Below are 144,179 nucleotides of genomic sequence, written 5' to 3'. Positions count from 1 at the left end.
CATACAGAGTTTGATAATTCGAGCTGTATTGATAACTAATTAGAAAACCTTATATATGTAGGGCGCTAATTTAAAATTTAAGGAGAGGGCGCCAAATAGCGTTCCTGGCTTTCCACATATTTACGCGCAGCCTTTCGTTTGCTGTAGTGTATCGGTCATTAACCACTCGCGCTTTTTCAATTTTTTCCGTTTTTTCTCTAAACTCGTCTAGATCTCTACTCTCCGCCTCATCCTGATTTAATATATACAAATTTTTTTAATGCATCGATAACATGATCTCACTGCTTGATACCATATAACAGTTCGCTCAGCGTTCTTCTGGTTGTTTCGAATCATGGTATTGTTCAACACAAATTCAATCCCGACTAAAGACTTGCCAATCCTTCCCTGTATGTAACTTTTCTAAAATAGGAGCTATATCGTTACATCTGCCCATTGGCTTGGGGAGATCCAATAGATATTTTTACATGTTTAATGCTCATGTACTCGGACATAAAATCATCAGATTCTTTGGAAGTAAAGCTTGTACCTCTATCAGAGACTAAAATCCTTAATCGACTAAATTGGGAAATAATCCTTAAGGCACTCTGTTCCCATACAGTACAGAAGATTGAAGCAATATTGTTGCAATGTTGCAATATTGCAGATTGCAATGTAACATTGTAGAGATATTAGAGAAATGTAAATTAACAATATGCCTGCAAAATGTCAGTAATATGCTTGTAATATTCCACAAACATTGCAAAACTGTAATTCTTTAATTGTTACAATAATAATAATAATATAAAAATACAAGTTTTTACAATATTTATGTAGTACAGTCTTTTAATTTAACATCGTTTAGTCGTTTTTATGATATTATATAATAATTAATATAATTCATTTTATATTTAAATAAAAAATTTATTGATCTATTATTTGACAGCCATTCATTAGCTAAGTTTTATATTTATTTTAAAAATAAAAAATATTTTATTTAAATCAAAAGATTATATAATATCGAGTTTGGGTACAACCAATGCATCATTATCAGATAAGATGATAATTAAGTTGCTGAAAAGATCAAAATATTAATTATGTGATGATGTATTTATGCCTGATGTAAACGCAAAAATAAACTAGCGAACTTTATTGATAAATTTCATACCGTCATTTTTTAATCGATTTCATATCATCATTTTTTAATCGATTTAATCAATTGACTTGAAGTGGCTTCAAATTAAAAAGAATCACTGCGATTAATTTACCAAGCGACTGTATTATTATATTAATGTGGATAATATTTGTGTAGTTTGTTCGGAGCACACACATACATGCTTTAGCCTTACGAATAAATTTATTCTTCAGAATTAATACTATATTTATTAAAATATTTTATGGTTTTATCATTAAAAAATGCTTATGGGAAACACATACTCACTAGAAATGCGATTTGTAAAAAAATTATAGTTAGTAAAATATACACGGTGTTAATTAAGTATGTTGCCATACTCAACAGAGCGATTCTTTGGTTTATTTCAAGTAAAAAAGTCTATATAAACATGTGTCCTAAATGGCTTAGTTCCCGAAATAAAAAAGTTCCGAAATAAAAAAGTTTCGAAATAAGAATCAATCCACAAAAAGCTAGTCTTTGTGGAAAATCGCATGGTAAAAGTCTCTGTATACATTGAATGTAATAAGGCTATAACTGTTGGTCTTTCAAAATTCTCCAGATGATATAATTACTCACATTTAATGCTCTAGCTATTTTCCTTGTGTTCCTTTCTGAATGTGCTTCGATTTCGTTAAGAACAGCTTCCTCTGGTGTTCTAACTGTCATAGGCTTTCCAAGATCAGTATTCTTTACGAAAGAACTCTTTTCTCGAAGATAGCGATGAATATTCGCAAATATTTTACGACATGGTAAATTGCATTGGGGATGTCTTTCTGCATAAATACGCCTTGTCTCACGTGAGTTATTTGCAAGACCGTAGGCAAAGTGCATATCTGCCATTTCAAAATTTGTAAACTTAGGCATGAAACCGATTTTGATGGACTGAAACAATTTGGCCGAAAACGTATGTATAATACAAGCCAACTGACCCGCAGCAACATCAGAACTGAAGTTTATTTTTGATTTTGTGACTTTGACTTTGACTTTGTCACTTTGTTTACGGTTGTGCGAATGGTAACTCATGTGAAGCAAGACATATTTATGCAGGAAGATATCTCCAACGCAATTTACCATTTCGTTTTGCGAACATTTGCGAACATTCACCTGTATTTCGGAAACTAAGCCGTTTAGGACACATATTTATATGGATTTTTTTATTTGAAATAAATCAAAGAATCGCTCTGTTGAGTATGTCAACATACTTAACTAACACCCTATATATAGAAACAGTTCATTTTAGTCTTCATAAAAAATTTATCCAAATATATTGCAATATTGCTGAAACGTTTTGTTGCAATATAACAAAAGGATATCTTAACATTGTTGGAATTTTGCAACAATGATTCAGCAACGTTTCACAATCACTATGCAATATTGCAATGTTTCAGTGAAATCATTCTGCAATGTTTCTGCAATCTTTCTGTGCTGTATAGGCACAGACGTTTGTAGCAATATTGCTATAAAGTTACAATATTGTATATTGCAATGCAATGTTTCAGAAACGTTATTAAAATGTAGGCAATATGATTTTAATAATGTTATAGCAACAGTTAAAAAAAAATTTGCAAATAAATTACTAATTTTAGGCTAAAATATCTACTTGTGTGCATATATACATTTTATCAAATTTCATTAGGTATCAATCAATTTTATATGTAAACACGCTATATTTTTAAATGCAATACAAAACTTGTTTTACATGTACAATTGTCAATATATTAAATATGAAATATTAATGTACATGTGTGTGTGTGTGTGTGTGTGTGTGTGTGTGTGTGTGTGTGTGTGGGCGTATACATGTGTGTGTATGCGTGCGTGCATGTTTGTATTTGTGTGCATGTATGTGCTTGCGTGCGTGCATGCATGCGTGCGTGCGTCATTTTTAACATATATATATATATATATATATATATATATATATATATATACAAACAAAATTTGTTAACTAAATTACAAATCAAATTGTTAAATTTAACCTGTGATATTGTATTCACTAACTTAAGTTTTAATATTAAAATATTTAGGCTGCTTTCGGAAATATCATCCGAGTGCCTCCTTGTTGTTCACCTAATGTTAAGAGGATGCTGGAGTGTCCTGTTTTATCATTAAATTTTAAAAGCACCTTTCTCATAACTGTGTTTATGGACTGAAAAATCCTTCTCCACAATTAAAGTATCGACAACAACGCAAAGCGCCAACTACATTTGAATACGAAAAACGAAAAAAAATTAAAGACTTACAGTTTTGTTATCGGCTTCTGTAGTCAACACATCACAATATGTGTTGCATATAAGAGTTTCAGATCTTGCACGTTCATGAAAAGTAACTAGCGTATTACGGAAAACCTAAACGAACAATCCCATGCTTTTAGAAACGCGGTAGGAGTTTTAGTTAAGAGAAAGGTGCATCCAAAAATTTCATTTGTATATTACGAGTGAAATTGACGTGAAGCCATGAAACTGAGCAGTATTTTAGTTCCGCGATATTCCGACAGCGGCGCTGTCATGAAAAGTGCGCTGAACCATAGAAATGATCTGAATTATCGACCTACTCAGGCCCATATCAATCAAAACGTGCCCTGGTCAAAGTTTTTTCTTTTGAGAGGAAAAATAATAAAATAAATATGATATTAGTTATTTCAATTTTGTTGAAATAATTTCTTCCTGAACAAGAAGCATACCATTATTATTTACATATGAATACAAATGAAGATAATTATTTTAATTATACTGTTCTGTCTTTTACATACATTTTATTTAGTAAATTATTGATGCATATATATAAAATAACATATATATATATATGTGTATGTATGTATGTATGATGTATGTATGTATGTATGTATGTATGTATGTATGTATGTATGTATGTATGTATGTATGTATGTATGTGTATATATATATATATATATATATATATATATATATATAATAGCATAAATACACACGCGTATGCGTATGTATACGTGTGCGCGCGCGCGCGCACGTGTGTGCGTGTCATATATACAACACATGTCTAACTTTATTTACTGAATTATTTACACATGGATATATCAAGGTTCGGAACGCGATGTATGTATCGGTTGAGCTTTCTGCTCGGATGTCGGAACGACAAGCGGCAATCTCGTAGCAGACGTAGCATATAAATGAAATTTTCGAATACACTTTGCTTTTATACTAAAGCTCGTAACTCGTTTCTGCAAGCATAGTATTGTTCTTTGAGGTTTTCTGTAAATCGCCAGCTACTTATACAAGGTCTGAAATTATTGTATACAGCACATTTTTGACTCGACTCGGATGTCGAGTCTTAGTAAGAAGCGCCATTCCTCTTATCGGTCGCGCGCAAACGAAGTAGTATTGCTATTCAACTATAGAAATGGATTGAACCATTGTAAATAAACCAGCTATATTATCAGCCGGAAACGCCATAATAATATATTTTTGTATATATAGAAATATATATCAGGATCGTTGTTTAGAGAAGGAATCGTGCGTCCTTGCTGCATCGACGATGCCAGAATCGATAGAAATCACATTCTTGAATTGTAGAAAGAATTATTGAAACAGAAGTACGACAGAGTGAGACAGAGAAAAAACAAAAAAGGATGGAAACTCCGATTGTAATCGGTGAGACTCCGCATGCCGAGCTGGGCTCGTCGAACGAAACAGCGAGTCTATCCTTCAGAGTCTCTCTCTCTCTCTCTCTCCCCTCCCTCTCTCCCTCCTCTACTCTCTCTCTCTCCTCTCCACTCTTCTCCTCTCCTCTCTCTCTCCCCTCCCTCTCCCTCTCCGCCTCCTCTACTCTCTCTCTGTCCTCTCCACTCTTCTCCTCTCCTCTCCTCTTCTCTCCTCTCCTCTCCTCTCCTCTCCTCTCCTCTCCACCCCCCCATCTCTCTACGGTCGCTTGTTTCGAGCGACCGAAAATGCTTTCTGGAAAATTTCGGCCGCTCAATGTGTATAATTAAGAGGAGAAGGAATATTATAGATAACATATAAGTTTTAATAAATTATGCTAATCCTATATCCCTCCAATTTCTGTATAATAGCAAAAATAATTTCAAAACACGATAATTTACGGGATATTTCTATGATTTTCTATGAGCCTTATATACCACGTTCATAGAAAAGATTTGCAAGACCTCGGCGTGGTCTCACGCGTAAGATGCGAGATCTGAATGTTAGAGATCTCATGATCAATTCCTTTTTTCTTTTTTCATAATTTTTTTTTTTAATAAGTGACATTGTTAACAAACATATATTACAAGCTAAATATATTTTTATTTAATTATTGAAATTATATGTGTATTTCTAAACGTTTTAATTTACCTTTAGAAAAAATCCAAAAAAAAATCATGTTTCTGTAATAATGTTACGTCGATCAGTATTTTCTGTGAAATGTTTTTTTTATAATTATCATCCGAAAGAAAATTCTGATAATCAATCAAATCGCAAAAGTGCGATTAATATAATTATAAGGATGATTAATATAATTATAAGGATGATGTCAATATAATTTTATAATTAACAAATCAAAAAGCCTTTATATTGTGACCATAGCCCACCAACCTATCTTAGGACTTTGCCTCTAAGATAAGAATAGAAGTGAGACTAGATTCTGTTGTGACCATAGTCCACCAACCTACCTTAGGACTTTGCCTCTAAGATAAGAATAGAAGTGAGACTAGATTCTATTTAGACTCATTTTCGAACCTTATAATGTGACCATAGTCCACCAACCTACCTTAGGACTTTGCCTCTAAGAATAGAAGTGAGACTTTAGAATAAGATTAGACTCTATTGGAACCTTATAAAAGAAAACCCTCAGACTGCAGAGGCAGTCTTCAATATATTGCGAGAATAGTTACGTCTCTAAAAATTTTCCAAGTGACAATTGTAAAAAAAAGAAAAGAGAATACAATAAAGATAATTTTTTATTTTGAAATTGTTATCACAAATCTTACAAATGGTGGCAGCGGTGCGGGATAATTAGCAAGAAAAACAGTGAAATTTTGCTTTTACTTCGAGGACGATATACTAGTCGCATTAGTTACCTTCAAGGAGGACTCGAAGATTATCCTGCTCTACCGAACTCAAGCAGACTGGCGTGGACAAACTACAGAGGGGTAAGCGACATTATCAACTCTGATACATCCACCGAGTCAAGTGCGGACAGTAACATACTAGAATCGAGACTCTTCATTACTGCTCCAATGTCGCGTGCACAGAGCCCTACTCGTGAGCAAACGCTCACTCTAGCAATATTAGCAGACAGAATGATCCAAATGATGGACACAATAACTGAACTAAAAAACAAAATCAATAACGGTTGAACATTATAATCCAACGCGACTTCAACAACCGAGCGAAATGACACCAGAAACTTTCGAATCAGGAACTGTCGAAGCACCTATAAAGAATTATAATAAAGCGATGCCATTGATACCCGATTTCGACGGTTCAAATGTCGAAACTTTCATTAATCATATACAAATAGCCTCGAAACGACTGGCCGTGGATCAACATGAGCTATTTCTCTGTGGAATCGTCGCCCAGAAACTCGTAGGAAGAGCAAAACACTCAATACGAACGGATACCACCCCGAATTTTCCGCAGTTGTACGAAAAACTACGGTACCTCTACGGCAAAGCCAGGAATCTTTCCGCTCTGGAGGTCCAAAGAGACACCTGCATCCAGCGAACGAACGAGAGCATCGATGAATTCATAAATCGCTTTCTTCGAATCCAAGACGATATCATCCACACGGTTAATTCACAGAGTACCGGCATTGCTACGATCTGTTTGCAAGAACAGATGCATCAGCAAAAAGCAGTCGAAGTATTTCGCCGCAACGTAAAGACAGAAATCAGTGATCATTTATACTCATTTGAATTCACCCAATTGAACGAAGCGTTTTCGAAAGCACGAGCCTTTGAAGCAGAACTACAGTTAAGAAAGTTGCGAACACAACGATACGAAACATCCAAAAAACCGTTCCAACCCAGAACGCACTTTCAAACCAAGGAGTGCACCTACTGCAAGAGACGAGGACATGAAGAAAAGGAGTGCCGAACAAAAGTATTCCACCAACAACGAGGCCAGCAGAATTTTCGCCAGTCTTTCAACCGATCGCCGGACCGAGCATCATTTACGTGCAACCGATCAGGATCCGGACGAGAACCTCAGCGAAAGGTATACCAAGGACCCGGAGGGACGTACGTCAGAGCTCCCAGAATTAAGCTGAAGATACCAGGTCTTAAAGATGTCATATTTTTAGTAGATACGGGTTCCGATATATCCCTAATACACGAAATGTTTATAGATGATAAAAACTTGCCTAAAACAAATTCAATAATCGTATCTGGCGTTACAACGCATTCGATAAAAACTAAATACGGTGTAATAATTGAAATATTTGGGAAAAAACATACATTTCATGTATTAGACGATTACTCACCGGTACAACATCAGGGCATATTAGGTATCGATTTTCTCACGGCGAACAATTTTGTCTTTTCGAACGAATATTTAAAACTAAACGGAAAAGAATTCAAGCGATGCGATAAACCACTCTCTAACGACACGTATAAACAAAACGAAGTATTAGTTATATTTAAGGATGATACTGGAGCAATTACGAGGATGAACGATTTTAATAAACCCATACTGCCGACATATTTGCACTCTCAAATTAAAAGCGTCGAAGATTATTGCGAAGCACCAATTTATTCTATCACCAAAGAAACTTTAAACAATACGCGATCAGAATTATTAAAAGAAAATACTCGCCTCTTGCATCTCCCAGAACACTATAACGAAATCTGGGATATCATATTAGAATTCCACGATATTTTTACCTTACCAGGAGATCCTCTCCCACTCACTGATTTAATGCAACATGAAATCAAAACCCATGACGAAAATCCCATCCATATTAAACAATACCGTTATCCTCCGATACACCAAGAAGAAATAAAAAAACAAATTAAAGACATGCTTGCAAAAGGAATCATTCAAGAATCAGATTCACCTTATAATTCCCCTTTGTGGATCGTGCCCAAAAAGCAAGATGCTTCGGGCAAAAATAAATGGAGACTAGTAATTGATTACCGAAAACTTAATGAAAAAACCATCCAAGATGCCTATCCTCTTCCGAATATTGATGAAATTCTCGATCAATTGGGCAACGCGCGCTATTTTTCCGCTTTCGATCTGGCATCGGGCTTCCATCAGATCGGAATGAATCCAAAAGACGTTCCAAAAACGGCCTTCTCTACACCAAACGGACATTATGAGTACACCCGTATGCCTTTTGGTCTAAAGAATGCGCCTCCTACCTTCCAAAGAATGATGAATAAAGGATTAAAAGGATTGATAAGTAATAATTGTTTTGTTTACATTGACGACATAATAGTTTACGGAAAAACGATCGAAGAGCACAATAAAAATTTAAGAATCTTATTCGAAAGACTTAGACAAGTAGGATTGAAACTCCAACCAGATAAATGCGAATATCTCAGACCTGAACTTGAATACCTAGGACACGTCGTTCCGAACACGGTATACAGCCTAATCCTGATCGGATCGAAAAGGTCAGAACTTATCCAATTCCAAAAACTCCTAAGGAGATAAAACAATTCCTTGGACTTGTCGGTTATTATCGCAAGTTCATCAAAGATTTTTCCAAAGTAGCAAAACCTTTGACACGCCTCTTACAAAAATCCTCAATCTTCCAATGGACGAGTGAACAACAACATTCATTCAACTCTCTGAAATCAAAATTGACGTCACAACCAGTATTATCATATCCTGACTGGAATAGACCCTTCGTTTTGACCACTGACGCATCAAACGAAGCTATCGGTGCTATACTATCCCAAGGGACAATAGGCAAAGATAAGGTACTGGCTTTCGCCTCCAGGACTCTTAATAAAGCCGAAACCCGATATAGTACGACGGAGAAAGAATTACTCGCAATCGTATGGGCCACTAAACATTTCAGACAATATTTATATGGAAGAAAATTCACTATCGTAACAGATCACAAACCTTTAATATGGCTCATGAACGTTAAAGATCCTAATTCGAGATTAATGAGATGGAGATTAAAGTTAGAAGAATTTGATTACGAAGTAATTTATAAATCCGGGAAAACTAACACTAACGCTGACGCACTCTCAAGAATTCCGGTCAATGCAATTGATTCCTTCGTATCGGACGAAGAAATAAGAAAAATGCTTTCAGAGATTACGAGAATTAAGAAAGAAATTAAAATTGCCTTTAGTCAAGATCCGGTTCCGGACTGGATAAATATCGATCCGAAATTCGCCTCCACAATAAACCTTCGAAATTTAATCTTACCGATTCTTCAGGATACGAATACTAATCCTGATGAATGGACATTATACTTCGTAGGACCGGTAAACTCTAAAATTCAAGACTCAATTGACGAGCTAATCGACACGTACGACTTACAGTCTAGAACGAAAATTATAATAGAAGAACGACCGCCTCAATGGTTTAAAGAAAAATTTCCAATACCAATACTTACGGACGAATTCCTACCCAAGGGAAATCCTAAATTACAAAAGCACCCATCACCTCCTTCTTCCATTCCCTCATCCTCGAAACCAAGTATTAACAAACACATAATAATAAGAAACCAGGTTGGTAGGCAGACCAACAAAACTATACTTTTTATTGAAACTCCTCCTGAGATCACGAGAGAAAACGAAATATACATATCACCTCATGCCACTCACAGACAAATGAGTATTAGATTGCATGACTTTCTAACCGAGGACGATCATCATGTTAACGTAGTACATGACCAGAAAGAGATCAATAAATTAATTTCGGTAATTGACGAATATTATCTCGGAGATAAATTATGTATTCACGTTTCCCAATATCTCACAGAAATAACGAACAAAAAGGAAATTATATCAGACGCTCATTCTAGTATATTAGGCGGACATTACTCCGTCGAAAAAACACTTCAAAAAATCAGACAAAAGTATAATTGGCCTAACATAACTATCGATGTTAAAGAATTCATTGATAAATGTGAAAAATGTCAGTACAATAAACCTGGTGCACAGAAACCTTATCTCTACGCCTCTCCCGACATTCCTCGAATGCCCAACGAAAAGATATCCATTAATATCATGGGGCCTTTCGAAGTTACAAATAAAGGAAACCGATATATCCTTGTCACTCAAGATTACCTTACTCGATATATCCTAGTAGAACCGCTTATACAGGGTGGGCCATCTATTGGTACATTTTTAAAAATGCGATCAAATGAGCATACATTGATATTTTTTATTAATTTTTTTGTTGTTGTGAAGCTAAAAGTATCCGCGTCAAGAATGAAAAACGATTTCGTTCATGTGGCTCCCTCTACTGGCCTTACAGTATGCCATTCGATCACCCCAATTATTAATGACATTTTGGACTACCTCGGCGCCAATTTCACTCAAAACAGTCGTAATATTGTTTTTCAAAGCTGGAATTGTCTCACACTTTGGGCCACAGCCTCAATATTCTCGGGTGTGCGCACTGTCCGAGCTCTGGGACCACTTCTGTCATCCACTAACATCCCTTTCTCACGAACTTTCCTCACCAATTTGCGTATAGCTCCTTCGGTGGGTGCTCTATCACGACCCATATTTCTTTTCAAAATTTGTACAGTTTCGGCGACACAGCACTGACTTTGAAAATAAGTTTTTAAAATTTCAAAACGCTCTTCAAGAGAAAACATGTTGTTTCGTGCCGCGGACGGTATGACTAATAAACTGTCAAAATTTCGGGTCTGTAGCTCGTTCGGTGTTGCCATACGACGAAATTCAAAAACGTACCAATAGATGGCCCACCCTGTAGATAAATCGACTGCAGCAATTATTAGGGCACTATGGTGCTCCTGGCTGAGATACTTCGGTAAACCTAAGGAGATACTATCCGATAACGCCCTTGAATTCACGTCTAATGAATTTAAAACACTTTGCGATAGGCTTAACTGTTCGAGATCGGTAAGTCAAAAAAAAGGTAAGAATTCCTTCGGTCGACCGACAGTAATTGTTATTGAACGCACGCACAAGGCGAGCTCGTGATTTCATCTCGAGCCTGACTTTAAGCCTCATCAAAGTCAGAGATTCATTGTTCTTTAGCCTTTTCAAAACAATTCGGTACACGCAAACAGGCACCGGCAACGGAACATCGAAAGTTCTAGAACAATTCAATTCGCGCACGCGAGCGCCGCGCTCCGACGAATACGTCACGCGCTGTCACCAATCCCGCGTACGGATTTTCTGTCGCGCATAACTGTTACGTTGAACGTCGCTAGAAAAGAATCGAAAGCGCCAATCAATTTTGTACAACCAATGCCACGTGATAATTACGATTGTGGCTAAATTTAATTGGATTTCTCTCAAGAAGAAATCCCGGACCGGAAGTAATAAATGCTTCGATCTCGCCGGTCCTCGGGGCAGATTGCGCAGATTGCTAAAATAGTCTACACCGCTTATACCATCTACACCGCTTAGAATTCTTAGACTTCTTAGAGTTCTTATTTTTAAAAGTTCTTCGAGTTCTTAGGATCATAGTCTCGCTACTATACCGCTTCGTTAAATCGCCGCGCTAACCGCTTAGTGAAATCGCGATAAAACGAATCTTTCCGAGAAAATCGCCGAGATTTTCCATCACCGCGATTCCGAATACAATTTTGGAAACGGTGGCTGCATTTGATATTTTGTTAATCTAATATTTAATTAATTATATTTTTTGACTCTGTAACTGATTATATTAAAGAAAATTCTTTTGTTAAATTAAATGAAACGGAGTTCTCTTCACTGTCGGGCATCATATCAACCTTGTGCCGTTTTCTCACTCGAATCTTTCCACGCGGTGCGCTCTCGCACATTAACATTAAACACGTACTTACCTCGGTATATCACCCGCAGTCTAATGGGAAAAACGAGAGGTCGCATTTAATACTTGCCGAATATATAAGGCATTATATTAAAGAACAAGAGCAATGGGATAGTATTCTGTCCCAGGCTATGCTCACTTATAATTGCACAATTAATAAAAACACAAGTTATACACCTTACGAATTACAATTCGGGAGAGAGCCCAATCACATCTTCAGTGAAGAAGATGAGCGATTGACTCTCCAAAATCAAATCGAAAACTTGCATATTCAACATGAAAATAAGTTGGAAGAAGCGCGCAGGAGCATACGCGACTATCAAAATCCCAACCTTCCTATCAAAACTTATACGCCGATAGAAAATAATGACTTGGTGCTCGTAAGAAACTTCAACGCCAAATCGTTTGAGGCACGGTGGAAAGGTCCTTTCCCTGTTGTCCGACACGATAAACACATAACTTACCACGTTAGGGAAAACGGTGAAATTAAACAATACCATCGAAGTGATATAAAATCATTTATTCCAGGCGATGGATTATCTGAAATAGATCGTCCCGATACTTCTCCTTTTGATACTTCAGGGTCATCCTATTAACAGCGCAAAATATTCAATTACTCAACTAGACAACGATGAAGTAATTTACCTCGAAACTCTAAACAAGATAAAATTATATCACGAGCAGTGGAAGATAGTTGTAGGATATAACCTAAACGATTTAGAAGATAATTACCATATACTTAAGAACACATATAAGGAATTATTAAAGACATGTTTTCGAAAGCTTGATAATCAAAACTGGATTTGTTCTTCCAGAAAACGAATTATAAAGCAAATAAATCAATTCGAAGAAATAGCGAATGATTTAGAAAATGTATTGTATCTAGCAGGACTCAGAACAAAAACAAGAACTAAACGCGGTTTATTTGACTTCATAGGTGAAGTAAGTAAAACTCTATTTGGAACTCTGTCCGATTCCGATGCGAACTATTATAACAGCGAATTAGATAAATTATATACCGATCAGAAAAATGTTATCCAGTACGTTAAAAATCAAACTAGTATCATACTTAAAACTTTACATACTAACGAAAAAATTGTCGATGTAACTTCAAACGCGATAAGTCGCATAAACGATCAGTTTAACCGCCTCAAAAACTTGTCTCAGATCATTGAAGCAAATATTTGGATAGATGAATCCTTATTAGATTTAGACGACGAATTAAGAAAATTAATTGATGAAATTAGAAAAGCAGAAGAACTTATTACTAACGGAAGACACGGAACTATCAAGCCATACGTTTTATCACCCAGGGATTTATTCAACTCTTTGAGGCAACATAAACATGTAGATAATTTTCCCGTACCCTTAGAGGAGACGCAATATATTACTCTAATAGATATAAGCGAAATATCGATAGCATTAACAGAAAAACGATTGCTGATTCAATTGATAATTCCGTTAATAGAAGACAAATTCTTAGAACTAACTAAAGTAATATCCCTTCCTAGGCACGGATGGTTAAAACAATCCATAGTAGACACCACTCAAAAACTTATCCTATTAGATCCATTTAGAACTACGTTTATGCCTATTAGCGAATTAGAATTAAGCTCCGCAAAGAAACTCGGAAAATATCAACTATTAAAGCGGACATATCCCGATTATAAAATGGGTATAAAAGATAATTGTCTTACTGAAATAATTACAAAACGCGATACAGAAAAATGTACAACAAAGTATATGCAAATTCAAAATACATTATGGATCCAACTTCATACGAATCAAGATTGGATAGGAATTGCACCTAGAGAAGAAGCTTTGCATATACTCTGTTCCGATAAAACACCGAAATGTACGAGTATACCAAAATTTTATACTTCACTTAGAATCAGATTGTACAGCAATTTCCGAAACTGCAACTTTGAAACCCGAAAACTTATTTAAAGACGAAATTGAAATTCACAACACAATTCATTTAATAGATAAAATATCAATCAATAAAACGTTAGAGAAACATCAACTGACTGACATACCAATGGATTTAATAAGAGAAACTCATTAATCCAGAGCATCTACAAACCTTAGGCAAAACAATAGACGAATTAGATAATTTAGCAGACCGAATATCACAGCATAAAAGAACTATCACTTGGAAGGAAACATTCAAGCATTATCTCCATTTAACCGGATACATAGCCCTTGGCTCTATCCTTTTCATATTCCTCTATAAGATTGGACTATTTTCAAGTATAATTAATTTACTCAAGCAACTACTCGGAAATTGTTACAACCAATGTAGCTTTGGAAATCACGCTCCAACGCAACACGCCTATTATACCGCTTACTCTGCTCAACCCCCAAATCTCGAGTTACAATCAGGCGTATTAAAACGTTTGATTAACTATAAAATTTGATTACACTCCAAATTTCTTTATAAGGGGGAAGGTGTGACCATAGTCCACCAACCTACCTTAGGACTTTGCCTCTAAGATAAGAATAGAAGTGAGACTAGATTCTATTTAGACTCATTTTCGAACCTTATAATGTGACCATAGTCCACCAACCTACCTTAGGACTTTGCCTCTAAGAATAGAAGTGAGACTTTAGAATAAGATTAGACTCTATTGGGACCTTATAAAAGAAAACCCTCAGACTGCAGAGGCAGTCTTCGATATATTGCGAGAGTAGTTACGTCTCTAAAAATTTTCCAAGTGACAATTGTAAAAAAAAGAAAAGAGAATACAATAAAGATAATTTTTTATTTTGAAATTGTTATCACAAATCTTACAATATGTGCCTTTATATGCAACATACAAATAATTTTTTATTTATCTATTAAAGTGATTCGGTATTCTTCCTATAGTTATTGGAATATATGTTAAATTTTGGATCGACTTTTGAAGCCTTCTTTCCCCCCGCCGCCGCCGCTCAATGCTCGACGGCTGAGCTGTACCGGATCGCGCGCGGATGTGTATCTCAGGAGCGTTGCACTAAGAAATATCCTCCGTATCTTCTAGCAAATTATCAATCCTTTACTTTCATTAGTCTTCTGTGATGTCTTCTTTATTCAACATGCCTTCTTTATTCACATGTTGAATAAAGAAGACATCACGGAGTTATTGAAGTTGAATCATTCCAGTTTAAAATTACGCATCTCGTTCTGTATCGACTCTTATTAGTCTTAAATTGATATTATCATTATTCTATATTAAAAGATATTACATTTTGTGGCACATAAGCGTCAGTAGCTCTTTGAAAGAAAACCGAATGTATCAATGTAATGTATAAAAATAATAAAGTAAATATTTTAAAAGTACATAATATTTAGTAAAATGTATATACTTATTAATATAATGTTCAATCACTATTATTAAGAAAATAACAATTATGTAAGAAGGAAAATATTTTTATGATAATTTTCATGCTAAAATGTTGTCATGATAATTTTCATGTTGGAAGGTATGATAGCAGCATGTTTCTTATACTGTGACGCTCCTGAGATGCACGTCCGCGCGCGATCCAGCGGTTCAGCCGTCGACTGTTGAGCGGTTGTAAAGGAAAAATAGGCAGCACTTCAGAAATTGGCTCGAAATGTGTAACTAGTTCTGAGCACACTAAAGTACACATATAATTTCTATAATTTTATAAAAATATATTTGGAGTAATATGTTCATTAATAACGTTATTTGTTTAAAAAAAAATTAAGAAAAAAAGGAAAAAGCAGGATTGAACATAGGATCCTCAACATTCTGATCTCGCACCTAACGCCGAGACCATGCTGAGTTTTTGCAGACCGCCTCTATGGACGTGGTACATAAAATACACGGAAAATCGTAAACTATATCTCGTTAACTATCATGTTTTGAAATCATTTTTGCTATTATATATTAATGAGAAAGGTATATGATTAACTCTTTCACTAATATCGTGTGAGACTCGTGGTAAAGAAATCGGGCCAAACATAAGTATCATTGATGAGAGCCGTGGTATGTCTATCGGGCCAAACATAAACAATATGTTCCAGGTTGTTAATTATGGCACGCGCCATCGTAACTTAAATCGTAGGGCAAAGGATTAATATAATTTAATAAAAATTATGTATTGTCTAGAATGTCTCTTTCCTCCTTATGATACACGCCAAGCGGTCGAGATCGTCGAGAAAATATTTTCGGTCGCTAGAAACAAGCGACCACAGAGAGAAGGACAGAGACAGATGACTCATTGTTTTGCTAGCGGGCCCAGTTCGGCGTGTCCGCGCAGAGACTCACCGATTACAATCGGAGCTTCTATCTGTTTGTTTTTTCTCTGTCTCGCTCTATCGAAATAACAGAAATTGAAAGAATTTTAAATCACGGTTGCCAGTTCTCCGTTTTTTTTTTACAGACTTCGGTTTCTTGGGCTAATATTCAATACTCCAGCAGATGTGAAAATCTCCAATTTTTGTCGAATTAAAATTCTTTCATTTTCTTTTTATTAAATTATATTAATCATATATCTTTCTCATTAACGTAGCAAAAATGCAAATGCAAAAATGATTTCAAAACGTAAACATTGATGAGATATACAATAGTTTACGACTTTCCGTGCACTATATGTATCGCGTTCGTCGAGGTGATCTGCAAGAACTCAACGTGGTCTCGGGCGTTGGGTGCAAGATCAGAATATTGGAGATCTTATGTTCGATTCTGCTTTTTTCTTGTTTAATTTTTATTTAATAAATAACATTTTATTTATTAAATTTTATTAATAAACATATTACTCCAAATATACTTTTTATAAATTTCAAAAATTATATACGTGTACTTCAATGTGCTCGAAATTAGTTGCGCATTTCGAGCCGATTTCTGAAATGCTGCCTACTTTTCCTTCACAATCGCTCGACGCTTGACGGCCGAACCGCTCACGCGTGGACGTGCATCTCAAGAGTGCACAGTATAAGAAACATGCTGCGACCATACCTTCCAGCAAATTGTCATGAAAATATTTTCCTTCTACATAATATTGTATTTTCTTAATAATGGCGATTGAACATCATATTAATAACTTAATGCATTTTACTAAATGTAATGTACTTTTAAAATATTACTTTATTATTTTTATGATACATTCACTTTCAAAGAGTTAATGATCACGTTTTTATGCCACAAAATGTAATATAAAATTTTACTTTACCGCATCATACATCTGGTCATCTATTTGTATTTTTTTTTAGTGGAATAAACCTGGAGAATACATTTAAATGACGTATCAATAATAGAACTTCAAAGATAATAGAGAGTCTTTTTACAATAACGTGGATTTAGATACGGTGAACGCCTTTTCTTAATTAGTCGCTAAGGAAAAGATAATGTGATCATGATATCGATTATGTATCTTTTTTCTTAGAGTGATAAATAACAATTTTTTGTATGTATGTGTATTATATTATATATATATATTAGGTGTTGGAATTAATTCGTAGCGTTTTACAAGTGATGGGAAGTACTTTCATTAATGTATTTTTTAATGCTCATGTGAAATAAATAACATTCTTTCATTAAAAACGCTACGAATTAATTCCAACACCTAATATATATATATATATATATATATATATATATATATATATATGCATACATATATCATTTTGCGTGACGCTGTATGTATAGAAAACAACGGCGTTATACGAGTCAATCAGCTGTAACCAGTATAGCCCGCGTTCACTGTATCATTACCGCACAACAGTACTGTCAATGTAGTGTAGTGTAGTAGTGTTCTACACACAACCATATATATATATGTGTGTGTGTGTGTGTGTGTGTGTGTGTGTGTGTGTGTGTGTGTGTGTGTGTGTGTGTGTGTGTGTGTGTGTGTGTGCGTGTGTGTATGTGTATGTATATATGTGTGTATATGTGTATATATATATATACATATATAGTATTTTTTGTCCACAAAATAGAAAAAATGTAATAGCAGAATATTGTCTGCCTTTGATAAGACAAGGTTATGAGTGCTTTATAACAAGCGACTCAGTACAATACAATACAATATCTCATCCTTGTATTATCGAACAAGATTGTAATGATGCACCGTGTCGCACTGTGTCTCTTGTTGGAAGGCGCTCTAGAAGGCCAAAATTGGTTATTGTGATGTGTGTTTCTTGTTGGCACCCTATAAAGCCAGAATGAGAAAGGTTAGCATCTTTATGTTATTCATGAAAATATCACTTTTATTTATCATACAAGTGATATGATTAAATTTATTGTTATAACAATAAATTGCGCTTTGCCTAATTATGATCCAATTTCAGAGGCGTTCATCGTGGGCTGACTATTTTTAATTTACTGCCAGAGGCGTTAATCGTGAGCTGGCTAGCTATAATAAAATGTCACAGCCATAAATCATATTTTGGCTAGTTATAGACAAATGTCAGAGGCGTTCATCGTGGGCTGACTATTTTTAATTTACTGCCAGAGGCGTTAATCGTGAGCTGGCTAGCTATAACAAAATGTCACAGCCATAAATCATATTTTGGCTAGTTATAGACAAATGTCAGAAGCGTTCATCGTGGGCTGACTATATTTAATTCACTGTCAGAGGCGTTAATTGTGAGCTGGCTAATTATAACAAAATGCCACAGCCGTAAATCGTGCTTTGGCTAGTTACAGATAAATGTCAGAGGCGTTTATCGTGGATTGACTATTTTTAATTTATTGGCAGAAGCATTTCGATTATTAAATTTGGTGAAATACAATTACGGAATCAATTTATAGAATTTTGCGTCTGCAATTAAAGAAATGCAAATAGATGCATTGTCATGATGGAATCAAAAGCTAATTGCTTGACATAACCGAAACAAAGAAACTAATGAAGAAAAAAAATTGAATATCAGTAAATAGCTTCTTTGAAACCTTACAACTTTTGTCTGAAGCGTTTTTTCTAAAAACGTTATGTAATAGCCTTAGCACAAGGATGGTCGTAATTGAATCGTAGAACGTGAATCATAGGGCAACGCATTATATTTTGGCGTATTATACATGCCGATACAAGTTCACATTCCTTTACAATTAGTTATAGTCACTTTTATATTCAGCTCTTAAATCCGGAGTCTTTTTGGACACCCTATATAATATATATGATATACATATATGTATATATATATATATATGTATATATATATATATATATATATATATACATATATATATTAGGTGTTGGAATTAATTCGTAGCGTTTTACAAGTGATGGGAAGTACTTTCATTAATGTATTTTTTAATGCTCATGTGAAATAAATAACATTCTTTCATTAAAAAACGCTACGAATTAATTCCAACACCTAATATATATATATATACAACATATAATACATTACACAGTCAATAGTCACATGCATAATTTTTGTACGATGCTATACGTTTATGAAATGTATGTAAGTATATTATATTCAAAGTTTTAGCAAATATGTACACTTACAGGTCAATGTACGTTGACTAACAGCAAGTTACAATAAGTATATTTTTACTAAATGTACACTCTGACTGTGACTTAGATATATTTTCGGATGCAACCATGTATTTGAAATACATGTATACACGTGTAATATAATAGCACTTTTTCCTTTATTCCCAATGTCATTTTAACTTAGGATGTAACATGTATTGTCAGTACGTAAATACATTGCACATACATATGTAACTATTCCATCTCTTTTTATTATTTAATGGGCATTACAATTATAAGCCATAAATCAGCCATAAATAAGAAGTCAAACGCTAAAAATTGGCTGTGATTGATCAATTTTTAGCTTCTGACTTCTGATTTGTAACTAATGTGTTATTGTAGAAGGCCCATAATAAAAAGAGATAGAAGTTACTCATACTTAGCTTTTCATGCAGATATAATATAGACACAGTCTATTAGTGAATATTAGAATTATATTTTATGTGCATTATGATATGTACACACATTATAAAATATATTTCCAATTCATATTCACATACGTGTGTAGCTACTTCATCTCTTTTTGTTACGTATAACAAAAAGGTGTACTGATGTCCTCTTTTTTCTACGTTTAATAAAAAGAGATATATTTTTTTATGATCAAATATTAGTGATATATACTTTTATATTTTCAATATCAGAATATACAACGAACATAAATCAAAGCTAACGATAGTCAAACACAGATGATCAGACGTAACATCTTAAAAAAAATAATCAAATTACGAATCCTCTGATAAATCCTCATTTTATGTATATATATATATATATATATATATATATATATATATATATTAGGTGTTGGAATTAATTCGTAGCGTTTTTTAATGAAAGAATGTTATTTATTTCACATGAGCATTAAAAAATACATTAATGAAAGTACTTCCCATCACTTGTAAAACGCTACGAATTAATTCCAACACCTAATATATATATACACGCATTATATATATATATATATTTTATATATGTATACAATTTTAATATTGCACATTTAAACACAGAGAATGCATAAACAGCTTAGCATTGATAACTTCTATCTGCAACGTATGTATATTCACACATTATAGTACATATATGCAATATTATACAATATTGCCTATATGTGTATTATATTTAAGTACATCACTAATATTTTAACATGATTAACTTCTACATATTTTTATTAAACATAGTAAAAAATGGTATAGCTATGTATATTATATGTGTATATCTATGTATAGCTAATACATATCACATCCTGACCTAAAATGACATTGTACGACAGGAAAAATGCTATTATATAGGCCCATGTGTCAATGTACACTGAAAATCTATAGTTACATATTTTCAGTACTCGCAGTGAATATCGAAATACAGTTGTAGTATCACTTTTTCCTATCATCAATATCATTTAGGGTTGAGTCAAGATGTAACATATATTATTGTCAATATATGGACACGTATTTCATATATATATATATATATATATATATATATATATATATATATATAAATGAATACGACATTGCACATACATAATGTAACTCTTTTTACTCTGTCTAATAAAAAGAGATAGATACTTATAGTACTTGTACATTACTAATATGTCGACTATATATCTAATATAGAAAATTGTATGTACATTATACTATGATAATTCTAACATTGTTGTAATATATAACAAAACATTATTAGTGAATATAAATTATAATTATATTTTATATATATTATAATGTACTTATACACAATAATGTACCCAAAATATAATTTTAATATTGCATATATCATTAATTCACTAACATGTTTATGTCTTCATTAATATGTCAATAATAGTATAATATTTTTTGTGTTATTGTGTATATACACATATATTATAATACACATAAAATGTAATTGTAATTCGTATTCATGAATGTCTTTTTATATACAACGTTAGAATTACATTTTATATATCATTATACACATTATAATATAAAATTTTAATATTGCATAAAAATGGACGTAGAGAATATCTGCATGAATATATATATATATATATATATATATATATATATATATATATATATAATGATATTCATTTATGATAATATATTATCGTAACCTAAAATGGCATTGGATGTAAGAAAAAAGTGCTATTACGGTTTCGTATCGATATATCTATTAATTAAAAATCTGTATTTTATGTATATTACAGACTTTTAGTACTGGTGATATATATTAGAACACGGCCTACATTGCATGTGTATATAATACAACTAAATATGTATATAATGCAACTAAATTTCTAAGGTCCGATTCTACAAATATAAAATTAACTTCAATTATGTTTATTTTTTTTTCAATTCTAAAATTGGAAAATTTTCCAAAATAAATCTTACATTGTGGGACCGACCCTAATACACGTCCCTGTTAAGATGGTAATGTAGAAAACGGAATAAAAATATCGATAATTAATCGATCGAATTTCCTGCATGATCACATTAACTTCAGAGGGCGTAAGCAGCTTATACATTGGAAATGAAAACCTGTAATATCGACCTTGATCAACTTCGGCCTTCGCTCCAGCATCCCCTTAAACAAGGATAAGATGATACATGAGGCATCTGGGTGATGTTTCCGAACGCCCTAATATAATTATAAGGCACTCTAAAAATTAAAACGTTATTTAAATCGTAAATAATCTATAAGAACGTCAAAAAATAAAGAAATAATACAAACATAAATTCACAATTATGTTATTAATAATGCATTATATGTATATAATAATACGTATTTTATACAATATAGTGTATATATTCTACGTACTAGAATATAATATTGTTAATGATGGATTGTAAATTTATGTAATTATCTTTGCAATGTTTAGCATTAGTATATATGTTCCACAAATTGTTCGTTATAAATAAAAAATATCAATTATTACAACATAATAAAAATATTGTTAAATATACAATAAATTGTAATATTACATTGCAATATTTCTAAAGGCGGACATTTTATTGTTGCTGCAATATTGCAGTATTGTCGTTGACCGCATACAGTCTCACATGCTTTGTAAACGCATCTACAATGACAAGTAGAAACCCGGACACCATTGATCACAGGATACTATGAGTCATCCATTGTTTAACATAATCTAGAATGTTTAAATTAATATACTACTGGTACAATACGATTGTTACGTTGCCCATACTTTTTATTCTATTTTATTCTAGGTGACAGTGATTAAATTCCATTTTATCGAAAAGCATCGATCATTAATGATTTTCGTGATGCAATAGTAACTTTTTAACTGCATAAAAATGTTTTAATATTGTTTTTGTAGAAGATACATGTATGAAGATAAGGTGCAAGTTTTTGCGCATCTTATCTCATCTTACTACTTCTTTTTCTTCTTCTTCTTCTTTGTTTAAGATTATGTCTTGTATTTATCTAACATTTTCTTGTGAACCCGATGTCCAGCTTTCGCGCCATCTTTTAAAAGATTTTCCTAGAGGTCATGTTGTACTGTTTCTCAAATCTAGCAATATGCAGTAACTTTTCGGGTATCCTGTCATGGTCTCTCCATTCTCTTCTGCTTCTCCTCGCCCAGCACATGATATCTTGTATGTCGCAAACTTCTCTTATGTCGCTGCTTCTTTGGCGGTCATGCAATGTGTGTCCAGTGATCTGATGTAAGGTTCTCATTTCTGTTGTTCTAAGTAGTTCTTTGTGATTGTGCTGTCCGCTCTTGTTTTTGTGTACGTCATGATGGGTCTCATGCATGTCTTGTATATTTGGACTTTATTTTTTCTCTCTCTAATGTATTTATTTCTGCACGTTATATCTCTCAAACATCCAAATATCGTGGATGCCTTGGTTATCTGTGATTTCATCTCTTCTTTCAGGTTTTTGTTGTTAGTAATGTCGACTCTCAAATATCTGAATTTCATTACCTGCTCAATGCTTTGATTGTCGACTGCGAATTTGCATCTCCTTGATTATTTGGAGATCGTGAGTGTCTTCGTCTTCTCGATAGAGATTATCATATTGAATTTTTTAGCGATGAGTTCGAATTTATAAAGCATTCTTTGCAGATTATCTTCGTCCTCGGCTATTAAAACCACATCGTCAGCGTACACTATCTCTTTTATTTCTTAGTCTCCCATTCTGTATCCCCTTCCTGCGATTTTTACCTAATTATTTCATTCATTATTAGGTTGAATAGGATGGGGCTAAAGCTGTCACCTTGCCTTATACCGCTGGCTACAAATATCTGTGCTGTTAGTTTTTTGTCGATCTTTATGTAGATGTTATTATCCATGTTCAGTTCCCTGATAGTTCTAATGATGTACTTTCCATTTCTCAGTCCTATCACATCGGTGAATTGTACTTTATCAAATGCCTGAGTCAGGTCTACAAAGCATATGAAAGCAGCTTTGTTATATTCAATGATTTTTTTCCACAATTTGCCTAATTACAAATATTTATCGTTGATCTGTTCTTTCTAAAGCCTTGCTTTCTTCACTGATTCCAGTTTTCCATATCTTTTCCGCAATAATTTTGGTGAATAGTTTCGTGGTAGAATTCAAAAGGTTTATCTCTCGATAGTTTTTCGGTCCGTCTTTGTCCCCCTTAAATATAGGTACTGTTATACTGTCCTTCCATTGGTCTGGTACCTTGCCACGGAGTATGATTTTGCTGAAGAGGATCTCCAATTCCTTCTGTAGTGCCCCTGAGTCTCCCTCGTATTTAATCGTTTCATTCGTGATTTTATCCTGGTGTCTTACGGTTCTTTATTTTACGTGTCATCGCTCCAATTCCTTTCTTTGGTGACTACCCATTGTGTTGCTGAGATTTCCGATTTTTGTCTTGTTCCATCTGTTCTTTTTATGTTCTACTGTATAAGTTTCGGAAATGCCTTTCCCATCTCTCCGTCGTGATTGCTGGTACCTGGACATATTCATTAACCGATTTTTTGCAGTTTCTAAGTATATTCCAGACCCTCTTTTATTCTCCGTATAAATCGTGTTCCATATCCTTTGAGAATCCTTCCCAAAAATTTCGATTGATTGTTCTGATTTCTTCGTTCACTCTGTTCCTTACTGCTTTGTATTGGTAATTCCACTTCTGCAGTATAAATAAGCTTCCTTCTTTTCTTCGGCCAGTTCTTTTATTTCTGTTTTGAATTAGAGTTTGTTGTTTCGTCTGCCATTTAAAATCTCCGTATTCCTAATGCTTCCTCTGCTGCGGTGATTATATTTTTCTGTAGTCTATTTCACGCTGTCTCAATGTTATCTTCTACATTGATGTTGTTCCCGGTTATTTTTTATGTGAGCCATCGTTCATACAGATATTTGATTGTATCGTCAGAGAAAGATTTCACATTTAGCCTCTCAATTATATCTGGTTGTTTCTTGCGTTGTCATTACATTAGATCATGTATTTTGACTAAAATTAGGTTGTAATCTGTCCCGGTATTCGCGGAGCTTAAAACTCTGACCAGAATCCTGGACGAATGAATAAGCCAAATAAATTCAGTATATAATTGATTGTTAATTTTTGTCCCTTTGTATTTTCGAATGTAATTTTGTGTTGAAGTTTATGGGGATAATTAATGTTATTGATTAGTAGCTCATTTTGAATGCAGAAGTCGACCAATTGTTCTCCGTTTTTATTTGATGTTCTTTCATTGTACCGGTGTTTGACCCCTTGTATCACATCATTGTTAATTCTTGAAGTCGAGTAGGATAATTTCATCCCTTTTGAATTGAGTTGTTCCTGCAGCCTATTGTAGAATTGATCTCATTCTTCCTGCGGCTTATTTATGGGGTGTATATATGCTGATGATATGCGTTAGCACATCTATGTGGAACTTAACGCTTAAACCTGTAAGATTCTATGATCGACATATGTTATGTCTTGTATACTACTTTGATATCTGTATCAAGACTCTCACTCCTGCTGTGGCTCGTTCGTTCTTGTCTTTTCCGCTATATATTAATATGTAATTGTCGTATTTTGTATTATTTCTTCCTTTCTTTTTTGTCGTCGAAAGGGCACAGATGTCAAGTTTAAGATTTTCCAATTCGACAAGAATTTCTTGATCCTTATCAGTAAATGTTGTCATATTTCAGCAGCCAATTTTCAAAATATATGCCTTTTTGATTCTTTTTCTCCGATTAGTCCGATTCGCTTTTTCCTGTTGTGAGTTTGCTATGTCGTCAACATTGATTCCATTCCGATCTGAAGCCATTCTGGTTCTTGGAGTAAGTTTCTTTTTTACCATAGACATGATGCTCTCACCTGTGAATCCTCTTCTTTTTCCCGCTTGGGATCTACTGCTCTGTTATCATAGTCACAGGCAGAGTTCAAAATTCATCTTACTATGTTACAAATAATAATCTAACATTTATTTTTTATCATTTTCTATCAAATGTATAATTAAATGTATAATTGGGATACCACGGATCATACTTTAAGTATTCATAATGAAACGGGACAATATAGAAAGTATATATACTAAAAGGCCAGTTTATACTTCTAAGCAATTAATTTTATTTTATCGTAATACATTTTTTTATCTTATATAATGGTTATTTCTCATTTTTGTTTTCCTATAATTTTCTATTTTATTATTTAATAATTATTAGTTGTAATTATATTTTATTATATTTTATTGTATTGTGACTATGCTAAAAATATGTAAGTTAATTGAAAATACTTTTCAACTTTTGTTACCATTGTTTTTTGCATAATCCTATTTTGTGTGTACCCCAGATATGGAGCACTATGGGTCATTTCTTAAAAAATATATTTTTATTTTTTTCTTAAAAACTGATAAATATTTACTAAATATACTTTTCCAAATGCATTATCCTTTAATTATTTAAAGGAAGTTTGAATTTTTATGACTCGTGGTGTTCCGGTCTCTCCCATATGTTTCTTTATTATATCTGCATAATAAGACCAAAATGATCTATGTTACTTCGAATAGCATCTTCCTCTTTGGAATACAATGAATAAACCCTTTAGTCTTACCTAAAGATTTTGAGAAAGAAATGCACTTGTTGCAATTTTATATATGAATATGAATTTTTTCTTTCATTTTTGGAAACCAATAACTTTCCTGTAGTACAGCATAAGTTTTATCTACACCAAAGTATCCGAATTGTATATTTATACATTAATTCCTGTTTCATTATACTAGATATATAGAACAAGAGCTTATCTCCTCTTTTTCGATACACAAGATCATTAAGCATTTCAAATAGACTATTTTGCTCCTTTTCAAGTCGTGATTTTATTTCTAAAATTTTAGCGTCCTGCATCTGACATATCGACAAATTAAACTCTAGAAGGTATTTTCTATGATGATGAAAATATTGTGCGTCCTACTTATGGCGTCTACATGCGACATTCTCTTACCTATATTCGATACTGTAATCGAAGTTTCAAAGCCTAGAGTGCTAGATAACAGAGATGCGACATTGATCGGGTTGGGCTAGATAACCGTCGCCATTTAATTTCGATATGAGTGCTTATAATCTTAAAGTTGATATTTTGATGAGAAGAAGATTAACTTATTGTGAAAAGAAAAAGTAATCATTTACAAAATTACTTTAGATATTTTTTTTATTTTTATTTAAATAATAATAAGTTTATTATTATAACTTTACAATTTTAATGGCTTATACGAAGATCGTTTGGAAAGTATTAAGCCTCAATATGAAAATGGCATTACTCGTCAAAACTCATTCTAAAGTAACTACAATCGTATATGTTTTGAAAAATACCTATGAAAATTGTACGTTCCCATTTTGAACGTTCAGTTGTTCTTTGATAGTTATTTGCGTCAGTCAATGTTAGTGTTTTTGTTCGATGAAGATTCTGTCCTCCGAGCCAAACTTTGACCCTAGGAAATAGGAAAAAGTCATTAGAGGCTAGATCTGGTGAATATGATGAATAGTCAATCTGAATCACAATTCATAAATTTCTGTCATGGCGACCATTGATATTCGACTTTTTCCATTTTTACCAAAACATTGACATGGACTGGCACAAATGACTGTCAAATAACAATTAAACGTTCAAAATGGCTACAATTTTAGCAAGTACCTTTCAAAACGTGTAGTACCAGACTAGGTTTTGACGAGTAATGCCATTTTCATATTGAAATTCAAATCTTTTCAAACGACCCTCGTAAGTGTGCTGCTTTATTATGTTCTACAAGTTGTGAGAGAATTTTTTTAAACTGTTCAAGTTTCCAAAGAATAAACAATTAAGAATGTATTGGAATAAATGTATACAGAATACTAATAATGCTGATTATCTGGGAAAAAAAAGTATCTTTGTGAGGTATTTTTTTTTCTTTTAATCTTTAAGCATGTTGCATAAAAGATTTTAATAAATTTTTTCTTACTTTGATTTTAGTTACATTTTGAAAAACATCAATGGAAAGATTTCAATGAAAAACATTTAAGGCAGGGTATTCACGCAAAAATCAACTATCAATAATCTTTCATTAAAAATTTGGAAAACATGTACTTTTATGTTATTTTTAATGCTGAATTTAATAATGTAAAAATAAATTAATAAACAAGTTTTTTTCGTTTTTTTTTAAATTTGACAAAAAATAATTAGATCGTAAAATCCATACCTTTATTTGTTAGATATCCCTCATATAATATATAGGAAAAGAAAAATGAGTCAAAAAGTTAAACTTTTCTTGCTGTTACAAAGTTTTTCTTGAAAAATAAATTTTTTTTCAATATCCGTGTATTTAATATTGTATTTCGCTGATATTCTCTTTATATAATATATTAGATAAAGAATTACTTTTTGTTAGTTGAATAACTAAAAAATATTGAAATAAATGAAATCTAGTGAAGCGAAGAAATAATCTTTTAGTTTGGAAAACAAGTTCGTACAATATAAGTTAAATATAATATAAAGTTACAGTTTTTTTTAAAAAGAATGCGCAACAAATCAAAATTATTACTTTGAGTAATATATTAATACTATTCAGTATTAATAAGACATATGTTTTTTTATTTAAGTAATAACCGGATAAAATAAAGGGAATGCTTAAATTATTGACTTGAGATAAAGAATCTAAGGATATTTCATCTTATATCTATTAGATAAAACTATAATAATATTAAAATATTGCAAACTTTGATTCATCAAAATTATTAATTTAAGTTTCAAAAATAATTCCTTTTAATAATACTAATAAAATGAGTTAATACAATCAAATTTTTGAAATGCAAAATCAACACAATGAGAAAAAACAGACATACAAAATAATAAGATAGAAATTAAGTGTACTTACTATTTTGCAGATACCCTTTGTGATATTTTATAATATTTCTTTAGTAATATTTTAACGTAATAGTAAATTATTAGCCTTACATCTAAGTGCTTTTTATTTAAGTTTTCTTTAAGTTCGTTTCCTATGAAATGTGACGAAAAAGAGGAAAGAATGGTTATAGCGTCCTTCTTCAGCATATAGAGAAATTTCAGAATCATCCTGAATAACATTTATCAAGATCAAAGTCATTGGAGGTTCCTCTTATTTTCATTTATACGTAAAAATAAATTTTTAGTGCAAAAATAAAAATAAGAGGAACAACCTCCAATGACTTTGATCCCGATAAATGTTATTCAGGACATGATTCTGAACAACATTCAAGAGAAACAACATTTAGCCGTCGATCAGATACCTTGCGTAATGCTAATGCCGGTGGTACTATAACTTTCAAGTCTTATAACTTGAAATACACTTCATGAAAAAATATTTTATTATAATGTTTTGAAAAGTTTTCGAGGTTAGCTAAGAATATTTAATAAATAATGGAGGTTCCATTTAAGAAATTAAAAGTGACTTTTATGTGACCTTCAAACAATTATTCAAGATCAAGTTCAAAGTTATCAAAAGATAGTCCTTCATGACCCTTACAACTTTTATTCATTTTCCATTTTTAATCATTTTCCTTGAAAGTACGTACTTTTGGAGATCATAAGGTAGTCCCATTCTTTTCGAATACTCTGTATAATTGTAAGTACGTGCAAGAGATATATTCATTACTTATCAGTCAAAATATGTTGTAATTGATTTTTAATAAGATAATAGAATTAATTTAGTTATTTACGTAGTATCATTTTATGTACATTTATAACTAATTATGTATTTTTTATTCCGTGTCTGAAACTCTCAAAATATCACAATCACATAAATATTTTTTGTTCTAAATCTTTATATACATTCCAAAGTTATATTTCGTCACAAATCACAAGTACTTTGTGTTAAATACATGGACATCGAAAAAATAAAAATTTATTTTTCAAGAAAAACTTTATAACAGCGAGAAAAGTTTAACTTTTTGACTCATTTTTTTTCCTATATTTATATAAGGGATATCCAACAAATAAAGATATGGATTTTATAATCTAATTATTTTTTGTCAAATTTTTTTTCAAAAAAAAACGAAAAAAACTTGTTTATTAATTTATTTTTACATTAAATTCAGCATTAAAAATATCATAAAAATACACGTTTTCAAAATTTTTAATGAAAGATTACTAATAGTTAATTTTTGCGCGAATACCCTCCCTTAATTAAGAAAATAATAAAAAAAAAATTAACTAAATAATCAAGAAATATTTGACATTGATTATTGAGTAATGGAATTATTGGAAAAAAGTTTAAAATTCTGACATTAATTACTCTAATTATTAAAATTATTTATCTTCTGATTATTGATTAGTCAAGTAATCAAAAAATTTGATATTCTTATTACTGACTAATGAAGTAATTAAAAGATTATGTTTTTGATTAATCGAATAATTAAATATTTTTTTCTTTTGATTACTGATTAATCAGTTAATCGGAAAATTTCCGAATTTGATTAATGATTATCTAAGTAATCGTTAATTGAAGCTAAAAATATTCCATGCCAACCATTCATCTTATCAAAAAGATTCCACCAGCGTTCTTAATAGTTTACTTGTCAAAGAAAATCACACATCACTAATAATTTTAAACTCGTTAGAAAGTTAAAAAATACTCTAATGTCGATCTAATCCCTAATTAACCGTTGTCAATTTTATTATCAATTTTATTAAAATAAATTAATAATTAAAGAAAGAATAATTATTTGTTGTACCCTTGGTCAGGATACAAGATGAGTTCGCCAAGGAGGTAGAAAGAAATAAGTCACTTTTATGATTATTAACATACTTTTAATTTAATGTCACTAAGCAATGTTACAATATAACATTCTAGTTGGCTCTTGACAAATATGCATTTTTTATCCGATTCTTTCGTACAATTTCTGATCGCGTATCGCGGTTACTTATAATTCGGGCGTTCAAGCGCATGAAACTGTAGACGCGTACGGACGTAGTCTCGAATGAGCTGATATGACGACTCTATTCAGTATATCACAGCGTTTGTTAATATTGAGTCATCTAAAAACCGCGGATACTTTTTAGATGACCCAATATATCCGCTTGAACGACTGACTTGGCTTGAACTTGGTCAGCTGTTCGAACTGGTTTCGGTCATTGCCTTTTCCGAATGCGATCAGTGTTGACGGGATTTCCCAATTTGACGGGCAATCGCTTCCGTCTTTCCGCAACTTGCGGAAGGTAACTTTATTTGCTTGTTGCTTTCGCAAGACTGCACTTTCGCAATTTGGTACGAAGACTTCTTCAAAAGTCAATGGCCTGCAGGTTATCTACCCTGCAACTACTAGCCCAGCAAACGAGAATGGATTGAAACGGATTAAAATGGATTCAGATTTTCAGAAATACGGATTCATGAATGTTAAAATGATTCCTTTTCAATCCTGAATGCATTTTTATTCATTTATAGAAATTGCATAGAACATATCTCTATGCCAAATAAAAATAATATTAGTATTTTCTGTGCATCGTGAATACTCAATTCAGAAGTGTGAAGGAAATTCAATAGGAAGTACAGTTTTTTTAATTTAGTTAAATTCAAAAATAATATCAGCAATTTCTATACAACGTGAATACTACTCAATTCAATATTCTAAATATGAAATGCAGTTTTTCAATCTAATTGAATAAAAAAAATTTTTTATTTAAAAATAGACTATAAATGCTACTTAAATTATTCAAAATTATAAATAGGAAATTTTTCGTTTTAATCCAATTAAGTTCAAAAAAAGTTATAATGTAAAAATAATTGAGTTTTGTTCTTTTGTTTCTCTTTGATTAAAAATAAAATGAATGATCGTGAATACTCGCAAACCAAATCGAACACAGTCCGAATATTAGACTAATCATGGCACGCGACATCGGCCAAGAATAGATTATCCGACACTTACCCAATATTGTCTCATAATAATATAAATTATGTATATTTTATTATATCTGTTAAATTATGATCCATTCTCGTTTGCTGGGAGGTGCCTATATTAATTAATTTTTATTTTATCTTTTAGTTATTATCGCTATAACATCTTAAAGAGAGAAGAATAAAATAAAAGATATTACGTTTTAATATATTACAAAATAATGAACAAATATATAAGGAAGTAGATTACCCAGCAAACGAGAATGGATTAAAATGGATTGAAATTTTTTTCTATCCGAATGCGTATTTTAAATAGCGAATACTTTTTTTAGATTTAATTGGATTCAGTTGGATTCAATTAAATTCAATTGGATGCAATTGGATTGAAAAACTGTATTTCCTATTCAAAATTTTGAATTGAACAGTATTCACAATGTGTGTGTTGTGTACAGAAAAAGCTAATATTATTTTTAGATTAAATTAGAGATATGCTCCATGCAATTCCTATAAATGAATAAAATGCATTCAAGATTGAAAAGCATTTATTTTAACATTCGTGAATTAATATTTCTGAAAATCTGAATCCATTTCAATTCATTTTAATCCATTCTCATTTGCTGAGCACAGTGTATTAGGTGCGCAAATATAATGATAAAATAATCATTAGTTCATTATATATAACAACAATCTTTTAATTTGTGACAATATATCCGGATGCGTTTCGACTTACTTATAAGTTATTATCAATGGCGATGTATTCGATTATACGTGGTACTCTGAGGATACAACAGTCACGATGCTAACCATTCGTCTTATCAAAAAGATTCCATCAGCGTTCCTAGTAGTTTACTTGCCAAAGGAAATCATACATCAATAATAGTTCTAAACTCGTTAGAAAGTTAAAAAAATACATACAATACATGGATAATAACTATTGCCTAATTTCATATGGTCATCAGTATTGCCAACTGTAGCCTGCTCCTACTAGAAATTCAATAGAATCTACCAGAAATCGACTATAAATTTATAAAATAAAATCTTCTTTTAATTTTACAAGCAAAAATTTATAAACAAATGTTTGAGGGGCTCAATAATTAATACACCAGTAAAAAAAACTTAGAAAACATTTTTATTTAATAAATATTTATCATCTACCTATTTATCATCTCCAGCCTTGAAAAATGGACGATATATCCTAAGAAAAGTGGACATTGCTATGTAGTACATTCACTTTGTCAGAGGATAGTGCGCGGCAGCATTTTGCGGTTATAAGTTTTGGGCCGTCATATCCTCTCTCAGGTTTCTCTTTAGTCAGTGTTGTTCCATTGGGAGGTTTTCCTTCATTTTGAAGGATTTTTGACCTATCAAAAGGTTTTTGAAAATTGAAAGTTTTTTACTAGTGCGAATCACTATTCGATGAGAAAAAATTATCGGTTTGCGTTCCAAAACTTTACTTGAATAACTAAAATCTATATTTTACGTTGACGTAAAATATATTATAGAATTTTGATTAATGTAGACATATTTTGGAACGCACTCTTGCGCATTGGCAATACTGAGATTACAAGTTCCCTGCAGTTGCACGAGTCTTATGTCCAGCATGTCTATGGGCGTGTTCAAGTCGACAAAACGGCTAGGCATGCTTTCTGAGCAAATGAGCATGATTGGTTTTTATATGTAGATCCAACCAATCATGTTTAATTGTTCGGCGAACGGACCTAGCCTCTTTGCCAACTTGAACTCGCTCTATGAGTTATGGACTATATATTCTATAGCCCTGTGTGACTGCAGTCTGCAAGCAATGGAGAAGGGGGCTTTCCATCCTGTTCGCGCCAATCGCGCCGTTTGTTGAGACTAATTTTCTCTCACAAAATAAAGTATATATATTTTTTATTACATATATTTTGATACGAGATACATATTATACATAGCTAATAGCTAACTGATTTGATCTGGTCAATGTGACATCATTCAGGTAGGTCAGATGTTAAATATCCGTAAACAATACGGTTTAAACATGTTAGATATATAAAAATGCATTTCGTGAGTTTCCTCCACGTCCAGATCCATTCTTAGAATGCCAACATTTTGTGAACCTTGCAGTCCACTTCATCAGGGCGAGGAGCAGCCTGATACTGAGCTGTTTCTATGGGTCGTTCCTTTTATATTACGTTACTTGTTGGAGTAATGGGAGAAGAAAAGAATTGTGAGTGGGAGGGGAAGGAATTGGTCAGTCTTCAATAATCGGAAGAATGGTTTTCCATATTTTATTTATGTTGTAGCCATTACCTCTATTTAGTTAGGATATTTTTGTATCTCTATGGCTTCTCTATACTTTCTTGGAAAGTATGATGTATCATAATAGCTTCTCTATACTTTCTTGGAAAGTATGATGTGATCATATTGAAAGTATGATGGCTATTATATTTTGTCAATATTTGTCAGTATTTGATGTCCTGTTTCGATGTTGTATTGTTCTGATAATGCTGATTGCGTGGCATGTTTTAGCCTGGCATCACATTGATGTTCTTTTATTCGTAGGTTGGGCATTCTCTCGGTTTCTCCAATGTATACTTGCCCGTAGGAATAAAGTTTGCTTACTCTTGCGGAGCTGAATGGAAATCTTTGATCTTTAGGATTCTTTAAGATTTGTCTTATCTTTTTGGATAGTTTAAAGATAGTTCGGATATTGTATTTGTTTAATATCCCATCTTCAATCCGATCTGTTGTTCCTTTGATATATAGGAGAATGGATAGGATCCTTTCGTCTAGTTGTGTGTCAGAGATCGTTGTCTTGTTTGCACGTTTATTGATTATTGTGGTTATCTCTTTTTTGTCGTATCCGTTTTTCTGTAAGGTTAATTTTAAGTGAGATCAAATTCTATCTGTAGATGTTCTTTGTCAGAGATAGTGAAAGTTCTATGTATTATACAAGTGAGTTGATTCCAAACTGTTTTTGTGCTGAGTGGTGATGCGACTCGGCATGTAGGTATCTATTTGTATGTGTTGGTTTCACTTGATGGCTTAAGGTACCGTTAGCTTTCTTAGAGACAAGAACATCTAGGAAGGAGAGTTTTCCTTTATATCTATTGTGAAGTGGATATTTGGATGTTGATTGTTGAGGAAAATAAGGAATTTACGAAGTTCGACTCTGCCGTGTCTCCATATCACGAATGTGTCATCTACATAACGGAATTTCTGATTCTTTGAGTGCTTTTCTGAGGGCTTCTTTCTCAAAATGTTCCATGAAGATGTTGGTGATTACAGAAGAAATAGGAGAGCCTATTGCCGCTCCTGAAGTTTGTTCATAAAATTTATTGTTATAGGAGAAGTAAGTGATTGTTAAGCAGTGCTCTATTAGCGGTATGAGGTCGGACGGAACTTCATGTTTAATGTCTTTTATTCGGACTTGTGTGAAAAGAGATTCTACGAAACTTACAAGCAGGTTTGTGGAACGTAGTCGGATTTTTTGGATCTTTTATATGAAGTCCGTTGAATTAATTATGTGTGATTCGGATTTTTCAGTGACAGGTTGTAGTGTTTGGTTAGGAAGCGAGATAAGTTGTATGTAGGGGAGTGTATGGCGTTGACAATCGGTCTGAGGGGGATATTTGGTTTGTGTATTTTTGATAGTCCGTATAGTCTTGGTGAGAGAGGATTTATAGGTTTTAATGTTGATTTGGTTTTACTGGGAATGTTGCTTTTTTCTATCAAGATCTTGATGTTCTGTGCGATTGTATTAGTTCGATCTTTGTCAAACTTTTTGTATGCTTTGTCCGAGAGAAGGTTCTTTTTCTTATAGTCTGATGTATTCGTAACTATTGTCGTGTTGCTTTTGTCGGCTGGAAGTACGATGATGTCTGTGTGATGATCCTTATTCAAGTCTTGGAGGGCCAATCGCTCTTGTCTAGTGATGTTTAGTGAAGGGAGTTTGGCTTTGGAAAGAATATTGGTTACTTGTCTGCGGATATTATTTACTTGTTCTGATGGGAGTCGGTAAATAGTTGACTCTATTTGGTTGATAATATCTTCCTTTGGAATCTTTCTAGGTGCCATTGCGAAGTTAGGGTTTGTTAGTCTTTGACAAGCGCAGATATAGTGTCTTGAGACAAGTCTTCGTTGGATAGATTTGTGACGTTAAGTAGAGAGGGTCGTGGATTTTTGTGAGGGTCAAGATTTATGTATTTCTGTTTTTGTCTTTCAGAGGACTGTGTGTGAGTCTTCATGACTTGCTCGTATGTAATACGATTTAAGGTTTGCCAGATATCATCTTGGCAGATAGGAATAGGTGAAGTTTAAAGGTTTTATTGGACTATTTGTAACTTAGTGAGTGGATGCGTTCTTTGATGAGGATAAGGCTGATTTTATGAAGGATTTTATGTTTTTGGATTTGTGAATTCCTAGATGGTCCTTAAGTTGAGAAAGAATGGTCAATCTATGGATAAAAGAACATCAACGTGATATCAGGCTAAAACACCCCACGCAATCAGCATTATCAGAACACAACATCGAAACAGGACATCAAATACTGTTTGACAAAACGCCAAATAGTCAACATTACATTACTTTCCAAGAAAATATAGAAAAGCTATAGAGATACAAAAACATCCTAAAATCTAAATAGAGATAATAGCTACACATAAATAAAATATGGAAAATCATTCTCCCAGTTATTGAAGACTGACCAATTCTCCCCTCCATCATAATTCTCTTCTTCCCCTACCACTCCAACAAATAGCGTAATATAAAAGAAACGGCCCAGAGAAATAGCTTAGTATCAGGCTACTCCTCGCCCTAATGTAGACTGCAAGGTTCACGAAACGTTGGCATTCCAAGAATGGATCTGGACACGGAGGAAATCCACGAAACGCATAATCTTTACATTACAAGAAACAATATCTATTTAACTTTTCTCGAGCTGTTTCCTGAATTTTTTCTCTACTATCAAGTAATACAAATAATAATTGTAATATACTTCAAAATCATAATCATAAGCTCGTGAATACAATTAAGCAACTGAACAAAACTTGATACAATAACATGGCACAACCAACCGAGAAATGAATTGAATCATGACTTGATTGATCACAACAATCATAATTAACTGCTCTTAATTTTAGACGCCATATGATTTTTCTGGCTAGTTCATTGTACTATGTTAGATGGCGCTAAAGTCAACAACAATTTTTTTCAAGAAGAGAATTGACGCATCATGAAACAACACATTATCTAAAATTGCTTGTTATAGCGTCAATAAACTTTATAGTTTGATTAAGATTCAGAAGGACTCACTATCGGTTAGTTCACAAAAAAAGTAATCTATAAAATTTCCTGTAAAAATTGCGATCTCACTTAAAGGCCGTATCAGTCCTGATGAAAAAATTTTGCGTAAAATTATTCCACGTTTTGGAACATTTCAGCGAAATTACTGAAAACTTCACTAAAAGTGAATTTTTCAGCTAACATAGAAAAATCACTAAAATTCTATCAAAATTTTTCTGAAGTTTTCTGAAATTTTTTTGAAATTCTTGCTGAAATTTGTCTGAAAATTTTGTTGAAATGTTTCTGAAATTTTGTCAAAAATGAATTTTTCAACTAAAAGTCGCTGAAATTAAACTGAAACTTTTTTAAAATGTCGAAATTTTATTGAAAAGTATTTCAAAACGTGGAATAATTTCAGCAATATTTTTCCACCAGGGAGACTATCGAAGACCGATTCTATAGGCCGACGTGACTGCCGATTTTGATTGCTGATTCTTAGCGGGTCAATCATAGCGAAGCGTTGACTGATGATTGGATCGGCCAATTTGCGTTTAAATTCGAGTCTATTTGTCGAGTCAGTGTCGTCAACGACTCAGAATTATAACCAATAGAAATACAATATTAATCACGTGATAATTTGGCGGTATCTCGTGTATAAGAAAAAATAGTAAATCTCGTAAAGCGAGATAAATATATGTTTGATATTTGTCAAGAGCAAGAAATAACCTAGTGCAAAAATAGAAAACAGACTAACGTCACAATGATATGATACAGTTATACTTATTATTATGAATAAATATACTATTATTTGTTATATTTACGTTCATAACCTAACAACACATTTACATTGCATATTAAGAAGTTTTGTTAATCTATCAGCCGAATTATCTAAAGTTCAGTTACGTCTCGAGATTTTCAAATATCGTATTATGTCCGACACAATTCTGAGATTAGCTCGCGTTTTAGTAAATTTTACTCTTTTATACAATCTACGTATATGAATCTGTAGTCTATACAAACATATTGAATTAATTGGATAACAATCGTTGGCAAACATCAAATGTGATCGATCAATTAGAATCGGCAATCAGAGTCGGCAGTCGAGTTGGCTTATGTTATGTGCCACGTCACTTTTGTTAACGTCACGTTTTTAACATAAGGTTTTTCTACACTTTTTTTCCTAAACATTCCTGATAAATCTTGTTTCCTACTACTTTTCTTATTTACTTTCATCTATCCTTTTAGTCCTTTTTTTATCTACTCTTAATCCTTTCAGTCACAGTGTATATAAGGGACACTTTTTTGGTCTTCTTTTTTTACCATATCTTTTGTTTTCAAAGTAAACTCATTTTTTTTGCATTTTCAGATAAAATAAGATTCAAACTTCAAAAAGCAGAAACATGTTTCATGATTATCTAATAATTTTTATTTATTATAAACAAATTTATACTAAAAAATGCATGTTTTTCCAAATTTAATTCATTCGTGGCAGATTTTGACAATAAACATGCATTGCAAATCATTGTTTCCAATGTTTTTTGAGATCGCTGAATTCAAATCCGTCATCAGGCTTTTAAAATTCAAATTGGCGGATCTAATATGGCGACCAAAACTATAAAAAAGTGATTATTTTTGCAATCGGTCCATTACTATTGCATTGAATCAGTCATTTTTAACATTTATATTATTGTTGTTAATGTATTGGATATGGGAATAAGTTTATGGGATTAAGTTTAGTTTGGGAATAAATTTAAAAATTATTAATTTTTTGATATGCCATCTTGAATCCGCCATCTTGAATTTGACTTTTTTTGTAATTCGACCCCGGATTCAAATTCAACGGCTTAAAAAACGTAGGAAATCACCCTTTCTGTAATGATTGCTACATCCCTCGAATTGCGTGCCTGAAAAACTTAAGACCCATTTCAAATATTCAGTCTTACAGATATCTTATGACTCATCCCTAAACGGATTCGTGAGTCATCGACAGTCATATATTTCAGTTTCTTTCATATTTCAGTTTCCCCATTACGCATATTTTTGGTATTCAAAAATGTCACGTTATTAGTTAAAATTTATCGGAATCTCCACCTCTTTTATCGTAGTGAAGATCCCTTTAATTCTCTGATCGAGTCAATCTGTTCTCGTAAGCTGCGAATAATACATCTCCGACTTAGCTTGCCTGTATCATTATTGAATAAAGTTCGGTCAAAAGACAGTTGTCCTTTTTAATACTTTAAATATTACGGTGCGTTTCGCTCGTAACATCTACAGAGGCTATGTTCCAAAATTGAGCGCAAGTATGTTGTCGTAAAAACATGCTATCAACGGCGTTCCAATTTAAGTATGCAATTGGTGCGAATACACATTTCAAATTGGAACGATACTCGCCATCTTGGATGCTGTAGCTGCCTCATCTCTTCAGCCGGAGCAAGAAATGACGTTAAAATTAGTGACGTCTTTATGCATGGTCTACAATGGGCAGCAACAATAGTTGATTAAGGAGTAGGCGTAGAAATCGACCAATCATAGTTAATTATTTTTCTCACATTCAACTATGATTGGTGGATTTCTACGCCTACTCCTTAATCCTCTACTGCTATTGCCCATTGTAGACCATGCATTACTCTTTTGCAGCACTGTCAGCATGCTATGATGATTTTTGGAACAGTGTTGACAGTGCTGCCAGCGCTGACAAATAATTTTGTAACACAACCAGAGTCTGATACGGCCTTTAAGCCGTAATCACACTACAGGCTTCCGATTCTGAGAGGCTCCGTACAATAAAAAGAACCATATAATTTCTGAGAGGTTGAAATTTTTATTCTCTGTTCTCTGTTCCTTTTGTCGTAATGAAGATTGTGCGGAACCTCTGACCCGATTACTGACTCGGACTCCCGACTATTATTCTACAGCAAGGCAGTAGCTGACTCTGAGCACTACCGACTCGAGAACAGAATCACTCTATTCGATCGACTTTAAATCGGGACTCGAGAGTCAGAGTCGGGAGCCCGTAGTGTGATTATAGTTTTACATGACAAACCAGTCGACAATTAAAAGCCGGTATTCATAGTCAGTTCTTATTTTAAGTCTCGCTTGCGGCCCTCTGATTGGTTCGTAACACCTCAAAACGGAACTTAAGACGGTCTTGAATATACCGACCAAAAACTCGTATTTCCGGAATCATTATGAGAAGAACGTCTATTTATTCCATTATCACAGACCATAGATTACATTTTGATAAATTTCATAAATTTGATTGGGAAGATGTACATATTATATATTGGATAAAGAATGAATTCTCTTTTCAATCCTGGTGTTCGAGCGTAGTTATTTCTCTCATATGCACGTGTTGCGCACGCTAGTCGTACATAGTTCTTCTTCTTCTGATTTCCCTTTTTTGGTTTTTGCGACTCAAATATAGAGTCACAGTACTATGCAGAAATAACGGATTATTAGATGCAATGAATAGCCTCCTCGAAGCAGAGACCTCAATTCGATTAAAATCTTGTATTTTATCTGAAGTTATATTCTTGTCAGTACTTTGAACCCACAAAGCAGGAAAACTACAGTTCATATGGAATCCATGGTATAAATACAAGGATATGCTCTTGTGCATGGTAACGCCAGATAACCAATAAGAATTGCAGCCTGACTACGTCATCATTACGCGGCAAATTCAAACAGTTAAAAATGAAGTAAACCATGGTAGCGTCAATGCATTAAGGACTGCGTTCCGAATTACGCACAAAGTGCATGATGCATCATTTATTCTTACGAACTAAAGAATAAAAAAGAATAAAATGATACCTCACGCGCTTCATATGTAATTCGAAACGCGCCAAATGATAAGCGAAAGGATTCTACGAGAATGATAAGTATAAATTTGAGCCGTTAAAATAATAACAAATAATTAACTTTTTGCCAGAGAACACACAGAATTTTCACAATTCGCATATAGTTATGAGCATACAGTCACAACGCAATACCAAGTGGCTCCAGGCCTCTTGCAGCTATATTTTAACCGGGCCGAAGTGCTCCGAACACATGTTTACCGAGATTGCATGTGACGTAGCACGCTGCTGCGCAGAAGCTTTCTAAACTCGTCCGAATGAGCATATCCTTGTATTTACATGATGAGACAGTTTAATGTCGATTCCGAATGACGAAGTTTTTGTTTAGAGAAGTGTTCTTGGCATACTCTCGGTGGGTTGCCGCTTTCTTCCGAGAGGAGAACGAGTGTATGAAAATTTTGATTTTACCGGGAATCCCTAGCATAGCAGACCAGTGTCCTGTCTACTTTGTCACACTCGCTCTCATACGTAAAGAAATGAATTACTACAAAATATTAACATCAAAGATGCTATATATCAAAACGTAAAAAAAAGTTTAAATCTCCAAAATATATTCGTATTCGATATTGTTTGCCGGTAACCAATAAAATTTATATACAGTTTAGATACCTTGGGTAATCAAAATAAAATTCTGGTCGTCGATAACGATTATTCGTAATCCAAACAATTTCGAACATCAGTAATAGTTATTCGCAACCAAAAATAGTTTTAATTATTTATAATGGTTATTCGTAGCCAAAAATAATTTCCATCATCAGTAATGGTTATTCGTAACCAAAATGTTCTCCGACATCAGTAAATTATTCGCAACCGAAAATAATTTTAATTATTTATAATGCTTATTTGTAGCCAGAATCGCTTTAAAAAAATATAAATGATGTGCTGTAACTTTTTTTATTTTGCTTATAACAATTACGGTGTCTGGTAGGACTCTTGCCTTATTGGTCAAGATCTCGAGAGAGTGACGTGTGCGTGCGTGCGTATTTTAATACACTCATACATTTAAATTTATCTACAATGTAGTATAGTTTACGAAATGCCGAAACGATCCTGAGTATGGGATCATTGTATCCCATATGATCATTGATAAATCCGAGAATGGATTTGTTATTTATAAGCCCTGTATTGAATCAAATCATATCTAAAGAAAAATTATGTTAAATTAAAAAAATTGTTTTTCTTTCGATGATTTTTTTAAGGCTCTGACTAGTCGCGGCGGTCATGTTGGAATCGAGACATCAGAAGCGAGGAATGACATGTTAATTTATGTTGCCATTTTTAAATAAAGACAATTTGAATAGAACGAAATGACGAGAACATTTTAAAACACTTGTAAAAATCGATAAAAACTGTCCTTTCCTCCCTCGACAGTCAGTAAATGTTATAAAAGGCACGTAAAATAAGTCTATATATGGGCAGAAACACGGTCCGACAGCTGTTGAAACGAGTAAAATATACGCTTTTAGATATAAAATTCCAAGATAACTTTAGTTTTCATCGATAATTACGACTTTGATAAGAACGAGACAAGTCACATTTTCACAATTAGGCAAATAATAACGAAATGGAACGCAGCATAAATTTCGTCGTCAAAACGTCACTTTTCCACGTATAAGTTTGGCCATTTATCGTGGTGCGACATTGTAACCCACAAACAAGCACGAGCCCATATCTGTGTGCCTGCGGCGCGCCGAAAGTGAACGAGACAGCGAGTTCCTTTTCCCATTAGTAGCTTATTTCAAGTGACCGAAAATGCTTTCTCGGCAATCTCGGCCGCTCGGCGGCCTTAGCCATTAATAAGGGGGGCATCCTAAATAACATATAAGTTTTAATAAATTGTAGTAGTAGTGTACCCTTCCCCTTAATCCAGAATAGTATAAATCATGTTAAAAACAACAGTTTACGAACTATTTAATTGTTTACGATTTTTTATGCGTGTTATATAGTATACTTCTCCTTCATAAACTTGAATAGCAAGAATAGTTCTTCTATTGATATACTTCTATTGATAACGTGACTTCTATTGATACACGGAATGCAAGAGATTCGGGTTCGACTCCCGGCCGAGGCAATATTTTTCGCAATAAGTTTATTACAGTTTTTTAAGATTAATTTGGAAAATTTGGGGGGATTATTAATATTTCAGATTGGTTGCGTTGAAAGTCCACCATATCGGCACGCAATTATTATTTCTGAAATTAATTCATTTATATATATTAGTTATATATATTCAACATCTCAACATTCAGACCGTAGTGGCGCTTCGTATTTAAAGTAATATTCGAAATCTTTCGAAGCAGAGCAATAACTAAATTGATTAAAAATTCGCAAGAGATATGATTGAATACCCATCACTAGTTACATATAGTACAGTAAAAGTATCGATTAGGGGACCAAGCTTCAATGACCTTGACATATGTTGTCAAGCCTTGACAACATATGTCAAGGTCAAGTTCATTACTTCTAGTGCTACTATTTTATAAAATACAGAAAACGTTTATTGGACGGAATTGATGATATTAACAATGTCACAAAATTCAATGATATTAGCAGTTCACTCTGTTTTCTTTTCCCCATTTCCGCATAACGCGTATTATCTGTTCCACTTGAGAATTGGATGTATTTTTCAGAATCTGTATCACTTCCGATAGCAGTTCTCTGTGTAACGAAAAAAAAAATTGACAAATTAATCCCGGATATAGTGATTTTATACAAATATACGATATATAAAACATACTTTGGTAATTTCTCCGCAATAATATACTGAAAAGTACCACAGCATGCGCCACGCTTTCCTTCCCAATGTTCAGGACTCGGATCCATTCGCTCCAACATATCGAAGGATTTAGCAGCATACCAGAATTCGCCTACTTTGTAACATGTGTTAGCAATTAATTGAAGCAAATTGAAAGACTCCGCTGATGTGTCCATCTTCAAATACAATTCCCAAGCCAATTCGGCCTTTTCATTCATTATATCTAAAAGTAAAAAAAGCAAACAATTGTAAATCATATTACTATAATTATTTGACAAAAGTTATAACAAAATATTAGGAAGTATGTTAATGTTTCGGATGTTAATCAATTAGACTGGTCAATTCTTGAAACTAGACCGCATATCAGTGTATCTACATATATGTACATGAGTCAATGAATTATAACCACTAGAGTTTATTGACTCTCGATAATAATTTTATTGATTAAGTTTTGAGTGATTTCAATCGATAGCTTTTAATTATATAATATAATAAAAGTGTTTTTGTTTTTTCTCTGTGCACTCTATGAGCAAAGATATATTGCTATTACTTACAACAATATGATAAAAGACTGATGTAAATGTAATCATTTTTATATTTTTCATTACGTATCATCAGAAAAGCTTCTTCCGCTTCTTTGAAGTAGCCCGCTCCAGCTTGTGCTTGAGCGTAGTTAAAGTTAAAATTATCTTGATTAGAGAAATACGTCTTTATTGAATTCAGATATAATCTGACGCGCTCGAATTGTCGGTAAAGAAAGAAGAAAGAGGCCATGCATTGTCTTCCAGGTATGGTATCACATTCCGATGCTGAAGAACCCACTAGTTGAAAGTATTGCTGTGCAGTTTTTATACTGTCGCGCTAAAGAAATTTAGTAGTAATTCAGAAATTTTTCAATAATGCTAAAAGATAAGTAGTTTAATGACATACAGAATTAGTTTCCTGACCCGTAACAGCGTTAACTATACCCTTTAAAATATATTCTTGTGGAACTGCTGGTTCTAGATCTTTGATCAGATCATAAGCTGCCTTAATGTCATCTTGTTTCAAATAATATATTACTAAATTAAGCCTGGCTTCTGGTATAACGTCTACCAAATTAGGTAAAATTTGCAAAGCGTTTTCACCACCTCTAAAGACCTACGTAAAAAGAGATTAAAAGTAGGAAAACATATTAAAACATATTAAAGTAACTCCAATATATATGCCGTACCTAATAAAAATTTAATCTACCAAGTATTATTTATTATGGAGTGTTATATATTTACTTTAAGATAAATAAACTATATCAGTACCCCAATTTTATAACTTTTAACGATAATATTGATCGTTATATTGTCGTTGTGCAGATATTATACATGGTAAAAAAGCTGCTGCGCAACAACATAATGATACAAAATTGTCGTTAAGAGTTACAGAATTGAGACACAGTAAAAACTTCGTATTGTCTATTATGAAAAAAAATTAGAAATCCAAATACTTATTTTTTTGTGTAAAAAATACTGAAATTCTTACATTTTTGTCGTACATCTCACAAATGGAATATGGTTACTCATAGATGAGCTTAGGCATTGCTTTAGCATAAATAAAATTTATGAATAATACTTAGAAATAAGATGTAAAATGGCACAATAATTTATAAAATATACAAAATTTTATTTAAAAATAAGAATAATGTATACATATACATTAGACTGCCAAGAAAAAAAATTTTGTTTTAATCGGCCTTAAAAGCTTCCATTTCATGTCAAAAGGACACTCTAAATTTTTATCAAAAAATATTAAGATTTAGAAGTCGCTAGTGAATGATTTTTAAAGCAGTTTCGATTTTTCTTAATGTATATTTGATTCAGCGACCACAAAAACATACAGTACATTTTTAAAATCCAGTTTAAGCTATTTTTGTATCAAATCAAACGTGTATTTAAAAAAATCGAAATGATTTAAAAATCGTTCATTAGCGATCTCTAAATCTAAATATTTTTTAATAAAAATTTAGAGATATTCTTTTGACTTGAAATGGAAGCTTTTGAGCTAAGTGGCCGATTAAAAAAAAATTTTTTTTTTCTTAGCAGTCTAATATACATGAACAGATAATTATAATTTTTTTTTATTACAAATGTTATGATGAAATTCATGTAATACATTTATTGTACCAAATCCAATCTGCGAACTTTATACGCTTGACAAATCCCGTTCATTAAAAATGTCATATATCCTCCCTAAACAGATGTGATATACAAGACATCAAACTGAACAAAAAATATAAAAGATAAATACTTATATTTTACTATACTTCATTCCTTACTATCCCTCTATACTGATGTATTATCAAATACTATTAAGCCTTTTACAATTCGACTATGGCTGGAATCTTAACTGTCGTTAACTCATCGACGAGCGCCATTTACTCCGAAAAAAAAGAAAAAGCCTTTTGCAATCCCTATAACAATTATTTTATATAGATTATTTGCATGATTGTGCTACATTGACAAATCGTTTCAACAGTAATTTTATTAATATTAACAATAACAATAGAAAAAACAAAAGAAATTATAACAATACTAATCAGTCTAAAATTATTTATCCATTCCTATTTTTTTCTGACTTCTGACAAAACGCCACGCAGCATAAATACTGGAGTTACCCTACAAGAAGTTACACATACAACTGTATTATGTCGAATAAGATCATGGCTAGAACTGAAAGAACTTGATATTTTTTCAACTAGTTGCTTCATCTCGATCTGTGCAGCATTTCCATCATACAAACGAAAATGATTACACGCTTTCAAATTAATCGCGATCGTACTATCTGGATATTTCTGTAGGTAAACTTGAAGCACTTCTTGAGCTACATCATAGTAATCTAGCTTGTAATAGCACAAAGCCACATATACATTTAAAGCTAGATAATCTCTGAAAACAAATTATAAAATCTACTTAATTTAAATGAAAAATTATTTGATGCATTAAATCATTTGATTGTGTGATGACGAATTGGTGACATAGGAATAACTTGAGGAAGAAAAGAAATAGAGAAGAGATACCTGGAATTGTTTTGCAGTTGCATAAGGAAATACAACTCAGAATCTACTCTAGAGTCGCATCTCTTGGTGCTTTTCTCTAAACTTGTGTGAATATGCAAAAAGGTGCAAGATAAAAATGTCACAGCCAAAAATTATACAAAAATATCCTAAAGATTCTGTTGTATCAAAGAGATACGAAAGAGATATTCCAACCTGTTATCCAATAAAATTTTTTTATAGACATCGATAGCTTCTTGATAGTGAGCTTGCAAGTAGTGAATAGACGCTAAACTGAGCTGATCCTCGATAATATCTTGCAGCATTTGATGATATTTCATTAACTTGGATTCATTGCCCATCTTGTGGGCCAGGTGAAACAGTAATCTGGTTCGCAGTTTACTATTTTCTGCTTCTTCCAGGATCTTTTGTGACTCAGAATACATGCCTAAATAGAAGTAGCAGCACGCTAGATTTGTTAGAATACCCGGAGGTACATAATCCTTGTTCCTTAAGTTTTCATAAATCGTTGCTGCACGTTTGTAATCGCCTAAGTGAAATGCACAATATCCCATCCACAAGTCCATTTCCAAATTGCTGCTGGTGGTACTATTAAATTCCAATAATGTCAAGGCACCCGTGTAGTCTCGTTTTTCTAAAAACTCCTCTAGCTTCGGTATCTCCTTGCGCGAGACTAACGTTTGAACGCCTTCTGACGAGGCTGGTTTGGCCCTCGACAAAATCTATCAATCAGCAAATAATATGTCAATGCTTGCGTAATATATTATTTTTCTACGACTTTTATAATATTTACGAAATTAAAGAAATATGAAATATATATGATGTTGTTTACCATTTTCTCTCTGTTTCCGTCATTCAGCGCACATATATGGCTGTATCTGAATGCGTCAAGTCAGTCATCGACATGAATGGACTACCAATAACAGTTCTTCTATATTTGAGTGCAAGATTCCGATGCAGCCGAATTAACGTGTCTTCAATACGCTTCAAGATATGATAAAATAAATATAAAAATTGGAATGCAATGCCACCTCGAACCGGGCAGGTGTAGCAAAAAGAGATGATGCGATCAAAATGAAAATGGGAAACAGTCTCTCAGACATTGGGCGCTTGCGATCACGACGCTACGATGTCGCTCGGACGCGCGCCCAGACGAATAAAGGGATTAATGATAATGTGATACAATTGCACAGTGGAAACTGACCACGGTTTTCAAAAATATAATTGAGATGATGTAACATTCGAAGCGGAACGAGGCGCATGTCCGACCCGCTCGTGTGCATCTATGCGACTCTACCGATGACAGTGGTAAGGGTAGAAAGACCAGGGTTGCCAGATACTTGACAAGCGTGGTCGCCGATGAATGGCTCTCGTGTCGCCCAAAATCACCCAATTGAAACGCGCTTTCCAAAAAAAAAGAAAAAAATAGAGAGAGAGAGAGAGAGAAAAACTCTGCACCATAAATTTCTGTATTTCTGTATTTCTGATGAATATTGAATATTATACATTACCGGCCTATATTTAAAAGTGTGTGTAAGTATATTTATTGGTCATCTAAAAACCGTGTATACTTTTTAGATGACACAATATATGAGAACGCAAATACTGCTAAAGTTTATGTAGTTTTTCAAAAAGGAAATGTGTGTACTTACGCCTTGTATAGCAATATGAAAAGTTTGATATCTATAGTTTTCGCTTCTAGTGGCTGCAGTTGCGTTTGAAACAATTGATCATTTTGATATTTACTGTACAGTATATGGGTCATCTAAAAAGTATCCGCGGTTTTTTGTCACTAGATGGTGTTGATGGTAACACATCTAGTGACAAAAAACCGCGGATACTTTTTAGATGATCCAATATAAATATATTGGGTCATCTAAAAAGTATCCGCGGTTTTTTGTCACTAGATGTGTGTTGATGGTCATATATCTAGTGACAAAGTACCGCGGATACTTTTTAGATGACCCAATATTAGGAGATAATAGCCGAAAAAGTAGAGAATTTAAAAATAAATTTATTAATGAAATAACTTTACAAATTACAATTTTATTATTCTCAATTGAGAGAATATTTGTAAATAAGTACAATATTTATATTATACAAAATAAAAAATACTTACCATATTTTAATTTAGGCTGAACACGTACATTTAGATTATTCATTTTCGTTGAAGAGTTCGGTTAGCATATTTTAAAATCTGCATGTTGTGCGCGTAAATTTATTTCACATACTTTACATCAAGTCTCTTTATTATTGATTGTGGCAAACGTGTCTTTGTTCTCTTCTAGCCAATCTATAAGTCCATATTACAACTTTTATTATTTATTCATTTATATTTTAAACCTTCGTCGGCATTGTTAAATAGTTTAAGCCGTAATCACACCACAAATGGTTGATTACGATTGTTACGGTTTTATTTGAGCAATAATGATGCAACAAGTGCAGATTAGCTGTAACGTGATTGGCGAAAATAGAACTGACAATCGGCAACCATAATCGGATTTAGGACGCGATAGAGAGCCTCCCGTAATACATCCGTTTTCTTAACATTTACAATCAAAATATTGATCATGGTGTGTCGTTAAAGAGTTAATTTTAGATTTTGAGAGTTAATTTCAGAGCATTCACCAATTTGCATGTTTGAAATTAAATTTACAATTGATATTGTTACAAGAAGGCCCTTGAAATTGATAGACCTTTTAAATGTAAAAATCTTATTGGACGATATATTGTAAAGGGGGTCTCGGCGCTGCTGTCACGGCGTCGCTTAAAAGTCGCCGGAGGGAAAAAGAAAATCGCCTAATTTGCGACATGTCGTTCTCGGCCATTTTTTGTCGCAAATTCTTATTTCAAATCGCCTAAAAGGCAACATGTCGCCTAATCTGGCAATCCTGATAGAAAGATGAATAGCATGATGGAATAGATAACATAGAGGCTCCACACAATAAAAGGAACAGAGAACAGAAAATAAGAATTTCAACCTATCAGAAATCATGTATTATGGAATACACAGTTTCTGATAGGTTGAAATTCTTATTCTCTATTCTCTGTTCTCTATTCCTTTTCTTGTGCGGAGCCCTTTATTCTCTGTTCTCTGTTTCGATTCTTTTAATTGTGTGGAGCTCCATAATGTGTTCAGTCGCTCAGTTTGCAAGCATCTCTCTCTAAAGGTAAGTATTTATGGTGTTGCTCGTCGTTCATATTCAGCGACAAACAAGTCACAGATTTCATGTTGCTAATATCTCGAATGTCGCTCATATAAATGAGTTAGCAGCGACAAATTTTTGACGATAATTATATTAATTGTACAGTATAAAGTACTATAAAGTCCAAAATGTTATATCCAAAATGTTATAGTAACGGTATTACGACCTTGGACCTGTCAAGTTGATGCGATTGCGCAAAACAAAAATAACGCGAAATTATGGCAAAATAGATAACATCTGTATGCATTGATGAATGTACAATTTTAAAAAAAAAATATTAGAAAAGAGATTTTGAGTTGAATTTTGAGTTCCTTTATTTAATTTGAAAGACGACGTAAACATGGATTTAAAAAAAATTATTATTAAAAAATTATCAACGAATAACCAGTTATATGCTTCTATACATCCATGAGTCGAAATACTCTTTTCGTCTTTAATCATTTCACATATGTCACAATTATGTACAACAGCCATCTGAAAATTTCATGAAATTGTAACAAATAATAACAAATAATACAATAATTAAATAATAATAATAAATAATAATAATAATTTAATAATACAATAATTAAATTGGTATAATGTATTAAGCAATCATAAAGAAAAGTCTGTATAAATAAAATGGGAAATAAAAATAAAATTAATCAGAGTTAAATGAGAAAAAATTGCACGCAACAAATTTTTTATTGGTAAGAATTTTTTATTCATTTACTTATTATGATAATTATTTAGAATACGGACATCACCACGAAATTGGATAAAAATTTGATAAAAAATTATACTCATTTAACACGTTTTCACTCAAAATAAAAGAATCTGGCAGAAAAACGTGGTGATATGCTTTATGAAACAAATTATTAAATGTAGAATTGGACTACGTTCGAAAACATTATCCGAGTGCTCCAATGTATCACTTTATCCTTGTATTTAACACTGGATAATAACATACTATACGGGGCCATTCGAGTGACGTTTTCCTAATCTGAATTGTTTAAGGCAAACTATTTCATTTTTTACTACATTATTTCTCTCATTTTGAATGGAAACATACTAAAGTATATTTTTATCAAGTTTTGCGACGACATCCATATTCTAAAGCTACATTCTCTCCGAGGAAAATTTTACTCGAAATACTGTAGTATACGTTACATGTCCTATATATTGGGTCATCTAAAAAGTATCCGCGGTACTTTGTCACTAGATATATGACCATCAATGCACATCTAGTGACAAAAAATCGCGGATACTTTTTAGATGACCCAATATTTTGAATAAAATTTTCCTTGGAAAGGATGTTTTGGAATATAACTTAAGTAAATATTATTATTATTATACTTACCTTATTGTCCTACATTTAAATATTTGCATAAGAGCGATGTCGCTAAAAATTGGATTAATCCAACTTTTCAACAGTGGCCTAGTTTCCATAGTCAAACGACAGGGAAATACTCGATTGTAGTTGGTTGGTTCATACATTCTGATTCTGATTAAACTCTCAGTGGAAACTAGGCCAGTGTCGCTGGTGGTAAGAAAGTGAGCAAATTGAGGGAGAATTCAGTCACGTGATCACGTACCGCAGTAACAAGTGACACCATGAAGTTGTACCTTAAGGCTTCATAGACAGAGACGGTGGAGATTTAGGCCAATATTACATGCGTCTGTTTTTTTGTGTACGACGAATTTTTCAAGCGTGTCAATTTGCTGTACGACAGAGAGGATCTCGGACTTCTTTCCTATAGTCATGGAGTATAGAGAATAGGAGGCTGAACTAGGCTTTGTGGTGGTCAAAATCAGGTTTCTGAATTGGTATTGGTAATGTAAACGGCGTTTGAATCGCAAAACTCCTCTTATATACACACACATAACCGAACACACATAACCTAAGAATAGAGACGTTATTCTTTGACATCGTGCTTTGACAATAAAACGGAGAGCACAGACTCTTGCATAATGCATAACGCGTAATGCATAAGAAAATATAAGAGTGAGATATATTTTATTACCAAAATTCTATTGCGTTCCAGCTATATAGGACGGATAGAGAAAATTTTTACGGAACGGAATGGCACGTTCAGCTGAGTTAGTTGAATTAAAAGAAAATGTACCAATCGAAATCCTTCGTTTCCTTTCTTTCCAGGAAATAAAGAACTCTGATAAGATGTTAATACAATCAGATTGACTTACAGCATCTTAAGATTGACTTAAGACAGTTTTAAATGTAAGAATCGATTATGAATATTGACCTGTTTTGCGTCATGAATCGAAAAATATTATTAATGTTATTTTATAATTCGGTCGTGTTATGGAAAGTGTTTATAGCAAGTATATTTTTAAATCAGAATTATATAATAATGTTTATTATATGTAATGTTAACGAACTCATTATATAAAAAAAATATTCACATTAATGATAATAATAATATTAAACAATAATAAGTAAATTAAAAATAATAATTGATTAAATATTATATGAAAATTGAAATTAAATGTGAAGTTATAATTTAATAATATATGTACACACACACACACACACACACACACACACAAATGCATATTTTATTACGAGAATATTTTATTGTGTACAAATATAACAATCTACACAATATAGCATCTCCGAAAAAATTTGATTTAATTTTTTAATAAAACTTAATTTTATTAACTCTTTGCCATACTTTTTTCTTACAAATTAAAAAAAAATTAAGCTTTGTACGAATGATGTATCATGGCTCTCACCCGTGATACTCATGTTTGACTCGATTTCCGTACTACGAGTCTCACACAATATTGTAGGCGAAAGAGTTATATTTTGGGAAGGAGATCCAATTCTCTAACCAGTTAATCTAACCTGCAATTTCAACTTGCTGAAAGCAATCACATTCCTGATTGGAAATCGACGCATGCACCCTAAAAATTGGGGATCACATAAAAAGTTCAGTGTCCAGACTTATACTGTGCCGATACATCGATCGCAGCATGCGCACGAACGCTTCTGATTCGTTCAAATATCGTCCCTAAAACTAAAATGACGACTGATCAATTGTGGCCACGAATTTTCCTCATTGATGCCCATTTCAGTGTATATATAATTCAGTGGCGTAAGGATGCCGTCCCCTGTACATGGAATCGGGACAACGGAACGGATTTCTTACTTAGAAAATTGTGTTCACTACAATTCCGTTCCGTAAGAAATTTCTCTTCCGTCCGATGTAATCGGAACGGAATAGAAACAGATCGAATGTCGCCTTGATCAAGCTAATTTGCTTAATTTAATCGATATTTTGTTATTTTAATGCGACTAAGGCAGTAATATGCATAATTTGAGCATTTATTTTACCTATATTACTTTGAATACTCAAAAATACTGAATTATAAGAGTGAGATATATTTTATTACCAAAATTCTATTGCGTTCCAGCTATATGAGACGGATAGAGAAAATTTTTACGGAACGGAATGGCACGTTCAGCTGAGTTAGTTGAATTAAAAATTAAAACAAAAATTAAAAATTAAAACAAATATTTAGAAACTTTTTTTGTAAATCTATAACGGTGGATGAAGAAATAGTATTATTACTAATGTTAAAATTATTGCGAAAGGCAAAAAATGTGCCAAGTTGGCGTGTTATTTCAATATTTAAGAGTGTGCAAAAAAAAAAATTTTATTTCGCTTATAACGTTTTATTGCAACAGCAGAAATGTAGAAGAAAATGAAAATTCTGGATACAGTCAATATTTACACAAAGAATATGAGGCGGCGCAAGTGACAATTTAGTCTTTGAAATACAAACGACCAATCGTGAGAAATTCTTCAATTACTTCAGAATAATATCGGAATTATTTAAAAAATTGCTGGTGTTGTGAATCTCGTGTATGCAGTGTGAAGGAATGAATAATCAAGGGCAGAATTTTATGCACAGTCCTCTTATATCAAGGAAGAAAACTTGGATATATATTTAATATCTTTAGACGTGTATAATATAACCAAATATGGACGTCTAATCCATGCGTAGTGAATCGCCAATCTAACCTGTGTGAGTCATGTATGACAATCGATACAAAATCGATTAGTCGGAGGGAAATGCGCGCTCTCGCTAACGCGAATCATAACTGCGCGCGTAATACAAAATAAACTAAAACCTCTAACAGCTGGCATACAGTTGAACTATGTATATATTGTATAAAACAAGAATATGTCGTATTAAAAAATAAGAATTATTATTAATTTTTTTCTTCAAATTCTCAACCATCAACAATAGCCGAATCGACATAGCCTACAATCGACACGACATTCCGTTGATTCCATATCGTCTCTATACCGTTCTGGCCATGATTCCGGTGGTTCCGATACAGTAGAGAAACTTCTTATGGAACGGAATGCTAGAATTGATTTCTAGTAAGAAATCCGTCATTCCGATTCCGTATATATGGGATGGCTCATTCAGTAAAAACGGAACAGAATTCTGGTTAGAAAATATATTTCAGGGATGGGGGGGGGGGGGGACCTATAATTCTATTTTAGAAATCCAATAACGTTCTCAGCAATTTATGGCATAAAAAAAAAACAAAAACACATTTATTTATTATTGCTGGGGGTCAACTACCCAAAAACATATATGGACTATGACAAATACATTGTCCTTGATCGACGCGGACTTCGTTCCGTTTTTACCGAATGGGATGGGTAGAAAAAACTGTTACAGAACGGAACTGGAATGGAATGCTCAATTCTAATCAGAAATCCGATCCGTCATTCCGGTCCGTGCTTAATGGAACAACACCAAAGATGTGCTCTTGCGCATTTTAAACATAAAAAGAGAAACCGCCATATTGCCGTTATTCGAGTTTTTGGCGTTGGAGGGTAGGTATTATTATGTATTATAATTTAACGTAATTTGATTTATGTCTTGTGGTTGCAATTAATAGGAAATAATTCAATTAATTATTTTACGATATATCTCACATATGAATTATGTATAATTTATATTTAAAAATAATAACTTCATATAACACTACCAACAGAAATAAAATATAAATATAAATAATTCATAATTTATAATAATTCATATAATTCATAATTTTCACATATAATTAATAATTCATATAACTTATATAATTTATAATTCATATAAATAAACACATAAATAAAATATAAATACATAAATAAATATATAAATACGATAATACATAAATAAAATATAAATAATTAATCGAAAGAAATGCAAATTTCTGCATCCTTTTTTATAAAACTATTTGTATACATTTTTACTTGATACGTACTTATTTCCGCGAAATGTCACTTTACGTGTTACTTCAAAGTTACGCGATGCAAATGGCCGCATCTCTAGATGTGCAGAACGGTACGAAATTCGTCTCAAAAACGAGCACACTTTTAATACTTCCATCATGAACGGCATCCTAAGCGAGAGGCAGATTTAATTTAATTTAATTTAATTTAGTTTATTGCAAAGTTATATGAAAAAGACTACATATTAACAGAGTAATAGACAGAAAGTATGATACAATAGACTATAGTTAACATAAACATAAATACAATAGACAATAGTAGTTTGTGAATGGTTAAACGTCAGCAAAATTGCTGTTACAAAGTAACAAAACTAGAATAAGACAACAATGCAATAAGAGGTAAACTAATAATTGAAATCATACACATACACATACACACGCGCGCGTGCGCGCATGTACATTCCAATTACATCAACACACCAATTACATCAGTCTTGTTTAAATACTGTGAGTGATGCGATGAAACGCGAGTGGAATGAAAAGAGGATAGAGAGGGAGAGGTTTTTATTGAATCAGGAAAGGAATTAAAATATTTAACAGAGGTGTAGGAGAAAGCGGCACGGAACTTAGTGGACCGATATATGGAGAAGGATAAGTAATTTTGGTATCTGGTGACAAGAGAGTTAAAAAAGAAATGATGTTCAGAGTTCAACTAAAGGAGACGTCACAGATATAAAGGAGTATTGGAGCGAAGGAGAGAAAATACAAGACAGCACAGATAGAGAATAAAACGTTGTCAAATCTTAAGCCAGCCAGATCTCTGGAAATATATGGTCGTATTTACGAACACAAGGCGAACATAGGCGAAGCGAAGACAAGAATTTTGAATACGTTGTATTCGATTTAGCAGATATTGGTTAAGAGACGGAACATAGACACATCAACGAATAAACAAATAGATAAATAAAGTAATTGAGTTTTTGAGAGCAGGAAAGGATGGGACAAAGGGGATAAAGATAAATGAGCATAAGCAGCCCGACACTTGACGGCTACATGTGACTCGAATGACTATGAAGAGTCAACATGAACATCAAGAATCTTAATAAGGGAGGAACGAGGAATTGAAGTAGAATTAAGAAAAATGTCGAAGGACGGAATATGGGATAACAATGTTGAAGAACCGACAATCAACAAGGATGATTTAGAAGGATTTAGATGCAGGGCATATAGTGGACTATTCGGCAATAGATTTTAAGTCTGTATTCAAAGCAGAACAGGTTGCTAAAGCATCGAATGGATGAAAGGATTTGAGAAGAATTACGTCATTTGCATACATGAAGAGCTCAGAGCACAGAGAAACATTAGACAAATCAGAGACAAAAATATTAAAGAGTAAAAGTCCGAGAATGGAATCCTGGGGAATACTAGAGAGAATGGCACGAGTAGAGAAGAAAAGAGGAAAAGGATAATATACGAGAACTTGCTGCGTGCGGTTTGTAAGGAACGAGCAGATTAACGAGAGAGCAGGATGAGAAAGATTGCATAACTTGAGTTTGACTAAAAGTAGGTCATGATTGACGGTATCGAAAGCCTTTGTGAAATCCAGCGCAACGATGGAAGTAAGGCAACAATTGTCGAAATTACGAAGCACAATGTCAAAGATATGAAGCAATTCCTTCGTCGTGCTGTAAGATCGACGAAAACCAGACTGACAGGAGAGAAGGATATTAAATTGGAGACAAAGGCATTTTAAGTTGTGAGAAGCAGATCACACTCAAGCAGCTCTGAGAGGAAAGGGGGAGCAAGATAGGACGAAAAGATGAAGAGAAGAAGGGTTATTAGTTTTAGGAATGGGAGGAATAATTGAGTGTTTCCAGGAGAAGGGAAAGGTACTGTGAGAAAAGAGAAATTTAACACATAGAGAAGGGGATCAAGAGACATTGAGGAAGGCACAGTAGGAGCGATCGAAGAGATCGAGAAGCCCAGAAAGAAGTGGAAGTCAAGCGAAAAATATTGTAGAGATCATGGGAGATCAATCACTGGGAGTGATTGGAGCAAAATTGAAGGTCGAGGAAACGTGAAGAGAGGAGGAAAGAAGGTGAGTAAAAGAATAAGACGAAGAAGGTAGAGTATCGAGAAAATGATTATTCAGGAGGGAAGAGTGTCTGAGATGCAGAGATATAGAAGAGGAGAATTGTACACCTGTAGTGCACTTGTGTGTGTAGATATCAGCATTGTTCGTTTTATCTCTCGGGAGCTGCTCAGGGTCGCTCTGAATAAACCCAACCATGGAGGATAGAAACTAAGGAGACCAAACTAGGATTTGAAAAATGTGATCAGGTTTCTGAATTAGTATGGGTGGTGCTCGGTCGGTGTCCGAATCGCAAAATTACTCTCATATCACTTACGCACACACAACCAAACACATATAATCTAAGAATAGAGATGTTATTCTTTGATATCATGCTCTGACAATAACAGGAAGACTAATAAATTCATATAAATTGTCATTAAAACTGCATGGAGCATTCTTAATGTAAAATTGATATGACCATTTCGATCTCCTTAGTCTCTATCCTCCATGGATATGATCTATCCATGCAAACTGTGAAAATGATGTTGTGAAACAAAAGCGACATTTCGAACTATTAGATGTACAACTTTGCTTCCGCCGTTTTTTTTTCGAAATTCGAGACTTTATTATAAAAAACTAGTTATACATTTATGATTCAAAGTATTGTCCATCACTGGCCACTACTTTCTCCCAGCGTACTTTCGGGCAGCGTACGAATCCCGCGTCGAAAAAACTGATCATCTTTTGAGGCGATCCACGAATCGATCCAATTTTTTACTTCTTCATAAGACCGGAAGTGCTGGTCAGCCAGGCCGTGTGCCATTGATCGAAACAAGTGATAGTCAGAGGGAGCAACGTCTGGAGAATACGGTGAGGTAGGACTTCCCATTTCAACGTTTCCAAGTATGTCTTGACCACTTTCGCAACATGGGGTCGAGCATTGTCATGCTGCAAAATCACTTTGTCGTGTCTCTCGTTGTATTGCGGCCGTTTGTCTTTCAATGCTCGGCTCAAACGCATCAATTGTGTTCGATACTGATCGCCTGTAATTGTTTCAGTCGGTTTTAACAGCTTATAATACACTACGCCGAGCTGGTCCCACCAAATACAGAGCATGACCTTGGAACCGTGAATATTCGGTTTGGCCATCGATGTGAAAACATGGCCGGGAATTCCCCATGATTTTCTGCGCTTGGAGTTATCGTAATGAACCCGTTTTTCGTCCCCAGTCACAATGCGATGCAGAAATCCCTTCCGTCTTTGCAGTAGCTTGCTTGCCTTTCAAGCAGCTGTTCACAAGCAAACAAACGCCGTTCAACATCTCTCGGCTTCAACTCGTACGGCACCCAATTTCCTTGCTTCTGAATCATTCCCATGACTTTGAGGCGTTTTGAAATGGCTTGTTGAGTCACTCCCAATTCTTTTTGATTTTGACACGAGTCTTGATCAAGTAATGTCTCCAATTCTGCATCTTCGAAAACCTTCTCTCTTCCACCGCTATGCCGGTCTTCGACGTCAAAATCACCGTTCTTGAAGCGTTGAAACCACTCACGACACGTTCTTTCACTAATAGCGGTCTCACCATAAGTATTTGAGAGCATTCGATGAGCCTCAGCCGCAGATTTCTTCATATTGAAGCAGAAAATTAAAACCTCCCGCAAATGACGAGAATTTGACTGGTAAACTGATATTTTCAATCGAGAATAACTTTATGATGCAGACACAAATCGACTAATGTTTCTATGAGGTTATGTTGACAGATGCCCAAGTTTATTGTATGAGGTCTATGATCTATTTATTTTGACCACCACTTACCGCTAAAGCCATCTATAGGAAGCAAAGTTGTACACCTAATAATTCAGATGAATGATTCCACTTTTAAACACGCTTTTTAGCCTCATCCAAATAAGTTCGGTCTCCTTACTGTCTATCCTCCATAAACCCAACGTACTTGAAATGTAGGATTTACACTACGTACGACATCTGACATTTAGTCTAATCTACAATAGGTGTTTTAAGTTTTCAGCCATAAGAAACTGATCAATTACAGCCAAATGCGAGAAGAATAATAAATTATGATTCGTCCATTTTTTACGGCTTAAGACTTAAAAATCTACAGTATTATATTGTACAATAGATCCAGGCTTATTGTTACGATGAATGTCAAACGTTGTATGACAAATATCGTACGTAGTGTGAATCCTACATTTCAAGTACATCCAAGAACTTCGATTCTTTCTCTTGGTTATTTTTTTAAAACTTCCAAAAATTCAGGTTATTTCATTTTTAGCATTTTCGATCCGACCGAGTTTGCACTAACCTGGGTTGAAGTAATAATGTTTCGTGCTCTCCTATTGGTAGAATGTGTAACGTTAACCAATAGCGAAGCGTTTTTTAATTCAAGTTGGTACAAACCCGATCGGGCCAAAAAGGCTATAAGTCAAATTGTAAATGGGCGTAAGTTTTATAGCGTTTTCGGCCCGATCGGGTTTGCACCAACTTGGATTAGAAAATGCTTTGCTATTGGTATTGGTTGACGTTACACGCTCTACCAATAGAAGAGCACGAAACATCATTACTTCAACCCAGGTTGATGTAAACTTGGTTGGGCTGAAAACGCCATTAGTTGTCGTTAATCGCGCACGGACTATGAGCATTAATGTAGAAAAGTGGTAATTTTTTAGTTTGTGAAAATTTTCGAAGGAAAAAATTGAAGTCTTTGGGTGTATAGGTTCATTCGGAGCGACCCGAGCAGCTTCCGAGACAAAACAAACAATATTATCGGCCGTATTTCAAAATTTGCTGCCAATACTAAAAATCTATAGCATGTAACATAAACTATAGATTTTTAGTACTGGCAGTAAATTTTGAAACGCAACCATTGTCTGCACCGTGGAATTTTCATTAGTTCTTAAATGGCGTTAGGGCTGCCGCACACAAAATTCCGTAACAGTATGCGTAAGGTGTAAACTTAAGCCGATGAATCAATCAAGATACTACTTTAGATTACGTAATCTAACGGAAATGGAAATAATAGTAAACTTATCCATAATAACTTATAATAAGGAAAATTTCAACCGGTTGAAACTCATCTTATGGATAAGTTTATTGCTATTTTTATTTTCGTTAGAATATGTTGATCTAAAATATTCTGATTAACTCATTGTCTTAAGTTCATGTCTTAAAATTATTATTACAGAAATTTTATCTGCGGCAGCCTTTAGTAATATACGAGTATTACATATATTGGGTCATACAAAAAAATATCCGCGGTACTTTGTCACTAGATATATGACCATCAACACACATCTAGTGACAAAAAACCTAATATAGAAATCCGATATTGGTCTAGTTTCCACCGAGGATTTAAACTCAGAATGTAAGAACCAATCAACTACAGTCGAGTATTCCCATGTTACAGTCGAATGATAGTTCGAGGTTTAAACCCTCAATGGAAACTAGGCCACTATTGTCTGAGTTTCTGATTGGCAGTCTAATATGTATTCTGATTGGGTATCCCCTCCTAAGTAATCATGTTGTGACCGTAGCTGATTACCCAGACTGTGTAAGGGGCTCCGCACAATAAAAAGAACGAGGAACAGAAAACAGAGAATAAGAATTTCAACCTATCAGAAATTAACGCTTTTAGTCCGACTAGGTTTGCATCAACTTGGGTTAGAAAATGCTTCGCTATTGGTTGACGTTACACACTCTACTAATAGGATAGCACGAAACATCATTACTTCAACCAAGATTAGTGCAAATTCGGTCGAGCCGAAAACGCTATATGTATTCCACAATACATGATATTTAATAGGTTGAAATTCTTATTCTCTGTTCTTTATTCTTTTTACTGCAGAATCTCTAACTACAGCTGACACATGTAATCTCAATCACTAACGGAATACAGAGCTCACTCCGCTAACGGAATCAATGGAGTATATATATTCTTCTTTTTCAATTTTAGATCCTGCCTTTATTAAATCAGGAAAATTAATAGCGTCACAACGAAGTTGGAGCAAGATTGGAGTATGTTTATTTTTTACACAAAGTGTTGGAGCTTGGAGCAAGATTGGTATGTTTATTTTTTACGACATTGGAGCGGTGTAAATATGGCGGCGCAGATGGTAGGGATTCGATTTGATGATGAAGATTCGTTGTCGTCTCTCTATATATAGAATTCTAACGCTCATTTTCAATTGACGCTTGATATTTGTCGATTTTTATCACGTGACTTATTTTGACGTCGAAAATGAGCGTCGAATTGGCATGAGAAAGGGTTCTTTAGGTCGGGTTCACTTTGACGGAAAAACGGAAAGCGAAAGAGCGGAGGCCAATCGAAATTCACAGTATAGTAGGCGGTACATTTCGCTTGTCTGCTTCTTTCTTTCTGCGAATTCTGATTGACCTTCGCTTTTCCGCTTTCTGTTTTTCCATCAAGATGTGAATCCGGCCTTAGACTGGGTTTTTATTTGACGCTATTCATTTTCAGCGTTAAAACAGGTTACGTGATCCAAATTGGAGCTTGATATTCATCAATTTTGGTCACGTCACCTTTTGACGCTCAAATCGAGCATCGAGCGTCAGCATGAAAATGCAGTCTTATGGTCTTATGGTGTCACGCGCGATGAACATCGCGCTGGTATACCGGAGGCATTAGGGTGAAATCACACACTCGGAATAGAGAATGCGTCGTTGAAATAACCAGCGCTATTCCACATTTGCGGAAAAGCGAGCGCGTCATTGTTCTTGTAATAAACCGTCGTATTTTGAGAGGTTAAAATAATTTGATGTTGATTGATATGATGGAATTGCGTAATGTCGAGACAAATGAAGCAAAATGACAAAATTTGAGTGCATAAATATAGATACCAAGATCAAAAAAACTGATGCATTACGTGCAATTTCAGTGTGTCCTTTTTCGCACTTTTCCATCACGCCAGTTTTGTGTGCTATGTTCACACAATGCGGAAAAATGATAGTAAATGTATTAAGCAGTTCAAAAAATTGTTATGAGATTGTAAATATTGGGTCATCTAAAAAGTATCCGCGGTTTTTTGTCACTAGATATGTTGACCATCAACACCATCTAGTGACAAAAAACCGCAGATACTTTTTAGATTACCCAATATTAGAATAAAAAACTTGAAGTAACAGGACTTTTAACATTTAAAATCCAAGAACGAGATATAAAAGGCTAATAAGAGTAAAAAAAAACTTAATAAAACTCCATTATTGGTTTAACATAAGTATAGTTAAAGATAAAAATAATAAATCAAACTGTAGATAATACAAAAGTTAAAACACTAGAATACAAATATTGGGTCATCTAAAAGTATCCGCGGTTTTTAGATGACCCAATACATACATGTTTCAACATTATAGTTAGGCTCTTCAAATGTACAAAAAATTTATTTCCCGGCGCAGTATAATACATTATTCAAAAATTGTAAATTAATTGTAAAACATTAAATAATACAACAGTGATAATTGTTTTTACAATTTGAAAAATTATTTCATTTTAATAAGCAAATTATTAACATGAAGTTAGTAATTTTTAAATTATATTTGTTTGATAGTGATTTGACTCGCTTTTTGATTAAAGAATAACTTGCTTGCTATGGTCGCACTCTTCTTTATTGTTATAAACAGGGCTCATACAGTAAATAATATGACTTCGTGCTTCGTGATTACACGTTTCCTTTTGCGAGAGCTCGACAAAAAGGAATAATTGGTCGTGACGAACTGCGCATGCATCCGCAATATGGTTGGCTGACAAGGGGGCCATCCGGCCGAAATTAAGTATGCTAGGGTCCATGGCGCCACCGTCCCTTCGATCGAGTGGATGCTGAGTGGCGGGTAATAACGAACGTCGATAGCGCCGATCTCAATCTCAAACAACATTTATGCTGGATACATCTTTGATGCATCATGTGAACATAGTACAAAACTTGCGTGATGGAAAAGTGTAGAATAGCGCTGATTGATTGCTTCAATGACGCATTCTCTTTTCCGCACCGTGTGATTTTATCCTTAGGGTGAATCACACAATCTGTTAAAAAAATAAGAATATTGATAAAGTGCATAAAAATAAGTTAATATATTAAAAAAAATTCATACTAATGTGAGTTTGTCACTAGCGCGTGCCGCAAACGGCGCGCAAACCACGCTCCATGTAATATCAGCGAAAGAAATAGGCGGTACGTGGTACGCGGTTTCCTAGTTGCCTAGTTAGTTACCATTAGTTACTGTACCGCGTATCGCGCTCCATGTAATCGCACCCTTAGCTTTCCGAGCGTCACGCGAAAAATGCCGAGATGGCATCTCTTGATCTTCCATGTTTTTTTCTGGCATCACTAGCGACACTAGCTCAAATTGTCAATGGCATTAATGCACGCTGACATTGTATATATGGCGAGATTTATCAGTCAGAATTTACTCAAACTTACTGTCAATAGCAACCGAATTCCGAAGTTTCGTTGAATTTCATGAACGAATGATTTAGGTACGGAACGGATAAGAGTGGTAGAAAAAAAAAACAAAAAAGTAGACTTACGTAGTGTGTGGCAGTGTGGATACAACCGTCGTTCGTCGTGTAAATCCACAGGCACAGCGACAGCATCAACGAAAATGAGCGAGCTTGTTTGGGGCATAAAAAACGGCGATCTTGAACAAGTACGAGACATCGTTGAGAACAAGGTAAATATGATGTGAAATGTGTTTAATTCTTAAAGATGTTTCAAAAAACGTATGCACATTTCGACTGTGTGATGATTGATACATACAACATACGCCGCCGTCTTTTTAAACCATTACGTATATAAAATATATTATATACTAGAAGTTTATCGAATAATTGGTAAATAAATGCACGATTTGAACGAAAGTATTTATGAGTACTTAATGATTGTGTTATGCTCGCACATTCTTCAATCAATCACCAAGTTCTATTTTTACTCTTTTGTTTGAATATTTCTTTTCTTGAGTATGCTGTCTCTTGTGAACATAAGTATTTTGTTGTCAGGAAAGAGCAATTTAGAAATTGGAATAGATGTAAGTGTGTAAAGCATAACATATAAAATATACAGGGTATTCAGCGTAACAGTTCATTTTTCAGATACTTCAACACAATTAAAAAAAAGATTAAAGAGTGAGTATTCATCTGTTTTATATAGGCTACATACGATAAAAAGATTAAAAAAAATTTTTTTTCATAAGGAAATCAAAGTTATCTTAAGGAGATCCTATATACAGTAAATCTGTTTAATCAATTTGTTCAAATAACAAGTATTTTTCTAACTGCTTTTACAAGTTAAAAAATTCTTCTCCATAATTAAAGTATAAACAATAATGTAGATCAAACTGGTCAACTTTATGTCAAAAACAAAAAAGTGAAAAATTACAGTTTTGTTACTGAGTTTTAATGTCAACTTGTAATAATGTTTACTTTATATACGAGCTTTATACTTCGTACGTACAAAACAATCTTGATTTGGATTAGAGATTACATGAACAACCAATGTTGAGTACTTAGAAATAAGTTTAGATATTTAATACGAAAGATTAGTTAGAAAATTTGTACATATATGTGAGTGCGATATTGATGTAGTAATATATAAAGATATGTCGATGTGTCACATTTTATCGGTAAAATAGTGATTTCATTGGAGTTCGGGCTTCACTTTAGGATCCCTTTAAATTCTTTATAGCACCATACAATTTTTTTAAGATAATGTTGTAAGACTCTTCAAGACAAATTCAAATCATTATCGAAATCGTCATTTTATTGATGTTTTATTGATTTTATTACATATTTTATTAAATAAGTACTATGTATGTGTGTATGTAGTATGTATGAATGTATGTATGTATGTATGTATGTATATATGTATGTACGTATATATCCTCTATGTCAGAAGATAGAGATATTGCTATTAAAAATAATGACATTTTCCAACAACGTACACAAGTGACACAGTATAACACTGTGTCTGACACAAAGTGTTCCAACTATGACACAGTGTTACTGCTCAACAGCTAAGTAAAAAGCTAAGTACGAGCGTGTAAAATATGTCAATATTACCAACTTTTCAAAAAGTTATTTGGTAGTCGTACTTATTTTGTAATAAAACCTTCAAAAATTGCCAAATCTGAAAAAATTATAACTTAAATCTAAATAAAAATCATAAATCTATTATTGATACGCTAAATATAATTATAAGAATAGAATGGAAGACTGCAATGCATTCTGGTGTTACACTATAAAACTAAACTGCGTTCCAACAAATAGGTACTTTACACAGTGGAACCCAGTGTAGTGTCTCTGTGTCCTAGCTAGAAAACAGTCAAATTACAAATTTGGTATTAAGTATCAATAGAATCAATAAAACATCAATAAAAATGACATTTCAGTAGTGATTTGAATTTGTCTTGAAAACATCTACAATATTATGGAAAATAATTGTATAGTGCTATTTAAAAAATTTAAGGTAACTTTGATTTTTTATTAAAAAAAAATTTTTTTTAATTCTTTTATCGCATGTTGGAGCCTGTATAAAACAGATAAATATTCACGTGTGTTGACATCGCAAATCTTGATAAGAATTCCATTGGCAACCGCAACAGTTCTCTAGTTCCTGATAGGTTTTATAGTTCTTGATTTAACTAAATAAAAATAACACTTGAAAATTTGAATGGTAACTTCCCGTAGTACTGCAAGATTCAAAAAATTGAAAACAATGAAATTTTATAGTTCTCGATGAGTTCTATAGTTCCTGATAGGTTTTAACAATAATTCTGGTCTCTAAGTACTTTTTAATAATAATTAAACCCGCACGCTGGCACCGCATCACAGGTATAAAGTACCTCTTAACAGTTAATACCAGCCAACTTTTTAGCATTTTTCTATAGTTCTATAATAGTTCCGACGATTTATATAGATTTTGTTTAGAGTTCTATTCTTTAAGAATTTAATAATAATTAAATCCGCGCGCGGGCACCGCACCACAAGAGTAAAATATCTTATATCAGCCAGTACCAGCCAACTTGGCATAATACTATGAAAATGTATTATAAAATAATGATAAAAATCTCAATTTTTTTTATTATATATAAGTATTTTATGAATACAAAAAAATTTATGCAAAGTTATATTGAAATGCAGACATTCAGTAAATAAACAAAATATTTATTTGTTATAAACTAATTGGTAAATCTTAATGAAACTTTGCATAAGTTATTTTTAGTACTTAAAATATTTATATAAAAAAATAAAATTTTTGTTATTTTAAAAATTTCTGTTATAATAATAAAATTAATAATAAATAATATAAATAATCTATAAAAATGTGTTGCTCAATAAAAACAATGTTATCAACACAACTCATATATATGTAATTTGTTAAAAGCGTAAATATTATAATAACATATATGTTTTATGCCCTTACAATCTTCTTAAAACTTTACTCTTATGATGCGGTGCCAGTGCGCGCATTTAATTATTATTAAAAGGTACTTAAAGACCAGAACTCTGAGCGAAATTTATAAAAATCGTCGGAACTATTGCGAAAATGCCAAAAAATCAGCTGGAACTGACTGTTAAGAGATACTTTACTCTTGTAGCACGGTGCCAGCGCGCGGGTTTAATTATTATGTATACTATATTATCAAATTAAAAAGTAAAAAACAAATGATACTGTTTTTTGTATTTATACAAACTTACCTTTTTAAAAAAAGATAAAAAAAAGCACTAAGCATGTGTGCTTTTCATTTCATGGACCGATTTCACCAATGCCAATTTTTAATTGGCTGTGGAATTGACTAATTGTGTATTTGCTGTTTAGTAGAATTGACTTCTTATGATTGACAGTTAATCACCGATTCGGCTTAATCGAGTTGGCGAAACCGGCTCTTTGTATATATTGATATTAAGTATCCAATCCAATTAATAGTAGTTTTTCTTTTCTAAAGATATTCTTATTGAAGATCTTCTTCCAACCTCTAAGTAATGGCAACTTTAATTCTCTGTCAAAAATATTACTTTTCAAAAAAAAATTAATGTATCAAATGAAAAACTCAGATGCTACAATCTTAATTAATCAAATTAAATTCAATCATTCATCATCACTATCAAATTAAAAAGTAAATGGTAAAATATTGTCTCTTGTTATTTACTTAACTCTAATGATATGTATCATTCGTGTAAAAGATTTGATATCAACAATTGGCATCAAGTTAAAATCTATGTAATTCGGATATCAAATTATATAAATAGTATTAACTTTAATGATATGTACCATTCCTTTAAAAGATTTGATATCAAGAACTAGCGCAAAGTACCATTTCTTTATACCACGCCAAATTAAATAAATAATGAATATTAATCTATTGATATGTATCATTTATATAAAAGAATTGATATCAACAACTGTGGCGCCAAGTTAAATTCTACTACCAAAATAAAAAGTAAAACCCAAGTGATACTATCTTTATTATTATTTACTTAATCCAAATGGAACTATCTTTAATTTTTATGCAATGAAACCTAAGTATACATATATCTTATTGAAGGATCTTTCCAATCCAAATGGTTTAAATTCCTCTTAAATGAAATTATTATATCACAATTCATTCAAAGATATTTTCTCTTCCAACTAAAGTAGAGGTTATTTAATTCTCCTTCAAAATATTATATAAAAATAAGTGTTAGTACGCCAAGTGTTTTTACATGAAAAATTTTTCTATTTAAATTAAATTTTTTTCATTTTATACGATTAACCCTTTAATTTTTTGTGATAATACTTAAATTGAGCAAGATAATGCAGTTTTGCGATAATGTTGCAATTTTGTATTATATAATATTTTGAAGGAGAATTAAATAACCTCTACTTTAGTTGGAAGAGAAAACATCTTTGAATGAATTGTGATATAATAATTTCATTTAAGAGGAATTTAAACCATTTGGATTGGAAAGATCCTTCAATAAGATATATGTATACTTAGGTTTCATTGCATAAAAATTAAAGATAGTTCCATTTGGATTAAGTAAATAATAATAAAGGTAGTATCACTTGGGTTTTACTTTTTATTTTGGTAGTAGAATTTAACTTGGCGCCACAGTTGTTGATATCAATTCTTTTATATAAATGATACATATCAATAGATTAATATTCATTATTTATTTAATTTGGCGTGGTATAAAGAAATGGTACTTTACGCTAGTTCTTGATATCAAATCTTTTAAAGGAATGATATATATCATTAAAGTTAATATTATTTATATAATTTGGTATCTGAATTACATGGAATTTCACTTGGCACTAATTTTATTGATATCAAATCTTTTATACGAATGATACATATTAGAGTTAATAACAAGAGACAATACCATTTATGTTTTAACTTTTTAATTTGATAGAATTTAATTTGATTAGTTAAGATTGTAGCATCTGAGTTTTAATTTTTCATTTAATACATTAATTTTTTTTCGTAAAGTAATAATTTTTACAGAAAATTAAAATTGTCATTACTTAGGTTGGAATAAGAAGACCTTTAATAAAGAATATCTTTGAAGAAAAATTAAAACTACTATTAATTGGATTGGATACTTAGTATTATATACAAAGAGCCGGTTTCACCAATAATTAAGCCGAATCGGTGATTAACTGTCAACCATAAGTGATCAATTCTATTAAACAGCAAACACAAACGCAATTAGTCAGTTCCACGGCCAATTAAGTAATTGGCATTAGTGAAACCGACCCAAACGATTCTTCGAAAAGCACATACTTAGCGCTTTTTTATCTTTTTTTTTAAAAGATAAGTTGTATAACAAGAAACAAGTACCATTTGTGTTTTACTTTTTAATTTGTATAGTATACAGAAAGGCGAAAATTAAAATCAAAATAGGTACACAAAATGAAGACAGGGCAATGGCTTTATATGCATGTGTGATTTTCGATTCGCAGAAGTTTAATTTTCTATGTCCCATGGAGCGGAAACTTGCAGATGCGCAATCAATACGAGCCAATGACAAACGTTATTCCGGTGGATCTAATGAAAATAATCTACGGGAAGCCTCTTGTGATTAGTCAGCGCTAATTGTGCATTCTGGAAATTCCCCTTCATGGGAAATATAAGATAACACATTTTAGCGGAATAGAATCAGTTGAATGAAGCCACGAGCAATTAATTGATTTAAATGCAATTATTAAATAAATCTGTTGAAAAAATAAGAGTATTGATGAAATGTGCATAGAAATAAATTAATATATTAAAAAAAAATTCATATTAAAGTTTATTTATCACTAGCCCATGTCGCTTATCGCACTACATGTAATAGAAGGGAAAAGAAGCGGCATGGTTTGCGCGGTTCCTAGTTAGCTAGTTAATTTCTGTACCGCGTACCGCACTACATCGCATCCTAAGAATGCGGTTCCATGGGATGCGGAACTGCGGAACGTTCGTAATTGGTCGTGGCTTCATTCTGTCGATTCCGCCGTTTTCTGTTGCGCAAATTTATTGATTGCAGCACAGACTCTTGTATAACGCATAATGCATTGTGCATAAAGAAATCAACCAATCGAAATTTTTCTTTTCCATGAAATGGGAGGAAAGGAAAGATCTGATTAGTTGATTTGTTTATGTACTATGCATTATGCAAAAATCTGCTGCGGCTTTATTTCTTTTGCAGATTCCGCCGATGTTTGCGTGTACAGCCGGTTACAGAAAGGTTGCAACACTTTTTTTTCGATAAGTTTCGGAATGCAGCTTGCTCATCGAGCAATTGGTTCTTATTTATAGATCCATGAGTAAGAATCAATCATTTGGAGAGCAAGCTGCGTTCTGAAATCCACCGAAGAAAAAATATTACAATTTTTCTGTGCTCAACTGTACATGTACAACATATAAAAACTAACCTCGTTAAGTTAGTTTAAACGGAGAAAACTATCTTCTACAAGCGCATAGTTAGGCGCACAATAGAAGGAATAAGAAATTAGAAATAAAGAATAAACAATTTCAACCTATCAGAAATCGAATACATCGGAATACACTGTTTCTGATAGGTTGAAATTGTTTATTCTTTATTGCTAATTTCTTATTCCTTCTATTGTGAAGTCCATTAATAAAAAGAGAGAAATAACGTAGGTAGATGGTAATCCATTTCGTGGTACAATATATTGGTTTATTTTATTATATAAATTATTTTAAGCAAATTTGCAAAATAACGAACATCTAACTTTCACGATGTCAGATAACGAAATGAATTTCGTTATCTGACATCGTGAAAGTCTAAAACATCTAATTCTAACCTCTTCTATGTTTGCCAACTTATTTCTATAATCTCTTTCCATTTTCTCTTGTTTATCCTACCAGTTCTCTAAATTTTTAATTTTATCCTACATCCTTCCTAAAATTTTCCATCATTGTCTTTTTTCTCACATAATTTCTTAAATTCTTTCTGCATTTGATTGTACATACCCTTTTCTTCCCCCCCTCTCTCCCTATACTTCATCCTGTCCTTTTTTTGTCTCCAACTGAAAAGATATCCCTACTCTTTTAGTTCTGAAATCAATTTTCTTTATCTGAGATCCGGTTTTCCTTTTCAGTCGACCCTTCCGCATGCGACATCCTAACCTCCCTTTTCCGCTTACCTCTAAACTCTTTAAATTTTTGTTCTTCCTTTTCGGGCACTCCTTCACTTACCTAATTATATGTACTACTTTTGCTCTTACTAATAATCACTCTGTCTACCTTTTAATCGCTTCTATCTATTTTATTACACTCTCCCAATATCGAAGCTACACGACACGCATTCGCTCACACGTACGCCATCTAACTCCTAGTCGATTTTTATATTGATATTTATTCGGTTCCCATGTTTTATAAGTTATAAATTTGTATCATTGAGTTTTGCATTTATTCTGTTAACTTTTATTATATTTTATTATATATTCTGTTAACTTATAAATATTGTAAATGAGAAACGTCCTTTTACACGCTCTCAAGACATAGTTATAATCACATCGCATTATAACGGATCATCGTTATTCTGAGTACAATGTAAGTTTTATCTAACTGATACAATCAATTTCAATATATAGGCTACGAATAATATTTCAAAAATTTCACATATTAACTCGATTTTAGTTAAATGACTGAATTCTTGTTTGGGTATCCAGCTAAGTACAATAGATGATAATCAAGTTCTCAATGTTGGACAACAGCTTAACGATGATTCACAGCATTCGTCTATTGTTTTACAATATATCAATTTGACTTTTACCTTTTCCAGTTCCTTTTCCGAGCTCTAATTTTTAGTAGTTAACATCTTGGTAACTATTGTGAAAATTGTTAGATGGAATGTAGAGGACTTTTCGATTCACAATTAGTTTAATCCATTTTGCCGCTATGCGAAGGTTTTATTGTTAATTATCAGACACTCTGATGTTTAATATTCGATAAAAAGGAAAAAGAGAGTTCTAGTGCAGTCTAGTGCCTAGTGTGCAAGAATAAAAAACAGATCATATCTTTCAATATATCTTGTAAGATTTGTTACACATGCACACGCACTCGCATGTACACGCACGCACGCACGCACATACACTTATAAAATATATAAAACACTTAGTTTTATCTTATATACATATGGATTGGAAATTTAAAAATAATATATTAATTATATTAGGTGTAATAAAAATAATGGATTTCTTTTTACTATACCTAATATATTAAAAGCTTTTTCCACAAATTAATGCAACGCTGGTGTACTTATTGTGAATGCAATTAAAAGGATCTTAAAGCCACCTATAGTATACTAAGGCTCGATTGCACCAATGTATTGATTTTAAGCAAGGCTTAAAATTCTTTCTGGTATTTTTTCGGCTTTCAAATGAGACAGATAGAATTTTAAGTCTCACTTAAAGTCAAAGTAACGTTGATGCAACCGGGTCTAAATTATATAATTTTATTTATAATATTTACTTTTTTCTTCTTTTATGAATTTAAAAATCCTTTTCCAAGATTACGCATTAATACATGTCTGTGAAGTAGAGCTAAGAAAAAATTTTTTAATTTCACATAAAAAAATGAAAAAATTGATTTCTTTATCATTTTTTAGTTCTCAATATGGCGTTCTAGAGTTGTCATATCGTGAAGAGACATTTACTTCATATAAAAGCTATGCAATGTGTTTATGAAATAGTAGTCCACAGACTAATAGTTTGCACGAAGAAATAATGTAGAGTTCTTAGGACGATATTCATAGTCCGTTCTTATTTCAAGATTGTCTTAAGTAATATTTTCAGAGGATGCTATACTGGTCAAATTGTCAAGACTTTGCAGATCGATATAAATTTCTGAATTTACTGAACGGAATTAAAAATCCTTTTACAAGATTAAAGTAGACACAAATTTGATGGTACTGCAATAGATTTTATACTAAAATCGAAAAAAAGTTAAAAACTTACATCTTTTTCGACTCGTAGAGCTGATGTTGATGTTGCTCACGTGACGTTGATGTTTCTTTAATACAAAAGTTTTATAGCTCGTATGGACCAAACGACAGTACAGCATTAAGTATTACAAACAAAAAACAAAGTTTTATAAACAATACTGAGTTTATGAAACTAATAAGATTAAAAACTTAAAAAGAAAGATTTATCGATCTGTAAATGATGTATATACGAATGCTGAGCGAAGACTCGGAATGGTAAACAAAGCAATCATGAAGTAAAAAGGAGACCAAACTTGAGAATAAAAATGGGCTCGAAACATAGTATCGGAAAACCCATGGAAAATCAGGATGTGATTTTAGTACCATTGCGGGAAAAGTTGGAAATATATCACATGATAACGCGTATGGAATACACATGTATGCACGTTTTATTTTTAATTCAGAAATTTCAATTTATATAAAATTTAATTTTATTTGATTAGTAAATACATCAATATTTATTGAAAAATACATACATTTAGTATGCATAGTCATTATCATTAAGTTATTGTTTTTTAATTTATTGACACCAAAAAACATTGAAATTAAAACGAATAAAAACGGAATTTAAATGACAACTTTCTTTCTCAGAATATATTCTATGCATGAAAATATTAGGTCATCTAAAAAGTATCCGCGATTTTTTGTCACTAGATGGCGTTGATGGTCAACACATCTAGTGACAAAAAACCGTGGATACTTTTTAGATGACAATACATAAATTTACAGAATTACAGGAAAATGGGAGGAAAAATATTTATCAAATCTTCTAAGTTGATAGTTTTCTCTGACAGGAGCGAGCGTTCGAATTTGTTCTTCCATACAGAACTTTTCCGACACCGTATTTCAAGCCCATTTTTTCCGGGACTACCTACTTGAGTTTGGTCCTTTTTACTCCGTGAAAACAATAATTGTGTATAGCAGTAGATGTTCCATCTTGCAAGAGGTGGCGTTACAATATTAGATAAAGATATGAGTATGTTTGAGTAAGACACGATATATAATAAATATAAGAAATGAATGCAAGATGTTATTATTGAATTTGGAATTTAAAAAAGTCTGTACTCGATCTCGATCAAGTTCGGCTGTCGTTCTAGCATTCTCTTAAGACGCTAATACGGCTCTTTGGTTGGTTCATGATCTTAAGCCGGTTTTGAATCTTTAATTTAGGGAATGAGAATTAAGATCTGATTATGAATACCGGCCTTAAACATCTAATTAACGTTATTGTTATATGAAAATTTATGTGTATGTGTGGCATACATGAGTGAGGTATTGATAACACTAGACCGTTAATTTGTCCCTTTAAGGGAATGCTGGAGCAGCTGGCTAAATTGTCGGTATTTCGCAGATCGATATAAATCTCCGAATTTACTAAACGAAATAAAAAATCCTTTTACAGGATTAAAGTGGATGCAAAATTTGAGTATGGTGCAATATATTTTGTACTAAAATCGGAAAAAAAGTTAAAATCTTACATTTTTTCAACTCGTAGAGCTACTCATCTGACGTAGATATTTCCTTACAAAAGTTTTATAGCTCGTATGGACCATACGATAGTGTATCACTCAGCGCATGACGTGCACAAACAATACTGAGTTTATGAAACTAAGAGTAAAAGCTTCAAAAGAAAGATTCATATCGATTTGCGAATGTGTATATAAACGCTCAGCGAAGACTCGGAATAATAAACAAAGCAATAATGTGTCTAGTAGTAGTAGGTGTTCGATCTTCTAAGAGATGCAATATATTAGATAAGGACAGATGAATGCGTTTGAGCGAGACACAACGATATATTGGGTCATCTAAAAAGTATTCGCGATTTTTTGTCATTAGATGTGTTGACCATCAACACCATCTAGTGACAAAAAACCGCGGATACTTTTTAGATGACCCAATATAATAAATATAGAAATGAATGAAATAAGAAATGAATGAAAGATATTATTGCTACCGAATTTGGAATAATTCTATCGATAATACAGACGGTTCCAGCATCCTCTTAAGGCACTAGATATGTAGGTATTCTCATCTGCCATTTGGTTCCACTTGATTGATAGGTTATAGTATGATTAGTGACAAAAATAAATGCTAAGAAGAGCCCAATTTTGATAAAAATACTGAATCGATGCATTTTCGCGTAAAAATAAAGATTTGACAAGAAAAAAGTGTCGTTCTGCTCCGCGAACCGAGATATTAATCCTTAAAGTCGACGACTATATTCGGATTAGGCAATCTATCACAGCAGTGGTAGATTCACTGCTTTAAAAACACAAATTCACTACTTTAACAGAAAATTTATGTTTTTAAAGCATAGTGAAATAATCTGTTATGACAGATTTCTTAATCCGTATAAGGATTAATATCTCGGTTCGCGGAACAAAACAACATTTTTTCTTGTCAAATCTTTATTTTTTTACGCCAAAACGCATTGATTCAGTGTATTTTTATTAAAATCAAATTGAATAAAAATGGCGGATGAGAATATCTAAATATCTAATGCCTTAATCCCTTTAATTGTTGCCAAACGTATGTACTACATGCGCAGAATAAGTACATTTGTATACTGCGCTTGCTTTCCATACATTCTTTTGAACCAATCGCAGAAATATTATACTTGACCATCCGACTTAGAGATTCTATTGGGTCATCTAAAAAGTATCCGCGGTTTTTTATCACTAGATGTGTGTTGATGGTCATATATCTAGTGACAAAGTACCGCGGATACTTTTTAGATGACCCAATATAAAGGTTGTTTTTCAGTTAGGACACAGAACATTACACTATGTTTCACTGTGTAAGATACTTGTTGAAACACAGGTTAGTTTTATAATGCCGGTTGTAGTCTTCCATTCTTATTTTTATAATTATATAATATTTAGCGTATCAATAATAGATTTATGATTTTTATTTAGACTTAAGTTATAATTTTTTAAGAATTGATGATTTTTGAAGGTTTTACTGCAAAATAAGTATTATCAAATAACTTTTCGAAAAGTTGGTAACATTGACATATTTTACACTCTCGTACTTTTTGCAGTGTCGAGCAGTGTAATATTGTGTCATAGTTCAAACATTTTGTGTAATACAGTGTTACACTGTGTCACCTGTGCATGTTGTTAGAAAACATCCATTAAGAATCGCGACATGAGTCGACTTTTGCAGGGTAATTTTTAACAAAATCGAGAACGGAGAAATTAAGGGGGTATAACACCTTTTACGGCCAAAATCGGCCTCATTTTCAAGATTTTTTTTTTACATACAAAGAAGTGCGCAATTCAAAATCGGGTCTTTGGGCTTTTTTATTTACATATTAAAGACACTGAACATATTTTTTGTTTTTGAAAAATCATCATGGTTTATAAAATAAACGCCGTCAAAAGAGGCCGCTAGCGTCGCGTATGTCTTGCTGGTGTACACGATTGTGGCTGACTGGAGTGACCTAAAGCAAAAATATAATACAAATTGGTTCTTAATCTGTGATAGTTTGGCTAAGGTAGTACCGGTGGATTTTAAAAAATATCAATTTTTGAGAAAATGGCGCGATTTTGAAAAAAAAAATCGAATTTTCGCCTAAAAATCTGACATAAAATCGATTGCCAAAAAAATCTAGTGATTCTTTTTAAAAAAGGCTAGGTAGTACCATAAAGGCACCCATGCTGAGTATAAAGATATTTGATTTTTGTCGATCGGATAAAAATTGTTGGGCGTTGTGATGTACACCAGCTTGAAAAATAGTGTTTTTCAGAAAACGCGTTTTAAGTTTTGGTACGAGAAATCTTGCAATTATTAGCTTATTACCTTAATCGGCAATGCCTGGCCCGTACAATTGTCCTTCCAAATTAAGGTCCTCATCATCTTTTTATTGGACATGTCAAGTCTCCGAGCTGCTTTAGCTTCCGCAGTCATGGCGCGCTCGGCTGCGCGGATCCGCCGTTCATCGGTTTTTATGCAAAAGTTGTAGCAGGAACCGATCGTTAAGAATTTGCATAATTTCCAATACACTTTTTAGGCCATCGTTGAAATTGCAAACAGCAATATTTGCAGCAATATCAACGATCGCCTTGCTGCTGTGGACCCCTTTCGGCGCTATAGACCACAGCACAGAGTTGAAGCTCTCGTTGTTATTTTGAGTATACCCAAGACAGCGGGATAATAAATCGTCAGAACTTAATTCTTCGTAGATAGACTTGACTGCTTTGAAAACTTCATCCTGAAATACTTGACAAACACAAGAGAAAGGCAGTGAGCTCAGTGAGCGGCCCGAGGCCCTCTCCCCGCGCTAGAGGTAACACACAAGCATAGCTGTTTTCGACGTGAAATAAATTCAAGATCGCTTAGGCGTTAATGGGATCATATTCTAGACATCTTAAAGTATCATTTAAGCCAATAAAAAATTTTTTTTATTTTTTGAAGCCGCAAAGGTGTTATACCTCCTTAAAGCATTTCCTCGAAATGCTGAACGTTGTCCTTTATAAGTGAAAAATGTTAGCGATAGGTGTTGAGGAAATGGTGTGAAAAATTGGAACGCCTGTAACAGCAAATTTTTTTTTGCATGCGTTATTTCGACATGTAATATAAGAAATCGATTCGTTGATGCTTTTAAAGTAATTAATTTTGATTTTGTTGAAATTTAAGAGTAACACGAATGTAGATAGATATTCAGGTGAAAATTGTTAAAACATGCCGCACAATCAAAATGCGATTTTTTTCATGTCGCGACTCATTAGAAAATCTCTAACTTGACCTAGACTCTACCTTTGTGAACCTGGCACCCAATTTTTATAAATTTTTTTATTAAAAAAATGATAGTATTTCGTTTGTAATTGATTGATTGTAGTAACAATAGTTTTGTTTATAGTTTCATATAATAAAAAAATAAAAAATTTTTTAAAAATAACTCATCTGACTTTAAGATAAAAACAAAATTGTTAATATATCTTGAAGTTGCACTTTGTCAATTTTCAAGATATCTCAAATCCGCTCGGCATCTTTCTTAGAATCGTTTGTAGTTGTTTATAGTGATTTTCCGGTCGTTTGTAGTTGCACCATTTAAAAGTTACAATAAACTTGAGCAGATTTGAAATATCTCGAAAATTGGCAAAGTTATATAATTTGTTTATTGTAAATTTGCTGTAACTTTTAAATGGTGTAACTACAAATGACCGGAAAATCACTACAAACAATTACAAACGATTCTGAATCAAGATATATTAACAATTTTTTTTTATCTTAAAGTCGGATGACAGTTATTTAAAAAAATTTTTTTATTTTTTATTATATGAAGCTACAAACGAAATTATTATTACTACAATCAATTACAAACGAAATACTATCATTTTTTAAATAAAAAAATTTAATTTATAAAAAGTCAGATGCCAGATTCACAAAAGTACCTAGAGTCACTCTAGTAATTAGGGTGCTTTCCAGCAAAGACAGACACAGTGTAACGCAATGAATTATTACATCCTTGTTGTTTGCCTATGTTAAATAAGGATGAAACGATTTACTGTGTCTGACTGTGTCTTTGCTGGAAAGCACTCTAAGAGTCGAGACAAAGTCCTTTTCGTGATTGATGCCGCCATGTTTCAGTTTGTTAATGTGTTAGTGAATGTAAGTGAATAGGTGAGAGCAATTTTTATAGATATAATGTTTGTCAAGATGATGATGCTGGGGAAAACGTTTTTTCACTTCGGTCTGAGTTAATTATCTTAAAATAATTATCATCAGTCTAATTTTGGCCGTATTAACTCCTTTCTTATTTTTCTGATGGCAAGTGTCATTTATTAAAGAAGAATAAGAATTATTAACCATTTCCGATAAGATTGAAACATGGCATTCTTCCGGTTTGTGTCTCGACTCTCACTAGAGTGATTCTAATCCGACTTATCGGCATCTCTTTTCTACACGTGATATTATTCTGCGCATCCACTGCAACACGACCCCTTTTACACCGTTAAATCGATTACACGCACTGATGAGATACTACTAAAAACCATCGGGTTTGGACAAATTTTTATGACTATCAATGGGCCCGGGAATAATTGACATTACCGACAATTAATAAAAATTTACGATTATTAATATTGGGTCATCTAAAAAGTATCCGCGGTTTTTTGTCACTAGATGTGTTGACCATCAACACCATATATAATATTTCGATGATACATTACATTCGTGATTTTTTATTATATAAATGTTGTATAAATAAATATTCACACTTTTAATGCTATAATATCTTATATATTGTTGAAAAATTGCAATTATAATTTTTTCTCTGCAGTTTACCATCTCTATTGATAAATCAATCAATCTCGATTGATAACATTAAAATCACAGTTTTTAATAAAATCAGTTTTTATAAAAACAGTTTTTAGTAATCGAGTATTATTAAGTTTTAAACATATAAATCATTAATACCGAAATTAATACCGTTATTAGTTTCTTACTCTTAGGGCCACTTTCACCAAGTTCTGATTAACGGGCCTAATAACTTTGCAGGTTTCTAACTGAAGCTGATGTCGGAGAAACAATATGAACTGAAGAATTAAACATATTTCACTAATTATAATTAACTATAATTTTACATATTACATTGAACACAAAAATAGGTTATTGATAAATTAGCTATCAGAGAGAAATCTTGCTACACATAAGTTAGTATTACAAATCTATATTTATAACTTTTCTCTTTGCATTTTTTCTCCGATATCAGCTTCAGTTGGAATCCTGCAAAGTTACTTAGGCTTGTTAAGTTAATCGGAGCTTGGTGAAAGTGGACTTTAATCATTTAAATTTTAATAAGCACGCGAACTTCCATAAAGGTGCCTTTTCATGCTGACGCTCAATGCTCATTTTCAGCGTCAAAATAGATCACGTGATCTAAATTAACGCTTGATATTCGTCAATTTCTATCACGTGACTTATTTTGACGCCAAAAATGATCGGCATGAAAAGCTTTAAGCTCTGACCGTCTTTAAGACGCGCCGATCTCTATTAAGCCTGTGATACACGGTGCTTGTTTTTCTGTTAGATTAGAATCTTGCCATCATATTGTCTGCGATGCTGGCATGATGGTTCTAATCCAGCTAACAATCTAGCAGGAAAAGAAGCATTGTGTCGCAGGTTTTACACGGTACGCTTAATCGAGTTTAATCTTATAGTACTTATAGTAATGGAAGAGAAATACAGACCTGTGAGCAAAATCTAAAGGACAGAAATATCTTTCTATTCTTTTCTATCCTCTTTTGGCACATGCGCAGAAAGTTACTGAATAGGACAGAAATATATAAATCTTCTGTCTCTCAGTCTTGCTGACACTTCCCATTCATTGGTTGGATAGGCTATTCCTCTTCTATTACTATAAGTATGGATTTAATAACATCAGTTATGAAATTGGCCAATCGTGTTCTTCCTCGGAAGAAGAATAAAACGATTGTGATTGACCAATTTCATAACGGATGTTATTAAAATCGGTTTTTTCACCTTTTCGTAAATTTTACCTGTGAGATAAATCTGGCAATCCGTGCATGTAATTGGATAATCTTGCTACTTACAACAGGTAAAATGTATCAAAAGGTGGAACAACTGGTCCTAAGAATGCCCATGTAAATATAATCAATATCTCGTCGGTGGTATGCGTATCAAATTGGTGCGGATTAAATATTTGATATGTCCCTATTTACATCGATCTCTAGAACGGATCAGGTTAGATGACATGATATCTTCACTGCTTTTCAAGATATGAAACTTCTAATTCTAACTTTAATCTGAACTTAGACTCCTGACTAGTTGCGGCGGCCATGTTGGAATCGTGACGTCAGAAGTGAGAAATAACACGTTAATTTATGTTGCGTGTCATTTTTAAATAAAGACAATTTGGATGAAACGAAATGACGACATCACTTGTAAAAATCGATGAAAATTGTCCTTTCCTCTCTTGTCAGTAAATGGTCGTAAAAAGTACGTAAAATGAGCAGAACACACTATATTCGAGCAGAAACATACGGTCCGACAGCTGTTAAAACGAGTAAAATATACGCTTTTACATACAAAATTCCAAGATAATTTTAGTTTTCATCGATAATTACGACTTTGATAAGTACAAGTCACATTTTCACAATTAAGCAAATAATAACGAAATGACACGCAACATAAATTTCGTTAAAACTTTTCCACGCCTATAAGTTCGGCCATTTATCGTGGTCGGAGCTGTAACACACAAACAAGCACGAGCCCATGTCCGTGTGCTCGCCTGCGATGCGCCGAGAGTGAACGAGACAGCGAGCTCCTTCTCACACTAGTCCCTTGTTTCAAACGATCGAAAATGCTTCCTCGGCAATCTCGGCCTTAGGCATCAATAAGGGGCGGAGGCATTCTAAATAATATATAAGTTTTAATAAATTTAATAATAGTGTATCTCTCCCATTAATCCAGAATAGTATAAATCATGTTAAAACGCAGCAGTTTACAAGATATTTAATTGTTTACGATTTTTCATGCACGATACATATACGATAGTATATCTCTCCTTCATAAACTCGAATAGCAAGGATAGTTCAGTAGAAGTAGAATTTTTATCAGAAAAAAATTATAAACCAGCATTTCTCTTCACGAAAGTCTCGAAAGGTCATCAGAAAAGAAATGCACATGTTTGAAACTCGGGAAGAAAATATGCGAAAAAAAATCAGATAGTTACAAAAAGCATGTTTTTCGTTTATAAAACGAATTGATTATATGAAAAAAAATCGGTATAAAAAAATGTAGGTATTCGAAATAACTACAAAATGAGACATGAAACATTAAAATCGATCTATTAGTTCAATAGAAAAAAAAATAAAAAACACCTTTTGATGAAAAAGTTCTTTTTTCACTCGCTCTCTGTTCATTGAGATTTCAACGCAAAGCTTTGAAACCTCGTAATGACGAACAAATCTAGCCTCGAACAAGCCTGAAATGTTCATTAGTTTTTGCAAAAAGCCATTTGTTCATTAAAAACCTGTCTGCGGAAAACTTAATTTCTTTGAGCAGTCGCACAGCAATTTATTTAGAAATAATTCTTCTTCTTTAAGAATTGTACACTTAATACTATCACGTACACTTAATAACAAAACGATTTGTTGCAGTTGAATTATTATAACGCCTTTAAAAAGTGGATATCTTCAAAAAAATGGAAATAATTTCGTTATTATGCATCATATCAAATAGTCGTGTGAAGTGTGATTCGAAATCTGACATTTTTCTACTTAAAAAAAAAATTACCCTCCCCGAGTATTAGGAGCCGAGATAACAATTTTTTTTTTTCAGAAAATCACTGTGGCTCTAGTTTTTAAGATTAAGAGTTCCGTCTGGCACCAATTTGTCAAGGAAGAATTGAATTTACTGTTGCAAAATTCTCGAATTTTTTGCTGCCGAAAAAGTTTGTTGAAGAACGCGAGCGAAGCAAGTGCCAAATTTTTTTTTGTTTAAAACAGGTTTTGAATGTTTTATACAGGGTGTCTCTGAAGATGGGTCGAGGTCACATTAGGGTCGGAGAATGAATCAAAGGGAACAAAAAATTCTTATACCATTTTGAGATACTCGCTGCAGTTTTCGAATTAGAAAAGAAAATGTCTAAGCCAATATGCAGTTAAGCCGCGCCGCGCGAATTCATAGGACGGCCCACATTCGAGCGGCGACGAAGCGTTCTTTCCCCTTCCTTGCGCACCGCCGTCGTCGCCACTCGTCGAACTCTACGAATTTTTTCAGAATTTTTTATCAATTTTTTAGTACTGCATTTTCTCATTTTTACCAATATAAAAAAATACGGTATTCAAAATTAAAAAAAAATTCTAAAAAAATTCTTAGAGCTCTATGAAAAGAAAATTAACAATTGTTGTCTCTTGCACAGTTTTTTGTAAAGTTGACAGTATTAGAGTAAAAAATTATTAAAAACCAATTTTCGGCAATTTTTAGTAATTAATATCTTGTTAATTATTGCGAAAATTGCAAAATGATAGAAGACTTTTCTTTTCAGTTTAGTCCATTCTGCTCCTATGCGAAAGATTTATCATTATTTTCCAAATACCTTGTATACATAAAGTTATATGTATACATGTGTATGTATATAAAATTTGTATACATGCATATATTTTGCAATACACTTTACTATTTTCATAACCGAACTACTGTTATCTAAACAAAAACTTTTTAAGACTATTTTTATGGAAGTCACATTATCATCCAGTTTCTCTTCGATTCGTCATTATGTAATGTTGCCACATTTTTATTAATAGTATCCTAAGTAATAAATATTTCGTAATTTTGAGTCCAGAATCGATTCAACAATATTTTAATGAATGTAATTGTCAAGTTTTAAACTTAAATATTCATTATTAATCAAGTAATCGTGTAAAATGTAACTGGAGTATCATCTTCTCTACTAAATAGTATTAAAAACATATTTAAAAAAAATAACGTTTTAAACATTTGTTTTAAATTGTTTTTAAAAAAGGAAGCATGTTTAATTTAATCTGATGTTTAAAACATGTTTTAAACATTGTTTAAAGAAAAAATAAACCCTGAAGGGAATCCGACGCGCAGTCGAGTGGGGAAAATCGGTCCGCTCAGCGATTTGCGCATATTTGATTTCGTGCGTTAAAATTTGCTAAATTTACATTTTCTTAACATATAATAATAAATTGATGTGGAAACCTGATTTTTTTTTATCTGGGGTAGCTCTCGGCGAGATTTAAACAAATAGCTTAATCAAATATTTCGCAAAATAATTGTAATCATAAAATTTTTAGTTTTTTGTTTCTTGAATTTTTATTTTTTTCTATTACTAAAAAATCACATTTGAGTGCATGTCTGATTAACAAATTTAAGTCACATTAGCTATGTTTCTTTATTTAACATGCTGTAAAGTGTCCAATTGGACAATTAAATGTACGAAATTATCAGTATCAAATTGTTTTTGAGAATTTTATTGCAGACGCAAATGTGACATATGTAAACAAATAATAAATAATTTGCCACATGTTAGTGTAACTTTTGAATATAGTTGCAAAATATATTTTTCATATAACACTAATTTATTTTTATATTTGCGAAAGTTAGTTATATATCTTTAACAGTTACGCTAATATTCGGAAAATTACTTATTAATTATTTGTTTACATATGTTATTTTTGCATCTGCAATTAAATTCACAAAAACAATTTTGTACTGATAATTTCGTACATTTAATTGTCCAATTGGACACTTTTTACAGCATGTTGAATAAAGAAACATAGCTAATGTGACTTAAATTTGTTAATCAGACATGCATTCCATAATCAAATGTGATTTTTTAGTAATAAACCGAAAAAATAAAAATTCAAGAAAAAAGAAATTTTCTAAACTAAAAATTTCATTTCATTTACAATTCAAGATTTTTTTAACAGCAAAATTCAATTCTTCCTTGATAAATTGATGCCAGACGGAAATCTTAAAAACTAGAGCCACAGTGATTTTTTGAAAAAAAAATTGTTATCTCGGCTCCTAATACTCGGGGAGGATAATTTTTTTTTTAAGTTCGTAGAAAAATGTCAGATTTCGAATCACACTTCACACGACTATTTGATATGATGCATAATAACGAAATTATTTCCATTTTTTTGAAGATATCCACTTTTTAAAGGCGTTATAATAGTTCAACTGCAACAAATCATTTTGTTATTAGTGTACGTGATAGTATTAAGTGTACAATTCTTAAAGAAGAAGAATTATTTCTAAATAAATTGCTGTGCGACTGCTCAAAGAAATTAAGTTTTCCGCAGACAGGTTTTTAATGAACAAATGGCTTTTTGCAAAAACTAATAAACATTTCAGGCTTGTTCGAGGCTAGATTTGTTCGTCATTACGAGGTTTCAAAGCTTTGCGTTGAAATCTCAATGAACAGAGAGCGAGTGAAAAAAGAACTTTTTCATCAAAAGGTGTTTTTTATTTTTTTTTCTATTGAACTAATAGATCGATTTTAATGTTCCATGTTTCATTTTGTAGTTATTTCGAATACCTACATTTTTTTATATCGATTTTTTTTCATACAATCAATTCGTTTTATAAACGAAAAACATGCTTTTTGTAACTATCCGATTTTTTTCGCATATTTTTTTCACAAGTCCCGACTTGAACATGTGCATTTCAAACATGTGCATTTCTTTTTTGACAGTCTTTTGAGACTTTCGTGAAGAGAAATGCTGGTTTTTATGATTTTTATAATTTTTTTCCGATAAAAATTCTACTTCTACTAAATTATTCTTGTTACTCGAAGGAGAGATACTATATAAAGGAGAGGTACTATATAACGCGCATGAAGGAGAGATACTATATAACGCGCATGAAAAGTCGTAAACAATTAAATATCTCGTAAACTATTGCGTAAACTTTTAACATTGATTTATACTATTCTGGATTGATAGAAGGGATACACTATTACTACAATTTATTAAAACTTATATTTTATTTAGAATGCCCCCGCCCCTGATTGATGCCTAGGGCCGCCGAGCGGCCGAGATTGCCGAGAAAGCATTTTCGGTCTCTTGAAACAAGGGACTAATGTGAGAAGGAATTCTCTGTCTCGTTCACTCTCGGCGCGCCGCAGGTGAGCACACGGACATGGGATCGTGCTTAAGTGTGTGGCTATCGGTTTCGCCAGACCGCCGTCTGATTCTGTGTAGTCCATCAACGTAGAATTTTAATATACGATTCAAAACAAACCAAACATTTACAGCACGCTGAGATTCTTTGATTGGTACACGTATCAATTTGGTACACGTACCAGGTTGGTCTGATACTCGTGAAAGTAGTAGATACTTCAGAAGTATCAGACCAAAATAATCCGCCAATGTTTATACTAAGCATATCAAGTGATTTGGTACGGATATGGTACTTAATGCGCGTATCAAGTGCTCGATATAAACTAGGTTACTAGCTACTGTGTTCCGTTGCACGCATAATGTGCATGAGATATCATTTTATCCTTGAGAACTTTTCAAGATGCGATACTGTGCGACACTCCATCCCTATTTAACATTAGCGAACAACAAGGATGCAACGATTCACCATGCCACACCGTATCTGTATCTCTTGGAAAGCTCCCCTTGTTGCAGAGTGTTAAATAAGGATAAAATGAAACATCATATGTACTATGCGTGAAACGCAGTCTTTTACATAGGGAAATGCACTTTCACTTTGCCAGTGAAAAAACGCTATTAGTTTTACTATTTATATTATTCTTATAACACAATTTTTTTACAATATTTTTTACTGTAGCATTTTACTATCTGTGTATAGTTATTATTTCACTGTTAATTTACTTCACTGTCTAATTGTCATTGTTATCGTTTTTAGAACATTGATGTAAATCAAATGATCGATGGAAGAACGCCACTACATTATGCAGCAGATTATGGTCAAAGCGAAGTTGTCAGATATTTATTGGAGAAAGGAGCAAATGCTAATGTTAGTAATAACCAAAGATTTAATAATTAACAATTAATTATAATGCTTGAAAAAGCAAGAATATATAATGAATAATTATAATAATAAGAATTTTTGGACCGCGTACATTTGAAAATTCAAATAAGAAATAGAAGTAATGGCCGTAAAATAGATTTTTAATGCTTAAATAATTTAATCTGAATTACTATATAGTATATGTACTTGCATATATACCATATTTGTAATCATTCGAACTGCGTGCCGAATTGATTTTCCGGACCAGTAAAAAGGAGGAACTTAAATTTGAGGATGAAACATAGATTCGAAACATGGCTTCGGAAAACACATGGAAAATCAAGACAATACGATTTTAATGCCGTTGCGGGAAAAGTTGGAAGTATATATCACATGATAACGCGTACGGAATACACATGTATGCAAGTTTTATTTTTAATGCAGAGATCCAATTTGTATATTATAAAATTTCATTTTATTTGATTAAATAGTAAATGCATAAATATTTATTTAAAAATACATTCGTGCATAGTCATAAATTATCATTAAATTATCATTTTTTTAATTTATCGACATCAAAAACTTTAAAATTAAAAAAATAAAATAAAACGGGACTTGAGCGACAACTTTCCTCCTCAGAATATATACTACGCATGAAAATACATAAATTTACAGAATTATAGAAAAATGGGAGGAAAAATATTTATCAAATCCTCTATGTTGAGGAGCGCTCGAATTTGTTTTTCCACATAATGCTTTTCCGAAGCCAGAAATCGAGCCTAATTTTTTCGTGACCGACCGCTTTGAGTTTGATCTCCTTTTTACTTTGTGTTCCGGACTTATAAACTGCAATTAAACTACTGTAGTAATATCACGAATTAAATTGACAAGCAATTTTAATAATTTGATGATCAATCAGGCATCCTATTATAAAGATGTTATGCTGAAAAATTGTGAATAAATTTATTGTGAAAAATATTACCTCAGTCGGGAGTCGAACCCGGATCTAGTAGACAAAAATGTTTCAGATAAAAGTTATATGATTTGAAAGGAGACAAATGAGGAACAGACTTTCAAAATGCGTTTTGTCCAAAATTTAATTTTTTTATTATAGTTAGAGTTTCTTTCTTTCTCGTTTTCTGAAAATTATAAATTTTGAACAAAATTTTGAACGCATTTTGAAAATCTGCTCAAGTAATGATAAAATCAATTTTCGAGAAAAATTGATTTTTGAAGATCACATAGAGGTTACCTTATCAAATTGCAGGGTGCGTCACCAAAATCCGGACAAATTTCAATTCAAATTTTTCGCTATATTGTGCCTCTGCCAGAGATTGTTATTAGCGTCCAAGAAAGCCTGATGCTTCTAGTAAACAGTCATATTCTCAAAATGGCCGCGATGTTGAAATCAAGTGCGGAGTATAATCGAAGAGCCGCGATCATCGAAGACCTTCGCGCCGGGCGCTCAGCAACGGAAATACTACATGGGCTGAAAAGTCCCGGGATTTTTCAATAGGTGGTGCCACTAGAAAATGAACATGATTCATTTCGAGAGATTCATCTGTCACTAGTTTATGTATGAAGTTTCATGACATTTCGTTCATTCGTTTACAAGCTACAGTCGTTTAAGTGGCCTTACTTTCGCCTTCGTAAAAAAAATGGAAAAACAGGAATATCGCATCTTGATCAAACATTGTTTTTTGATGGGAAAAACTTCTGAACAATCATTGAAATGGTTGCAGAAATGTTATCCCACATGTGCTCCTTCGAGAACAACAGTTTGTCGGTGGTTTAGTGAATTTAAAATGGGTCGTACAAGCACTGAAGACGCACCTCGCTCTGGAAGGCCAAAAGAGACTACGAATGCGGAAATCGCAAAGCAAGTGCATCGAATCGTTTTGAGTGATCGTAAAGTGAAGTTGCGCGAGTAACTGAGGCCGTAGGCATCTCAAAAGAATGGGCGGGATACATTTTGCACGATGTTTTGGAGATGAAAAAGCTCGGTACGATGGGTGTCGCGTTTGCTGACCATCGACCAAAAACAGCAGCGCGTTGATGATTCAACGATCGGTTTGGCGTTGTTGCAGCGTAATCGAGCGGACTTTTTTCGATGTTTTGTGACGATGGATGAAACGTGGGTCCATTACCATACGCCTGAGTCCAATAGGCAGTCTGCAGAATGGCTGAAAAGCCACGAAAGTCGATCAAAGCGGCCAAAAGACCAATGCTCGGCCGGGAAGGTTATGGCCTTTGTTTTTTGAGATGCGCATGGCATAATCTTCATTGATTACCTGCAGAAGGGAAGAACAATTACGGGAGAGTATTATGCAGCGTTATTGGACAAACTGAACGATGAAATAAAGAAAAGACGGCCCCATATGGCGAAGAAAAAAGTTCTGTACCATCACGATAACGCACCGTCACACACGTCCTTGAAAGCGATGATCAAATTGGACCAATTACGATTCGAATTGGTTGCTTACCCACCGTATTCTCCAGACTTGGCCCCCAGCAACTATTATCTGTTCCCAAACCTCAAGCGGTGGCTCCAGGGAAAGAGATTCACATCGAATGAGGAAGTCATCGCGGAAACCGAGGCGTATTTCGAAGGCTTGGACGTTTCGTACTACAGAAAGGGCATCGAAATGTTGGAAAATCGCTATATCAAGTGTATCGCCCTCGAAGGCAACTATGTTGAGGAATAAATATAATTTTGCACAAAAAATGCTTGTTTTAATTAAAAATCCCGGGACTTTTCAGCCCATGTAGTAATTCGGTTCTTTGGATATCCGAGATCCACTGTTTATGACGTTGTGGCAAAATATACGGCTTTAGAACAGTCCAACGAAGGTTCCAGTATGCCAGCGAGGAAGTCACTCGAAAGAACGCACCGCGAGGATCCCTACAATCGTTGAAAGGGCTCAAATGCTGATTTCGGATGACCCAAGGCAATCGTTGCGAAAATTAGCATCGATTGTTGGTGTAAGCGAGCCAACAATGTATCGAATTGCCGAGGAGGACTTTCGATACAAATCGTACACATTAAAGAGGCTCTCTGAGGCTGCCATGACAAGGAATTGTTCGATTTGTCCGGATTTTGGTGACGCATCCTGTATATCATTGCATTTAAATAAGTGGAGGATAATTTTCTTATATAATTCAATTCCTGTAATTATTCTGCATGTAAAAAAGTATTAAGGTAGAATTATCTTAAATCAATAATTTTATGCTATATTCTGACACATATACTAGCTTGATCAAAAAGTTTCCGGAATTCATTCAGAAAATTCAAAATACAAGTTTATTCATCAAAAGTGATATTGTTCCCTTCAAAGTACTCTCCAGCGACTGCAACGCACTTATGCCAGCGCTTGATCCAGCTCTCGAAACATTTCTGGAACTCTATTATTGGTATAGCCATCAGAGCTGTCTTCGATTTTTCCATTACCTCCTTTCGGCTGTTAAAACGCGTTCCCCGCAGGTTTTTTGACTCGATCGAACAGAAAAAAATCGCAGGGAGTCATATCGAGTGAATTCGATGGCTGTTGGATGGTAATCGTTGCAAACTCGTTGTTGCAAATTCAACTCCATTTTTAAAACTGTAAAAAATCGAAAACACGCGCAGAGGTAGATGTACTCAAGACGGCGTAATTTTTACAAATGTCAAGCTATGGCGATAAAATTTGATAGAAATGTCAATGATAGATGTGGCAACCTAGCCAAAAAAAAAGAACTCAAATCAGCTGACTCAGAGCATCACCTGGTGGTCTCTTCCGGAAACTTTTTGATCAAGCTGGTATATTGACATAAAAATTAAATATTTCATGATCTCATTTCATTTTTTTAATGTAACTATGTTTTCTTAGTAATTGCAGATATATGGACCACACTTCGATGACCTTGATTTCGACATATATGGTCAAGGTCATGATTCTGAGTGACCTTGAATAAATTTTACCGTCGCCACCATTCGTTAAAAAGTCAATAATTATTAATAAAAAAAATCTCATAAACGTTACATCATTTTCTGACACCCCATGTATAAGTTATAGAGAGGAAGTGAGATGAAATTCGCCTCACGTGGAAATTCGTGCGCCCCCAAACAGGAGAGGGGAGGTGGGGTGGGAGTCGCCTCGAGTGGAAAGCCATTATATAAGCATTATAAGCAAGGAAGGATATGGAATAGTCTTTAATATTATATATATAGCAGAAATAAGACATTATTTTTCTTACTTTTTTTGTTAATAACTTTTAAATGAAAAACGAGCGACGGCTAAAACTTATCAAAGACCATTGAGGATGATGACCTTGACAACATAAGGTCAAGGTCAAGGACATGGAAGGTGGTCCGTATATCTGTATAATTAATATTTTCTTCAAACTAAGTGATTGACCTTATTAATCTCTGCATTTAAAAACTATTAGATACTATCACAAAAAAATTAATAATTATGAAATATTTAACTTTTTATGTCAATATAAATGTTAGAATATCATAAAATAACTCAAAAACTACATATATTAGTTTTCGATATTTCTGCCTTAATATATAGCTGAACGAAACGCGTATCAATATACAGGGTTGGCCATATTCGACGGAAAGATGTTTTTTTTTTCAATCATGGGAAACGTCGTTACTCGATCTAACATCTCTTTCCCATGATTGAAAAAAAAAACATCTTTCCGTCGAATATGGCCAACCCTGTACATATTCATCATTTTACACAGCAATAATGTGTTTTGCAAAATAGCGATTGGAAATCTTTGAAGCTATTTTAAATCAATCTTTTTGTTTAAAAAATTGTTCCTTTTTACCAAAAGGCGATTTCCAAATGATTTTTAGTGTATCGATATGCGTATCGCCCATACTTACTTTAATACTTTCATATATAGAATAATTAGAGAAATTATTATATATGTAAAAAAAAATCATATTTCATTTAAATTAAAAAAAAAGTAGAGTGAAAAAAGATGTGATCTTAAAATAATCAATTTTTTTGAAAATTGATCTTATCATTATTTGTCCTCCTTTAAATCATATAATTTTTGTCTGATAGACTTTTTATAATAACCTAATATTTTTAATTTAATTTTTATAATTACCTAAGTTTTAAGTTTTAATCCGTAAAAAATTGACCAATCATGGTCAAATATAAGAAAAATAATAATTGTCTATACCCTGATAGCAAAGCCTGCTACCAATTTTTGCAGAAAAGCACCAAATTGTACATAGAGTGATGGAGATTTACTATTAGGCAATGTCAACAAATTGCTGTTAAAACTACCCCTCGTGGTCTCGCGTAAAGTAGCCACGATAGTGTCGCTGCGCGTAGCTTAGCGTCGAGACACTACCAGTGTCTCCAGATGACAAAGCCTGCTATGTCAGTAAATTGATAACAGAAACCGAACAGAATCTGCATAACCTGACAGCAGATTGCGAGCAAAAATCAAACAAGATCTGTCATTTTCATATACGGCTCCGAGATGGATTTGCTTCCCGTAAGAAGAAAACGCTCAGGATCCTAATTGATATATGTAAATTGTAGACAAATCTAGAGATTCCAAAGCTCTTTCATAGTGTGCGTCCTGAAGTATCTGAGTATTTTGTTGATTATTTTATAACTTTGTCATATATATTTTGAAATGTGAAGCTAATCAATAATATTTTAGCAATAAAACTGTATTGATTGTTTCTAGTTTTCACATCAGTATATGTACGAGGTGTGGCTATTAAATAACGAGACTGACGCTGCTACAGAAGAAGTACGCATGCGCCAAACGCCAGCGACCGACAGCTGTTTAGCGTGAAGCCTTCTCTTTCGAATGCAGTACCTCTCGCTTCTTTAAACAAATCCGTATAGCCGTAGCTTTCTTTCGCATTAGAGTTGTTTTTTTGTTTCGCCGGAAAAATGATAAGTGTAACAATAGAGCAACGAATTGTTGTGAAATTTCACGTGAAACTTGGAAAAACCGCTATTGAAACTTATAATTTATTGAAAGAAATGTATGGCCATGAATGTTTATCGCGTGCACGTGTTTTTGAGTGGTTTAAGCGTTTCCAAGACGGCCGAGAAGACGTTGAAGATGATTCACGCCTGGGTCGCCCTTCCACGTCAAAAACGAATGACAATATCGAAACAATCGGTAATCTGGTTCGATCATCGGTTAAGTATTCGTGCGATTGGTGAAACTGTAGGAATTGACAAAGAATGTGTATGGCAAATTTTGCATAACAATTTTAACATGAAAAAAGTGTGTGCCAAAATGGTACCTAAAATTCTCACGTTTGAACAACAAGAAGCTCGCAAAAATCTTTATACTGACACTTTGAATGCCATTGAAAATGACCCAAACTTATTGGAAAGGATAATAACATTAAATTAAAATAATATAAAATTAAAAAGAACAAGATTTGAGTCCGTTGAAGCTGTGAAAGAGAAAGCGGTACGCGTCCTGAAGGAGCTGACAGAAGAAGACTTTCAGCACTGTTTCAAACAATGGAAGATTCGCATGGAGCGTTGTAGGGATAGAGGAGGGATATATATTGAAGGTGATAATAAGTAAATATGTATGAAATCAAAATAAATTGTTTTACAGCGTCAGTCTCGTTATTTAATAGCTACACCTAGATATAATTATGTATAATTACATATAATCATTTTGTATATGTACGCAAAATTTTCTATATAAAATCAGATTAATTTAAATAAAAATAATACAGATTTTGCTCGGTTTTTGCTGCCAATCTGCCGTCAAATTATGTTAATAGGTTCTGCTCGGTTTCTGCTCACAATCTGCTGTCAGATTATGGTTGTGTTCCAAAATTTACTGCCAGTACTGAAAATCTATAATTCACTTTGCGTGTACTATAGATTTTCAGTACTAGCAGTAAATTTTGAAACACAATCTATGTCAACAGACATTTTGCTCAGTTTTGTCCATAGTGGAAGAGATGGTGTGTGCAGTTGAATAGTGTCTCTTTCTAAATCTTTATCCTCTGTCTATGGACTGTTCATAAGGTCCTACCAACTGTGAAACGCTAAACATGGAACAGTATTCATAGTTTATTTTAACACCGTCTTAAATATAATATCTTAATACAGTCCTCAGATTGACTTAAGATATCTCAAGATTACTTAAGATAGTCTTAAATGCAAGAATCGATTATGAATACCGACCTGTTTTGCATTTCACAGTTGATATCCTTTGAACCTTATGAACAATCCACAGACAGAGAGAGCAGAGATTTAGAGACACTGTCCAATTGCATTACACCATGTTATTCTTTCACCATAGTTTTTGTCAATCTGCTGGCAAAACATGTCAGCAGGCTTTGTCAACAAATCCATAGCCAAATGCACAGATGGCTATGGTTTTGTAATCAAAATCTAATCGAGTTTGCTGCCAATTTGCGCGCAATTGCTAACATTTTGCTATAATTATATAATTAATTTCTTACGGCTTAAGGCTTGAGCTTAGATAATGGCTTATTGTAAAAAGCCCACGAAATATTTTTTCCTATTAGATTTAGGAACATATATTCCGGAGCGTTTTATTTTAGAACACCCCTGTGTTTATTATTAAGTGCAATAGATAAATATATTTCTTGCAGGCTACAGATAAGCATGGAATCACAACATTGTTGGCAGCGATATGGGAGGGACACACGAACTGCGTAAAATTGCTATTGGAAAAAGGCGCTAAACCAGACGGTTTAACGCCAGATGGCACGAGCTATCTGGACGCAGCTGAGAAAGATGAGATTAAACAGCTTCTGAAACTCCACTAGCATAAAGCCAAACAAAATGCGGTATTCTAATTTTGTTACTTTGATATGTTAATGTTCCTCCTTATAGAGAGAGAGACTATTCTATCAGCTTTGTTTTGATTTTTTTGTCTATGACTAGAATATGTCATATATTTAAGCACTCTAAATTAAATAAAGATAGGTACGTGGATACTGTTTTATAATAATGTACTGCATGTCGAGAGATTGTAATGAAGAGCTGTCCTTTATGCAATAATTCTTCATGGTTCTAAATATACATATAAGTTACAGATTTATCATAACAAAACATTCTTTTGTAGCTGAAACAAGTTACAAAAGTTAATTTAGTTTAAGGTGGTTCTTTAATAAATCAAGTTACTACAGAAATGCCAAATTTCTTTATATAATGAAATTAAAGTAGTGAACTTGACATGTGCAAAATTCTAGAGTAGATTAACAATGAAATAAGAGAGAAAAAAATGTTGAAAATGTAATTTTTAACGTTTATAATTTATTGTTAGTGACAGATAAAGATCAGTAACTACTTCTTTGAATAACTGCATACATATACTTACTACAGATTTTTTAAAAAGCAAAATAATAATATAATGATTCAAAAAATTATAATTGTAATGGTAAAAAAAAATTAAAAGATTAATGGCCATTTTGGAAAAATATTTAAAAGAGTTGAAATGGCAAAAATCAAGTAACATAACCTGAGCTTGTTTTTGTTTAATAAAGTTGCAGCTCTCGATTTCATTGCAGGTTGGAATAATTTTTCTCTTTTCTCTTTATCTTTCTTTCTTACAAATTTTTCTTTATAAAAACTTCGCTTATAATGTACACTGTAACTCGATGATGCAAAATTGTTACAAGAACAAATTGTACAAGAATCAACTTCTTTTTACTTCATCACTTTCACATACTATTGTGTATTTCATACTATTTCATTAAGATATACATATAATTTTAATATTTTATCTAAATTATGTAGATATTAATGATTTTGAGTGAACCCTGGTGAAATATCTTAAATTTTCACTTTACTAAAGAATCACATTAAACTTACAATCGTGTACACAAGGAAAATCCCGACACACAGCACATCGCTAATTGGCCAATTTAAAATAAAATATTCTCATTGATAAAGTGAAAGGTTACTAGAAAAGGTTACCGGCCGAGTGGATGTGTGCTATCTCACTGTGCGCTAACGGGACTCTTCCATGTGAGCGCATGCACACACACACATACACAAAATGTAATTTTGCTAAATATTTTGATCTATTCTATAAGGTGCATACTGTTTGTTATTAATTTATAAATCCTGAAAACTTTTATACATTTTTATGTCATAAAGCATATTATTCCATATTGAATTTGATGTTTTTGTGGCGACGATGGATCCCTTGTACTCTTAAACAAAGTGCTACAAATATTCTTTGGAAAATACCTGTGTACTGAGTTGAATTTTGAACAATATATGTATAAATTGCGATAAAAAAAAAGTAGTATGTTTGTAATGCTAACAACGTGTAACGTGTCTAATGGATGCTAAGAATGTACAATCAAAAGTAATAAGCAAATACAATACATTATTGTTATGAACACTGCTCTCATTTTCTGTAACCAATCGATATCATATTTCAAAAAGGAGGTAAAAAAAAAGAAAAGAGAAATATATTTTTTCATATATAAAATTACATTTAAATATCTACATGAAATTGTACTAATTAGCAATATGACACATCTACAGAATTCATCAAAAAATGAAATCACAGATTTTTATATATGAAATGTTTTAAAATAAATGTATGTTTCATATCTTCGTGTATTTGCTCATTTGTATCATAAATTTAAACTTTTTTTGATAAAGATAAATAATATAATATGTAGTATCAATTGTTGACTTTGCTAAAGAAAACAAATTCTATTTATACAAAGAACAAAATTTATTACCATAAAATGCACAGCTCATAGAAGACGGCCTCTACAATTAGCTGCACCGCATTTGCAAATGATCACTTTGCCCGGTATACTTCCTACGTCATAACTGTAATTCCATGTAAGTTCTTGTCCAGCTTTTATATATTGTAACGCGAAGAAAGCCACCCATGGAAAACGCACGTCATGTGTATCGACAAACACATTTTGTACAAATACGTTTGGATCGCAAGAGTGCTGAAAAAGACAATTTTGATGTGTATAAAAATGATTTATATTAAACGTTATAATCCGTAAATACTTGAAATTGGAGAAATTGTACTAATTAGCAATATGACACATCTACATAATTTATAAAAAATCAAATCCCACAGATTTTTATATATGAAATATTTTAAAATAAATATATGATAAAGATATCAAATCACATTAAGGATGTTAAATAATTTCGTAAAGTTTTAAAACATTCTGAAAAATTCAAAGATCATTTTTTTAAAAGATAGAAAAAAATAGAAAATTAAATGCCTTGTAATCTTTTGTCACTTACATTCAAATAACGACCGATATTTCCAGTCGTTTTAGCATCCATAATGTAAACGGCTTCGTCTTCACCGAAATAATCTCTCACAGACTTAAACGTCGGTCTTTCTATTTGATTTGGTTCTAAATTAGGTTCGAATCTACTTGGCTCTCTTCTTACGTCATTTCTACTATCATCGTCATCACTGATATTAATCATATCCTGATTTTCATTAGTGGATGATTTTGCTGTATTTTCCAAACCTCTCATAATGCTTTCATCATCGCTGTTTTCTTCAGATACATCTGGTTGATTGTCTATTTCGTGTCTTTTCCGTTTCCTCAGACGTTTCCTATTATAAAGATCTTTTAATAATTTTTTTCATTTACATAAATTTATACATGATAGTCTAGATAATTGTTGTAATAATCATAAAAAAAAGATTTTTAAATATTTCATGCAATAACAATAATCTATAATAAGAAATTAGTAATTATGTATTAATATACTCATATTAAGAGACGTGTAATCATGATAGTGTTTCACGCTAAGTATATTTTTTAAATAAAGTATGTTTCGTAAGTTAGTAGTATAGAACACAACGGATACTTACCTAATGGACGAAGATTCCGCGGTTGTTTCTAACAAATCATTATTGCAAGAAGCCACATAGCTATCAATATTGAAATCTTCGTCCGAATCATTAGTGCTTTCCTTTGTATTATCCTCTTCCTCATCGCTTACGTCAGTAGCTTTTTTCTTATTGTCATCTTCTGTAGGTGACATTAATATTTCCGGTTCGAGAACATCACTTTCATAACCCTCCTTGAAACCTTCTACCACTTCCACATAATCTAACTCTGCCAAATACTCATCACCATAATTTTTACCCCCTTCATTTGCGCCCTATATAATATAAAATAAAAAAAAGCAGATATAAAATAATAATGAATAGAGATAGATAGACAAGTTTAAGAACTGAGATATTGATGTAATTCAGTCCGTATTCCGTACCTGTTCGGTAAGTAATCTTCCTGCATAAATGCAGATAAAAGCGCCATGGGGAATATCATTGAGGCATCTTATGCCCCAACCACGCGGTCCTGTTTTAAACACTTGTAATTTTAATCTGAGCGGATGCTGTACTACTCTGTTGAGACACGTTTTTACGGAACACTTGCATCCCGAATTACATTCGTAAATTCCTGTGGTCACCGGTTCTGGCAAGCGTTTATAAATATAACCAACAGCGCTGTTTGGCATTTTTCCTCCCAAAGTTGCCCCTTGTATTGTTAGCTGCCAGCATTGGCATTTCTCTTTATCCTACGTGTACATCACAGCAAAGCAAAATAATGCGTAAATTCACGTTATTATGCGCGACATTATATGATTTTATACCTGACAATCATCTTCGCAATCGCAGCTACATAAGAATGCAGGATCTAGATTTAGATAGACACCTTCCGTTGGCTCCCGACGTGTAGTGTATCTTATAGTATCCGGCTGAGTGTGATCCAAGTCATTTACACATGGTATCGGCACATTTTCCACGCCATAACTGAGATCCTTTTAAATATGAAATCATAGTCATATTTTCATTTTTAATATCTATATAATTTTAATATATTACAACACACGATATATGAATATTCTATCTGCGAGAAATTATTATAATAGTTTTTGTTCACATTAATCTATCAATTATGTTGTTAGACATAAGTTTTTATATTTTGATTTTGATGACTTACCTTGATGTTGATAAAGCATTTTTCTACAACGAAGTCAGCGAAAGCGCGCACCCAATAATCAAAATCAAATAGATCGACAGATAATGTACTATTGGTAATGCGGAGATAACGATGTAGCTCTTCCATATTTCGCAATCTGACGCCGCACGGTGTCTGATATAATATAACTTTCTTGCCCTTAGAGAATTTGCAAAGTTGGCGATGCCAGCCGCATAAAAGCGGAATAGAGAGTGGAGAAAGCCCTTTTAAATCGTCATGTGAAACCTTGATACCCTTAATACATCTTGGCCCACATTTATGAGCAACATATTTCTTCGGCTCGTATTTCCTCTGTGTATGATAAAACTAAAAAAAATGGACAGCACATAAAATTAATATTATGTTGATTAATAATATGCTAATATATGCAGAAAGAAAAAGAGAGAAATTATATAATTGTACAATTTCTCTGGCAAAAATTTTTCTTCAAATTAATCATGTATAGATTTCCCAATTTTTTAAAAATGTTTGTATAATTTTATCTTTTTAATAAAATTTCTCAGATTTTCGCATGAAATAAAATATTTTTCAGAAATGCTGAGAAAGCAACGTCTTTCTCAAATTTTCTTATACATATTACATATATGAATTCTGAAATATTATAAGATTTTACAATAATTTTTGAAAAAAAACTAATAAAATCTGAAGAAATTTAAGGTATTTTTCATAAATATTCCTACATTTAAAAAATGAAAAATTATTAAAAATATGAAACATAAATTTTTAGGATTATTAAAAACGATGCTGGTATTTGTTTTATACTGAACATAATTTTTGTAACAATTTTTCGTATGTATTCCTAGAGAGAAATTTGAGAGAGGACATGACGGCTTTTTAGTAGTTTTGACTTCTTCAACTGAGCTGTACACTGATTGAACGCTGATACGGAAACGCTCGCTATGTGACAAAATATGATGCGGTGACCAATGAACATGTTAGGACCTGTAAACTTATTAACTACTGCGTCACATTTTGCTGTATGGTAAGCGTTTTCGCGTCCAGTGTGCAGAAGCCGTTTTGCCTGTTACCGCAAAATGTTACCTTGCACTCTACCGTCCTCTAAAGAAGTGAATATCAACTGCACAACAATGTCTATTTTTTTTAGAGGTACTCCTGATGGAAACAAATCACCAAAATCGCTAAAATAACTCAAATATATCATATTCATCAGACATTACATGATCTCAGCGATTTATTTCCATCAGGGACATGGTAAAATATAATGGATATTGTTTTTTAAAAAATCCTTTTTCTAGAATTAAAATATATATAATAACAGACTGCAGTCTGTAAAATTTCATATAAAAAATGGAAAAAAATTGGAAAATTACAGATTTGTTATCGTCTTCTGGTGTCTTCTATCGATTTGTAACATTTGCTTTATGTAAGTTTTATATTTTTTATGTATAAAGAATTTGATGCATCTTTAAAATAAAAGAACAATACCATGCTTTTAGAAATGAGCCTGAGTGCTATATATAGTATAATAGGGTTTCTATAATAAGCCATTACGTAATCTTTAAATCTCAAATCATAAGAAATTGATCAATTATAGTCGATTATTCTTCTGAAACATTTGATTATGATTGATTAATTTCTTGTGGCTTAAGATTTATAGTTTAGATAATTATTTATGAAAATTTTTACGATGAAAAATTAAACATTTATTGCGGAATTGGTGGCTCATACGTTACTTGTAAGAAAATTGACGAGATCCTCCAGGACTAGCTTTAATATAACTATTTTAATGCGTGAGTTTTGTGTGAAGTTAAATTTTTGCCTCTCCACTGAAATGATACGCTTTCGTCAGTATTTTTTTTAATTAATATAATTTACTCACAACGATACTATGTGACGGTTTCGTTTCCACGGTTGAATTGTACGTTGTAGTATCTACATTATTTTGCCTTTTGGCAGTACTTTTTTTAGCTACTGCACGCGGCTGTTGCAGTGCAGTGGATGGTGTAGTAGACGCTACACTTGTAGTAACTGTTGTTTTCTCCGCTTGCAGATGTTGTGTAACATCCTCTTCAACGTTGGATGTATATTCAACGTAAGGTAAATTATTTTTCTATGGAAATTACAAGTCGTAAGTAGAGGATATACACTATTTTAATATTATATTATCAATCAAAATTGTTAAAATTTCTCTTCAAACTAATTTTCCAAAGTTTTGTTCACTTACATTGGACGGAGCAGGAATACGATGTCGAGTATGTACATTGCCAGACTGTTGAAGTTGTTGCCTCGCATTGGCCTTCCGTACTTCGAGAAACAAAGGGCCCAATCTAGTCGATCCACGATAAATCCATTCAGTTCTCTTATCGGCGTCAAAATGCATTTGCACTAAACTCGCATCGACCTGTACGACTCTCGCAAGCCACCATTTACCATTCCATTCAGTCTTAACTATTTGACCAGGTTGCAATTTCACCATTGGTCTTTCAGGATACGATTCCAGGTATTTCTTTACAAACTCTCGCGATTCGCTAGGAATATCCTCCCAAATGCGCGGCGAAGTCTCCCAAACTAGTAGGATGTCATTATGTACGACATACTGAGCGTAACCGTCATCAAAAAATACGAGATATCTGTAATAAATAATAAATACGTAACATAATATTAAATAATATTACAATAATACATAATTTGCATAATTCTTACATGGAAAAATTTGTATATCTTACTATCATTATTTTCTATAAATAAATCGTTTAAGGAAACCTTTAAACGCTCACCTATACTTATTTATAGATTTTGGTGTTTCAGCAATTATTCCGCTGTAGTAATTATTAGAAACAACATCGTGAAATATTGCCACAACTCGCGTTCCAACTGGGATCATAACTTTACTCAGTTCGGTTGTCGCTAGCAGTTTGCCAGAGACAGTCTTAATTGCTGCATTATACTTTTTCTGGATAAGTCTCACGCGAATATTCCATGGATTTGAAACTATATTTAATACCTACAGAAGGATCTTTATATTAGAATCTTGTTCGATTTCTTCTCTTTAATCAAAATACAAGCGAAGGAAATGTTTTGTATGATAAAATACAATATTGATGTACAATGTAGATGGATGAAGATTTTACGAACCTTTGCTTTAATCCATGGCATAACTGGACTTTTCATAACATAAACGATATCATCTATCTCCGGAGAGCGTTTAAGGAGTGGACCAGTCGGTGGTAAATTAGGAATTATTATTTCCTTAGTACATGATGGTTCAATCGCTAAAACTTCTAGCTGATTATCTTGCAACAGCGAAGAAGGCGGAACACGTACTTGTGTTACTTTTTTCGTTGCTACAAGCGGATGGGCAGTCTCCGTAATTTCGTCGTTTATTTGCAATTCCTCGAGCATTTTAATTTGCGGTCTAAAGTCTTCGTATAAGTTGTTACGCAATTTATCCACAGTACGCATTATTTCCCGTATTTCGGTATTGAGAGAATCATTTGCCGCTGTCAATGCATAATACGATATAAAGCAAGTCTTATGTCTAAATAAAAGCAGAAATAAACAGTTTGTACTTTTACATGCATCTTATGTTTTCATCTAATTAATAATTGGAAATTCTTCGTCTTACCGCATATGTCTCGCCATCTCTGTTTCAAAGTTTCACATGCAACTTTAGCATGCTGCTCCACATTGTACTTTTTGTAAATATGTGACAATGTGTCATTTAATTTATCCTTGATATCTAGAAGTACATCTTCCGGGATGTATTCTGCAAAAAATGATAAAAACATTCGTTATTTTATATACAGGGTTGGCCATATTCGACGGAAAGATGTTTTTTTTTCAATCATGGGAAATGTCGTTACTCGATCTAACATCTCTGTCAAAAGTTACAGTGTTGCTAGATCTTTCCGTCGAATATGGCCAACCCTGTATTTTACATATTTTTGATAATTATAAAATCGGATTCTTTTTTTTAATGCCATAAATATTAAAAATAATCGAAGACACTTAATGTACCGTTATTATCCTTCTCTAACTCCTTTTTCTTCTCATCATCGGAATCATCGCTATCAGAAATTTCTACTTCCATTGTATGATCCGGAAAATAACAATCTAATAGTGATCTATTTTCTACAAAGGCTTGTACCAATTGCTATAAACAAAATAATAATTATTATTCGATATATATATCTTAGGGTTGGCAAGTTATTTGTACGCGTTATTTGTAACATCGTTATCGTTACAAGTTATTTTTTTCAGTAACAAATGGATAACGACGTTACATTTTCTTCTGAATAATGTTCATTGTAACGCATTGTTACATTTTTAGGGTAATGGTAACGATTTCACTAATTACTTTTATCATTACTTTATTTCTAACAATTGCCACAAAGTTTTAGATGTTGATGATCAACACATCTAGTGACAAAAACCGCGGATACTTTTTAGGTAACCCAATATATTGTGTGTGTATATATATATTGTATATATATTTGTGGCAGTTGTTAGAAATAAAGTAATGATAAAATATTACATAAAATATATATATATATATATAATATATATCGGTTTTTGAGCTTTATTCCTCTACAAAAAGAAAGAAATCTGACTTCTTTTCAGAATATTTATCGCAAAAATCTGCATATAGTAGTGTTTTTCATTGACAGAACCACCCAGACAGCACACAATATTTATAAAATATTTACAAAATATTTATAAATATTTATAAGATTTATTTTAAATATTTTGTAAATATTTTTGTGATCTTAGATTGCACAGATCATAAACATTTATTTTAAATATTTATTTGAAATATTGCATGTTATAGTAAATGCTGTGAAGATGTTTAATGAAACATTATAATCCAAGTAAAAAATATTTATTAGAAATATTTATTTATATTTATCATAAATATTACATAAAATATTTAGTCTATATTTTAATTTCGAATAGAGCTTTATATAAAATATGTATGAAATATCTATATATAATAATATTAGGTGTTGGAATTAATTCGTAGCGTTTTTAATGAAAGAATGTTATTTATTTCACATGAGCATTAAAAAATACATTGATGAAAGTACTTCCCTCACTTGTAAAACGCTACGAATTAATTCCAACACCTAATATTTCACAAAATGAATATTAATAAATATTTATCATAAATATTCTGTGCTGTCTGGGTAGTGCGCACTCAAAGCACTCAGTGCAATTTAAATCCGTATACACAAATCGACGCAAATGTGTATGTTTAATAAAAATATAGAAACGCGATAAACGGCGAAAAAAAATCTTCAATATTATTACTATTTGATAAAATAGCATAATAAAATGTACTGAAAATATTTAAATTAGATAAAATGCCCTTTGGACATTCCAATTGAGATATTTTATTTTTATATTCAGATTAGAGTAGTGTACAAGGGGCTTTAATGTGCACTGGATTTTGCCAATAAAAAATGTTATAATATTTTTGTTAGCATTAAGCAAAAAAAGTAACGAAAAAGTAACAACTCGTTACATTTTGAGTATCGGTAACGAGTTACTTTTGCAAATTAATAACGAGTAACGATAACGAATTACTTTTGGAGAAGAAGAACGGTAATGGTAACGAGTTATTTTTATGGGGTAACGTTGCCAACCCTGTATCTTACAATTAATGTATTATATTAACATTTAATTTATTCTCATACTATATCGCTGCATATTGATAAGTTACATATTTAAAAGTCAGCAACTTTTCAATAAAACATTTTTTAAATTCTAAATTGGAACGTCTTAGTTAAGATAGTGAATATGCACAATTTCTATAACTTAACACCTTTTTTCCATATTTCACTTTCAATTATAATGTATTGGGTATAGGAATAAGTTTCCGTCCATTAGAGCGCTGTCGTTAATAGCATTGTTTGTGTTTGATAAAAATAGCGGCAATATATGTATTTGAAAAGTGTGTGTTCTTCAAGCTTTTGAGCCCAGTAGTTGGCATTCATTCGAAGCGACTTGTTTGAAACAAACATAGGCATGATAAGCTAACATGACAATGTCTGTTACATGACAATGCTAGGCCACATGTTGCAAAATCGACCAAGAAATATTTGGAAGAAGTGAAGTGGGAAATTCTGCCCCACCCGCCGTATTTACCGGACATTGCTTCTTTAGATTTCCATTTGTTCCGGTCCATGCAGTTGACCCTTTCTGGAGAACGATTCAATTCTTATGAAGATATCAAAAAATGGTTTGACGAACGCTTCAAAAGAATCAGATTCCTTCCAAATTTTCTTTCTTCGAGGAATCCATTTATTAGCCTGAAAGGTGGGAGAATGTTGTCGCTTCCGATGGAGCATACTTTGAGTGAACTCACTTTATATTGTTTTGTTTAAATAAATACATCTTTTTCATTAAGAAAGGACGAAAATTTATTCCCAAATATTTTTATACCCAATATTTTTCAAAACTGTCATAATTCGAACAATGCAATGTTCTTAGAGTAAATTTCACACCTTATCAGAATTGACATTTTTCCATATAATGGGCAGACATATCGTGTTTCTACCGAAATGTATTAATCTCTTTTTTTAAATGTTTAATTTCCTTTCATTAACTCAAAAATGCTAATTTTTTATTTAATTTTTTTTTAATCTTTTTATTAACGCAACGAATATTAAAACAAAAATTACCTTCTGATGTTGCAAAGCAGCATCAAAACATTCTTTACATATTATACGTTTCTTTTTCTTCTCGAGTGAAACCCCATAAAATGCGCACGCGAAGGAAGGTGCCACTTTCATATTTATCCCAGAGCGACATTTAAAATTGACGCAATTACTATTATACCCTTTAGATTTGGTTTTTCTTGTCTTTTTCTCGTCTTCATCTGACATCAATTCAATAATTTCTGCACTCTGTGCTTGAGCCATTTTCCGAATAATTGTTTTGCTGAACAATTCCTAGAAACAAAATATTTTGTCTTAATGATTCTAAAAAAAAATATTAGAAAAAAATTATACATCACGATATATGCACAAAAATTACTTAGGTAATATTATTAGACAAATTATAAGAATGTTATACATATATCGTATTTGTCTATAGTGTTATTAGTATATATTCAGGATTAGGAACGTTTACTTCATAAAAATAACATGTGTTACTGTTAATTTTTGTATTTATAAAGTAAGATATTACTATTAACATTACTTAGAAAATAAATGATTCGTTTCTTTTTTTCTATTACTTTTTTTAAATATTAAAGTAAGATATTTAAAGTTACATCATTTAATAATCAACATTAAATATAAAAATTATTATAGTAAACTTAAAATTCTAATAAGTAACAGGAGTTGTGAGCCAAAGCTGGATATTCGATAGATATAGATTTTTAATACATAATGAATGCTTTCCATTTGATGACACAAGTCATCACCACTGTCATTCTATCTTTGTCATTCTCTGAATGTCACAAGGATAGAACGCTTGTGTCGGTTTGCGTCAATTTGTCATCAAATGGAAAGCACCCAATATAGGGCTGCATTTGGAAACATCATCCCGAGTGCCTCTGTGCATCGTTTTATCCTTATTATTCATCCAATTGCCTAGTTTACATCGTGCACTTGATACATGTATTAACTAGTAACTTTCTATTAAATTATTTTAATTTCAGCGATATATTCAAAGAATGTACTAAATTGGTACAATAGGCATTAAAATGATTAATTAAATACACATATCGTATATATATATATATATATATATATATATATATATATATATATATATATATATATATGTTTACACGTATCGCTGAAATTAAGATCATTCAATAGAAAGTTACTAGTTAGTACCCATATCAAGTGCACAATGTAAACTAAGCCAATGTTAAATGAGGATAAGATGATATATAGGGACACTCGGGTGATATTTCCAAATGCAGCCTAGCTTATATACAATACATACAGGTGAAAATTTTTCTCAGAACTTTTTTTAATTATAATTTTCTCAGAACTTTTTTTAATATAATTTCTATACAATTTTATAACTTTCTCACATTTTTTATACAAATTGAAACACTTCACAGAAAATCTATATCTTTTCTCAGAATTTTCCATATATATTAAAATTATGAAATATCATAAGGTTTCTAAGATTTTTTGTAATTATAATTTCTGAAAAATTTAAAAATATTTTTTAAAAATTATGGAATGAGAAATCTCAGAATATTTCAGAATTCATTCTTGTACGAAAAATTCTGAGAGAAGATGTAAACTTTTCGAATATTTCTGAGTTTTTCTGAAAAATATTCCAATTCATATGAAAATTACCGTTTTTGACTATTGCCCTGGTGAAAATTATAAGAAAAATTTTCACCAGGACAACAGTCAAAAACGGTAATTATTTAGAATATCTCCTCCCCTTCTCCTACCTATAAAATCTTAATAAAAATATACTCATTCAATACATTTTCACTCAAAACGAAAAAATCTGAAAAACGCGGTTAGCCTCCTGAATCGAGTTATTAAGCATTAACGTTCGAGATTTTAGAGGTTAAGATATCTGTCATCTCGACTCGATACAGCGCTATATATACGTTCTGCTTTAATTACACAAATTCATTGCTTTAAAAATAAATTCTCTGCTTCAAACACAAATTCACTTGCTTTAAAAACACAAATTCACTGTTATACAGATACAAGTTCACTGCTTTAAAAACACAAATTCATTTTTAATACAATGAATTTATATTCGTAAAGCAGTGAATTTATGCTTTTAAAGCAGTGAATTTGTGTTTGTCAAGCAGAGAATTTGTGTAATTAATGCAGAATTTATACATAGCACTGTATCGAGTCGGGAGGACAAATATCTTAATCTCTAGTCTCCAATTTTAATGCTTAATAACTTGAGTTATTACAAGGCTGACTGCCGCATTTTTTTGTCAGATTCTTTCATTTTGAATGAAAACGCGTCGAATGAAGTATATTTTTATTGAGATTTTAAGTGAGGTGGGATGGGATAGGGAGGGGGGGGAGAGGGACTATTCTAATAGTTTCGACCCGAGCAGATTTGTTCCCATTTGGATTAGATAATATTTTACTATTAGTTGACGTTACATATTCCATCAATAGGAGAGCATATGTCATTAAACCAATCTAGGTTGGTGCAAATATGGCCCAAATACGCTATAAATAATTACCATTCATTACTTTAAAAACACAAATTCACTGGGTAATTATAATTAGAATAGCTACCTCATCTCCGATTTTAATGAAATTAGGCTCATTCGAAAAGTTTTCATTCAAAACGAAAGAATCCGGTAGAAAAACGCGGCCTCGCGAATCGAGTTATTAAATGTTATAGTTTTTTTTCTTCGGAGTGTTCCCTCAAGTGAGGGAAAGGAAAATGACCTTCAACCCTAATCAAAATATAGTTGACGGCTATTGAGGTTAGGAAATCTGTCACATAGAATTAATGCAGCGCTATTTACATGTACTTTAGTCAGTATTTATTTAGAATTGCTATCTCACCTCCGATTTTAATGAAATTAGACTCATTCGATGCGTTTTCACTGAAAACGAAAGCCTGCTATGTGCAAAAAGTTATAAACTTGTGTGAAATCGCTTCGCTCATGGGTTTACAACTTTCTACCATGGTGGAAGGATTACATAGTGTGCCTTCCAACAAGCGACACGATGCGACACAGTGATCATGTCATCTTTGTTTAACATTAGAAAACAAGGATGTAATGATCCATTGTGTCATTTGTGTCGCTTGTTGGAAAGCACACATGGGGTACGTTCGGGGAGACACAATTCGCTATGGACGCAAACGCTACTAACGCTGTCCTTGGAGCCAATAGCGCGATAACGTAAGCTCCATGAATGATCCTAGCGTAGCGGTAACGTTTAATCAGAGAGGTATTCGTCGAGGTTAAGTTAATATAGGGAATTCTGTTTTCAACCAATTTTTCAATTTTTCTCTATAATTAAAATTTTTAAGATTTTGTAAAGTATTTGTAACTAGAGAGCCTATAATCAGAATGGATATCAGTTGTGATTGATCCGCCATGTTTTAGCCATTCCCTCCAGTTTTTTAAACGCATTATTTTCTAAATCTTGAATTCATGCTAAAAAATGCTCAAAAATTGTGACAAATTAAAAAATGATAATAAATAAATATTGTATATAAAATAATAATATATTGGGTCATCTAAAAAGTATCCGCGGTTTTTTGTCACTAGATGTGTGTTGATGGTCATATATCTAGTGACAAAGTACCGCGGATACTTTTTAGATGACCCAATATTATTTATTATAAAATTTCATTTATTTTGTACTATTGCAATATTGTACATTTTGTAATATTGCACATTACTTTGTACAAAACGTTATTCACATTATTTGCACATTATTTGCGCTATTAAATGCGCTAGTTTATTATCCATTCTCTGTTCTCATATTTTAGGAGCAAAATGCTTCTGTAATAATATAAAAGAAATCAAAAATTCAGAAAAATATTATATATGTATTGGGTCATCTAAAAAGTATTCGCGGTACTTTGTCACTAGATATATGACCATCAACATACATCTAGTGACAAAAAACCGCGGATACTTTTTAGATGACCCAATATATTATATATGTAAGTAGCTACATATATTATATATGTAATATATCTATGTATAGCTAATACATGTTACTTGTTATATTCATGAATACGAATTACAATTACATTTTATGTCTATTATAATGTATGTACACACACAATGACACAAAATATTATTCTATTATTGCATATAGACATGTTAGTGAATTAATGATATATGCAATATTAAAGTTATATTTTGGGTACATTATTGTGTATATGTACATTATAATACATATAAAATTATTATTAGGTCATTTAAAAAGTATCCGCGGTTTTTTGAATGAAATTTTTGAATGAAAAAACTGCGGATACTTTTTAAATGACCCAATATAATTATAGTTTACATTCACTAATGTTTTTTTATATATGTTACAACTATGTTAGAATTATAAATGTTATGTTTGTGCAATGTGAATACACACATTATACATTGTATGTACATAAAATTCTAATATTGTGTATAAATTGATAATATCTGCATGATTATTTCAACATCAGTAACTTTTATTTGTTTATATAATGCGTGCATGTGTGTGTGTGTGTGTGTGTGTGTGTGTGTGTGTTTACATAGTATTGAGTCATCTAAAAAGTATCCGCGGTTTTTTGTCACTAGACGGTGTTGATGGTCAACACATCTAGTGACAAAAAATCGTGGATACTTTTTAGATGACCCAATACATACAATTTTTTATATTGGACATATAAGTTACATGTTAGTAATGTAAATACTATAAATGTCTATCTCTTTTTATTGGACAAAGCAAAAAAAGAGTCACATTATGTATGTGTAATGTCGCATTCATTTATTGATAATATATTGGGTCATCTAAAAAGTCATCTAAAAAGGTGTTGATAGTCAATACCATCTAGTGACAAAAAACCGCGGATACTTTTTAGATGACTCAATATTATTGTTACCTAAAATGGCATTGGACGTAAGGAAAAAGTGCTATTACGGCTTCGATATAACTATTAGTTAAAAATCTGTATACTTTATGTATATTACAGATTTTTAGTATTGGTGGTATATATTGAAATGCGGCCTACATTGCAAGTGTACATGATACAATTGTAATTCTAAGGCCCGATTCCACAAATATAAGATTAACTTCAATTCCGGTTTATTTTTTCCTCAATTCTAAAATTGGACAATTTAAAATAAATTTTCCAAAATAAAATAAATCTTACATTTGTGGGACCGAGCCTAATACATGTTTCTATCCCTGCTAAGATGGTAATGTAGGAAACAGAAAAAAAATATCGATAATTAATCGATCGAATTTTCTGCATGATCATATTAACTCTCGGAGGGCTTAAGCATGTTACACATTGGAAAATCTGTAATATCGATCTTTATTAAATTCAGCCTTCGCTCCAGCATCCCTTTAAACCTTTATCGTGTTGTAGTATTTGCTGTACACAATCGTGTAATCACCGACAGTTTTAAAACTCTTGCTACTTCACTAGCAGTTTTATTCCCGGTTTATATTTCTTTAAAATTCATGAATAATCACTATTGTAAGTTTGTATTATCGTCTGTATAATATGATTTTCACGTAATCTCAAAAAAATGTCTATAGAATTATTGGATCAATCAATTTGTTGACAACTTCTTTAACAGAAATATCTGCGTCACAATATGCTTATATTGGGGATCCATATATTCGTTCGGTTTTTGAAGGTAAAATGAAACAAGTTTTTTTCATACAAAGAATGAATTTTAATCAATGATATGATTTTCCGTTTTTGCACTACTAACAAAAACCGAACGAATATATGGATCCACCCAATATGTATTTTTAATTGTTCTTCAGAACTGAAAAGCTTTTCTCGTGGCATTCTGGTAAAAAAAAAATTATTTTGAATTATTTAGAAATTCTAATATTATTCCTGATATCTACTTTCCCTGAGAATGATGTTTCTGGTTTAAATGATAAAAAGCAACTATATATTAACATTTTTCTTATATAATAAGTATTAAATATATTTAATATTTATATATTTAAGTATTATTAATAATTTACAAATCGATATTGTCATATCTTTTTGTCATATCTAATAACACTGTTTTTTCTTTGTAAATAATTGCAAACTAAGATGTTGCCAATTATTCGCAAGTAATTTTCCGTTTTTAGACTTTAAACTGTTCTAATCTAAAATTTTTGAGTTTCAATTTCTTCAATTTCTTCAATTTTTTAAGTTAGCAATTTCGAAATTTATTTTTGTAATATTTATATCGTAATATGCAATACTACTTGTACATAATATTAATTTTAAAAATATGACAAATGAATGTATGACCACTTGATACTAATATCTTCCTCATTATAGGCACCTTCAATGTCTAGTAATAACAGGTTTGCGCTGGTACAATATTATATTTAACTATAACGACTACCAATAACACGTGTGGAACAATTTTCATCACGGATTGACGTATCTTTCGAATGATCTTATAATATCTTTTAAAATATAGCAGTACGATAAAAACTTTTTATACATAATTATACATAATTATATAAACAGTTATACATAACTTATTTATAAAAGTTACAAAATATGTACAACCATTTATATATAATTATGTATGAAAAATTCTTTACTGATCAGCTATATTTTAAAAAAGATAAGACACTCAAAAGACACGTCATTCCGCGATAAAAATTGTATCAGCAAATGTATCATTGGTAAACATCAAAGTAGTCATGCCTATAATGAGGATATTAGGATTAAGTAATCAATACACATTTAACATATTTTCTAAATTAATATTATGATTAAAAATAATATTGCATATTACAACATAAATATTATAAAAACAAATGTTTTGATTTTGCTATAAAAATTGGAACTTAAAAAGTTTTAGATTAGAACAAATCCTTAAAATTTAAATATAGAAAATTATTTGTGAAATTATAATTGATCAACAATTTCCTTGAAATTATACATTTAAAAAAAGAACAACACTATTATGCATGATAAAATGTGTAATAATATCAATTTGTAAATTATTAATATTTAAGCGTAAAAATTAAATGTTAAAGTTTATGTATAATTATTATATATAATAAATTATACATATATATATTTTTAATTAAATTTATAGTGATAATATTTATACATGAAATGTGTTCTATTAAAAGACTACATATAACTAAACAAAAACCCAGCTTAATAAAAAATTGCAATTTTTACTTGTTGCAATAACAAGTAAAAAACTTTTATATTTTTTCATAATTTAATAATAATTAAATAATTTTTTCATATAATTTAATAATCAAAATATTTGATACCCTTATTAAACACACGCACGCACGCACGCACGCACGCCCGCCCGCCCGCCCGCCCGCCCGCACGCACGCACGCCCGCACGCACGCACGCCCGCACGCACGCACGCACGCACGCACGCACGCACGCACGCACGCACACTACAAAATCATAGAAAAGTATTTATATGAATACCACTATTAATAATAACATAAAAAAAGGAAATAAGCATGTATGGGAATGTAGCAATGCGCGTGCGTGTGTGTCTTACAGATGTACAAATGATTGATTACATTAGTCATAGGATAGGATTTATGGAGAATGATTCTAATGTATATTAAATAGCTTTATTCAGTTTTATTACAATTTTCATAGCGAGCTTTGTAGATCTTTTTTAAAAAAAATTAATTAAAAAATATTTATATTGTGCTTGTATGTATTGATAGATGTATGGACGGAGTGGAAAGAAATTGAAAAGATTTATTATTCAATTTATTCCCAAAACTGGTGTAGTTGTTACGATTAAATACAGCAGCCATAAATCAAACCTGTACCGGACAGATCATGAATCTTCTCAGCAAAGGTGTCATTCGCTTCGATCAATTAACAATGTACCTGAATTACATATTATATATTATGGTAATTCTATTTATGGTATTTATGGTAATTCTTTATCTCGTGAAAGTATTCGTGTACAATCCGCTATAATTAAACAGCACTTCGATCATACACTTAAAAAAAAATAACTTAAATTTATTAACCTCTTTGTGGATTATTGATAAATACAAATTTTAAAGATTATAGTATAATTCGTAGAAAATCTATCATATCAATTATGCACATAAGCTATTTGTATGCACTTTACAACTTCGTGAGTTAGTTTGAAATTATAAAGACGTAGAACCTCTTCTTTGTTTTAAAGTTGTTCTTAAATAATTGTTGATGTTGATTGAGCTCTTTTTCTTCTTTTATTTTTATCCGCAGACCGCGATTACAGAAATAATAATATGGCAAAAAGTCGACATTTCGAGTTTTGTCGGCTTCAGAACGTTGTTGATCATCGTCCTCCCAGGGCAAGGGACTTCGAGCTTCTTGAATCACAAACTCAAGCAATGATTGTGCTACTGACCGATCAAAGAGTGCAACTGATGAGAGAACTCATAGCTAGGATATAGGTATTCTCAAGAAATTTAATTATTCTTAAACAATATAGTTTGATGAGTAAAGATATAATATTAACCAAGTATCATTTTTAAGAAAATTTTAAGAAATAAATTTATGAGATGATAATTCTTGGTTCAGGAAGATGTATGCTTGGAAGAAATCGTTCAGCCAGATCATGTCAATAATTAGAAAGTTGAAGATCAAGCAAATCAAATTCTTGTCGTACGTGCACGTCGTATATTTGGCCATCATAATCTTCATTGAACGATTGACCGTCTTCTTCACTCTGATAATGTTCGTTTTAATGGAGAATAATTTGACTGCCAATGACTTATGAAATGTCAACATACTTCAACTCGTCGTCGCATTGTACTTTCCGCTAATACTGCTGGGTGAATCAATAATGTCATTCAATTGATTGGAGGTATATGTTATTATATTATTTTATTAGGTGTTGGAATTAATTCGTAGCGTTTTACAAGTGATGGGAAGTACTTTCATTAATGTATTTTTTAATGCTCATGTGAAATAAATAACATTCTTTCATTAAAAAACGCTACGAATTAATTCCAACACCTAATATAATTTACGATGAACTTAAATCTACAATTATTCTTATATCTCTATTGTCACGTCTTTATTTAAATGCGCTTAATTTTTACAGAATTTTTTACTGATGAACGAAGTAAACACGGGGACGCTTCTCGGAGAAGACAACACAGTTGCAGTTTAAATCTCAGAAATCAAAGGAAGCAACTAATACAGAAAATCAAACAGACAAATACATCTCGAGAAATGGGAGTCGCTCTGTCTGAACATTAAAGATTATCTGACCTTTCGGTATACGTAAAGCATCAGCGTATTTTCGCCAATTAGATTAGTGGCCAATTGCCGCCGACTTTGTTATTGATAGCCGTACTAGTCTTGTTTTTCTTCGCTACGAAATCTTATATAAAGATTAGTATCAAGACCTCAAACGACTCGAAGGTGTAAGTAAGTATATTAGAGCAAGACGTTACGAGGGCAAGTCAATAAGTTTTTAGAAAAACATAGTAAAACACATTTTTTTGATCGATTCATTTTTATTTCTCAACATAGTCTCCTTTCAGCTCGATACACTTGATCCAACGATTCTCCAACTTTTTCAAGCCGTCCGAATAATATGATTTGTCCAACCCTTCAAAATAAGCCTCTTTCGGCAATGAGCTGCTCTCTGATGGTGAATCTCTTTCCTCCGAATCATTTCCTCAGGTTTGGAAACAGGAAATAGTCGCAGGGGGCTAAATCTGAATATACTTACTACGATATCTTGAATATACTGGATGGGGAAGCGCAATTCGTAGCGGAATGCGTTAAATTTGGCCATCGGTGCCAGGCACGTGTGAACCCGTGCATTGTCTTGAAGAGCACTTTCTTCTTCGCCAAATGGGGACGTTTTTTCTTTAAAATATTGTTGAAACGGTCCAATAGGGCTGCATAGTAATCGCCGTTTGCTTCGACGGAAGATATAAATTATACCGCGTCCCAAAAAACTGTGGCTATCACCTTTCCGGTCGACTTCACGGTCTTCGCCTTCTTCGGAGCTGGTTCACTTGGTAAAGTCTATTGTTTTGACTCTTCCTTTGTTTAGTATGAAGTAATGGATCCATGTTTTGTCTACAGTAATGAATCGACGCAGAAATTCATCTGGATTACGTTGAAACATCTCCAAATATTGTTTTGAAATCGTCACACGTTTGCACTATGGTCCACAGTGAGCAAACGCAGCACCCATCTTGCCGATAGCTTTTTCATACCCAATTGTTCGTGCAAAATTGAAATCACTGTGCCATGTGATATGCCTGTGGTCTCAACAAGCTCGCGCACTTTCATTCATCGATCAGTCAAAACAATATCGTGGACTTTATCGATGATTTCTGACAGATTTCGTAACAGTCTCAATTGGACGTCCCGAATGAGATGCATCACATGTGGATGTACGACCACGTTTAAATTCATTCATCCAATTGTATACAATCATAAACGCTGGTGCAGATATGCTGTGAACATTATCCAATTTTTTTGATTTCTTTCGGCTTAAACCTTTCATATGTAGATATTTGATCATTGCACGAAACTCGTTTTTTTTCATTTTGCAAAAATACAAAGATTGTTTGCTTTAATCGTTTACAGAAATGAAACCACGCGATGAATTCCGCTCAAAATTTGACAGTAATCAGCTGAAAGATGCTACTTGTAAAAAAGTAATGTGACATGACACTGCGAGTGCCCTTTGACAGATTTTCTAAGAAACTTATTAACTTGCTCTCGTATTAAAAAAAAGCGGCGTATATTACATTCTTGAGATCTAAATTCAACTTCTACCAAAGAATTCGTATTTTTAAGTTCTTACATTTCCTGGAAATTAATAAATTCTTCAGAAATTTGTTTGAATATGTTTTTGCGTTTTCAGTGAAGAGTCCTATAATCTCGTACGTAACTGCCACTCTGAATGGTTTACCGACGATCAGAAGCAGCGGCACTGAAATTGAGAAATTAATGCGAAAACGATTTGATGAGTTGCAAGATCGTCACAGGGATATGTGATATCTTTTTTTAACATGCACGGTAGCCTTTGCTATCATTGTGGATTTAATAATGTGCCTGTTCCTCGCCTGCATTTGTTTTTTTCTAATATCAATAAATAAGATTGATAAATTTTAATTTTGGTCTAATTAATTAATAGGTTCTTAGTTAATGAGAGTTAAATTTTTTTTAAAAAAAAGAACTACAACTTAGAAGAATTAATTAGTAGAATTAAATAAATTTTTAGTTTCAATCCTTATTTTTGCGTGTGATTCTTTTTCTCAATCATCAAACTATTACAAGTTCTCGTTGTTCTTTATATTATAGGCACTGTAAGCCGACTGTGTTTGTCGGCAATAAAATAGGCAATGTCATTAAAGTAGGCGTAATCATTGATTCTAATCGTTTGTCTACAATATATCATAAAACAGTTTAGCGAGTCGGTGTCACTGATAACCTGCGTAGAAACAATTCTTCAGTACACGAACCTTTCTAAGGAGGAACCTATTATTTCTCGAACCATATCTCGGACAATCTACCGCCACCTACATGGCCATCTCAAGAACAATTGATCTTGAAGGATGTCAACATGAAATATCATATGATCCACCAGTTTTGAAGGTATAAAATAAACCAACTGTTCATTCTTACGAAAATTTGTTGTATTTGTCGTATCGCGCTTTACAGAATCTGAACGTATCCACGAGCCTGGCTGGAAAGTTAGAGTGGTTGGACGAACTGGCGCCGGCAAATCCTTCTTGATCTCGGCGCTTTTCCGCTTGTTCAATGAAGATCTAGAAGGCGAGATCAAGATCGATGACACAAGCACGGTGGGCCTGAGTGAACTGCGCTACAAAATCTCCATTATATCATAGGAACCTGTGCTCTTTTCCGAGAGTCTACGTTACAATCTGGATCTGTTCAATCAGTACGACAACATGAAGCTGTGGGAGGTATTGCGGCAAGTCGAGCTGAATGATGTCACACTGGACCATGATATCTTCTCTGGCAGTCATAACTTCGGTCAGAGACAACTCATATGTCTGGCCATCTTGATCCTTTAGAAGGGTATTTAAATATCATATGGTGAAGACAATAAATTTTGATTGATTAATTATATTGATTATTTATATATCAATAAATTCCCCATAGCAAAGAAGCCACAGTAATCGCAACAAAGTCATGATAACGTGCAAATATTTACCTTGTCATGGATATGACATGACAGTAAAATCATTGTACTGTGCGAATGTCCGCTTTGTTGCAGGTATGACAATATTAGATAGATGAATTAAAAGTTATTTATTGTGTGATGACATATATAAATTCAAATAATAATGTAATGTAGCCTTTGATGATTTTACAGTAATATCACAAGTTATGATGTGACTATTGAGAATTTATTATAATATGAACGTGACTTTTTTTTGCTATGAGGTACAGCAATAAATTACCATGTGTAAATAATTCAAACTTTCTATTATTAAGTTATTATTTTTGCGAATGATTGCGAATGATATAAAGTATTTTCACAATATGTTACAAGAGTACTTCAAGTTACAGTCGGGGGTACGAAACATTCGTTTTATAATAAATTCAAGATTAATAGAAATCAAATCTTTTCACATTAAATCGGATTGGTAGACAGGTTTTCCATCAAAATTGTACATATTTTGAATCTGTAATTTGCAACGCATGAGAAAGAGAGAGAGAGAGAGAGATAGAGAGAGAGAATTTCTAAATTTAACATGTTTATAAATTTGCATCCTTGAATTTGAAACTCTACTTCTAGCATGGATGGTTTAATTCAGGATACAATAAGGAGCAGTTTTAAAGAATGCACCGTTATCAATATTGTACATCGTTTGAATACGATTATAGATAGCGATCGGATCATCGTGAAGGAGAACGGTTCTATTGTGATAGATTTTTCTGTTTTAATAATTAAAGCGTGAATGGGTTAAGAAGAATATTGATTTTGTAAGACAAAATTAAGAGATATAATTTTCTATATAACTGTCTAAAAAGTTTGTTCATAATAATTTTGATTAATAGCATCAGTTCAATTTCTGAAAGATGTTTAGAATAAAATTCTAAAAAGTGAAATTTCATTCTTTAAGATTGAATATTGGGATATTCTTATTCAAGATCAACTTAATTTTTACTCTTTAGAGAGAAAATTTACTTCATATTATTTAGAAAGTTCAAAATCGATTTTCTATTTAACAATATACTTTTTCCTGAAAATTTAATGTTACGTATACAAAGAATAATCAAGCTTTTTTTGGGGAAAATTTTGTAATATCCTGGAGAAGTCTTCATACACATTTCATAATTAGAATCGTCATGTCAATAGGAATTTGGTTGCCTATTTGAGCTGTTACACGATAAACCAAATGATTACTTTTCACAAATGATGGAGAAGACGGGCAATCAGATAGCGCAAAGTCTTTTAGAACAGGCGAAGAAGGCTTACGAGAAGAATAACGATTGTGAATAGAACTTGTCGACGCAAAATACTGAGTGTGAGAGCGACATCACGCTTACAGAATAAACTGCTTTGTAGATTTTCTAGTTCTAAAAATCTTATACTAAAAATATGTATACTATATATTGTATATAAAGTTATAATAAAACGACTCATGAAATTGATTAACCCATGCTATTAGAAATTTTATTTTGAAAATTTGTGAATTAAAATATCTATAGCAAATTAACATCATATTTGTTTGATTATGTATTATTAATATTAAAACGTCATTTTCCTCTATGTCTTTTTTGAATCAGTTAATTATATTATGTATTACATTTGTTTCTGTCCTATGAGTCCTTGTAACTTTATAATATATACGTATATTTATACATATTCTCTTACGCCAGTTAATACACAATTAAATTTACAAAGAAAAGGAAGAGTGAAACAAAGAAAGAGAATTATATTATACTAAGAAGATAATATAAATCGAGGATAGGACATATATGTTTAATATTATTTGCTAACTTCTAATAACTTTTAGTTTTTATTTACTGCCCCATAATTATGACGCAAATATGTCGTATCTATTGTAAAGGATTAGGATTAAATATTATTTTTTCAATTATTCTTGTCAGTGTATGACAAAATAAAATATGATAAATACCTATCTATTATATAAAATCTTGATTTTTAAGTATTTTATACACGCTGCGACGAGATAAATTGAAGTATACACGAAGGAATATATCTATAACAAGCGTGCAATGCGCGCTAAGACGACCAATTACGTCTGTAATTTGAAATCCTTAAAAATATTTGCACTTAAAATGAGATAAATAAATAAATAAATAAATAAATATATATATATATATATTAGGTGTTGGAATTAATTCGTAGCGTTTTACAAGTGATGGGAAGTACTTTCATTAATGTATTTTTTAATGCTCATGTGAAATAAATAACATTCTTTCATTAAAAAACGCTACGAATTAATTCCAACACCTAATATATATATATACACACACACACACACACACACACACACAATATATACGTATATTCAGGAGTTGAAGAAAAAGAAAGCGAAGATGCTGAGTGTATAAAGTGCAAGCAACGCGAATAGACCTTTTATTGCGCTAAAGTTCTGCTCAACTTTTACATTTTCAAATTTTAAATATCACACTGGCCCTATATACATTGAGGCGGTATAGCAAAATTCCACTTCGTGCATAAAACTTACACTACACTGCAGCCACAGAAACACGGTACACCAAATGAATTCGCCTATCACTAGCCATAGAAACGCGCTTATATACTGTGTGCACTAATGCAGCCAAAGATAAACGCTACAAGTGTGCTCGTTTCTTGATGAAAATAAAAATCGGAGCTTAAGTTGAATGAAATTGGAAAGTAGAAGTGTAACAAACTTCTAGGAGGCAAAAATTGAAACAATGAAACATAAAAGAGACGTTTATGTTTTGTTAATATTCCGTTTTTTAACATTCAATTTTCGCCTTCTAAAAATTTCGTTTACGCTTTTCTCTCATTACATTCGATTTACGCTCTGATTTTTATTTTCACCAGGGGATTCTGAAGACAAATTTCGTACGGTTCTACGCAAGTTAAATTCTAAATGTGCCCATTTAAACATTTACACCGCAGTAATTTTGAAGTGACTAGCTCTAAAGATCGAAAGGTATCTCCACCATCCACACTGAATTTTTAACGGCGACTTTCTTTTTTATTTCAAATACCAAATTACAAAATAACTGTAATAAAACGTGTTTACAGTTTTATGTGGCAAATTACACCTAAGATATACGGTACATTTAACTTTGTGCTTGCTGGTTTTGAATGTTTCCATGTTTATATACAATTTATTATTTTTCATGCAATGTATTTTAATACCAAATTGTAGAACACAAAGAAAGAGTTATAATGTACAAAAAATAATATAATAAAATGTAATACTACATAAAATAGAATTAAATTCTTTTACATAAAATATAAAATATAATACATAAATTGCTTATACATATTTATAATATTTTCGATACACATTTTGTTTAGAAAGGATACCTTATACACTTACAAAATACAAATAATAACATAAAATTCGCGTATGATTCAAGAAAATCTGAATTCTAGCACTATAATAAGAATCATTATATTTTCATTTAATAAATGTTTTAATAATACAATTTTTATTATTGAATGAAAACTTTAATTTCGTAACCTTTGTTTACTTTCTAATATAGAAATAAAAGTTGCTAAATTTTAAGACATTTGAAACCAAATATTCAAACAAGTTAATTTAATGAAATTTGTCTTGTAGTACGCAAAAATGGAATTACGAAGTAATGTCTTTTTTGTCATAATTATATTTGGTTAAAAAACGGGCAGACTATAACATTTTAATTAACAAACACGATTTTGGTGCAGAACCTTTTACACAATTTAATGAGCAATCTACAGTAAAAAGAGGATACATAATTGAGGATACATTATTAGCTTGTTAAGAGTCGATTCAACCAGTTCTGGAACTCTGGTTTCCTCTAATATAATATTATTTTATACATTTAAGGAAAGATCGCCGATACCATTTCGTTTTTAGACAATATTTCTTAATTAAACAAAAGATAAAGATAAACTTTAAATACATAAATACAAATTAAAAGTGTCTTCTATCAGATAATATAAAAGCAATTTTTATAATACTGTTTATAATTTTGCAATAATTAATTTTTTCGTAAAGTAAGTAAAAATGAGCGTTCGATAAAATGAGCTCCAAAACTGACAGTAGGCAGGAACGTAATATATGTCACATATTCCCATTTTTTTTCCTTTACAGAAATTATCTGTATAAAATATCTACACCTAAGTAAATGTGTAAGATTTTTCAGAATCTTTTCACTTTCATGTAAAATAATTTTGTTAAATTATATGCGCATTTACTTTATGCTGTTCTGCAAGATGCAAATATGTAACGCGTTAATTTCTCATATGCTTTGTCATATATGTAAAATTGCTCCGATAAAATTATTTGATATTATAAAGCAATATTATGAAAATTAAATTAACTCATCATTTGTTTTACAGATAGATATGTTGGTTTACATTGCACCCTGATTTTATATTTAAATCGTATTAAAAAACTAAGAGAGAAAAAATAATATAAATAAAACTGATTTAGGAAATTATAAGCATTTAAAACAATGTAATATTATTAAAAATATAGTCACTATTATTTAAATAACGCAATTTGCAATTGAAAATCGTAAAAATTTTATTTTCGCATTTATGGAATTTGTTTTTAACTGATTTTATATAGAAACAAACCAAAAATATATGAATTATGCGTTTACAAAATTTTTAATTAATTAAACGTTTTTAATTAATTAAACAGTTAATTAAAACTTAACAGATCATGTTTTTGTTAGTAATATTAAACAAAGTGCAATAATTAATTTCTGAGAAATAAGAGAGTGTTGCTTTAGAAGACCTATGACAGTGTATCGGCGACTTTTCTTTATATTTATATTTCTCGCTTTATCTTTTATCATGTATTACAAAGACATGAAACATCGAATTAAGTTCATTATATCTTGATATACTAGCTTTTTTTCGTTTTATAATTCATATGTATAAATATAGGACGGTTTCTGTGATATCTTTCTCTTATGCGTGTTTAATATATCTGAATTTCTACAGTATATTAAAAAAATAGAAGACAAAACAATTAGCCAAAATCAAATTTTATTTGCAATATATTGTATAAATCTTTTATTTTATAAAAATAAATATTATGATAGTGTATATATATATATTAGGTGTTGGAATTAATTCGTAGCGTTTTACAAGTGATGGGAAGTACTTTCATTAATGTATTTTTTAATGCTCATGTGAAATAAATAACATTCTTTCATTAAAAACGCTACGAATTAATTCCAACACCTAATATATATATATATATATATATATATATATAAGTACATAAAATTATGTGTATACATATATATAAAAATATTTTGAAAAAAAAAAAAGTAAAATTAATATCACGTTTTATGTTTACGTTAATAAATTATATTATCATTATAAGAATAATTGTACTTATCTTTACATTACAAAGAATATTATATTGTGTACCTCCAATATATTAAATATTTTATCAAAGTTATCAGCTTCAATTTAAATCACGACGTGTCATTAGAAGCCGTGTAAGTCCATCCAAAAAATCCATTAAGCATGTTTGTACTTAGAATAAAGATAAAATGTTACTAGTACAGTTACATTTACAGTCATTTATGCCTTGTAATAATAGAGTAAAAGCATTAAATGCGAATCAGGCACTAGTTCCGGATCACACATTATATTTAAATAATTATAATATTTTATATATATCAAATAATGCATATCACAAGATTCTTTAGCATTTGCTTTAGCATTTCTTTTTCAAGTGTCAATTATTTTTTTATTTATTAGCAATAGTGCTGTACCTTTTATTAATTGCTGTTAATTAATAAAGTGAAACATAAACTAGGATATATTCCTATAAAAATTTATTTAAAGTGTAATATCATAAGAATTGCCTTATGGCTATTACTGGAGGTAATAAATAGCATTAGATTTTATGAAAAAAGTCAATATCATGTTCAATTGAAATTAAATTCAAAAAGGTATTAAATCCAAAAAGCATTTGGTGAACTGATTCGCAATTAGTATATGGGTTCTAATTGAAGATAATTGTCATTACTTAATTTAATCAAAATTAAAACATATAAAACGAAATGAAATAAAATCATCCATAATATAATCTTTATGATCAATTATAACTATTAAATATTTTATTAATTTGATGATATCCTTCTGAATAAAAATATGAATTTTTCTTTCAAGAGTGATCCACATCTAGTGGCCTCAATCTACGTATCTATAAATAAAAATTCCATGAAAGAAATACAATCTAATCTGAATTATCTATGTCCATTCTGTTGTTCAATACTTGTTGAATAAATGGCATATAAATACGCCAGTATACATACCTTACAGTATAGTACTCACAAAGTTTCGAGAAGAACTGCACAAATTAATTCTGAAGATCTTATAAAAAATATTAAAACGTGTTTGTGACTTGTGCAGCAGAACTAATTCAGTTAAAATACTAGTCGATCACTCGAAAACTATGACAAAAACGCTAGAAGAAGCGCTGACACCATTATTGATCTTTGGATCGTTTTGCAATGTGGGCATGTTTGAATATCCTCGTGGACGACCTAGGGCGTATCTCTCTTGCCTATATGCTTTGGCCAAATGGGGCTTTTTTATATACTTCTTTTACTATCCAGAATTCATCAAGGAATGGCGGATTTATAAAACGTTTTCCTTGGACAATTTCCACCTTTTGTTCCTCATTATATCAATTTTCATTGGCTTTTATCATTTTAAGGTAAAATATTAATAAGATAAAACGTTAAGGTAAAAATTTTAAAATGTATTTCCGATCCGTATATAATAATATTTAATCTTTTAATATTATTTATTTTTTGTTTAATAGTATTTTTAATTGAAAGCATTAAAGAAGTCTTAAATTCATAATTATAAGCAAATATTACAAAATTATAAAAGTTTTTATAAAAGTCTTTTGATACGTTGATATCGTGACCTACTTTTAGTCAAACTTAGGCTATAAAGTTTGTCCCATTCGGCCCTTTCATTAATTTGCTCGTTCCTTACAAATCACACGCAGCAAATCTTCATATATAATCCTTTTCCTCTTTTTCCTTTCCTCGTGCCGTTCTCTGTGGAATACCCAAGGATTCCATTCTCCTTTACTTTTTAATATTTATGTTCTGATTAATATTCTGATTTGACTAATGTTCGAGCTTTTCATGTATGCAGATGATATAATTCTTCTTAAATCCCTTCGCCTATTCGATGCTTTAGCAGCCTGTTCTGCTTTAAACAAACATCTAAAATCAATTGCTGAATGGTATACTAATAATTCGCTGCATCTATATTCCTTTAAATCATGCTTGTTAATTGTCGATTCCTCAACATTATTATTCCGTGTTCAGTCCTTCGATATTTCTTTTCACTCCGTTTCAATTTTTTGCTCCTTCTCTATTAAGATTCTTGGTGTCCATGTTATCTCATGGACATTCGAGTCACACGTGGCCGTCAAGTGTCAGGCTGCTTGCGCTCGTCTACGTCCCCTTTGCCACATCCTTTCCTACTCTACAAAACTCTTCACTTCTCAATTACTCGTTATTTCTTTATTTGATTACGCCGAAGTTGGCTCTTAATCAACAACTCCATAAATGTAGAGTTCAGAATTCTTGCCTCTGCTTCTTCTATTGCGTAAATATGATCATATTTACCTTCTAATCCAGAGATTTAGCTGGCTTAGAATGTGGCAATGTTTTGTTCTTCTATGCTGTCTCTTTTTTTTCCTTGCTCCTCTATATCTGCGACACCTCCTTCAGTTAAACCTTGAGTTTCGTTCCACTTTTAATTCCCTCGTATCAGGTACCAATATTATTTATCCTATCCCATCCATCGTTCCACTAAATTCCGTGTCGCTTTCTCCTACACCTCAGTCAAATATTTTAATTCTCTTCCTGTATCGATTAAACTCTCTCTTTTTGTCCATCTTCCGTTCTGTTGTCTCGCGTATCATCGTGTCACTCACAATATTTAATTCTTATCATACAAGCTACAATTTAGTGCTTTACCTACACAAACCTGATATGGGTCACCAGAATCCGTTCGTTTTTTCACCTATTCAGAATGATTAAAAAAAAATCTCTAAGAATTCACTAACTACTTTCAACTTTCTAGAATAAATTAAGTATTGTAACTTCATTTTGGAAAATAATGAAATGTAGTATAATTTATAATTACTGAAAAACTCAAAGAAACTTGGACGAACAGGAATCGCTCAGTTACTAATGACCCATATTTGTAGGGTAAGAGCATGGTATGGAAGAAATAATATGGTGTGCTCAGTTTGCAAGCATTTCTCTCTAAATCTCCGTCATTTCTTCCTTGGGAGAAAAATTTCTATGTTAATGTCAAAAGTACGCCAAAAATTATTCCTAAATACGCGATTTGGAAAACGGAAATAGTTTAGTGTAGAATTCTACTCCTGTGCCAAAGTAAGTTGATTTATGATTACACCAGACAACGCTAAACAATACCAAACTATGGCAAATTACGCCTAATTATGTCCAAAAGTACGCTTAACTACGTTAAAAATTACACCTAAGTACGTGAAAGAACCATGGAAATAGTTTGACGTAGAATGCTCCTATGTCAAAAATTTACGTCTTTCTACGCGAAACAATAAGCATAGTTTCGGGTACATTTATACTGTACTGTTTAAAGTAACATGATGATCTTGAACTCATTTGGCATTCAAGATACTAATGATGCTATTGCGTTGCAATCATGATGGAATTAGAATTCCATTGTAGCTAGATACTTTAATATTAAAATCCAACTTTGAGGGTTAACTTCACATGCGAAGTGCTGCGCTCCTTATATACTTTCCTAAGTGATTCTTATTTACGAGTTCATGCATCTCCGCCGTGGCCTTCGGAAGAGATGTATAATGTTTGCGGATGAGTGAAAGTAATACCGTGTAAAATGGCGTAGAATGGCTTACTTTGTTACAAACGAAGAAATTAAAAGGTAAATAATGTATTTTGGCATAGAAATACGTACCTCAAGAAATGATTTTTTCGTGCAACCGTGTAGCTTGGCGTAGATAGGCGTAGTTATTTCTGTGCTCAATTATTCGATTGTAGAGTTGATGATTCTGCATAAAAAGACGTAGAATGATATGTAGGGAAGTTTGTTAATCCGCTACAGAGAGAATAAATCTAATTATAGATTGAGGACCTCGAACGCTCGTGCCAGAGCCCGCTCCTCTACGCCAGAGGCATAGGGTAACAACCAATTAGCGCGATCGCGAGATCACGTACGGCCAATCGCCGAATATGGAAAACCGCGCCAACGGTTACGAAATTTCCACTCGCGTCTCCTTCTTCCGCGAAAGGGCAGGACTAGAACGTTCGAGACGATCACACAAAATAACAGTGTCTCACGAAATATGCCTACAGATATACTTTTTCCGAATACTTACGAAAAAATAAAAACCAGTTTAGAGGAGTTCGGCATAGAAACGTATAGTTCAGTATGTAGTGATCATTAGTTGTGAGTACTTTGGCGTATTTTCTGTGCCTAACTAGGACAAATATACTACGAATATATTTTACATTTTTCAAGTAAAAACGCGTAATTTGGCGCGTTGTTATTTTCGTGCCCAACTATTGGATTATAGAGTGTAATTCCATGTAAAAAAGCGTAGAATGGCATACTTTCTTGAAACAAATAAAAAAAAGAACGAAAGAATAAAAATTAGTTTGGCGTAATTTGGCATAGAAACACGTAATTCAGGAAGTAATTATTAGTTCCTTTGGCGTACTTTCTATGCCTAAGTAGGTCCAAGTATGCTATTTTACATTTTTCGCGTAGCTTGGCGTAGTTATTTCTATGTTTAACAACACGATTCTACGCCATAGTAAAAGTAGAAAGACGTACTTTTGGTATACAAATTTTTCCAGGGTTTTTACGGATGTCACGTTAGAGGCTACTGACCGTGAAATTCGAAACATGAAGCTGTATTCATAGTCTATTTTTATTTTAAAACTGTCTTAAATAATGTCTTAAGATGCTTATACAGTCTTCGGATTGACTTATGACATCTTAAGATTGTACTTACGACAGTCTTAAATACAAGAATCGAATATGAATACTGACTTATTTCGCATCGTAACATTGGTATTGAATTTTCTTTTTTTAACACACTTTAGGTTTCTTTTTCTATAGAAAGAGAACCTAAGATGCATTATGATGTGTATCAAACAAGGAAAGAAGCTTTGTCTTTTAAGCGACACTCATAGAAAGCGACGAAGATATTAGAGAGAGACGCTTGCAAACTGAGCACACCATGTTATCCCTTCCACCATAATTAAGAGAGACTGATATGTGTAAGGTTTGCGCGCTTGTATGTGCACGCGCGTGTGTGTGCACGTGCGTATGATTTTAACTATTGCTTCATCATTTATTGCATCGCTGTCTTACAAGGAAGGTTAGGCTACTCAAAAATTCAGACAATTCTGAAACATTGCATGCAAATAGAATAGTTTGTCCGTAATACAAAACTATTTTTGTTTGTGCGGAATTATTGTTGATATAATATCTTTTCTTTTTCAAGTTACAACGAGCTGCTCTATCAAAAGCCAAAATTAAATGATATTTTATAAAAATATTGTAATTTTTTTATTCATACTTATTGTCTAAAGTATTAGTAGATATAAGTATAGTGGGCGCGTTTTTCCTTGAGTGCTCGGCTCAATCTCATCAATTGTGTTCGGTAGAGAGTCCCAATAACGGTTTCGTTCGGTTTGAGTAACTCATAATACACGACACCAAGCTGATCCTACCAAATACACAACATGAGTTTTTTTCCATGAATGTTCGGCTTGGCTGTCGATGTTGAAGCATGGCCAGGTGATCCCCATGATTTCCTCTTTTTTGGGTTATCGTAGTGGATCTATTTTTTATCACCAGTGACTATACGATGTAAAAAACCTTTTCGTTTATGCTTGACAAGCAGCATTTCACATATGGAAAATCGGTGTTCAATGTTTCTCAGCTTTAGTTCATATGGAACCTTGCTTTTGAATCATTTCCAATGATTTCAAACGATGTGAAATTGCTTGTTGAGTCGCTCCTAATGTAAGTGCAAGTTCTTTTTGCGTTTGACACGAATCTTCATTCAATAATGCTTCCAATTCCGCGTCTTCGTACACTTTCAGCCTTCCGCTACGTTCTTTGTCTTCGACGTCAAATTCACCGTCCTTAAATTTTTGAAACCATTCACGACAACTTCTCTCACTTAAGGCAGCCTCACCATATGCTTCTACAAGCAATCGATGAACCTCAGCTGCAGATTTCTTCAAATTAAAGAAGTAAATCAAAAGTTCTCGCAAATGACGCTTATTCGGCTCAAAACTCGGCATTTTCGCACAAAAAAAATATATGATGCTGATACAAAATCGCTAATATTTCAAGGTTATGTTGTTAACAGATGTCCAACCTTACGATATAATGTTTTACATCAGACAATTTTAACCATAGCTTGTTAGTGGCGTTCTTTTGTCAAACGGCGGAAACTTATTTGTACACCTAATAAATTGAGGCTCTCCCGGTACAAGTTGGGCGACGCACTGAGCGATGATTCGCTTAGGCATCTTATCAACATCGTCTAGCAGACATATAGAACACAGACAGTACGCGAAGGGGGACTGAGACCGCCGGTCTGCCTTCTTTATGGAGGAGGACCAAAAGCCCTTTTTCACTGCGGGAAGAATTTTTCTAGACTGATGCAGTTTGTGAATAGCTGCCTCAGGCGGCCACACAGCTCCCAGAAGGCCAAGGTCCACATCCGACCGAGGTCCATCCATTAGGCCTTGGCCTTGCCAATAGCGATGCGGAGGGTCTTGCGCGTATCCCGGATTAAGGCCTTTGCATCCGCCAACATTGCGTCGTTTTCTTTTCGCCTCTTGGTTCGCGTAAGGTGACACTGGGTCCTAAGAGTGGTGATATCCAGCGACCACCAAATACGCGAGCCTCATAGGCATCTTACGGCTTTGAGATATAAAGGCGTCTGACGCTCTCGTTATGATGTCCTGGAGTTTCACTACCTTCTCGTCCGTGCTCTCAGTCGGGTGAACCATAAGAGTGAAGACCATTGCCTGGAGAATATCTATGTCTAGCTTGCGCAGAGTCCACCTTGGATGCCTGGCGTCTCAATACGCTTTACGCCTCTCGATCTCTAGGCCGGCAGTCGCGAGGATCCTCATGGATATGCCCATGTGATCTAATTTAGCCAGGTCCCCGTGATAAGAGTCGGACGTCTTCTTACGGCTGCAGCTATAGTGTGAAGCTTCGCTTCAAACTCCCATAAAGGAAGCTGCGGCCGGAGATAACATGCCTTCCATTCCATCAGAGTGAAAAAATCACCACTCTCAACGTGAGAAGACGGGAGGGGGGGGGAGGGGGAGGAGAGCCAAACGTGGGCCTCCATATAATAGCTATAGACAATAGGTGTTGAAGATCCTATGAGGATCGATAGTGACGACCAGCCTTGAATCATTCTCGTCCATGGCTCGGAGGACCATATCTTGCGCTGAAAAAGAGTGATTCAGATTGGCGTGGAGGAACCGTATCGCCGCGTCTGTTACGGCGAGTCTTCTTCTGGGCACATCTCTATTAGTGAGCCCCGTGACGTGGGCTCACCAGCTGGCGCGGTCGCTGCTCTCGGCTGACTCGAAGGTGAACCTCTTCCTCGGTCTTCTCATGTGCTCATCTATTTCTCTTTGGGCTTAGGGAGTTGCATGAGAAGAAGGAGGGGCCGATCCGAGACGACCTCCTCTACCCCTCTTGCCTCCTTTCTTTCCCACTACGCAATTGGTCCGGTAGCAGGATAGCTTACTCTCAGTTGCGCATGCCGGGTAGTTGGCAGGGATCTACCACTCTCGCATAGTGTGCGCCTGCCAACCGCACTGATAGCAGCAGCCCTATCGACAGTGCTGCTGCAGTTCGCCCTTACATGGCCTTAAACACTTAAAACATTGCAGAAACCCGAGAGAAAGGAGGGTCACCTTGGCCATCATCCAGCCGACCAGGAGCTTACCCGCGTCGGCAATCTTTTTGGTCGCAGTCACCGAGCACTGTACTCAAGCGGAGCCCAGTCCTCTGGGAATCCTGGCGATTGGTCCAACCTTGGTGTTTCCAGGTGGACATTCGCCCACGACAGATCGCCACTACGACATCCTCCTGTGTGATTGAGGCATCGAGACCTGTCAAACAAAGTTCCGCTTTTTACCTTTATGCCCTCCCGCCTAATTAGAACCTTGGTCATTTTCTTGGCCAGAGTGTTGGAACTGGTCTGGTTCTTAGGGCCTTTAATTTCTAAAATAAGGCTCCAGTGACCGTACATCTGACCTGGAGCTCCTCAATATCAAGCCTCGCCAAATCTATACGCTCGCGAGCTAGGATCATCGATTCGACTAAGGCTTCCGGTGGCATAGTTAACATCACTGTCGTCGTTTTCGACGGCCGGATCTGGCAGGGTTTCCCCTTGGAAGCAGGACTGCCCGCCTGCTTGGTGACACTTTTCATAGGCGTCTTCTTCCCTCCTGAGAATGGCTTTTTGATACTCCCCGGTTCTCTGCGAAAATCTTGTGCCTTGATCCTCCTCTTTTCTTTCCTTCCGACAACAGTGGACCACAGTTCTTCTGTCCGTTTTGACTTGGACAGTGGAGCCGCGCATATGGCCCTCTTCGCGATGATCAAAGGGGGAGGGAGCTTCTTCCCAGGAGCTGATGTCTTTTATTTGCCCCTTCTCATCGCGGTTTCCATGGCGCGTCCGACATCGGTCCTGGTTCCAGCCGTCCCAGGTTTGATTCGACGATCTAGGATCTTGGCCAGCACTCTTATAGAAGATTCTCCTCGACGCTGACAATCGCGGCGAAGGGGCGCGGTTCCCTAGCTCCGCGGGGCGATTTCTTCGCTGCTTTGGGGGAGAGAGGCGATCAAAACCACCTTCTCCATCACGACGCCAGGCATTCAATTTTTTTCTCTTTATCGAAGATGGGAGGGCCTGTATATCTCAGACAACCCCACTCGGTATTCACGTTAGAGATGTAGTTCTCAGCAGGGGAGAGGACCTTTATTCTATGCAGTCCCGTATAGGGAGACCCGTGTCGTGAGTCCTCCCGAATGAGGCCGTCACGCTTCATATAAGCTCAAGTCGAGCTTCCTCCTTGTCCTGCAGCCGTTACTGATGGAATTGGACGATCTGCTCCCTTAGCTGGGCAATTGTTTTTTCTTGACTCTCTTCGGAGTTAGAGACCCTTTTGCCCAAGACCTCGCACGCAGCTCTGAGCTTCGTGACGACACCCCAAAGATCACAATTTCATCCTTGATGTAGTCTTGTTGCTAATGAGAGTCAGCAACGATAAACGGCGCAATTATTTAGTGAAGTATGTGGTAGTGATGTATTTCACTTTTAATGGGAAGATAAACAAAACTTTGGCACACCTATGAATCATCCTTATCTTCTAATTTAGTCATGCTAGATTTAGGGATAGAAATGTTAGGCTTTTAATTGCCTTTTTACTTCAGATATGTTGATGATATCATGATGGCTGTCCCGTCTGATATGGTTGATTTTATTTTGACAACTTTTAATTCATTTCATCTGAGATTGCAATTCACCTTGGAAATAGGAGGCAATAGTATCTTCACATGCTATTTCTCATAAAAAATGTGTAGTAATGGATATTTTGGATAGAGTTATGTTACTCTCAGATCCAAAATTTCATTAAAAATATTAAGTTTAAATTTCATTATTTATATTATACATTACTAAATAATGACTATTCGGCAGAATTGGTTTTTGACATGATCAATAATCGTGTAAAATATTGGTTTAACAAAAAATTGTTTAGTACTAATGTCCCAAACGATACAGTTAGTGATCGTGTATCTTGGTTTTTGTTACCATATATTGATTCTACATCAAAGAAATTTGTAAAGACATCAACATAAAATTAACGTTTTTTAGCGATAACAAATTAAATAGATTCATAAAAGTATAAAAGGACGCTCAAAATTTTGTAATAAAAATGTGATCTATAAGATTTGTTATAAAGATTGCGATGCATCTTATGTTGGACAAACATACAGGAAACTTTCCAGCAGAATATCCGAACATCGTAGACATATTAATTGGAACACTGAAACTTCTTCTCTAATTACTGAACATATATCGTATTGAATTTTCACATGACTTCGATTGGGAAAACTTTTAGACAAGGAGAAATTTTTGAACAAAAGATTGATTTCGGAAATAGCATTCATACACAAGCAAAAGAATGGCCTTACGTTCAGGTACTAAAGAACTGCATCATATCTGCAGTGATGCTAAAAAATTTCTCCTGACTTATGTAGTAACCTATTTAGATTTATATAATAGTTTATTAATTTAATTGACAAAAAAGTTTTATTAGTTCACGAAAATGTAACAATTTTAACAAAATATGTTTTATATTGAATTGTTTTTTTCTATTGCTTTTATTATATAATTCTTTATTTTACAATTTTAATATTTTTTATAGTTTTTAATTCCTGTACAATATTTTATTGCGATTCTTATCGGTTTGATTTAATAACAATTTGCATGTGTTTTGTTCTTGATAATTGCAAATTTGTCTTAATGTTTACTGTGTGATCTCTTACTTCGAGAATAGTTTATATTTGAGTGACATGTTGTCGTACACGGACGTGTGTTTAAAAATGTGTGATCTTTATATTTGATTTTAACATTTCTACTTTTTAAGTTTTAATATGTTCAACAAAGCTTCATAACATGCTTCATGTTCCGTGATAGTAAGTCATTTAAACTGTTCACGCATCTATCACTCTAATAAGATTTTTTCTAAAAATGTCAGATTAACAATGCCCTCATTATTAATCTGACATTGTATCTTTGTTATTTTGCGAGTTAAATATTATGGACATAAGAGTTAATTATACTTGTATCATTCTTGCTGAGGAAGATTCCAAAAAGATTCGAAACGTTTAAAATAAAGAAGACATCAATCCGATATCTGATTATTGATTGTTCATTAAATAATTGTGCCGTTTATATTGCTAACTCTCATAGCCTACTATATTTATCTTTATGTATTGTTTAAAATTCGAGAGTCTTAATATAATTATTGTTATAGCTCATTCTTGATATTTTTCGACCTTTCGATCGATTTGACAATCACTTCGATTGCCGACAACGTCTTCCCTGTAACCGCCTCGCAGGGTTTGTGGAAGTACTTCTCCGAAATCTCTATGGCTTCCTCCAACCTCCTAGCGTTTTTCTTAGACAAGGACGCCTTTGACTCGGCTATAAAAGTCGCATCTTTTTTCAGGCACTTCGCCGCCCTCTTTCACGTTGATCACGCTTAGTCCCGGTAGGCTGTCCAGCGTGGTTTGGATCCAGAGCAGGCCGCCCATTTTGCTTATGCGGAGGCTTCTGGTCCGCGTCGCGGGAGGTTCCGCTCTCGGCAGTAGCGCTTTCATCTCCGTCATCAGTGCTCCTTTTCATTTTCCTCTTGTTAGCGACACTGAGGAGCCGCTATGACTACGCAGTTGACACGGAGGGTCAAGTCCCGAGTCAACACCAGAGTTACTTTGCGTGCAGCGTAACTTATATAAGGCGGGTCCCGGCTTGGAGACATTTGTCGCCAGGCTGCCGGTGTCAGAGCCCGCCTCCATAAATTCGTCATCATCTTGCGACATTGTTGTTGCCAGGGATGTTCTCCGGGTCTTGTCGGCCCCGCCTCTCAGACGGAGCATCATATCTTCCTCACGCGACTGGGCCTTGAATGTCCCTTCCGTCTCTTCCTCCTCCTTGTTCAGACTTACAAGTAGGCTCTCTGTCCTCATGATTGTAAAAAAAATATAAATCATTTTTAATTTAATCCCACTTCCCTTAGCGGGTTCGTCCGGCGTGCCTTTACCTTTCCAAAGACTTGACCTAGGGAGGGCCCCGAGTTCCCTTCGGGGACTTATATATGCCTTGGGCCACAAGATGGGCGCTGGGCCTCGGTCCCCCCTACACATCGTGGGCTGCAATTCTTTCAAATAACCTTAATCTTGAAATCAAAATCAATTTCGTCTTCATATGATAATTTTATTCAATAGAATAAAGATAATAGCAAGGAAAAGAGCAGAAAATTATTTCAACGATAGCCAATTGTCAGGATGCAAAAATTAAATGCAAATGTACTTTCTCAGATGGAGAGACAAATTCAATAGCAGTAGGAGAGAGACGTTTCATTCACATCTTCCAATGAATGGTTGGGTATCGATAATGCATTCATTCCATGTAGTCAATCGCCGAGAGAGGAAATTTCACAATTTGAAACTTAGAGAGGACAGATACAAGCATGTCAAAACCTAAGATACAACCCATTAACAAATGCAATAACAACGAGAATCAAAATGATAATTTTATTTATTTTTTTTACGAGGGAGAAATGCTCATGCACACCCAGAGGTGACCAACCTCTGGATAGTGTGGGACTCCCTTTCCACGAGGTGCAAAACGGAAGAGTCCTATCCACTAAAACCCCCTCGAAAGATCACTGCAGCATCAGAGGGAGGGGGAAGCACGCGTGCAGCATTCATCTCTTCCATACCCCTAGTATTGCGTTGGACCCAGCTTTTCATCAGCGTATGGTCAACTCGCTGTGGACCCGTGTAGAACGGGAGGAGGTGTCCCGATTAGAATGCACTGTACCGGGGCTACCTTCCTCCCCGGAGCGTGAGATCTTGCAAAGTCGAAACTTCACTTACTGGGGTCTCGGCTCCTCCGTCTGGTCTGAAGAACCGGCACGCGAAATACGCGGGAACAATACCCGCTGGGAAAGAGGTTTTTCCCCAGCGCGCCCTCTCGAGCGCCCGCAATGAAGGATCTACCTCCATTAGGAATTCGAAGATCATTCTCACCTCACCTGATAGAAGGCTGCGCGTCCTTCGACACACTGATCCTCGCTCGCTTCTCTTCCGGGCTCTGCGTCGAGCTCCAGGAAAACGACAGATTTCTTTTATAGTTGTCTTTTATATTTCTAGGAAATTATATTTCTCTCTCTTCCTATGACATCTAAAGCAATGTCAGTGGCAGGAATCTCAGCTCGAGGCGGGATCCGCCTCTTGGGAGGATAGGGTTTACATTCCTGCCCACCCGGACGATGTCCCGCCGAAAAGTTCCGCTCCGCACAAAGCGGACAGTGCGACCTCCCATTGCATTCCGCGGAGGTGTGCCCAGTACTCCCGCAGTTGAAGCAACAGCTCCTCCGTCTTAGACAGACACCGCTGTTACGTAGCCCTGGACTAGGTACCTGTAACACCGGAGTGGGGCGCCCTTAAGCACTTCCACCTGGGGTCAGGCCCAAATTAAAGGACATGTCCCCGTCAACTATCCAGTATCCCGCCTCCACGGCACCCAGATGTAGCTCAATCCTTTGTGGGTATATCAGATGGTGCCAACGCTCTCGAGGTCACAACACTCGCGCGACAATGGCACCTTTGATATCTATCGGGGTCACGAATTCGTCGAACCCAGACAGGCGGAGATCCAAACTCCACCTGGGTCGCGATATCCGGACCCCATCATCCTCGGTGAACCGTGACGTTACAATGTTGTATAATCAGTCCACATCCTTTCCTTGGATCTCCAAAAGGAGACCAAAGGTCATGCGCCGTAAGCGAAGGTCACCGTCTATCCCCAGATTACCCAGGGACACAGACTCCCTCGCTCGGCGCATTACATCTGTATAAAATAGGCCCCCACCGACCGCAGTAATTGACACTGCCGCGGACCGGGGGATCCGTCTCCTCTTTTTTTATCTCCCCCCCCCGTGAAACTCCAGAGAAAGATTGAGGCTGACTAAAGCTCTGGCACTCCTCTGAAGAGGAGGAAGTTTTTCCTTCCTCTTTGAGGACGCAACAGGGTCCTCAAAGTCTGGGCTAGATCCGAGCGACTCCGCTGCGAGCGAGTCCCCCCGATAGCTTTCCTTCCAACATCAGTCGGCCGACCGACTCCACCAACCGGTGGGCGAACCAGACCTGGTGCCAGAGACTGCAGAGGCGTAGGAGGCGCTAGGCGGGATCTGGGATCCAAAACAGGGGCAGATTTATCTGAACTTTATCACGCATCCTCTTCTTCTTCTTCTTGGCTATCTTCGTCCAGGGAGACTTTGAGGACACAGCCCCCGGCTGCTCTCCGGATTGGGCAACGGAGATATCCGAAACCACTGCAGGCGCGAGAACAATGACGGCACCAAACCCGGAAGCTGAAAGCCGCCTAGCAACAGCAACACGATCCTCCTTACGAGGAGAGGAGAAGCACACATTCCCATGCCATCGGAGACAGCATGGGAGAAAGGCTGCACCCCCCTCTTTCGATCCGTCCTAATCGAGAATCCAGTCAGACAGGACGGGGCCGAGATTTCTGCCAGGGCCCAATACATGAGGATCTCCTACCGCATCGGCATTGGCACCGGAGGACGATGAGCCTCACCGCCACCGCCCGACCCAATCAGAACCCTCTTACCGACCCGAGCCGGAGGGTCCGAGCTCCTTTGAGTGCAAATATGCGGTCGCGCTCCTCGCGAAGTCTGCACATCCTCTATTCGAGGAGCATGCTCTTGTCGGCATCATAGACCGTTCCTTCAGAGCGACCCATGGCCCCCATGCGACAGCAACAAGTATCCTTTCCGCTCTAGATGTGTGACCATTTTTTGCTTCCCGCTCAGAGATCTCTTCATCAACTGATGGGATCTAAAGCGGGCATCTCCGACTTTTATCAGCCACTCCTCCACCATTTCAGCCACATTCATGGTGGAGCTCCGACTTAGAGTGGCCAGCATTTTGTCGATTTAAATCCTCTGCTGCGGGGTAAAGAACGACGAGGACGAAATATGAACCCGCCTCACCGGACGGGAATTCTCCTCATCCGACAGTCCGTCATCCGATACCATGCGACGCACCCGGTAGCCCTCCATGGGCATATCTTGGATGCGCGTCTCAATTGAAGCGTCAGAGAGTATCGAGGAGACCTAAACGGCCCAGAGTCATCATGACGCGGTCTCCCTCTAGCTCTCTCTTCCTCTTGAGGTTCGGCTTACGTCGCATCACCGGCGACGAGGAGGGACTACGGAGACGGGAGGAGCCGGCCTCATCGACACTTTCCCCCATCACCACTGAGGCAACTGAGATATCCGAAGCCACCGCAGGCGCGGGAACAATAACGGCGCCAAACCGGAAGCTGAACCCGGGCGGCACCTCCATCCTTTAACGAGGAGACAATCCCTCCTGTATGAGTGGTGATGGTGATGGTGCTGGGGCGAGGGGCGTTGGTGAGACCGTGGTCTCTCGCTCCCTCGCGATGCTTGTACCTTCGCCCTCCTTGATGGAAGTCTCCGTTCTCTTGTGGAGGCGGAGACCGTCGTAGGGAGGGTGCAGTCCCACAATGATGTCACGATTTGGATTGACAGGCCTGACATCTGTAGAGAGATCATTCTGGTTAGGGGTCCCTCCCGGATTTCTGGAAGGAGAACCCGCATGTAAAGATTTGTGATCGTCGAGGGATTCTTGTTTCCTTGTACGATCGCGATCTCTTGGATCTGCGGATCCTTAGGAAGTTGAAGTCGGGATCTGCTTTGTAGGACCTTCTATGTAGGAAGGTGATGGAGGTGGCCCTGAGGACGGGCCGGAAGTTTAATCCTGAGGATATCGGGGAAATTTTATCTTTTGATTTTCAGGGAGAGGATTTTCCCCCCGCTCGGATATACGCCTGAGTGCATGAGGATAGAGCCGATAGCGTAAACATCGTGGGGAGGCCTCTCCCTTCTAGAGATACTCCGCCGACGGATGGGGTTCCGGGAGTTAATATTAACTTGATCACCGTCCGAATTGGGCGTGCGGTGCACATCCTGGCGGAGTTCTGCCAGTCGCCGGTTTCCTCGGACGGGAGGAGCTTAACATCAGCTCCCCCAATCCGACCACTGGAGGCTCCAAATTCCTCCTACGGCCGTAAGATTTGCAGTAAGTATGTGAACATATTGCTCTGCTAGATAGAGCTATTTTACAAGCTACCCCGGAGTCGGATGTACAATTTTCCTTCCGGATTTTAAGGGGTTTTCCTTCCCGTGCGCGCCCTCATCTCATCCCCTAATTAGAGAGAAGAGAGAGACGCGCAGGTGTACAGACTCCTCTATTTAACGGGGAGTCCGTACTGAACGTTCTTGAAACATCGGCATCCCCGGACGGCTATCCCCGATCGCAAGCGCTCGGCGGCTCCGCCCGTGGGGAACGGCACGCGGGTAGCTCTCCCACCACGACAAGGTGGCGCCCAATGAGGGGGTGCTTAATTTTATATTTATTTTATTATGTATTAACTTTTTATTATATTATGTCTTTAATAATCTTTTTTATATAATCAGTTTAATTAATACATTTGATAACATTTTTATATTCGTATATAATCATTACGTTCCATAATTTGATTAAAATTCATGTAACCATTCAATTAGTTCATCACCATTCAAGTAGTTTAGATAAGTTTTTTATATTTGAGTAATTATCATATCCGACTCACTAATAGAGTCAGTAAATTATTTAAGAATTATATTTTTTTTAGATATTTTATCTTTGATTAAGCAAAAATAACGATAGATTTGTTAAAAATGAATCGCATTATGTTAACCGTTAAAGAAACAACTTTGTAATTATAACATTTTACTTATTTTATGTTTGTAGTGCATGATAAGATATAATTTTAAGACAAGGTGTTGCGGGATGGAAGAAATCCACAAATTATGTTTCTTTCCCTCGCTTTATTTTTTCTTATTATCCTGTTATTTTTTCTTATTATCCTAATTATCCTGTTCGTATCCTGGCCTTGTGGCGAACTTGCCATTTCGCCATTACAATCTCATACACTCTCCCTCTCACGGCAGCATGCCTCACTCGTTCGCTGCGCTCACGCTAGTCCAACGTCGCTAATTAATTCTGGGCGCATACTTCAAGTAAATTCTTTCGTCGCTCGGGCGCAAACATCTCGCCGGCCGTTGAAGATCGATTTCTTCAATTGCTATTTACAAGGGAGGAACTTTAGTATATCATTGCTTAAGAAAATTATGTTTCGATAGGTAGAACGCAAATCTTATTGATAACGCGGTTGGTTACGCCGTTGAAGGTTCTTACAGACTACATGCATGTAGCCATCGCCTCCGGGATGAGTCTCAATTCAATCTGTACGCCATCTTACAGGTGGTAAATCCTTATCTTTCAAGAGAACTCATGAACCGATCTTGACTTTGGAGTAATTAGATTTTTGCCATTTATAACAGTTTTGAAGCTGCGTGAGATACTCGCAAGACCACCGCTTCCGCAGAAGTTTTGACGCATTTGTGATAACAGTTGGAATCTTATTAGTCGATTCGATGATATCTCGATAAGGTCGGACTCTGGAAAGGAGTTTAGTTCACCGATGATAAAATGTGCGGGAGTGAGCACCTCATAATCGTGAGGATCGTTGGACACCGGGCATAGCGAGCATGAATTTAAAATGGCTTCGATTTGTGCGAATACTGTACTGAGTTCTTCAAAGGTGAGTACACTGTTATCGATAACTCTTTTTAAATGAGTCTTGGCGGACTTCACACGCGCTTCCCAGAGTTCACTCATATGTGGGGATTTTGCCGGTATGAAGTGCCACTGCACCGACTGATTCGTCAAAAAACGTTCAGCACTCTCGCGATTTCCTTCCATTTCATGCGTGAAAGTGTCTGCAGTTCATTGTTTGTGCTTGAAATTTGTCCGTTGTCTGAGAACAAATTCGCGCATCGAGCACATCTGGCCATGAATCGTTTCAACGCATTGAGAAACGCCGTCGTGATTAAATCATAGACTTCCAAGTGCGTGGCTTTAGTTGACAAGCATACAAAGATACACAAGTAGACCTTTCCGGTTTTGTTCCGCGACAATTTTATAAGAAACGGTCTCGCGTAATCTCCTAAATTACTAAACGCTCGATGTGAAGTTACTTGCTCTCTCGGAAGATCTCCCATTAATTGTGATTTTTCATGAGGACGGAAGCACGTGATGCATTTTCGTACTCGCCGAATTGTTTGATGTCTTGTTGGCCAGTAAAGGACCTACAGCGCAAATGAGCAAGTAGGCTTTGAGGTCCCATATGTATATGTTTGAGATGCGAATTTCGAATGATTAATTCGGTTTAGGAAAGGATTTACAGTAAGCCAAGTAAAATCGTGGTCGGCTTTACTCAAAGCTAATAAAAGATATCTAATTTTTCTGGTCCTTCGAGCCGGATTTTCGCCGGCATCCGCAGTGTCGAGTGCGCGTTCAGTGCGCGTGTTATCAAGAAGATCTGAGAAAGAAGAATTCGCGAGTGAAATCATGAGTGACGAAATAAATGTCTTGCTGAGCTCCCAGCGCCACATCCATGATCGCATGGCCAGGTCAATAACCAATTTGAAGAAATTGGGGACGGCCAACATCACCCACCACACGGTCGAATCCCGCTTGGCGCTTCTCGACCAGATGTGGGCGAAATTTGAGAAGCAACACGATCTTCTTCAAGTTCATTACAAGGACGCCTTCGATGAGAGTGAGTACAACACGTCTCAATTCGTCGATTCCGTCGACAACACGTACGTGCAGCAGCGAGGACTGCTGAACGAGTATCTGACGAAACTCAAGGTGAAGGAACCGAGCTCAGCTTCCAAAACAGAAGGTAATGAGTCTTCCGGAAAACCGTCGCTGCCTCGCCTCAAGATTAGTTCGTTCTCTGGCGCGTTTGAAGACTGGCCTACATTCCGAGACCTCTTCCAATCCATTGTCGGAAACAATTCATCAATCTCAGCAATTGAGAAATTCCATTACCTGAAAACTTGTCTGGAGGGTCCTGCCAAGGAACTGATTCAACCATTAGCGATGACCGAAGACAACTATCCATGCGCATGGGAGCTGCTACGCGAGCGGTACGAAAACAAGAGAGAGTTATCTCGCTCCAATTTCTCCAAGTTTACCGCCGTGGCTAAGATGAAGAGCGAAAGTGCGGAGGAGCTCAACCGCGTCTTCAACGCCTTGACCAGGGTAGTCAACGGCCAGGAGAACATTGATAGGCCTATCAACTCTCATGGCTTCGATCTACTAACTCATCTTGCCGTCGAGCTCTTCGATCCAAGAACTCGCCTGGAGTGGGAGTCACTCTCACGCGCCTCGAGCGACATGCCCACTCTTAAAGAGCTAATGAACTTCATAAACCAAAGAGCACTTACTCTTACAGCCGCCAAACCACAATCGCTCAAGGTCTCCGACAACCCGTCGCGATCTGCCAAATCGCATCACGTCAAAAAATACACCGAATCTTCACAATGCGTCCTATGCAAGGGAAAACACAACGTGATGGTATGTGAAGAATTCAAGAAAAAATCCGCGGTCGACCGCAAGGCCGTCGCCGAAACTCACAAGCTGTGCTTTAACTGTCTCGGCTCTCATGCTTTCGCGAAGTGCCATTCGACGAAGACGTGTGCTACGTGCAAGTCTCGTCATCACTCCATGTTACACGACGCGTACGCTTCACCGAAACCTCAAGAAGTCAGCTCACTGTCGGCGGTGCGACGCGACAACAACCACAAGGCCATTTTGCTCGCAACGGCGCGAGTTTCCATCGCTGATCGTCACGGCAATCAGCACACCACACGCGTGCTCATCGATCAAGGTTCGGAAATTTCTCTAATTTCCGAGGCTCTGGTCCAACGCCTACGCTTGCCACGCTCTCGATCCTCAATCGAGGTCATCGGCATCAGCGGCAAAAGCTCCGGGCCCAGCAGGGGAAAGGTGACACTCAAGGTGACCTCGTTAACAACAGGGACCGACTTCACCGTCGGAGCCTTTGTTCTGCCACGTCTGTCGCTTTATCAAGGCTCTCACGCAAGGATCTCTCACGCCCTAAATCTATCATGAATCCATAAAAGGCACCTTTGTTCTTAATGCACTATCAAGAAAGATTCAGTTGTCATTGAACTTTCTTAAGAGAATCACATTAAGCACCATGAGTACCAAATACGCTATGAAGCTGTGTTCCACTCATCCAAAAATGTCACAATTAACGGCTGCTAAATATATAAAAAAGTTCAAATCATTCGTACAGAAGTGCAGCTATATAATGTGGCAAAAAATGTCGATGATTTACCAGAATCTGGCTCGATATGCAAAGTGGACAAAAAAGATGATAAAAAAATAGTGAATCTGTTTTCGCGGAATCCTGGCTTAACACTGCGTCAAGGGCAAGCAAAATTGAAGCAGAAAGGTTTAGATATATCGTACGAAACTATTCGAACCTCAAGGCTAATAACATAAAATGGTGCAATACCATACGCTGGTCGATCACGCTCTTACTTAACTTACTGTAAAGTGAGAAGCTTGCTTACTCGATATTTCCCGTTTGGCTTGGAGGTTTTTAATCTCGGCGGCGAATTCGTTCAGTTGTGCGATTCGAGTAAGTGACAGTGTGGCTTTATTCAACTCTTCCACTGATAGAGGACCGGTTTGTCGCTCTTTTCCTTTGCGCGCATTGATTTTGAATCGCAAGCAATACGCTGCGATCTTCTTGAGTCGATGAAGAGAATCTCGAAAATAAATTAGTATCCCGGGGGTTGTGGTAAGCTACGGTCTGTTTCTTGAGCTCAACTATTTCTGAGGGTTCGACTACGGGATCCATCGGCCATGCCTGTCGGTCCTTTGCTAACCAAGTTTAGAGGAACCCCCCCCCCCAACGACCTTGATCTTGATATATGTTGTCAAGATCATAACCATAAGTGAAAAAGTTTTAGCCGTCGGACTCGTCGTCACTCGTTAAAAAGTTATAAAAGAAGTTTAAGAAATAATCACATTTCTGCTCGCCTGAAGGAGTGAAAGTCACTTTAGATAAAAAGTGTACCTCCAAGCAGGGGGAAAGTGAGATGAAAGTCGCTTCAGGTGAAAGTCGTGCGCTTCCAAGAAGGAGGGGAGGAGGAGTAGGAATCTCTTCGCGTGGAAAGTTGTAAAATATACTTTAAGCAAAAAATTTCTGTTTTATATGATAGAAAAGAGATATCACGTTATTTTTTAAACTTCTTTTGTTTATAACTTTTTAACGAGTGACATCCGACGGTTAAAACTTTCTTAAGTCATTCAGGTTCATGACCTTGACAATGTCAAGATCAAGGTTATTGAGAGGAGGAAGCTCCCCTAAACTACATATTTAACAAATTGGCATTTATACCATTCAATAGAGCAAGTTTTAGTTTTAAAAATCTGTATCTTTAATTGCGGTACGATGATTTGTAATGCAGTTATGAGTCGAAACGTTCTTTTTTATTTAACCCACGAGTAATTCAGAACAAAAAATCGTAGACACTTTTTAAAAACAAATTTTTAAGGAAAACTTTAAGCTTTCACGTCAGATAGTCGAAAACTTCGAAATGAATATATTCTGTATATAATTTTAAGTTGCCAAAATTTGAAATGAATTTTCCGAACAACTTAATTTTATTTAACAAAAAATTAAAGCATATGGTATAAGTGCAATGGAAAAAAGAAAAAATGTTATGAGATTTAATTAGAAATATTTGAAAAGTTATTTAACAATTGTAATGGAATATGAAATAGAAAACAATAGATTTTACAACAATAGATTTTGCGCAAAATATAAGAAACGTACATTTCATGGAAAGATCGAATACGTTTATCTCGTGTGAATACTAATATCTTACTTACTATCTTTAAATGATTCATATTTCGATCTGTATGTAAATACATGATATTCGTTCAGCTTTAAGACAATAGCTACACTCAAAAAGATTAATATAACTGTTTCCATCGTCGCAAAATAGAAACTGCTGTCAAAATGTCAATGTTCCACCAAAATATTTTATTTCATATTTATTCTTGATCAATAAAGCACGCTTGAACGAAGAGATTGGAGCGAGAAGGATGGGCTCTTGCTGTCTTACAATTAGTCACCTTCGGTGCGTCGAGAGTGAAGGAGATAGCGAGAACATAGTGTGAGAGAATCAAAGTTAATCCTCTTCTACTGCTTAAAACAAACTTTACTGGCCGAAGCACAATC

General features: G+C 33.8%; 3 protein-coding genes, 1 long non-coding RNA gene and 4 pseudogenes across 15 annotated transcripts; 5 read left to right on the top strand and 3 right to left on the bottom strand.

Annotated features, from left to right (window-relative positions):
- Positions 1 to 1,872, bottom strand: part of LOC147908889 (uncharacterized) — a 4,798-nt pseudogene extending 2,926 nt beyond the window's left edge.
- Positions 1,873 to 12,628: 10,756 nt separating this feature from the next.
- LOC147908888 (uncharacterized) lies at positions 12,629 to 14,850 on the top strand (annotated as a pseudogene).
- Positions 14,851 to 43,440: 28,590 nt separating this feature from the next.
- On the bottom strand, positions 43,441 to 48,090 carry Ttc26 (tetratricopeptide repeat domain 26). The gene is made up of 7 exons (XM_011054279.2): positions 47,599 to 48,090; positions 46,962 to 47,488; positions 46,389 to 46,638; positions 44,651 to 44,860; positions 44,275 to 44,581; positions 43,703 to 43,943; positions 43,441 to 43,623 (listed from the first exon to the last, which is right to left on the bottom strand). Exons 1-7 carry the CDS (start codon positions 47,599 to 47,601, stop codon positions 43,512 to 43,514), a joined length of 1,650 nt encoding a protein of 549 aa, XP_011052581.1. The 5' UTR covers positions 47,602 to 48,090; the 3' UTR covers positions 43,441 to 43,511.
- A 15,519-nt stretch (positions 48,091 to 63,609) lies between these two features.
- LOC105144994 (myotrophin homolog) lies at positions 63,610 to 95,630 on the top strand. Of its 2 annotated transcripts, none has more exons than XM_011054287.2 (3): positions 63,610 to 63,987; positions 86,153 to 86,263; positions 93,870 to 95,630. In XM_011054287.2, exons 1-3 carry the CDS (start codon positions 63,919 to 63,921, stop codon positions 94,044 to 94,046), a joined length of 357 nt encoding a protein of 118 aa, XP_011052589.1. In that variant the 5' UTR covers positions 63,610 to 63,918; the 3' UTR covers positions 94,047 to 95,630. The 2 variants fall into 2 exon arrangements, with proteins under 2 accessions (XP_011052589.1, XP_087264173.1); XM_087408047.1 differs by lacking the exon at positions 63,610 to 63,987 and adding an exon at positions 64,007 to 65,777.
- On the bottom strand, positions 76,066 to 108,052 carry egg (SET domain bifurcated histone lysine methyltransferase eggless). 9 transcript variants are annotated; one of them, XR_015545732.1, is made up of 18 exons: positions 107,756 to 108,052; positions 104,915 to 105,184; positions 102,252 to 102,387; positions 101,860 to 102,000; positions 101,370 to 101,734; positions 101,012 to 101,238; positions 100,459 to 100,864; positions 100,114 to 100,344; positions 98,235 to 98,579; positions 97,885 to 98,052; positions 97,501 to 97,809; positions 97,100 to 97,392; positions 96,514 to 96,838; positions 95,982 to 96,203; positions 87,510 to 87,782; positions 77,215 to 77,312; positions 76,583 to 77,002; positions 76,066 to 76,223 (listed from the first exon to the last, which is right to left on the bottom strand). XR_015545732.1 is itself a non-coding variant. In XM_011054284.2 (15 exons), exons 1-14 carry the CDS (start codon positions 107,780 to 107,782, stop codon positions 95,997 to 95,999), a joined length of 3,450 nt encoding a protein of 1,149 aa, XP_011052586.1. In that variant the 5' UTR covers positions 107,783 to 108,052; the 3' UTR covers positions 86,265 to 87,782; positions 95,982 to 95,996. The 9 variants fall into 9 exon arrangements, 6 of the variants coding, with proteins under 6 accessions (XP_011052586.1, XP_011052582.1, XP_011052588.1 ...); XR_015545731.1 differs by lacking the exon at positions 87,510 to 87,782; XR_015545733.1 differs by lacking the exons at positions 77,215 to 77,312; positions 87,510 to 87,782.
- A 352-nt stretch (positions 108,053 to 108,404) lies between these two features.
- LOC105144996 (ATP-binding cassette subfamily C member 4-like) lies at positions 108,405 to 114,300 on the top strand (annotated as a pseudogene). The gene is made up of 4 exons (XR_846020.2): positions 108,405 to 112,782; positions 113,128 to 113,318; positions 113,446 to 113,731; positions 113,972 to 114,300. The product of XR_846020.2 is annotated as an ATP-binding cassette subfamily C member 4-like (transcript).
- Positions 114,301 to 114,306: 6 nt separating this feature from the next.
- Positions 114,307 to 115,740, top strand: LOC147908887 (uncharacterized). The gene is made up of 2 exons (XR_015545742.1): positions 114,307 to 114,902; positions 114,970 to 115,740. It is a non-coding gene; the product is annotated as an uncharacterized LOC147908887 (long non-coding RNA).
- Positions 115,741 to 116,043: 303 nt separating this feature from the next.
- LOC147908886 (ATP-binding cassette subfamily C member 4-like) lies at positions 116,044 to 121,113 on the top strand (annotated as a pseudogene). Its single transcript, XR_015545677.1, has 3 exons — positions 116,044 to 116,049; positions 116,238 to 116,493; positions 116,560 to 121,113. The product of XR_015545677.1 is annotated as an ATP-binding cassette subfamily C member 4-like (transcript).
- The last annotated feature ends 23,066 nt before the right edge of the window (positions 121,114 to 144,179 follow it).

This window comes from Acromyrmex echinatior, chromosome 7 (genome assembly GCF_024713525.1).
Source record: "Acromyrmex echinatior isolate Ae372 chromosome 7, ASM2471352v2, whole genome shotgun sequence".
In the NCBI taxonomy this organism is placed as follows: domain Eukaryota; kingdom Metazoa; phylum Arthropoda; class Insecta; order Hymenoptera; family Formicidae; genus Acromyrmex; species Acromyrmex echinatior.
This window is presented reverse-complemented; position numbering and strand designations above follow the sequence as displayed.

Bases quoted from the DNA above. Each gene is read 5' to 3' on its own strand.
- LOC105144994 (XM_011054287.2), top strand. From the start codon at position 63,919: ATGAGCGAGCTTGTTTGGGGCATAAAAAACGGCGATCTTGAACAAGTA. The intron at 63,988-86,152 runs GTAAATATGATG...TATCGTTTTTAG, and splicing joins GAGACATCGTTGAGAACAAG to AACATTGATGTAAATCAAAT. The intron at 86,264-93,869 runs GTTAGTAATAAC...TATTTCTTGCAG, and splicing joins AGAAAGGAGCAAATGCTAAT to GCTACAGATAAGCATGGAAT.
- egg (XM_011054284.2), bottom strand. From the start codon at position 107,782: ATGAGTCTAATTTCATTAAAATCGGAG. The intron at 105,185-107,755 runs GTGAGATAGCAA...TTTTGTTTCTAG, and splicing joins TAATTTCATTAAAATCGGAG to GAATTGTTCAGCAAAACAAT. The intron at 98,053-98,234 runs GTAAGTCATCAA...CATATTTAAAAG, and splicing joins AATGCTTTATCAACATCAAG to GATCTCAGTTATGGCGTGGA.
- Ttc26 (XM_011054279.2), bottom strand. The intron at 46,639-46,961 runs GTTGGAATATCT...ATTTGTTTTCAG, and splicing joins AAAATTTTATTGGATAACAG to AGATTATCTAGCTTTAAATG. The intron at 44,861-46,388 runs GTATGTGTAACT...CTTTTTACGTAG, and splicing joins TTATTCGACATAATACAGTT to GTCTTTAGAGGTGGTGAAAA.